Source organism: Carcharodon carcharias, chromosome 3 (genome assembly GCF_017639515.1).
Source record: "Carcharodon carcharias isolate sCarCar2 chromosome 3, sCarCar2.pri, whole genome shotgun sequence".
NCBI classification, from domain to species: domain Eukaryota; kingdom Metazoa; phylum Chordata; class Chondrichthyes; order Lamniformes; family Lamnidae; genus Carcharodon; species Carcharodon carcharias.
The window spans coordinates 185,921,750-186,061,293 of NC_054469.1; the positions used below are offsets into that span (position 1 = coordinate 185,921,750).

General features: G+C 42.7%; 1 protein-coding gene across 6 annotated transcripts; it reads right to left on the minus strand.

Annotated features, from left to right (window-relative positions):
- Positions 1-8,265: 8,265 nt before the first annotated feature.
- si:dkeyp-120h9.1 (uncharacterized protein LOC566469 homolog) lies at positions 8,266-111,213 on the minus strand. 6 transcript variants are annotated; one of them, XM_041184305.1, is made up of 11 exons: positions 110,965-111,167; positions 110,069-110,223; positions 82,561-83,080; positions 45,980-46,105; positions 40,751-40,895; positions 35,777-35,900; positions 29,943-30,046; positions 24,721-24,817; positions 21,950-22,099; positions 15,756-15,939; positions 8,266-10,926 (listed from the first exon to the last, which is right to left on the minus strand). In XM_041184305.1, exons 3-11 carry the CDS (start codon positions 83,003-83,005, stop codon positions 10,847-10,849), a joined length of 1,455 nt encoding a protein of 484 aa, XP_041040239.1. In that variant the 5' UTR covers positions 83,006-83,080; positions 110,069-110,223; positions 110,965-111,167; the 3' UTR covers positions 8,266-10,846. The 6 variants fall into 6 exon arrangements, with proteins under 6 accessions (XP_041040239.1, XP_041040241.1, XP_041040242.1 ...); XM_041184307.1 differs by lacking the exon at positions 110,069-110,223 and having other exon boundaries at positions 110,965-111,213; XM_041184308.1 differs by lacking the exons at positions 110,069-110,223; positions 110,965-111,167 and adding an exon at positions 110,802-110,881.
- Positions 111,214-139,544: the final 28,331 nt, after the last annotated feature.

The following is a 139,544-nucleotide window of genomic DNA, read 5'->3' on the forward strand; positions in this document are numbered from 1 at the left end:
AAGACACTTTTATTATACATATTTAAGTTCATAGCATCTTTTACTAGCATCACTTTATCACTAGCATCTTTTATGGAATGGAACATTTGAGACATGTTAAATTTAATACAATATTGGTCAATTTCCCACAGTGTTGGACTCATCTGTCTATTCTAATACACGGTGGATGTAAATCCTTTTAAAAATCTTCAGCTACATCCACTGCCTCTACTGATCTCCCTATTTTAGCCACTTGACCATTTGACTACAATTGACGCTACAATCCAAATAATTTATTTATAATCAAAATTATTTATTAAACTCGGACCTTTGCTGCACTGTAATCAGCATCATCTTCCCCTGTCTAACATTACATACCTCACAAGTATCCTTCATTTTCTATCTTCATAAACTTCTAATCCAATTCCACATTCTGTGCTGGATTTCCAAGACATTTAGTTTCATTCAAAATTCCTGGAGGAGTTTTATCAAGAACTTCCTGAAAGTAAAGTAAGCTATGGAACAAAAATTGTTCTATTCCTGCATCCTTAAATGGATGAGCAGAAAACCAAGCAAGTAATTTACAGGCATTTCATCCTCCCCACTCAATTTTCCTCTATGTACTGCACCCAGGGCCAGAATGTTCTGTTCGGTGTGTGGGGGTGGGGCCCACACACTGACGCATAAAACGACACACGGTGACGTCAGGCGTGCGTCCCAACATCACCGCGTGTCATTCAGATCTTCCGTTCGGCAGGCGAGCACCGGAGTCGGTTGTGCGCTGGCCGAACTGCCAAAGGCCTGTTAAGGCCATTTAAAAACCAATTAGCCCTATAGAGAAAGCTGATGATCCAACCTTAAGGTTGGTGGGCAGGTGAAAAGCCCAGGCGGCCTTCGCATTTATTATGAAACCTCATCCAAGGCCGCGATGAGGTTTCATGAGGGATTTATTAATCAAATAAAAAAACTTTTATCAAAATTCATAAAAATGTTCCAGCTCATGTGACACTGTCACATGAGGGGACATGTCTGACTAATTTTTTTCCTTTCTTCAATTTTTCATAATGAAATTAATCTCCCTGAGGCAGCTCTGTGCCTCGGAGATTTCGACACTGTTTCGTGCACATGCATGAAAGAGCGCAGGCCCCAACTCTCCCAGGTATCGCTGAGCGCTTCTGGGTGCGCATCACGCTGGGGGGGCTTAATTGTCCCGCCCATGTAAAATGACAGCCCGCAGCCAATCGTGGGCGGCAATCCGCCCCAGACCAGGAGAAAATTCTCCCCCAGATGATTCAAAACAGGTTCAGGAACAGGACAATGGGCAAAATTTTGCCGTTGGCGTGCAGGGACGGGCTCCACATGCTGACGCGTAAAATGACTAGCGATGACATCGGGCACGTGTCCTGACGTCACCGCACACCATCGCGATATTTCGGAAGGTGGGCGCTATGAGTTCTGAGGCATGACTGCCATTAATTAATGGGCCAGTTAAGGCCCTTGAGGCAGTGACTAACAGCGATTTTTCGCAGCCCATGCAATTTTCAGTCTGCTATTGAGGCCACAGTTTTAAACACTCATCCATTGGCAGGATAAGAGGGGTGAGTGGGCTCGATGCGAGTTATTAGTACTTTAGTTTTGAAATTTACTGCTACTTGCTTGTGTGAACAGGACAACTTCAATTTGCTTCAGAGTTGCTTTGACAGAAAGAACAGGCTTCAGTTCAGGCGTCTGGAGCAGTCATAACACTTGGGGCCTTCCAAGTATCAGACAGCCTTCCCTTATCCTGGGAATGGGAATTGTGGTCTCCACTGGAGGCACCTGCTCTGAGGAGGAAGAAAGGGCCAGAAGGGGGATGAGACCAGGAGTCCATATTCAGCTTCCAGGGGAGCCACCTGTGGGAGGAGAGGCGCAGGCACAAGGCGCGCAGGACCAACAGGAAGTCCAAGGCAGAGGGGACCACGTAAGATGCCACTATCCTGCTGCCAGGGTTTACAGGTGGGGAAGCAGCTACTTCAATATATCTGAGGTGCAGTACCTAAGGAGGCTCCGACTCTCAAGGGAGACAGTGACCTCCATCTGTCAGATGATTGGCCCTGAGATCAGCTCGACCTGTGTGGGTGAACACCCCATGCCAGAGGCACTGAAGGTCACGGTTGCCTTCAACCTCTTTGCCTCCCGTTCTTTCCAAGGGTCGGTGGGTTTGTGGAGTCTCCCAATCAGCTGTCCACAGTTGTGTCAAGCTGGTGACAGACGCTCTGTTCAGGCGTGCACTGACTTTCATTCATTGCCGCTGGGAAGAGGCCAGCCAGGCTGAGCTAGCCAGAGGCTTTGCAGTGATTGCTGGGTTCCTCTGCATCCAGGGTGCTATAGACTGCACACGTGGCCATCAAGGCAACAGCGGGTGAGTCCGGTGCCTTCGTCAACAGGAAGGGCTTCCACTCCATGAACGTGCAGATAGTGTTTGATCACAGGATGCTGATTCTACAAGTCTATGCAAGGACCCAGGCAGCTCCCACGACGGTTACATCCTGAGACACTCCCAGGTGCTGGGGCTCTTCAGTGCTCCAGCCTGGCTGGATGGATGGCTGCTGGGTGACAAGGGTTATCCCCTCAGAAGGTGGCTCATGGCGCCTCTCTGCCATCCAAGAGCAGAGGCTGAGCAGCGGTACTATAGGAGCCATGCCTCCACAAGGGCATTGGTAGAGAGAACCATCAGTCTTCTCAAGATGTGCTTCCAATGCCTGGACCGTTCAGGGGGCGCACTGCAATACCCCCCAGATCGTGTGTCGCTGATAGTGGTTGCATGCTGCGCTCTCCACAAACTGGCACTGGAAAGTGGGGACACAGTGGAGGGAAATTTTGTTAACGCAGCTGCTCTGGCAGCAGCCGAGCCCAGCAGTGAGTCCAAGGACTCTTGAAATGTAGCTTTCTCAAGCATGAGTGAGGACATTTAGATTTTTGAGCACAGTCAGGAGAACGCTGAAGGGATAGATGCCAACCTGGGCAACATCCAGGGAGGCAGGGACACCCGGGAGGCTTTGATCCAATGCTCCTTCAGCTAGCCCACCAAAGATGAACCTCCAACACATGCCAGGGCTGCAGGCTCCATATTCAATATCTGAGAGCAACATTTGCCTGGGTAGGAACATTAACTGTGTGACCCGTCAATAAAGCTCAATGACAAACAAGTCACTCATAACATCATGGGTTCCTGTCCACCTGCATAACTAATGAAACACCCAGAGGCTTGTTGAGAACAACACATTTAATGATTGCCAACTTGCATACAGAAATCAAATGCATTATCCCTAGGACCAGAGGGAAAACTGGTCAGTTTGCGGAGAACACAGAAGGAAACAGCAGCTGCAGAAAAAGGCCTTAAAAATCTGGAGGGTGTAATATGTTTAAAAGTAGCCCAGCCATTCCTTTTTAAATCCACGAATACAGAAACTTGGTCTGCTGGTAATAAAAACTACAAGTGACTAACTTCACCACCTGCTAAATATTAATCTCTGAGGGATTCCCACAATCATCCTAATATATAACTCCAACTATTAAAACCACCCTTCAGGAGTGGAAACACCTTTTTCAACAGACCAGCAACTGCTTTTTCTACGACATAACAAACACGTGAACTATGAACTATTCTTTTGTTTACAACTTGCAAAAGTGCACTATCCTCTTGAACTGTAGCTTTCTCAAGTGTGAGTGAGGGCATTTAGATTTTTGAGGTGAATGCTTGAATAAATAATCCTCCTTATTTACACCCACATCTGAGCACGAGCTTCCACCCGCTCATTGAGAGGGAGATTGTGAAACACTGGGCTGAGATATGAAAAATGAAACCTCCAAGAGAAAAGTTTAGGTGCAAGTCTTCCAGGAACAATTTGTAAAAATAATTGTTCGTTAGCAACGAGGGAGTGACTTTTGTTATTTTTCATGGTACGAAGAACAATAATAAATGCAGTTCATTAGAAGACTGCTTTTTATTAATTCATACTGTACGTGTAAGATACGCCATTTTGTTTGTTTATGTTCTGCTATGTCCCATTGGAGTATCAATCCAACACGTGGGAGTGTCTGTAACATCAGAGAACCCAGTATACAACAAGAGATCTTACTATTAGGATCTACGCTCATACCATGCTTAACTAGACTTTTGAGCAGTAAAGCTAGTTTGTAATGGATGTATGGTTGTAGGAGAGACTGGTGATGCTATCACATGCAGAGCAAAAAAATTTGTAACAAACTCACACTCAATACGTTTTGCAAGAGCATACGTAGATCTTAAACCTCCCTGAGAAGATTGTTTTAATCTGCCTCTGATTTTTTTCCCCTTCCTCAACTCCTTGGCCTTTTCCTTTCAGCTTTCTCAACTCATTTGTTTCCCTCACCTGCTGCTGTTAAACATTTTCTCACAAATAAGTGTGCTTGGATTACCTGGGAATCTCCCACAATCAATCAATTTCCAAGGACCTAGACACTGTTGCTGGCAATCCAGGAGAAAAGTAATTCTGTTCACACCTCCTGTAAAGAAAACAGATAGCTCTCGGTAGGAAACAGAGAACATGGCATTAGCTCAGCGATGTAGTTCATAACAACATCATCAATGAAAATACAATGATTAGGCAGACACTGCCTAATGCAATAATGAACTATACAGACTTAAAGATGGCCACCCCTCCCAATTCTCTCCCAGAACAGATGATTGCTGTTGATGGCCTGGAAGAAAAAGTACATCTGCAATCTGTTTGATGTCTACTTGCCTCTTGATAGCCTGAACTGTCAATTCCTGTCCCACATTATCCCACCTGCACTTTGTATCATCAGTTTGAGCCACTCCCACTAGGACATCTGCCATAGCTTGCACTGGTGCCACCACCCTTATGTCTGCTGGAGAGGTGGTTCACCACTGTTCCTGTGAAGGTAAAGTATCAGAACAGAGGCTGTGACAAAGATATCCACTTTTCCTGCCAAAGGCAGCCTCACTTCATTATTGTCATGAGCAGATCAACCTATACCTGGTGAAGAGGCCTAGTGTTGAGCAAGATGCAAAAGAGTGCAACAAAGATAGATTTCCAGGTTATGCATATTGGTACCCTGCAAATCTAATAAAGAATACAAATAACAGTCATTGATAACAATGCTTTGTTGAATGTGCCAAATCAATAAGTAAATGTTATAACATACATATATATCCAACAAAGGGTTGACAATCATACCAGTTAGAGAATCAGCTGTATTCAGGTGAAACCAAATGACCTGCACTGGCCACTCATACTGGTCCCAATAATCTGACATTTTCCCTTCTATGCCATAACCCGAATCACATTTAAAATCTCTTATCCTACTATTCTTACACTGAGTAGTATGTGGCACTGGGAGTAATCTGAACGAAGTGGCCTGCTCCTGTTACCATGCACAGTGGTATTAAGGAATTTGGGGCAAAGGCAGGTATCACAGTATTTTTACGGCGCAGGAGGAGGCCATTCGGCCCATCAAGTCTGCACTAGCTCTCTGAAAGAGCATTCCTCCTAGTCCCACTCCCCTCCCTTATCCCTTAAAGTAAATGGAGTTAGGTTGCAGACCGTTCACCAAATAGAATAGGCTCTAAATAGTTTACTCCTGTTCCTATTAACTTCAAGTTCTTGCTCATCAATCCAATCTTCTAATTGCTCAAACTCCCTTTGTCAAGACATCAATTCTATTGCTTTCCAGGTCATTGATGCAACACAGTTGTTCACCTTCCTCTACAAATGTTTTTGTATCCTTTCCCTGATACCTATCCTCACACCTGGGAGTCAATACATCTCTGTCGAGACATTTCTTTATTCCCCTGACAATGGAACATGGGCTAGAAAATTCAAAGCCAAACTTTCACAATGTATCCTATAACACACAATCCAATATGAACATATGAGACAGCATGGAATTTCAGTCATTGTCAGATTGAATTAAGTTCTGACACTAATACCAGACACCTTCCCTGTGGACTCTCACCATCCAGCCAATACACTGAATTAATTATGTTGCATTCTAGTGCACGTTCTTCTTTTTATATCTTCATTGTCAAATTCAAAATATTTTTACAAATATATAAAGTAAATGTTACATCACGGCCCAGCGTTTCACCACAACGGAGAGGCTGTCATAGCAAAAAACAGCAGAACAGCCTGAAAATCACACAAGTCCCACTCCAAACGTAGTGCTTCCCGTTTTTGAAGAGGCGGGGGTGGGAGCAGGGCATGTTTCACCCATGCACATTTTACGGAGGCAGCTGGCCATTTAAATTATCAGCTGCCTTCACTGAAGTCTGATTTTGGTAGCCTTAAACCTGAAGCCCAAAGTGTACAGATTAAATCTTGAAAGAGCAAGTCTGACCTTCATGGATTCGTTTGGATAGCCTTTACAGAGGTAAGGTTCACCCTTGGATCTGGTCACGCGACACTTTTGGGGAAGGTAAGTTGCCCTTTGGAATTGTTAAAGGTAGACATAAATGTGCATAAACTCATTACTGTCAAGCTCATTAGAACGGTCAACAGACATATTAAAAACCAACTGTCAGAAGCACTTGTCAAAAGTGCCATGAGGACCTGTCAAAGCATTTAAAAGTCCTGCCCTATAAATCTGTGAGAAAAATGTCTGGAATATTGAAAAAAAATTATGGCTTGCAATTTCACTGTTTATTGACATAAGCCTGAGGGCTTCCGTTATGGGATCAGTGCTGCTTGACTGATTTCATAACATCCATTATCATAGTGGGGTTTCAGTTTGATTGACAGCTACAAGTAGTTATAAAATCTTTGATGTACGACTATGAATTCCAATGCTTGTTGTTTTATGGGATTGTACACTTGAATTAAATGTTTGTTGTTATAAGGCTTTATTTAGCTGAAGGAATGCAAGTTTGGTAAATCAGTTATGAATGAGTGTTTTTTTCATTATAATGAAGTCTGCATTTGACATTTAGGGCTTCATGTTATCTCATCTCTGCATGGGCCCTGATGTCTGCCAATCTTAGAAACGGTGTGAGTTGGCATGGTTGGTAAAAAGGCAAAGGGTCATGCATGGAGGCATGGGTTGACATTAGTTGGCACTGAGCTTGCAAAAGCACTGTAGACGGCCATGGGGATGGATGGAGGGGCATAAGGGCTATTAAGGGCCATGGGGTGGGTGGAGAGGCATTGGATGGCATGGGGGCATGAGGAGCCATGGTTCATGAATGCCGGATCCCTCAGGTAGGCCTTCTGCCCAGCCCCGCCTCCACACCCGGTCACCCACCCAGACTTCTAGTCCAGCCTACCCCACCCCACCCCCAACCAAAAATCCAGTATCTGGGCAGCAATTTTTAAAGGTTGGGTTCATGAAGCCAGGAATCTTCCTGTCTCTGCGCATTCAACCCAGCAACAAAAATCTGGGCCTAATAGTGCATGATTATGTGATGCAGCACTAAACGTGCAGAGGTTAGGGTATATCTACATTTGAATGCTCTAGATGTTCAATCCTAGCAGGTGACAGTAATGGAACTCAACTGAAAGATCAGAAATATTTAATCTACACAAATGTCTTCAGGCACTAAATGGCCAAAGAGAAAACCCATATAATCTTAAGAGCAACGTGTTCAGGGTGCTGGGAGATTGAAATCCCTGTTTGTTGGGAATTTAGAAATGTAATTTTGGCTCTGTTCACAGGATTTAATCGAGCATCTTCCTCTCAGTAACATTTGATACAGTAACTGGAGCCTATAAAATCATTTTTTACTGATGAAGCAGTGTTCAGATGTGCTGATGGGGAAACTCAGACCTGTTTTGGAAAGACTTGCATACAACAGGTTGTCTGTCCTAATACAGAGACGGCAGCTCCTACCTGTATTTTTTTTATCCCAATACCATTTCAATGCTTTTTTTCACCTTGCCTCTCACTGGTTCATCCCACCTCTTGCATACTGTTCCTGCTTTTGTTTACCATTCAGGTGAAGGCCAGAGTTGCATAATTCCAATGCTCCTCACTACTGGTGAAGTCATCTCCAATAAATCCAAGGACTGTGCACCCATCTCACCTCTCAGGCAATGCTTAACTCTGGTCTACAATGCAATTCAGAATGGAAAGAAAGAAGGGAGCAAGAGAAGGTAACGAAGAAAGGAAACAAGGAAGAAAGGGTGAAAGCCAAAGCAGTCAGTTGGAAACCAAGACAAATCGCATGAACCATTAGAATTTTACATTTCCATAACTGAAAACCATATTCAAAATTACCTTTAAATTTAAGAGAAAGACAGCGGGTAATACTTGTTTTAAATACCAACAGCTTGGCATTGTAGTACCGTTTTAATACTCAAGACACAATGCATTTGTATGCTGCTACAATTTTTTACTACTATTTGTTCACAATTACATAGTCACAAAAAAACGTTACAACCATCTGTAATCAGGTAAACCTACAATGAAGGTACAATTACGTAACAAAAGATTGTAATAAATTCTTAAAATCATTAACTATTAAGAATAATCTTGTCTAATTTTCCTGGGTTCTGAAACCAGTGTCAGTAAAATAAATGTATTACAATACAAAAAGCAGCAGCTCTATTGGTTCACAACTTAGGTACAGAATAACAGAGGTGAGACAGAAAACCCGAGATCACGTGTTTTAAAAATTGCCTGCAAACAATTAGAGAAGAAATCTCCACTGCAACTCAAGACTGTCAATGAATTGTTCCAAATATTTTGATTATGAGTCACACAATTTACCCAGCCTAATGCATGGCAGGGTCTATATAGTTCAAGACACCAGCAGAGGGAGTTTCTGATCAGGCATAAACACACTGAACTCAAACTGCATGTTACCCATTTTATACCTGTTTCTGATAAGGATGGGAGTGGATGGGATGACAAATCAAAGTCACTTTCCTTTGGGTCAACAAAAAGTGCATGATTAGATGATGTATTACCAAGGTGGGCAAGTGAAGTTGAGAACTCAACTTGATCATGGTGCTCAGAGGACAATGACAAGAACACATGAATCTTCAAACCAACAACTGTCATGAGATCAGTGAAACCAACTTGCATCAAAGCTATACTGAAGTAGATTGCAGGGAGTCAGTGCAGGCAGTGGCGGTTGCGTGTAACACAAATGGGTCACACAGGAAGGAAATTGGTGTTAGCTGTGGCTCTACAGTACCTGAGTTGTAAAATTGTAACTGAACACACAGAAAATGAATAGTCCATTTGGTCCAAAAGCTTGTACTTGCACAGCTCTCTGAACGACAGAACAATTCACTACCACTAACAGTTTCCTATTGCAGCTCATAAGTTCTCTGCCTGTTACAGAATAGGTGCAAATGGATCTGTAAACCGTTTAAATGTTGAAGATAAAAAATTATTTGAGCAATAGCACAACAGGACTTTTATTTTAAAACTCACATTATTTCAGATATAGTAGTTACTACATTCGCCCAGAGGTCAAATACTGTTCATAATCTGTTGAGCCCTGCCACTGTAACATTCCTGACAGCCTTAAACCCAACTGCTACTTCATTAAGCAGAAATATTCTAGGTCCTACACAAATATAGGTCCTCTCAAACTTGAAACAATATGTTTTGAATAATTTCCCCGTTTTTAATTATCCTAATCATGGTGCTAAATTAGTAGACTTCAGTGGGACTGTAACTATACCTCAGAGGCCCTGGTGCCAAGTAAGAGGAAAGTCAGCCAAGCTTTCTTGTCCTGATCAAAGTCCAGTGATTCCTGATGGAAAGTGAACCTATTTGAGCATTGGGCAAGTACATGATCAGGCAGTGATTTTCAATTGATGATTTATAATGTGAAAATATTTTAAGTTTACTTAAAAATTTCAAGCAAGGGATATTTTGCTCATTGTAAACATTTTTCTCTTTCATCTAACCAGCTATCTTCAATTAATACACACAATCCCCTTTTTGCTGGAATGCATTAACTGAACACATTTGTGCAAATCTGCTGCTCTGCTATTTGAAGCTCTTCCCCTGGTCATTTTAATTGGATGTTGGATCAGAATTTTCTACTGCTTGACATTTTCTAGCATCATTCTACAACAGTGGCTTGAAGCTTCTTCTAACGCTGGTATTTTTTTAAAAAACAAAACTTTCTGAAAATTGCAGGGAGAACCAGGCAGTGACAACATCCTGGATAGACCCACTCCAGACTGAACAGATTCAGATTTAAATCAAAAGTTCATTTGTTAAAACAAGCAAGGAAAATTGAGTCAGGTGTTCTTCATTTAATATTTTAAAAGTCACCATTCAATGTCGATCTTCATGTTGCTGTGGAGACCCAGAAGTTGGGTCACTCTCATGTGAACCATAGACTGTGGCCTGAAATAATCTGGAGAGGAACTCCACCTCAAAACAACAAGGGGTGCAACTTCAGAAAGGAAGAGGAATCAATATAGAGCTTCCCGATTCCTACAGACAATGTTGCAGACCATGGAATCTATTTTCCCAGCTTAATTGTGTCTTCCCAATATTTGGCAGCTCAGAAGTGGCTTTCACACCCCTCCAGAACATTTCCCATCACATTTGGCAACTCAGAGTGACTAATGTCAAAAATCTCCATGGCAGGATGAAAATCGACAGTTCAAAATAAAAGCACCAATATTTATGATGAGACTGCTATTTACTTCTATAAAAAGGGTAGACGGTGGTATGCTGAAAAAAATCCCCATCAATACAAGAGAAATATTCCAATAGTGTAGGCTGCAGCATTTTGATTGTCAAGTTTTAAGTCTGCCAGATTCAAGTGATGTGTCACATAGTTTTAATGACAGCAGGGTTCGATATCTGCATGAACGATGTCTTGTGTCATGTATCTGGAACAGTTTTCAGTAGATTTTGGTTAAGATTCCTTGTCGTCTCCAACCTCATCTTCTGTTAGACAGCACATCGTCAACTTCTGAGTTTGCAAAGAAGAGATATCTGGGGGAAAAAAAGTGTCAATCAAGCTGCTTTTAATAGCGGGGTTTGAACTCCATGCTAGAAACATATTAAGTTACTAAATATACTAGCTTTGCAGTGCATAACAGGCTTATAGTAAGTCAGCAGACGATCTTTCATCAGGCAAGCTTTTATTTTCCACTGACTTGAACAAGTGTCATGATTTTTTAATTTCAAACCAAGTAGAAGGGACAGTGGGGCTACAAAACCAGTCTTCAAAAAGCATTTGAACCATCATTTCATGAATTTTCATGAGGAAGAAGGACCGGGAGTGGTGAAAATCAGCTATGAGGCTGACACAGACCAATTTCATCTCCACTATCTTTGCACTATAGGTACATTAGAAAATAATAAAAATAAAATTGTAACTATTTTCACTTGGGAAAAAGCAGCCTCCCACTTGCAATTATGTGCATCAAGTTCATATCTGAGCAACACAAAGACAAAACATCAATAACGAGTGATAAGAGAGAATGTGGCTTGGTTAAACACAAGGTTTACATACAGGATCAATCCTGCAAATATCTGCAGCATCAAATCTACAGAAGCAGCTTTAACTACCTCGCACACTTTGTTAACCCACAGCACAAAGGCTGCTCCTTCAACTAACTTAGTTGCAATTCAATCACAATAACTGAAGAAAAAGAATTCCGATTGGCTGCATCACCACTAAGCCTAATGGTACATAGCTGGATGTAATTCAGGATACCTATATAATACATGAACAATTGATGGTAACAACCGATTAGACCTTACAATCAGAGCTCAGCCAATGATTAACAGAAATGACAGCAAAATGATGGTATTAGCTCAAACTGAATAAATAGCAACAATGAATTTGAACAACAATAACTTACATTTACAGACTGCATTTAATGTAACAAAAACATCCCAAGGTGCGAAACATTAACAACATTTAACACAGAGCTATATAATGAAATATTATGCTATGTGACTGTAAAGAATCTTTTTTTATTTTTCTTGGATTGTGGCTTTAAAAACTACCATGGCTACAGCTGAAAGACGTGTTCACTAGAACAGGATGAGGAATATTTACAATGTTGCTATCCTGGAACATAGGGTACCATAAGAACAGGATGGTGCTAGAAGAGTTCTGGACTAGGGAAAACTGCCTGACAACAGCATTTTAATTAGCTCCTGACCAGGTGACCAGGGTTGTGTGTGGTGACAGTACAGGGAAAACAGCTCCTAGTCTGCAAAGAGGGAAGACCTGAAATCTCTCTCTCCAGTGTTTGTAAGATTCCAGCAATTCTGCCATAATAGCTATCTGGCTATCCCTCATCTCTGTAACCTGCTTTCTCCGAAAACCCCTGTCAAGAGGAAAAGGAGAAAACCACCAGTAGAGACATTGAAAATCACCTTTTTCAACCAATGAACCACAGACTGAAAGTGCTGGGAGACTACCTCATGTCATCAACAACAAACTGCAAGGAATTTGGAAAACATCAACCAAAATCATCCCATCTAATCCTGTATTTCTGGATTGGTGCTATTGAACTGTTTTACCTCACCTTTAACATCTATGTTTTGTGCGTGAATGCATGTATATAGGGGTTTAAGAAGGTGTAGAGTTTAAGTTATAGAGTTAAAAGTTAGCAGTTCATATTTCTTTCTTTTGCCCCTAGTTAAAGGCAATTTGGTCAATAATCAGTTATTTACTTAATAAAAAACAAAAACAGAATTACCTGGAAAAACTCAGCGGGTCTGGCAGCATCGGTGGAGAAGAAAAGAGTTGACGTTTCGAGTCCTCATGACCCTTCAACAGAACTGAGTGAACATAAGGAGAGGGGTGAAATATAAGCTGGTTTAAGGTGGTGGTGGTGGGTGGGGGGCGGGGGGTGATGGGGGGAGAGAAATGGGGGGGCGGTGTGGTTGTAGGGACAAGAAAGCCGTGATAGGAGCAGATAATCAAAAGATGTCACAGACAAAAGAACACAGAGGTGTAGAAGGTGGTGATATTATCTAAACGAATGTGCTAATTAAGAATGGATGGCAGGGCACTCAAGGTACAGCTCTAGTGGGGGTGGGGTGGATAGACTAGCAGGGTGTAAAAGATTTAAAAATAATGGAAATAGGTGGGAAAAGAAAAATCTATATAAATTATTGGAAAAAACAAAAGGAAGGGGGAAGAAACAGAAAGGGGGTGGGGTTGGAGGAGGGAGTTCAAGATCTAAAGTTGTTGAATTCAATATTCAGTCCGGAAGGCTGTAAAGTGCCTAGTCGGAAGATGAGGTGCTGTTCCTCCAGTTTGCGTTGGGCTTCACTGGAACAATGCAGCAAGCCAAGGACAGACATGTAGGCAAGAGAGCAGGGTGGAGTGTTAAAATGGCAAGCGACAGGGAGGTTTGGGTCATTCTTGCGGACAGACCGCAGGTGTTCTGCAAAGCGGTCACCCAGTTTACGTTTGGTCTCTCCAATGTAGAGGAAACTGCATTGGGAGCAACGAATGCAGTAGACTAAGTTGGGAGAAATGCAAGTGAAATGCTGCTTTACTTGAAAGGAATGTTTGGGCCCTTGGACAGTGAGGAGAGAGGAAGTGAAGGGACAGGTGTTGCATCTTTTGTGTGGGCATGGGGGGGTGCCATAGGTGGGGGTTGAGGAGTGGACCAGGGTGTCCCGGAGGCAATGATCCCTATGGAATGCCGCCGGGGGGGGGTGAAGGGAAGATGTGTTTGGTGGTGACATCATGCTGGAGTTGGCGGAAATGGCGGAGGATGATCCTTTGAATGCGGAGGCTGGTGGGGTGATAAGTGAGGACAAGAGGGACCCTATCATGTTTCTGGAAGAGAGGAGAAGGCATAAGGGCGGATGCGCGGGAGATGGGCCGGACACAGTTGAGGGCCCTGTCAACGATCGTGGGTGGAAAACCTTGGTTAAGGAAGAAGGAGGACATGTCAGAGGAACTGTTTTTGAATGTAGCATCATCAGAACAGATGCGACGGAGGCAAAGGAACTGAGAGAATAGGATGGAGTCCTTACAGGAAGCGGGGTGTGAGAAGCTGTAGTCGAGGTAGCTGTGGGCGTCAGTAGGCTTGTAATGGATATTGGTGGACAGTCTATCACCAGAGATTGAGACAGAGAGCTCAAGGAAGGGAAGGGAAGTGTCAGAGATGGACCATGGGAAAATGATGGAGGGGTGAAGATTGGAAGCAAAATTAATAAATTTTTCCAAGTCCCGACGAGAGCATGAAGCAGCACCGAAGTAATCATCGATGTACCGGAGAAAGAGTTGTGGAAGGGGGCCAGAGTAGGACTGGAACAAAGAATGTTCCACATACCCTATAAAGAGACAGGCATAGCTGGGTATTTCACCCCTCTCCTTATATTCACTCAGTTCTGTTGAAGGGTCATGAGGACTCAAAACGTCAACTCTTTTCTTCTCTGCCGATGCTGCCAGACCTGCTGAGTTTTTCCAGGTAATTCTGTTTTGTTTTGGATTTCCAGCATCCGCAATTTTTTGTTTTTATATTTACTTAATAATATTACAAACCTGGTGCTTGTATTCTGTTAACCTAAATTAAACAGTTAGGTAGAATCGGGGCAATCTGGCAGTTTGGTCAAACTTTTCACATCTGCCACAGCTCGGGGAAGAGTGGGCTTGATATTACAGCACACTATGCCCAGAGAGTTGTGACATGACCAAAAACTTATTCAAGAGGTAGGTTTTAAGAAGTATCTTAAGAGGAAAAAGGTAGAGGTGGAGGGGTTTAGGGAGGGAATTCCAGATATTAGGGTTTAGGCAGCTGAAGGCATGGGTGACAAGGTGAAGCAATGAAATTTGGAGGTGTACAAGAGATCAGAATCGGTGGAGCACCAAGATCTCGGGATTGTAGAGCTGTAAATAGTGAGAGGTGAGGCAGAAAAGGGATTTGAAATCAAGGATGAAAATTTTAGAATCAAGGTGTTGTTGTTGCTGAGAAGGTGTTACCCCTGTCTAGAACCAAAAGGTCATGGTTTCATTATAAGGACTGTTTAGGGTGGTGATGAGAAGAAATTTCTTGACCAAAAGGGTTATGAATCTTATGATTCTTCACTCCAGAGGACTTCAATGAGTATATTCAAAACTGATTAATACAGTTTTGGACATTAATCAAGAGATGAGGGCGGGGAGTTGGCTCAGTTGGCTAGATGGCTAATGTGCAGATTGGATTTACACCAATAGCACAGGATTCATCCTATTTCTGGCTGAAGTAGACTCAGGGCCTACCGCCCTACCCTACCCCATAGTAAAAATTCATGGCACTTTGCCGTGGTTCGATGAATAGTCACCAACAAAAGAGAAAAGGAGAAGACGAAGACGAATCGAGAGATATGGAGATAGGGTGGGACGTGTAGCTGAGGTAGAAGGTCAACCATGATCTTATTGAATGGCAAAGCAGACTCAAAGGGCCTTCCTGCTTCTATTTCTTATGTCCTTATGGATGACAACAGATGAGCTTGTACTATATTGGGAAACTGAAGGATTTACCTGTGGCTACTTCCTTCCTCAGTACAGAAAATTAGTAACTATCCACTACTAAACATTTCACACGCACAAACAAGCACGTTACTTTAAAACAGCAATTACATATTAAAACTCAGATTCATCGCCAGTGCCAATAACCTGAGTTCAACAGTAATGATGCACAAATCCCAGTAAATTTAGCGATACGAATCCTCACAAAGATTCCATTTGCCCCATTACCCAAATATGCCAGATTCTCCCAATCAGGCTACATGGTAGTAATGCGATAGTCTATAAAGCACAATAGACACAAGGACGAGAAGCTGTAAGTATCTGTGCAACTTACGTAATAATTTTTTAAGGCTCTTGGGTCGCTTCTCAGAGGGGAGATATACACAGAAAAAGTAGACTGGAGCTCCTGAGAGTGCAACTGCAATCCCAATTAGGGAGTTAATGGTGTCGCTGTAGAGGGGCATCACCACGAGGAACAAGCTGCACAGGCAGTAGACAATCGGAAAAAATAAGCTGAGCTGGAAAAAAATTGCAAATGATAAAATCACAAAATGATAGCTAATAAGTTTTATAGAGATGCATGTTATGCATTATGTATATCACATATCTACTAAGTAGTGCCTTGTGCTAGTCTTTTTCACTTTGCGCTCCTTTTGCAGAAAAAAGGGCTTTCACTAATTTCCCCCATGCCACTCTTCACATCAATTTCACAAGGTGCTTTCAGTTTAAATGATCAATGCATTGGAAAATTGCTCATTGCTCATGTCACTTCTCTATTTAAGAAAGGTGAAAGAAACTAGAGAATTGTAGATCAGTTATCCTAACATCTGTTGTCGGGGAATTATTAGAGTCTGTAATTAAGGAGAAGGTGACTAAACATCTTCAAGATTTTCAGCTGATCAGAGAGGGCCAGCATGGACTTGTAAAGGATGGTCATACCTGACAAAGCTAATTGAGTTTTTTGAAGAGATGACTAAAGTAGTGGACAGGGGATTATCTATAGATATTATTTACATGGACTTAGAAGGCATTTGATAAAGCCCCTCAAGAGCCCCTCATTAGCTAAAATTGAAGCTCATGGGATAGAAGGCAAATTAGTGACTTGGTTAAGAAATTAGCCAAGCAACAGGAAACAAAGTAGGGATAATGGGCAGGTACTCTAATTCACAGGATGTGTCTAGTGGTGTCCAACAAGGATCAGTGTTGGGGCCTCAACTGTTCACAGTATTCATTAATGACTTAGACTATGGGATAGAAAACCACATATTCAAGTTTGCTAATGACACAATTAATGACATTGTAAGCAGTATAGATGGAAGGATAAAAAAAAAGATTGATGTTAAAAACAGATTGGTGATAAATGGATTGCAATGTAGGCAAATGTGAGATTATTCATTTTGGACCTAAAATGATAGAACAGAATACTTTCCAAACAGAACGATAAACTAGAAACAATGGAAATCCAAAGAGACTTGGAGATCCAGGCACACAGATCATTAAAATGTCATGGAAGGGCACAGAAAATAATCAAAAATGCTAACAGAATGCTGTTTTTTATATCTGGAGGATCAGAATACAAGGGAGTAGAAGTTATGTTTCGGTTATACAAAATGCTGGTTAGACCACACCTGGAATCCTGGGAGCAGTTCTGGATATCACACCTTAAGAAGGATGTATTGGCCTTAGAGGGGTCATAGCATAGATTCACCTAGATCCCATGGGTTAAGTTACAAGGACAGATTAAACAAACTAGTGAGGCATTCCATGAAATTTAGAAGGCTAAGAGGTGATTTAATCAAAGTTTTCAAGGTATTAAGAGGAAGAGATAAAATAGATAGAGAGAAACTATATCCACTAGTTGGGGAATCTAGGACTATGGGCCATGACCTAAAAATTAGAGCCAAGCCTTTCAGGAGTGAAGGTAAGGAACACTTCTACACACCAAGGGTGATGGATGTTTGGAACTCTTTCTCAAACAACCACTGATGCTAAGTCAATTGTTAACTTTAAATCTGAGATTAATCGATTTTTGTTAACCAAAGCTATTGAAGTATATCTGGCAAAGGCAGGAATATGGAGTTAGATCAAAGATCAGCCATGATCTTATTGAATATCGGAACAGGCTTATGGGACCAAATGCCCTACTCCTGTTCCTATACTCCAATAAGCAAAGACTAACCAACACAAAGTTACAAAATGACTCTGTTAGAGGTTCTCCTAGAAATTGCTGCCTACCAAGGTGGTGGAAGCGGAGACAATTAAATGATTTCGAAAGGAGACTGGATGGGCACTTGAGGGAAATAATCTTGCAGGGCTACTGGGAGAGAAGAGGGGGATGGGATTGGCTCAACAGAGTCAGCATTGACACAATGGGCCAAATGGCATCCTTCTGTGCTGTACTGAGATTTTAGTAAGAACTTACTGTGCCTCATGTCCTCAAGACACCACGAAAGAATGTCATGAATGCAACTGCCATTTTTACACCGCAAGATCCCACAAACAGTAAAGTAGGTGCATGACCAGTTATCCTGTTTTTGTTATTGATAATTGAATGAGAACAGTTAGCCAGGACACTCTTCTGAAAATAATATCATGGGATTGTTTCCATCATTAAGGCGGATGGTGCCTCGTTTTAATTTGCATCCAAAACATAGCATGTCCAACAAAGCAGAGGTCCTACAGTACTACAGTACAGTGAGACTGTGTGTTCAAGTCTTTATTGAGACCTAAACCTTCTGACTAAAAAGCAGATGTGTTTCCCACAGATCCAAACTCTCACTTATCAATGACAATGCCCACTTAAAATGATCCCTTAGATTAAATTCAAATAAGATGGGCACTGAATGAATTTAGAGCCTGGCTATTTTAAGTTTACTTCCTGTGAAGTCACTGTCTGAAATTTTATGTTTGGAATGCACAGACTAGGCAAACATACAATCATACAAATCAGCTAGTGTCCTAGGCTTCTCCAGCAACATTCCAGGATATATCCTGTCCCACCAGCAGCAGAAATGCACCAGAGAGGGGGCACAGTGATGTATTAATCGGGTGTGGGTTGGGAAGGTGAACAGCCTTGGGAATCCTCCATATTGACTCCATGCAACAAGAGGAGATAGTTCCACAAACATCCCCATCCTCTATGGTGGCAGGCCGCAACTTGTAAGTCCAAATGACAGGGTTGAAGCAATTGCAACCACCTTCAGCCATAAGTGTCAAGTTGATGATCCTTCTCAGCATTTTCCCCAAGATACTCATCATCAGAAGTGCCAGTCTGTACTGAAGACCTATACTGAAGAACTAGACAAACTGTTACAAAATTGCCAAAACACTGCATCAATAACCTTCCCTCTATCATAAGATCAGAAGGATTGCTGTGCCCAGCTGCATTTGCAATTCTCAGGTAATGAAGTAGCTCATTCCCACTTGCAGCAATCCCTGGACAACATTCATGTTTTGACTGATAAGTAACAATTTGCACACAAATTGGCAAAGGTATCCTGGATGGTGAGTTCAGGACAGTTTTAAGAATATGTTCTGGAATGAACCAGAGAACAGGCTATTTTTTAGACCGGGTAATGTATGATGAGACATGATTAACTAATGACCTCCTAATGAAGAATTCTCTACGTAAGAAAGATCATAACATGACAGAATTTCGCATTCAGTTTGAATGAGAGAAATTTGGGTCTGAAGTGGACTGGGAAAACCGGTTAAAAGATAAGACTGCGGAGAAGCAGTGGGTAGACATTTAACGAGATATTTCATAACACTCAACAAAGATATATTTATTGAGAAATAAAGATTCTACAAGAAGAGTATACCATCTGTCGCTAACTAAGGAAGTTAAGGATGGTACCAAATTTAAAGACATGAAATGCTCCAAAGCTTAGTGGTAGCTCAGAAGAATGGGAACACTTTAGAAACCAAAGGATGACTTAAAAAAAACAAGGAGGGAGAAACTGGAGTACAAGAGAAAATAGCAAAAAACATTAAAAGTCAGTAAAAAGCTTCTATGAAGAAGAAAACAGGAGCTAAAATGGGCATTGGTTCCTTGGTGTGAGAGACTGGGTGATTAATAATGGGAAACAAGGAAATGGCAGAAGCTTTGAACAAGTATTTTTTCATAGTGGAAAACACAAAGTATCCCAAGACAACTAGAAAAGATTGGGACATAAGGGAGAGAGGAATTTAGAACAATCATGATCACTAGAGAAAGTGAATTAGGAAAACTAATGGGGCTAAAGGCTGACAGGTATCCTGGACCTGATGGCCTGCATGCTAGAATCTTAAAAGAAGTGGTTGTAGAGATAGTGGATGCATTAGGTGCAATCTTCCAAAATTCCCTAGATTCTGGAAAGGTGCAAATATAACACCACTATTCAAGAAAAGAGGGAGACAATGAGCCAGTTACCTCACAGGGAAAATGCAGAATCCATTATTAAGGAAGCAGTAGCAGGACATTTAGAAAATCATCATATAATTGGGCAGAGTCAACATGGTTTGGTGAAAGGGAAATTGTGTTTGACAAATTTAGAGTTTTTGAGGATGTTACAAGCAGGGTGAATAAAGGGATACCAGAAGTACTGTATTGGGATACCAAAGACATTTGATAAAGGTGCTGCATAAAAGGTAATACAAAATAAGAGCTCATGGTGTTGGGGGTGATATATTAGCATGGATGCAAGATTGGCCTAAATAACAGGGAGGGGGAGATTTGGGATAAATGGATCATTTTCAACTTGGCAAATTGTAACTAATGGAGTGCCACAGGGATCTGTGCTGGGGGACTCAACTGTTTATGATCTATATTAATGACTTGATAAAGGGACTGACTATATTGTAGCCAAATCTGCTGATGATACAAAGATATGTAGGAGAGCAAGTTGTGTACAGAATACAAAGAGTCTGCAAAGTGATATAGATAAGTTAAGTGAGTGGACAAGGGTTTGACAGAGACAGTATAATGTGGGAAAATGTGAGATTCTCTACTTTGGCAGGAAGAATAGAAAAGCAGAATACTATTTAAATGGAGAGAGACTGCAGAATGATGCAGTATAGAAGAATCTGCGTGCCTTGTACATGAGTCACAACAAATTAGCATGCAGATAATCAGAAAGGCAAATGGAATGTTGACCTCTATTGCAAGAGGGATGCAGTATAAAAGGAGGGAAGTCTTGCTGCAACTGTGCACAGCATTGGTGAGACTGCACCTAGAGTAGTGTATACAGATTTGGTCTACTTCCTTAAGGAGAGATATACTTGCTTTGGAAGTGGTTCAGAGAAGGTTCACTAAGCTGATTCTTGAGATGAAGGGCTTATGAGGAAAGGTCAATCACATTAGGCCTATACTCATTGGAGTTTAAAAGAATGAAGGGTGGTTTTATTGAAACATATAAAATTCTGAGGGGACTAAGATGCTGAGAGGATGTTTTCCCTCTTGGGGGAATCTAGAACCGGGGGCACAGTTTAAAAATAAGGGATCTCCCATTTAAGATAGAGATGAGGAGGAATTTCTTCTGAGGGTCGTTTGTCTTTGGAATCCTCTTCCAGAGAGCAGTGGAGGCTGGCTCATTGAATATAGTCAAGGCTGAGTTAGATAGATTTTTCATCCACAAGGGAATCAAGAGTTGTGCACTGGGGGCAAGGGATAGGGAGCACAGCAAGTGGAGTTGAGGCCACAATCAGATTAGCCATGGCCTTATTGAATGGGGGAGCAAGCTCGATGGGCCAAATGGCCTACTCCTGCTCCTATTTCTTATGATCTTAAGTGTAAGGCAATGACCAACTCCATCCAATGCTAGTGAGGCTAACTACCTTTCCTCAATACTCAATCACATTGTCATAATGGAGTTCCCCACCATCAAAATCCTGAGGCCAACACTGTCCAGAATCATAAATGCTACAGTGACTAAAGCCTGTTGGAGGCTGGGTATTCTTTGGTGAGTAGCTCACCTCCTGAATCCACAAAGCCTCTCCAACACTTACAAGATTTATCAAGGATGTAATACTCTCTATTTGTGTGGACTTGACATTAAGTGGCAAACAGACTATCTCCTGACAATATACAATGCAACACTGGCAGTATCTGGGAACAGACCCTCACTTGGCCAGTTACAATTTAGCATATTTAGTCATATTTGGGAACAAAACTTCTTCCTGCAGATACAATGTAATACAGGTAATATTTGGAACACGCTTTCTTCCGTGCAATTATTGCAATTACAATGAAATATTGATAGTACCTCGGAGTAAATCTGGCCAATTATGATGTAACATCGGTGGCACCCTGGAACAGCTCTCTGCCACTTCCCTGCACAAAGCTTTTCCCATAGTGTCCAAAACAGAGAGAGTTCTGACGAAAGGTCAGCAACCTGAAACATTAACTCTGAATCTCTCCCCACAGATACTGTCAGGCCAGCTGAGTGTTTTCAGCATTTTCCATTTTCATTTCATATTTCCAGCATCCACAGTATTTTGATTTTATAAGAGATTTTTATGAGCAAATGCCATTTTAACTAATGTTCTTACCTTTACAGGTCGTGGCAGATCTGGGAACTTCCATCTCAAGTAAATCTGGCTGGCAACTGACAGGCCAATGAACAGCCAATAGTTAAAACTGAAGTAGTTAATGAGGTTATAAATATCTTCTACGCAGAGATAGATTAAAGCCATCCCTCCCTGAATAACAAAAAAAATCACGATAGTCAATATAAAGACAACAAACAGGGAGTAAAGACCATGTCAGTTAGTGTTCTACAGTTTATATCGCGAAGTATTTTTGATAATCTGCTGATTATCAGATTTGTGTACTGTTCTTTGTTTGTTAGCTGGCTTGTTAGCACATAACTTGCTATATGAAAACCTTTAATAAACATGCAGATTACCTTTGCATAACTGGAATCATCATTTGGAAGTTAAAATAATGGATAGCCAGAAGTGTGCCAATATTTTCAGGGGTGCATGGGAGTGTGTCAATTTTGCAAAGGGTCACCAGGAATGCCTAAATGTTTCCATATATTCCCCATACACAAACAGTGAAAACCATGGCAGAGTGTGCATTTGTAATCCTCCTTCTAGTGAGTTTTCAACAACAGGGCAAGAAGAAAGTGCTCAATAGCGGCCCAACTCCATCCCAGAGAGAAGGAAGATCCATCAGGCTGCAATTCATCAAAGACTGTATACAGTGCAACAGCTGATCAGAGTGTGACACAGACAGAAGTTTGGAGCATATCACATTGCTCAGTCAGATAAAGGGTTGGGAGAAAATGGGAAGAAAAAATGTATCATCATGGGTGGAGTGAGGGCATCACCACAGTGTGCCTCCGCTACCAGGATTGCAGATTAAACCTAAACTTTAACTTGCTAAAAGCTTCAGATCCACATTATATCAGATAGCCATTGATGCTACTGCCCCCACACCCAACACCACCTGTCACTGCCCAGGAACAAATACAAAGCAGATGCCAGAAATATGAATCTCCATAATTTTTATTTGCTCTCTCTCTAATGCCAAGTTAATGTTCTTAATGGGTCTACAAGATTGGGGGAGTCAGGTACACTTGGCACACACAAGGCATTAGTCAGAGGAACAGTGGCATGAGAATGGTGAACAGATGGTAAGGAAGAGGGTGGAACAAAGAGCGAGAGAAAAAGACAGAAAGCCTTATGGCCAAGTCTCATGAAGGCAATCAGAATGACTGCACTTTATTAAACACCAAGGGCTGGATTTTTGCTCGAGGCAGGGAATGCCTGACTCGGCAGAGCCGCCTCGATAGAACGGGCCCAGATATGTAATTTTCACTCCAGATAGATGGGGCTGGATCGAGTCAGGTCCACTGATTCTGGCTACTACCGAGGCAGGCTGGTTTGAAGGTCCAGTCACTTTAAAAGCTGTTAGGCCCTCTAGTCCTCGCACCCTTCACCCGCTCCCCTTGCCCCTTCAGTGACTCACTCACCGAATATGCACTGGATACAGAACCTATAGCCATATAATAACAATCTTGAAATGCTGAGGAGAAAAAACACACTTATTCAGAATCTGCTTTCAATAAACTGCTGTTCTTACAACCCTATAAACTGTCAGACAGAGCCCTTTATAGTATCAGTAACAACAACTTTTCATCACTTCACATCTCCTATCTTATCCAGATAAACAGACAAAGAAGAACAAAGAAGAACAAGACAAAGAAAGAACAACTTATTATAATTTCATAAAGATATCAATGAAAGCAAGCACTCAACTTACACCTGTCGGAACAGAACGCCAGCGAGTTAATCTATTTGAGTCTTGAAGCTCAGTCAAGCATTCATAATGAGGCCATCTGGCAATTATATAAACAGAAACAAATGGCCAGACATCGGTTTCTCCAAATAGGCTTGGCTCAGCTCCAAGACACTCAGCAGCAGTTCTGTTTACACAGTTTGAAGGGGAGTGTTAGCTTTGATTGATCAACATCTTTATGACGTTATAATAAACTATTCTTTGTTTCATTTTGTCAATGTCTGTATGTTTATTTGGACAAAATTAAGTGGTGTGAAATGAAGGAAAGCTTCTCTTTTCAATACTATGAATAGCTCTGTTGCATTGAAGCTTTTATACGTACTGCATATTGAGGGGGCATGGGATAATGGGAGTGGCATGGGTAACGCCTTTTAAACTTATCTTTGATTAACAAGTAGGTGAAAGGCAGGGCTGAGGTTGCATCTTACTGAATGGCGGAGCAGACTCGAAGGGCCTACTCCTGCTCCTAATTTGTACGTAAATGTGCTTCTTCAAAAGGTTCCCAAATCCAGACTATGGCTTTCAACTCTTCTGAGGCGGGCATGAACCACGAGTCATCCAGAAGCTGGCCCGACTCCATGAAAATTGTGAGTGCATATGAGATGCTGAGCCCCGCAAAGGAGCCATCCAAATCATGAGTACAGGATGCAGACTCGCTAACCCGCACCCTTATCCTGTGGGGACAGGAATCCCTGAATTGGATACCACCTGCCATTTTAAATGCCTCCAAAGGTCAGCCCAACTCCGTGAAAATCTGGGTCCAAAATTTCCAATGTAAGCCCCACTGCATCAAATTACTACAGAGCAGCAGGACAGCTACATCTATTTCTCTGTCTGAATCCCTCTGAACTAGCTAGTGAGCCTGCATAGGAAAAAAAAACTTTGGTTTACTCAACTTCAGTTTCCTTCTGCTCTTTATGCTATTACCACATTTGACAGTTCGATAGCTTCAAACAAGTTTCATTGAGATTTATAAATATTATAAAAAATGAAAAAACAATTTCTAAATTTCACTTACATTAAAACACAGGGCTGGAATCGGGGTATATCGAAAAACATGGATCATACAGAGCACACTGGGTAGATGGCCTTCACGTGAGGCAACAAAGTAAAGTCTGTGGTACAACAACTTAGATGTAAGGGGTGTTAACACACTACCAGCACAAGCAATACCACAATTTAATGAGCTACTTAACATACAGCACAATGAAACCATGTATAGAGAAATGCAATTCAGCAAGCAGTGTTTTAAGTATAATTCTGCACTTGACATCCTAAACTAGTGCACAGTACATCTGTAAAGCCAAATAAAATACAAAAAAAATCAATTATTTCACTGCTGATACCTTCAAAGATTAAAAACGAAAGAATTTTCATTTAAGAGGTACATTTCACAACGTTAGAATGCCCAAAGCACTTTACAGCCAAATACTTGAAACAAGGTTTCAGTGAGAGTTAGATATTTGGAGGGGCCAATTTCAGTTATGTTGCTGTCTGCATTAGTAGGATTTTAATTTCTTCAGCTGCTGTTCCCATTGACCCATCACAAAGTAAAATAGTGCTCCGCCCACACACCACCCCCCTTAAAATTTTATTTTACTTTCCAACTCAGAACCATAGAAAAGTTAGTGCAGAAAGAGCTATTCAGCCCATCTTGACTGCACCCAGCCAAAGATGAAAAAAAAAAGAAACTAGCCACTCATTTGAATCCCACTTTCCAGAACTTGGTCCGTAGCCTTGCAGGTTACAGCACTTCAGGTGCAGATCCAGATGCCTTTCAAATGAGTTGAGCGTTTCAGCCTCAACCACCAACCAAAGCAGTGAATTCCAGATGCCCACCACCCTCTGGGTGAAAACGTTTTTCCTCATGTCGCCTCTAATCCTTCTACCAATCACCTTTCTATGCCCCTGGTAATTGACCTCTCAGCTAGGGGAAACAAGTCTTTCCTGTCGACCCTATCTAGGCCCCTCAATTTTGTGCACCTCAATTAGGTCACCCCTTAGTCTCCTCTGTTTTAAGGAAAACAACCCTACCCTATTCAATCTCTCCTCATAGCTGCAATTTTCAAGCCCTGGCAACATTCTTGTAAATCTCCTCTGCGCTCTCGTCAGAGCAACATGGCTATTCATTACTGCTTAGCCAAGGACCAGTGATCTACTCCATGACCACGCCCTCAAACTGCCACAGTGGAAATCATTTAGCCTGGCCACCCAAGTTGGTCAGGGATTAGCAATGGGATCAAAATGAAGAGCATGGGCGCTATCCTCCTCCAATGCTCATTAACCGTCATGGAGCCCCAGCCACGTAACACCTCAAATTTAATTTTTTTATGCTTATGCTTAAACTCCTTCTTGACCTCATCACTCATTGCCTCTTTCAGCCCTACAACCCTCAAAAAAACTATTTCTCAAGCTCAGGGCCTCCTGTGCATTTTGTACTGCCTTTGCCACACCACTGACAGTCATATCTACAGCCATTTAAGCTGGATGCTCCAAATTACAGAACGTCTCTGCGACATTCTCTTCCTTCGGGTCACTCCTTGAAGCCCACCTCTTCAACCAAATTTTTTGTGACCCCTCCTAATATACCCTTTGGTTCAGTATTCATTTTTATCTGACTATGCTTTGGCGGGGCATAACATTTTCCTAAGATGCTGTATAAATACAAGTTGTTACATTTTCTTGTCTCAAGTGCCACATTTGATTTTACACCAGTACAAGAGGTTTCCCTGCATACAACAATAATGCATTCTGGGATGCAACCCTTAGCTCTAACGCCAATTCATCTCCACTGCAACCCCCCCAAAAAAACTCATTTGTTGGTCAATAATGCCTAGGGTGAGTTAGGACATTAAGACTGAATTGACTTGATGCTCTGCCTGCAGTGGTACTGTACTGGTCCTGTACCACTGTCATTAACTGACCTACAATATACAAGATACTGCCATACTGAGATCTTCCGTGTAAGTGAAAGATGGAAAACTGAGTACTTCCTTGGAATTAAGAGAATAACAAAGTCTAAATGTCCTAAATATACTGGTGAATGATATATTATAAAGTTTTAAGAAATATAGTAGTCAGATAAATACTTCAAAACACAAATATATTGGCTGGATAAAATACCCAAGTTATTTCTAGTATCGTAGATATATTTAGTAATAAAGACAGACCACAGAAAATGAGTTTATCTAAGCAATTTTTTAGCGTTAATTTCCTGTTCCTTACACATCGATGCAATGTGTGGCTCATTTGATCAAACTGGCAGCAGTTGGAGAATAATCATCATTTCCAAATTCAGCTCATTAACCAATCCTGCTTTATGAGAAAACCAACTTCTAACCTTAAACACTGCATGGTGCATCTAAAGTGCTCATTAAGCTGAATCAATCTCATAATCATTGTGATGCAGCCCTGTAATTCAGACAGCATTTCCAAGAGTCATTCAAAGGCACTCAGTGCCTGTGTCAGGATCCCAGCTGAGGTTACCCCTGGACAAGCCTGATCCCAGAGTGGAACCCAGCTTGATAGATCCTAACTTTTATTTTTTATTTAGGCACGTGGAAAGTGGCTATTGAACAGAGTCATTGAAGTCAGCTGATGAGCTATTAACAAAAGAATAAAACATTTATTGAACAGGAAAAGATTAACTATATTACAAATACCCCTTCACCCACAACTATGCCTTTACAAAAATATGCAGATTTGTAAGGATAGCAAGTTACAAAAGCTCTCTTATAATCTAATGTCCACAGTCCATGTACCAATAGGCACCCTGTGGTCAGACACACCACAGTCTGAAACCAAGTGACAGATGCCACCTCAACCAGATGCTATAGATCTCTCCTCAACTCCAGCAGATGTTTTTCACACCATAAGTTAACCAGTCTCACTGAACTTGGTCTTTCACTTGAAGGTTTCCAATCTCCACTCTCCAAGAACTTGCTTGTGAATCTTCTCCCAAACTCTCTCACTATCTCAAACACTTTCTGCAAGGGTTCACCTCCATGGTTTCAAACTCTCCCTCCTTCTGATGTTCCTCTCCCCAGGTCACCACATGCATTCAAGCTGTCTTCCATGCACTCTCTCTTACTAACTCAGCCGTCAACAGTACCACTGCTTCACATGCCCGTAGCAAAGAGTTACAGATCTTCACTGGCTTCTTTGGACCTTCTTGCCTCTTGCAAGCTGTTCTTACTTTAAATCTTCTTTCTGCAGCGTTTGTCTCTTTAAATCTGAAGCTTGGAGCCTTTCTCTCTCCCCCTCAGTCTTAACTTCACTTAACAGGACCTTTTCCAGGTTCCTGTCCTTCCTTTGACTAGAAGGTCTACTTGGGACTTTTCCCTGTTTCCATCTCACTCCTTTGACCTTGGGACCTTTTGGTTCTTTTGGGAAATCTGCAGCTCCCTCTCCCGGTGTCCAGTATTTCTGGGGTCCTGGCTTCAAACTGCTTAAAACTGCTGTTTCTTTAGTTTTTCTGTATGTGAGTGTGGGAGGGACCTGTCTCTCTGCACCCCTGTAGCTAGGCAACAACATTGTTCTTCTAACCTTGTTTGTTTACCTTAGCTGAACAGCCGTAAAGAACCTCATTAGAAATGCAAGCGCTTTTTAAAAGTGAAACTAAAACTCCAATTGACCTTTCTTAACACACAGATAAAGAAATGCAAATCAAACTTAAACTTTAAAGCTAAAACTCATCCCTAACACCCACAAATACCAATAAAGCTTACTTAAGCTGTCTCAATTTCCTAGGGGTCCAGCATTGGGAAGGGGGGAATGCCATTGCCCCACCCCACTCCTGCCCTGTGACTCCCACTCTACAAACCCCATTCCACCATTACTCACCTCTGCCTGGGTCCATTAAATCCTAGGCCTCGAGTGGGCACAGTACCAGTAGCAGCCCGACCTCTCTAGTGTCATTGCCGATCAATAAACAGCTGCCAGCCTCAGATTGACTAGCAGCTTAGTGAATGGGGCCTCTGCCCCTAGAGTCCTTGATCCCAGGAAAGGCGTTTAATGTGGGAGGCCTTCCCAAAAGCGAGAATATGGGGGCCTTGCTGGAACTCGATTACCTCCATTAAATACTACCCTGAGTCACTAGATTCATGTACAGGAGCTTAATATTTCTAATATCATGAAAAGTTTAACAAATATGGATGAACATTTGGTACAATGAGCTATAGCGACCATCTTTCACTTCAGGGCTCAAGTTTAAATCCAGCCCAGGCTCATGACATGAACATATTCCCTATCCATTGGCTGTAAAAGTCCTCAATGCAAGGGTAGAGGTGCAGTGGTAAGGGTGGAAGGAAGATACCATGCTCAAGATTGTTCACCATCTGGCACCAGTCAATTAGAGAGGCCAATGGGATACCTAATGTTGGAAGCGAGAAAACGTTTCATTGGTTTAGTAGATGGTTGCTCCACTGAGAATAGTACTGAGAAATAACTACTCTGTACTTATCTATGCAGTTCCAGAAAACAGTAGGCAAATCCAATAACTATGCATTCATATTTAAATACTTTTTGATGGAAACATTTGACTATGGGATGGGGATGGGCAAGGTTGGTGGTGAATGGCTTCCTAAATCCTTGATCACATCCCTTTATAGTTTACCAAAAGTATTTTGTTCTTTTTTTTAAATGCAAATTACGTTCTGTGAAAATGGAATTGAGACTGCCTTTAGGACTTTTTGGCCAGTATAGGAGACGTTCATTTGAAACTTGGCTAACTCAATGTGCTCTGAATTGGCTGAGCAAGCCATCCAATTGTAAAAACAGTCACCATTTCAAAGCAGTGATCCACCGTCACCAATTCTCCAACAAGGAACGGGCAATAAATGTCAGTAAATGTCACTAAATTATCAGTGTCACTCGTCCCCTAGAGCAAAGTGTTTGGCTTGAATCTGAATCCATTTGCCAAGGGTGAAGGTTCTCTCATCATTATTATGTTGCTGTTTGAGAGACTTTGCTGTGCCACATTGGCTGCCACATATCCTACATTACAAAAGAAATTGTCTGTAAAGTGCTTTGGGACACCCTTGAAGTCATGAAAGACATTATATAAATGCCAGTCTTTCTTCTTTCCTTTCATGGAGCAGTGTTCAATTCATTGAATAGTCAATCTTTATGTCAAGTTTTACTTTTCAACAAAGTGAAGATAATGACCTCTTAGCTCAAGTTGTGTAGTTTGCAATCATCCGCCCATCACCCAAACCTAAATTCAATGGACTTCAGAATTACCTGGAGGCTGCAATGATCGATGAATTAAGGCCACCGTAACAAGATATAGCTACGGACAATGGTATGAGCCATTTAATGTAACCCAGAACTTGATCTGCAAAGGTCTGAAGAAATATAGTCATCAGTAATTCTGAATCTCATCTGCTGATAGCAAAGTTCAATGATTAAAAGAAAGAAATAATTCACTGGCTTTCATTGAAGTGACAATCTTAACACATCTTTTGGTGATTTTTACTCATTCAATTCATCTAGAATTAGCTATCAAATAATTGGAGTATCAGAATTCTAGCTATATATAAAATAAAAAGATCCAACAGAATTGGCCCGTACAGGAATAAAAGGCAATAAGAATATCTCCTGGGAAGTAATGCAACTTTGATGAGCTTTACTAGCCCACAGGAAGAAAAACTTCTATGCCTGCTAGAAGCCAAATTTTCAATGGCAGTTCAAGACTGAACTCCCACAAATCAAGTGAAACTAATTATCGGAATCAAATCCTTGGTATCAATGTCTATCCTTCTTTCTGACTCTTACTGCAGAACAGACTGAGAGCTCATTCTCACTGGAATGAGGAGCGTGGAAACAAAAAGGGATAAGCAATAGCCACCTCAACACCCCCCCAGCCATTAAAACTGCTGTAGACCAGCCAATTACACTCCATGATGCATCAACAAGTAACAAACAGGACACCGGCTATGTGCAGTTTAATAAAAATGGAAAACCTCCTGCACACTAAATAAAATATTACACCTATCACCTTCAACTAAAATTCATGTGGAAGTGATCAAAGAGATCCACAATTATGCTTAATTAAAGGTTAAAAACGTGTAAAATCTCAGTTTCTATTGTGACAGGTGTTGACAAAAAACAGAAAAACCTACTAAATTTTAAATGGGCGACGTCATGTGTTAGCATGAGGCAATTGGTGAAAGGCAGCATGATTCACAGTATTTGCCCTAAGATATCCAATAAAAGGTCTTTCATGCTGCTCTGGTTATACTTGTTATTGTTACTATATAGCTGATCATTTAGTTTTCAATCTAATAGTTTTATTCCATAAGTTTCAAAGCTACATTTAAAAAAAACTGAGTACATAGAGAAGGATCATAGAATGGTTACAGCACAGAAGGAAGCCACGTGGCCCTTCATGTTCATGCCAGCTGTCTACAACAGCAATACAGCTAGTCCCAGTGACCCATCCTTTCTCCATATCCCTGAAAATTCTCTCTTCAGCTGCTTATCCAATTCCTTTTTGAAAGCAACAATTGAATTTGCCTCTCATGCAGATCGGATCCTAACCATGAGCTGCATAAAAAAAGTATCCAAATAGTCCTTTGGTAGTACAGAACTTGAGTATTGCTGGAAAAAAGGCATTTTGTTGAAGCTTTTCATCTTGCACTCATCAAGAAATCACAAGAACACCAATGTCAGGGGAAGCAACAACTTTATTCTGTATGAGACAAGGGTGCTGATTGGTTGGCAAGTGGACTCTGATTGGTAGGGGTGTTGCCATGGAGAATGCACCAATTACTGGTGACTGACATTTAACTGCCAAGCATTGTTAGAAATTTAAGCCAGGCAGCTTGACTCTGATTGGTCAAGGTATTGCCCTGGGGAATGAACCAGGCTATCACTTATTTTGTTTAGCTGAAACAGGCACAATGTATGTACATGTTCTTTCTGTCTGCAAAGAACAGGGCCCTGTGTTTTAATATATGTAGCTTCCATGTGCCACAATGCAAGCCTGACTGACGATCTTAAATTGGTTGTCAGTTTTATTTTTAGCATACTTGAGGATTATTGACCAGAAACTGAACTGGACTAGCCATATAAGTACTCTGACTACAGGAGCAGGTCAGAGGCTAGGAATCGTGCGACGAGTAACTCACCTCCTAACTCCCCTAACTCACCATCTACAAGGCACAAATCAGGAGTGTGATGGAATACTCCCAACTTGCCTGAATGAGTGCAGCTCCCACAACACTCAAGTTTGACACCGTCCAGGACAAAGCAGCCCACTTGATTGGCACCACATCCACAAACATTCACTCCCTCCACCACTGACGCACAGTAGCAGCAGTGTGTACCATCTACAAGGTGCATTGCAGGAATTCACCAAGGCTCCTTTGACATCACCTTCTAAACCCACGACCTCTAGAAAGACAAGGGCAGCACACAGATGGGAACACCACCACCTGGAAGTTCCCCTCTAAGTCGCTTATCATCTTGACTTGGAAACATATTGCCATTCCTTCACTGTCACTGGGTCAAAATCCTGGAACTCTCTTCCTAGCAGTACTCTTGATGGACTGTAGCGGTTCAAGAAGGCAGCTCACCACCACTTTCTCAAGAGTAACTAGGGATGGGCAATAAATGCTGGCCCAGCCAGTGAAGCCGATATACCGTGAATGAATTTTTAAAAAATGAGCAAATATTGTCTAATCGCAGAATCACATCTAATGTTGGACACTGAGTTTTGCAAGCATGGGCTTGTTAGGTACAGTCTGTACCTTGCCCGTTGTGAACAGCGGCTGGTACATGCTGTTTGATATGATCCGCTAGTCTTTGGGATGTATGGCCTGCATACCGAGCATCACACTGGCACTGAAATTTATATACCACATTACACATTTGTGTGATAGACAGAACATCTTTTTGGCTTGACAGCAGCATCTTGTTAGTGGCGAATACCACTCCTGTTGCTGCTGCACAGTAGCAGCATGAAACAGCTTCACTTGTTGCTAAAATTTTTGAGATACCTTAACCTTCCAGGGTAATCTGAGATAGACTGGGGACTTTTCAGGCCGGAAAGATTAAGGTGGATATGTCCCCAGGGGCAGATGGGATCTACCCCAGAGTACTGAGGGAGGCAAGGGGGGAGATTGCTGGGGCCTTAACAGAAATCTTTGTATCCTCACTGGCTACGGGTGAGGTCCCAGAGGACTGGAGAATGGTCAATGTTGTTCCATTGTTTAAGAAGGGTAGCAGGGATAATCCAGGAAATTACAGGTCGGTGAGCCTTACGTCAGTGGTAGGGAAATTATTGGAGAAGATTCTTCGTGACAGGATTTACTACCATTTGGAAACAAATGGGCGTATTAGTGAGAGGCAGCATGGTTTTGTGAAGGGGAGGTCATGCCTCACTATCTTGATCGAGTTTTTCGAGGAAGTGACAAAGATGATCGACGATGGAAGGGCAGTGGATGTTATATACATGGATTTCAGTAGGCCTTTGACAAGGTCCCTCATGGCAGACTGGTACAGAAGGTAAAGTCGCACAGGATCAGAGGTGAGCTGGAAAGATGGATACAGAATTGGCTTGGTCATAGAAGACAGAGGGTAGCAGTGGAAGGGTGCTTTTCTGAATGGAGAACTGTGACTAGTGGAGTTCCGCAGGGATCAGTGCTGGGACCGTTGCTGTTTGTAGTATACATAAATGATTTGGAGGAAAGTGTAACTGTGCTAATTAGTAAGTTTGCAGACGACACTAAGGTTGGAGGAGTTGCAGATAGTGAAGAGGATTGTCAAAGGATACAACGGGATATAGATCGGTTGGAGACTTGGGCAGAGAAATGGCAGATGGAGTTTAATCCGGACAAATGCGAGGTAATGCATTTTGGAAGGTCTAATACAGGCAGGAATTATACAGTAAATGGCAGAACCCTTAAGTGCATTGACGGGCAGAGGGATCTGGGTGTACAGGTCCACAGGTCACTGAAAGTGGCAACGCAGGTAGATAAGGTAGTCAGGAAGGCATATGGCATGCTTGCCTTCATTGACAGGGGTATTGAGTATAAAAGCTGGGAAGTCATGCTGTAGCTGTATAGAACCTTGGTTAGGCCACACTTGGAATATTGCGTGCAATTCTGTTCGCCACATTACCAGAAGGATATGGAGGCGTTGGAGAGGGTGCAGAGGAGGTTTACCGGGATGCTGCCTGGTCTGGAGGTTATTAGCTATAAGGAGAGGTTGGAGAAACTTGGATTGTTCTCACTAGAGCGATGGAGATTGAGGGGCGACATGATAGAAGTTTACAAAATTATGAGTGGCATGGACAGAGTAGATAGTCAGAAACTTTTTCCCAGGGTGGAAGGGTCAATTACTAAGGTACATAGATTTAAGATGAGAGGAGAAAACTATAGAGGAGATGCGCGGGGCAAGTTTTTTATGCAGAGAGTGGTGAGTGTCTGGAATTCGCTGCCAGAGGAGGTGGTGGATGCAGGTACGATGGTGGTGTTTAAGAGGCAGCTTGACAAATACATGAATAGGATGGGAATAGCGGGATACGGACCCCGGAAGTGCAAAATGTTTTAATTGACGGGCAATATGATCGGCGCAGGCTTGGAGGGTCGAAGGGCCTGTTCCTGTGCTGTACTTTTCTTTGCTCTTTGTTCTTTGAAAACGGCAGCCTTAGGCCTAATCGTGAATTTGCATGATACACGACATGAAATGATCTGATCAGGATAGCCATTATCCCGTAGGATGTCTTTGATGCGCCCTATTTCAGCAGCAAGCTTACATGGTGAACAAACGGCCTAGGCCCTATTTACGAGACTGCCGATAAGGCCAATTTTACAGCATGCAGAACTGTAAGAATCCCAATGTGTATATTGACCAGTGAGTGTAGGCTTGCGGTAGACCATGGTAGAGAAACCCCTGGCAGTTTTCTCAACAAGTATGTCAAAGAAAGGGAGCTCACTTGACTGCTCCACTTCAAAGGTGATTTTGAGCACAGGATGGAGCCCATTAAGACATGTAAGGAAATTATTACATGTGGCTGTGGATTTAAATATAGCGAATGTATCATCCACATATCAGAAATATGCGAGGGGTAGGAGGTTAGGTGTCACTCCATCGAAGACATATTTCTCATGGAACCCAACAAAGGTGTTTGCGCGAGCTGGGCCTAGAGGGGATCCCATGGCAACACCATCTATTTGGGCATACATGGTGTCGTTAAAGCTGAACTCAACTGCGCAAGTTGCCGAGTTCATAAGCTCAATGAATATTGATTCACGCAATGGTGATGGGTGATATAGCGCAGCAGCGCAAATATCTATGGCTTCCTTAAGTGGAACATTGGTGAACAGGCTAGCGATGTCAAATGAGTACATGGACACAGTATTGCTATCAATATGCAAGCCCTGTCTTCACAAATGTGAAGGAATCTTCACTGTGTATGTGGAAAACTCATTCAAAACTGGTTGTAACAATTCGCCCAGACATTTGGCCAATCCATGCCATGCCGAACCAGTCATAGATAAGATAGGGTATAAAGGGACACCACTTTTTTGTGCAATGAGTAGCCCATACATATGTGGGCACAGCGAGCTATAAGAATGAACCTTGTCATATATATCATGGGGATACATCAGAGGCCATTTGCTAACCAATCAGCACTCTTCTCATATAGTATAAAGTTGTTGCTTCCCCTGACATGGGTATTCTTGCAACTGTCCTGGTGAGCACAAGATGTAAACTAGAATCTACATGCAGACACATTTTACCATTTGTTTTCTTAAAAGAAACGATTTCATAGGTAAATGCTTTTATTTTCAATGAAGCAGTACTTTTGCCAAAAAGGCCCAATCAACTTGCATCCCTTTTTAAGGAACCCAACAGACTAAAAGACCAATAATAAGAACAGAAAATGCTGGAAAAACTCAGCAGGTCTGACAGTATCTGTGGAGAAAGAAACAGAGTTAACATTTTGAGTCCGTATGACCCTTCTTGGCTCTGAAGAAGAATGATACGAAGAATGATAAAGTGAGGCCCAAAGATATTTGTTACAAGCATATTTTAATGTAATTCAACAACTCTGTATGAAGACTTACCACAGCCACAGCATCACTGTGCAGGATGGTAGGAATATCCAGGACAGCATAATAAGCCACGTTTGTTAGGATGTAGATACCCGTTACAAGAGGCATAGAAATAGCAATGGCTAAGGGTAGGTTCCTGTCTCAAAGCAAAAAAACAGGTTTGTCAAATACATCAATGCAAAAACACAGCAAGTGTTTATCAGTAAGATAAGAGCCCATGGTGTTAGAGGCAAGATATTAGCATGGATAGAAGATTGGCTGTCTGGCAGGAGGCAGAGAGTGGGGAAAGGGGGTCCTTCTCAGGATGGCAGCCAGTGACTAGTGGAGGTCCGCAGGGGTCAGTGTTGGGATCACAACTTTTCACTTTATACATTAATGCTCTAGATGAAGGAACTGAGGGCATCCTGGCTAAATTTGCAGATGATACAAAGATAGGTGGAGGGACAGGTAGTATTGAGGAGGCAGGGAGGCTGCAGAAGGATTTGGACAGGTTAGGAGACTGGGCAAAGAAGTGGCAGATGGAATACAAGGTGGGGAAGTGTGAGGTCAGGCACTTTGGTAGGAAGAATAGAGGCATGGACTATTTTCTAAATAGGGAGAGAATTCAGAAATCTGGAGTGCAAAGGGACTTGGGAGTCCTAAACCAGGATTCTCTTAAGGTTAACTTGCAGGTTGAGTCGGCAGTTAGGAAGGCAAATGCAATGTTGGCATTTATTTCAAGAGGACTAGAATATAAAAGCAGGGATGTGCTGCTGAGGCTTTATAAGGCTCTGGTCAGACCACATTTAGAATATTGTGAACAATTTTGGGCCCTGTATCTCAGGAAGGATGTGCTGGCCCTGGAGAGGGTCCAGAGGAGGTTCACGAGAATGATCCCAGGAATGAAAGGTTTAACATATGAGGAACGTTTTAGGTCTCTGGGTCTATACTCGATGGAGTTTAGGAGGATGAGGGGGGATCTGATTGAAACTTACAGAATACTGAAAGGCCTGGATAGAGTGGACGTGGGGAAGATGTTTCCATTAGTAGGAGAGACTAGGACCCGAGGGCACAGCCTCAGAGTAAAAGGAAGACCTTTTAGAACAGAGATGAGGAGAAACTTCTTTAGCCAGAGAGTGGTGAATCTACGGAATTCATTGCCACAGAAGACTGTGGAGGCCAGGTCATTGAGTGTGTTTAAGACCGAGATAGATAGGTTCTTGATTGGTAAGGGGATCAAAGGTTACGGGGAGAAGGCGGGAGAATGGGGTTGAGAAACTTATCAGCCATGATTGAATGGCAGAGCAGACTCGATGGGCCGATTGGCCTAATTTCTGCTCCTATGTCTTATGGTCTTAAATAAACAGTAAATGCTTAATTCATCTCAATTCTATCTCATTTATGACAGCTGTAACATAACCAAACTTAGAATCTATCTAAAGTCATTGTAGAATTTATGGTTTCCAACCAGATGGGAATGACCAGCAGATTCCTGGAATTGGTGATTACTCCTCTACGCATTGAATCTCCGGGCTGCTGAATGCAGGGATTAAAATTTTTCACGACCCACAACCTCGTTTTGTGACATAACTAGCTGCTGTTATAGAAGCTTCCTGCTCAGGAATCAAAGGCTTCAGTATTCAGGGAACGGGCAGAGGGATTTCATTAATCCTGGGTTTTCAGCATTTGCTGTGGAGATGGCTGAGGGACTTTGAAATGTGGGGGTGGGGATGAGGATCTCTGAAATGGCGGGGGGGGAATGGGTTCCTCAGTTTCCCCTTCACTTACTCAGAAGTGACTTCCTGGTGCTTAGAACTAGTCACACAATAGCTTCTGGTGTGAAACCACAAACAAAATTACTCAACTATTCAACAACTTTCATAAAGGTAAATACAATAAAATTTGTAGAAGCCATGTGCAAAATAGCGCACTCATCTTCCTGAGGCTAAATGCTGCCTCAGGGAGATTGGCGCCAAATTTTAAAATGGTGTAAGGGCAAAAATAAAACTTCCCTGACATGTCCCCTCATGTGACCCTGTCACATGAGTTGGGACATGTCCATCACTTTTAATCAAACATTTATTAAATTTTTAAAAACCCTCATGAAACTTCATCCCGCCCGTAGATGAGGCTTCATGCTTTTTCTAATTCTCGCCAGGCTCCCAGCCTGCCTGCCAACCTTAAGATTGGATGGGCAGGTCCAATAATGAGCTTAATTACTTTTTAAATGGCCTCAATAGGCCGTTGACAGGTCGGCGGGCGCACAGCTGATTCGGCTGCACCCCCACCGACCTGAAAATGGAAATGACACGGGGTAATGTCGGGAGTTCCGCCCGACATCCTCCTGCGTCGGTGAGCGGGCCCCACCCCTCACTCGCCGACTTAAATATCCTGGCGTAGAACTTGACCTTCCCAAATATTTCCTCAGGTCACCTCTTTCAAACTTAGAATCTATCTTTTTCTTCTCCACTCTGCATCCATTCTAATCTAAACATGTCCTTTTTATGCTATAGAGGCCAAATATAGAGTTGTGTGTGATATGGAGACCAGAATTGAACATAGCACTGCATTGTAAATTCTTTGTACAATTTTCTGTGACTTAATCTCCAATGTTCTGACTACATAACTTATTTTTGCTTTATTTTTCCAAAATTGCTTTCTCACAAGATCTAGATATTGCAAGTGACAACGTTGCTATTCCTTTCCAAGTCTCCCCATGCCTATTCTATTTCCTCTCTGTGCTAAGTGGGGTTTGAATCCACAACTGCTGGCTCAGAGGAAAGTGTACCACCAACTAAGTCAAGCACAGACATGTTCAGGCTCACTCATTATGTCATCACGTCTCTACTGAAATTATGTAGGGCTAATCCTTCTGGCATCATATCTGTTCTGCTGAGTGCTCAAGTAGCTATGATGCCACTAGTTCTTATTTTACTCATGGTAAGAGATGAATCAAGTGACACATCCTATTTCTCTCAAGCTGGTCTCTAATTCCATATAGATAAATGCAAGGATACATGTTCTAACTGTATAGGGGCCAAAGTTTGATAGGAGCTTGCCTCCAAACAAAGCAGTGGATGAGAAATATCTGACAACACTCAAAATGCTGTTCATCAATGTGTTTCTTGCAGCCTTCATCAGATGTCTGTCAGCAAAGGTATCCAGGAAAGTAGTACTTGAAAACAAACCCATTGGAAGACAAATTGAAAGTGAAAAATATGTACTTTGTAAGATATTCAAACCACTAACTGCTGGAACTGCTCAAGAAGTACATCCAAACCATGGAGGTATGTGAAAAGGGTTAGCCTGAAGATTACTGTTGGACTGGGGTGGGGAACTTCAGGTGACTCATTAAAAATGCACCCCAGAGGCCAGAACTAGAGTGCAGAAGAGGATACATGCTTGGAACCAACAGTTAATATATTAGATGGTCATAGGCTGTTATTATATTGTGTGAGAGGGAATAGCACAAGTTATTTGTTGCCAGGAGTTCACCCTCTAAATTGCAAAAGAGAGAACTTTGCTAAGTGTGCACAATATTCCTCAAAATTAAGCTGAGTCAGCTAAAGTTGCAATACTTTAATTATTAATTATGTAATAATCTACATTCAACAGAAAGTCAAATGTGGTTATTGCAGCTCATATCACACCACTGTGATGCTTGTGATAATTAAGTTGAAAATTGTCCTTTGCTTAATTTGGTAGCAGTGTAATGAAGTAGTTATTATTTGTACAACAAACTGTTCCTGTGTAGGCTTGATATCTTTAGGTTCTTGTAACTCGATGGGCCATATGGTCTAGTCCTGCTCCCATTTCTTGTGCTCTTGTTTACATCAACCTAATAAAAAGCCACTATATACGTCAACACTATCCCAAGAACAAACCCAAATTTATTATTCCTATATGGGCAATATTATCCCACCTCGTAAGCAATTTTGATTTTTCATTTTGTTTAATATCCATGGAAATTTAAGGGGAATTGAGCTAAAAGCTACATGTTCATGGTGAAATCTCAGATTTCAAAAAGATACAAAAAAAAATACTAAATACTTTGCAAATTCAGGAGTGTCTATTACTGATTATATGATTTTAGATATTAACACATTACATAAAAGAACAAGAAGTAAATTTTAGCAGTTTAAGACAGTTTTGATTTTCTTCCGTCATCAACCAACAATTCTCCTGTCAAGATGACTACTGGTTTTAAGTAGCAATATATTTTCATGTTAGATGTGAAGTTCAAACTTAATTGAGCTCAGGAGTACCAGGTCAGATGACTATTGATCTAAACATAGAAATGGAGGAAAATTCAGCTAAGCTACAAAAAGGCAAACAAAATATGAATAAAAATATAATTCTGCTGTGGTCAATCTTTGTTGACATATGGAGGAGAGAAGGCAGCGAGATAAAGCCCTGCAGATTACATCGCATATTGGAGTAGAAATTGGGCTTCATTGCAACCATTTTCAGGCAAACTGGTACAAGAGGAGACAATTTCATGGGCATGCCTGAAGGCCATCCAACCAGTTTTTATAAGACTCCTCTGGTAATTACCTGAAACAGACTTAAGCTCTTTGTATATGTAATTAAGGGGACTGAATTCAGTTTTAGGTTCTCTCGCCAATATTCAACATCATGGAATGTTGTAGGAATGGGTCTGTCACATTTGGGATTCCAAAGCAATTTATAGATGACCGTCATCAAATGGTAAATTACTTCAACAAAAATTTAAATGTGGTCTTAAGAAGTGGTGATTAGAGAATGGTGGCAGGGAAAAAAAAAGGACCAGAAATGAAGCTCTGCCCCACTGCTGGAATTTACAGACAGCACTGTGGGGAAGAGACGGCCAGTGATGGACAATGAATCCAGATCAGGCTGGAAAGGTGCAGTAGATCTTCACTGCTACGTTTTCAAGCCATTTCTATCAATACACTGCCTGATTTTGGGCTGGTTGGAAAAAATTGCAGCCCTCACTTTTACAAACTGAGAAGAAATCTCAATACTCACCTTTCAGGGTTCTGGATCTCTTCCGTCACAAAGTTAAGAGTATCCCAACCGGAGTAAGAGTACAATGCCGAATACAGAGCCAGGGCCATGTCCCCACCGTTCAATTTGGAGCCTTGGAAGGAATTTTGGAACTTATCCGTTTCTCCTGCAAAAGAAAATTCCAGTATTAGGAAATGGAATTCAATATGTTCAGTGAGTAAGACTTCATGGGGAGATGGTGGCATAGTGGTAATGTCACTGAACTAGTATTCTGGAGTACCAGGCACACTGGGTAGAATTTTACAATCCCTCCCACACCTTCTGGTCCTGTCAAGGTCAATGGAGTTTTGAACGGCTCGCCTCATTTTTCAGCCCCGCCCCCGCCACAATGGGGCTATAAAATTCCACCCATTCTCCTGGGACAAGGGTTCAAATCCCACCCTGGCAGCAGATGGAAATTTAAGTTTTAAATCAACTAGGGAATGGGCTATTTTAGCAATTTCGAGCAATGAAAAATAGCTAATTAATAATCTTGATGTAAAGGAGCCTTTAGGAAAGAGCGGCCATAATATTATAAAATTTTACATTAAGTTTGAAAGTGGTGTCGTTCAATCAGAAACTATGGTCTTAAATCTGAACGAAGGAAACTATGAAGGTATGAGGCAAAATTGGCAATGGTGGATTGGGAAACAACGTTGAAAAGTATGGCAGCAGACAGGCAATGACTAACATTTCAAGAACTAATACAGTTTACAACAAAAATATGTTCCTATAATGCACAAAAACGTGGCATGGAACATGTTCCAACCGTGGCTAACAGAAGAAATCAAAGTTGTATTAGATCAAAGAAAGAGGCACATAAAGTTGCCAAAAAGTAGGAATCTTGAGGACTAAGAGCATTTTAGAATTCTGCAAAGGAAGACCAAGAAAAAGATTAAGAAAGAGAAAATAGAAAATAAAAGAGTAGAAAAAGAGTCGTGAGAAATATAAACAGGCTAAAAGCTTCTATCGGTAGAGAGTAGCAAAAATAAATATGGTTCCATTACAAGGAGAGTCAGGAGAATTTATAATGGGGAACAAGGAAATAGCAGAGAAGCCAAACAAGTACTTTGGTCTGAATTTTCAGCTCGGCGGGCGGGTGGGATCATAGGAACTGGGAGCGGTTGGGAGACGGACACCGACCGCGATTTCATACTGGCTGGCCAATTAAAGTCAGAGCGGGTGTGGAGGAGCTTGGAATGGAAGCTCCCCGAAGGCAGAGAGCTGCCTCAGGGAGCTGAAGAATTTAAATACAAAAAATAAAGATTTTCAAAACCGGGAAAAAGTGCCCATGCATCAGAATCAGTCACCAGAACATATGGATAATGAAAATTCTGTGCAAACATTTTTTTTTAAATATCGGAAACCTCATCCCACCTGTCAAACTATTAATATACATAATATTATTGGGAAAGATTTTTCTTTTAAAATAGAAGTTCAGTCTGTGGGTGTGTCTTAATTGGATTAAAGCCAGCTAGTGGTGCTTTGATGTGTACTCGTTTTGATATACAAGAGAGATAGCGTGTATTTGCATGTTTTGAATAGAGCATTCAAGAAGTAGGGTGAAAACAGACACCTATCTAGCAGCTACCAAGCATTCTGTTTATATTAATAATAAAATTGGTACTGTGAAAGGGGTTTTTTATTGTTAGAGAGGTTTAGTTCATTGTTGATACAATGAGAATTAACATTCAATGAGCAGGTATAACAAAACAATCGTTTTCGGTGTGCAGGTCAGAGGCAATGTAGGATCAAAGCCTGTAAGCCTACTACTGTGTCTGCAAGGAACCAAAATGTGAAAAGATCCTCAATTTTGAACTTGTACGGTAAAAATGCTTTGCCTGGTGTTTGGTTAAATCTATGGGTTGCTGCTGCCTTAATGGAGATTAGTTTGGGAATTTGTTAAAAGTTATGACAGGAGTAATTTGTAGCCATGTGTATATATATTTTAAAATGTGTAAATTAATAAAATGTTTCATTTAGTTTAATGTAAAACCTCAAGAACTGGTAGTCTGACTCCTAAATTTAGAGTCCCATCTCAAACATAACACTTAAAATTATAGGTTATGACAGTTGTTTAAAATTTCCCTCTGGGATTTTTAAATAACTCAGTTTTACCAACTGCAATTGGTCATAACACTGCCGTTGGATGAGGTTTCCTGAAAATGCAAAGGCCGCCTGGCTGATTCGCTTACCTGCCAACCGTAACATTGGACGGACAGCAAAAAATCCCAGTTAATTGCGCCATTAATGGGCTTAATAGCCCTCTTAATTGCCGGCGTGTGCACTTCCGAGTTTAGACTCGTGTTTCGTCATTGTGATTGTTTCTATGTTATAAATGATAAGTAATACTGTAATGTATTATATGAACAACTGAAATATCACACGAGCGCACGATGACATCAGGATGCTCGCCCGACGTCATCGTGTGCTGTTTTACAGTCGAGTGTGTCAGGTGTGCATTGCACACTGAGTGAAAAATTCTGCCTTTTGTGTCTGTCTCCACAGGGAAAAATACTAAAAACCTCCCAGAAATAATGCAGAATCAAGACCTAGTGTAAACAAGGAACTTCAAAGTATTAATAATAGTAAAATAAATAGTGCTAGAGAAATTAATGGGACTTAAGGTAGATAAATCCCCTGGACCTGATAACTACATTCCTGCGTATTGAAAGAGGTGGCTGTAGACAAAGTAGATGCATTGGTGGTCATCTTCAAAATTCTATAGACTCTGGAATGGTTCCTGCAGATTGGAAGATGGCAAACGTAACCTCATTTTTAAGAAAGGAGGGAAAGGGGAAACGGGAAACCAGGGACCTTTAGTCTAACATCAGTTGTAGGGTAAATGCTAAAGTCTATAATAATAAATGATGTGATGTGATAACAGAACATTTGGAAAATAATGGTAGGATTGGGCAAAGTCAACATGGCTTTATGAAAGGTAAATCATGTTGAACAAACCTATTGGTTATTTTGAGGATGTAACTTGCAGAATAGATAAGGGGGAAATCAGCAAATGTGGTATATTTAGATTTTCAGAAAGTTTTTGATAAGGTCCCACCACAAGAGGTTGGTATATGGGATGGGGGCAATATACTGGCATGGACTGAGACCTGGTTAATGGACAGCAAACAGAGTAGGAATAAATGGGTCATTTTTGGGTTGGCAGGAAGACTAGTGGGGTAGCACAAGGATCAGTGCTTGGGTGCCAACTACTCACAAACTATTTCAATGATTTGGATGTGGGAATTAAGTGTATTATTTCCAAGTTTGCAGATAACATACTAAATGGAAGTGAGAGTTGTGAGGAGGATGCAAAGATGTTTCAGGAGGATTTGGAGAGGCAAAGCGACTGGGCAAAAATTTGGCAGATGGAATACAATATGGGGTAATGTGAAGTTATCCACTTTGGTATGAAAAACAGAAATACAGAATATTTCTTAAATGGTGAAAGGCTGGAAATGTCAAAGGGACTTCGGTGTCCTTGTTCATGAGTTACTGAAAGCAAACATGCAGGTACAGCAAATAATTAAGAAGTCAAATGGTATGCTGGCCTTTATTACAAGAGGATTTGAGTATAGCAGTAAAGATATCTTACAGCCATTATATAGAGCCTCAGTAAGACCACATCTGGACTATTGTGTGCAGTTTTGGTCTTCTTAACTAAGGAAAGATATACTTGCCACAGAGTGAGTGCAATGAAGGTTCAAACTAATTCCTGGGGTGAAGGGATTGTCCCATGAGGAAACATTAAATAGACAGGGCCTTTATTCTCTGGAGTTTAGAAGAATGAGAGGTGATCTCTTTCAACCATACATTTTTATATGGGGCTTGACAGGAAAGATGCAGGAAGGATGTTTCCCCTGGCTCAGAGGCCTAGAACCAGGGGCCGCACTCTCAGAATAAGGGGCAAGCCATTTAAGGCTGAGGTGAGGAGGAATTTCTTCAGTCAGAGGATGAATCAATCTTTGGAACTCTGCGCCAGAGGGCTGTGGAGACTGAGTCGTCAAGTATGTTCAAGACGGAGATTGATAGATTTCTACAAATTAAAAACATCAAGGAAAATGGTGTTGAAGTGGACAATCAGGCATGTACTCATTGAATGGTGAAGTGGGCTCAAAGGGCTGAATAACCTACTCCTGTTCCTATTTCTTATGTTCTTATAAGGCAAAGATTCTGAAACCTCTGTGCTCATGTGCTTTTTAAATAGGGTACAAAAAAAAAATTTTTTTCTGAGGAAGTTACACTTTCCGGTCTCAAAAAGCACAGATAAATTTGGCGAGTTGAGGCTCCCTAGCACTTTACATGATGAGGTTGCAGAGGCAAATGGAGGACTGAACAATGCAAACTGCTGTCTTGCAGATTAAGCCAAGGGTTGGCTCACCCAGTCAGTGGCACTTGGAATAATCCGGCAATTATAATGAATCACTGAAAGATTGGGAGGATCGCCAATAAGTCCCACACTCCCACTGAGCAGAGCTCTGCACGAGAAGCCTTGCCTCTCAAAATCTATTCTTAAGTGCTCTGCAGAATTCATAAACATTTAGTATCAAGGAGGAAGCGATGAATTTACAGTTAAACAACACTTTGCACATCCTCAACATATCATTTGAAGTAGAAGTACTCTAGGCAATGGGAACAGTGAATTTTAACATAACAAAATTCCCATAAAGGGAAAAACAGTTTGTGTGATTGTGTTGGTTGAGGAAGTATAACCAACTACTCTTCTTCAATTAGTGCCATGGAATCTTGTACTTTCATCTGGACAAGTAAATAGGCCTCAATTTAATATCTCATCTGAAAGACAGCAATTTGGACAAAGCAGCATTGTTTCAGTGTGGTGCTGAAATGTCAGCCTAGATTATATGATCAGTGGAGTGGTGCTTAAACACACAACCTTCTGACTCAGGCAAGAATCCAAGTTAAGTTGAAGTAGATAATTATGCCCAATTATGTGTTGAGAAAGGGAGAGCAGGAGAGACAGAGTGTGGGACACACAGACAAAGGGACACAAACATTTCCACACACATTGAGGAATTGCAGTTACAAAGTTGCAGTTACAGGTTGCACTATGTCAAAGAATTTAAATAATGTTGAAACCTTTAGGAAGATTTAATTACTTTACAACACAAAACCATTGTACATTGTATTCTAAACCTCAGTGATTTCCACACAATTAAAAATATATGCTTACAAGTTAAAGCCATTTACCTTGACAAAGCTTCACCAGCCCAGCTATGATGATGATGATCAAGGCAATCACTTTAGCAAATGTGGACACCACCTGGACAGTTGCTCCCCACTTCACCTTGGCACAGTTTACCAATGTCAGCAGACCTTTGGATTCAAAAGGTGTAGTTAATTACTGAGAAAGTTCAACAGAAAGCTCCTTGCTAGAGAGATCTAAAACTAATCCTATTTGCCTACTCTCTCCGCATATTACTATATCTGCCTCTGCTTAAAATATTTATTCAACTTTCTGTTAAAAAAAAAGTCTGCCTCAGCCACATTAACAAGTTGCTGCATAAAAATATTCCCCCAACTTTTCTCCTCACTCTCTTAGTGACCATTTTAAAATGATGATCCATCGGAACTGAACCAACCAAAGGAAATAGTCTTTGTCTATTCATTCCATCAAAGCCCTTCATAAATTTGAAAAATCTTTTAAACATCCCGTTAGCTTTCTCTGCTCCAGTGGAAACACTCCTTCTAATGACTTGTTTCCCATTTCATGCCATGACCTGTTGAAACCAAAATAACCACTCTCCACAGATTTAAAGTCCAAAAACTTACACACAGTAGTTTAACTGGTGCCTAAAAATGTTTTGTACAAATCTAATATAGTCCCCGCCACTTAAATTCAGGCTGTGGAGAATTTTTCAGGTGGGGGGTGGGCTAGGTGGAAGTGGTCATAGAGCGGATCAGCACTATTTGTGTGGGCGGGGGGAGGAGGGAGGGGTGGGGCCAGCGTTCTTTCTTGCATGTGCATGAAAGAGTGCTTTAACCTCCCTGAGGCACAGAGCTGCCTCAGGGAGACTGAATCGATGTTCAAAAAATTAAATAAAAGGTTTAAAAGTTTATTTAAACATGTTCCCTCATGAGATGGGATATGTTCTTATGTTTACGAAAATTTTTTTATTTATTTAAAAGTTTTAAGAAACCTCATCCCACTCGGGGATGAGGTTTCCTAAAAAATGCGAAGGCCACTTGGGCTTTTCGCCTGCCTGCCAAACTTAAGGTTGGACAGGCAGCGTCAAAAATGACAATAATTACTTTGTTAATGGCCTTAATAGGCTGTTTACATTGCAGCCAATTCCAGCAGGCGCCCGCTGAACAAAATATAGTGGGACTGCATGATGACGCCAGGATGCGTGGCCGACGTCAACACGTGTCATTTTACCCGACTGAAAAATCCTGCTCCATGTTTAAATTAGGCAAATAGCACTAATGAATTCTTATAGCCATTGTTAATTACGAAGTTACCTCTTCCAGCCTGTTAAACATGCCTGCTATTTCAGGCAGGACCAAATACTCAGGAAGTAATTGGCATCTTCTGAAAGTCTACTTAAGGTCTATCTCTAAGTAAATCACATAAAAAAGAGCTGATTGGATTATGGTTAAATAAATAAGACGAGTTTTATCTTGGCATTTGTTTGTCATCTGCTATCCCTGCCAAGATGCAGTGGAGCCCAATTTCCCCCACTACTGTTACTAACAAGATACAGGCAATCATTGTGACAGGAAAGTTACAGCAGACAAGTATTGCAAATTAAATCAAACAATGCCTTTATGTGAAACAACAATGGCACTATGTACAGGTACTCTTGAAAAAACGTTTTCTTTCATTTCAAAGTCTAAATAGTGTCACAGCTTTTAGATTATGTGCAAAATTAAATTAAAGTTAATTTTTGTGCATTCCAGACTAAGTATTGTTTCAATAATGTGAAAAGTATTAATTACTTTCAAACAACCCCTCTGGCACTGAAAATTAACTATTCCAAGTGTAGAGTCTTTGGGTGTTAATTATGTTGGAGATTTTAAAAATGCCAAATTTAGTTTTTTTTTTAACTTTTCCTTCCTTCCTCTTTCACTCTAAATCCAATCTTTATTTCTTTCTCTGTACCTAATTTGACATTGAATTTTAATGTACACTTCCTTTTCAGTCTTTGTGTTGATTATTTCACAATCCTTCACTCTGATTAGTTAAAGACATAGACAATTGTTTGCTTTGTTCACTCATGTCCCAAATGGCTGGTTTTCCTCTTTGTAACATTATGGGCAGAATTTTCTGCCTGTCGGGCGGGTGGGTGGGCCCGACCCAATCTCTGGTGGGTGGGGAGCTGATCCCCGCCGGAGAAGCGGGCCCTGCCGCCACTTTACGTGGGCGGGCCAATTAAGGCTCGTCCAGCATGATGTCTGGCGGGAAGCGCTATGTGTTTCCTGTGCGGGCGGGGGGGGGGGGGGCATTCCCCAAATGCGAGAGTACGCTCTTTTGCGCATGCGCATGAAAGAGCGCACATCCCTGAGGCAAAGTGCTGCCTTAGGGAGATCGCTGACACTTCCCCTAACCTGTCCCCCTCATGAGATGGGACATGTTCATAATTAACATAATAACTTCATTAAAAGTTTTAAAACCCTGAATGAAACCTCATCCTGCCCGTGGATGAGGTTTCATGTTTTATCTGTTTGCCGCCAGGGCACCTGGCCTGCCCGTCAACCTTAGTCCTTCAATTGGTTAAGTGATCCTGTCAAGGGCCTCAATTGGCCATTGACAGGTCGGCGGGCCCGCAGCTGATTTTGCTGCGCCCCCGCCTTCCTTAAAATTTAAACGGGGCGGGATGACGTTGGGGGTTCCACCCGACATCATCCCGCGTCATTTTACGCATCGGCGAGCAGGCCCCGACCCTTGCTCACCGATGGCAAAATTCTGCCCTATCAATTCACATTTCAATAACTTGTCACACAGAAATTGTAAAGCCTAAACAAACAAGGGTAAGTCTAACGAAACAGAATATGCCATAAAAGCCCTACTACTGCAACATTTGGCCCATCACTTATACAGTGATCTCCATTATAATGCAGTGATCCCTTTATTATTTAGCAGTCCCCATTATAGTACACAGCAATCCTGATTATAATATACATGACCCCTATTATAATGCAGTAATCCCAATTATAATCATTTACACAGTGATCCTCAGTATAATACACAGAAAACCCTTTTATAATCCTGCATTTAGTTCTGCATTTAATAATGCACAATTTTAATGAGATAAAATATTATGTATGATGTACGTAAAAGTAGTGCCTCTGGGATTAGAATAACTGGGGGTCATTAGGTATTGTATCCTACCATAATACTAGTGCATTCATTGGAATATGCACAATTTCCAACCACATATTCGTGCTATCACTAAGGCTGTCCATTTCCACCTCAGTAACATCACCCATTTTTCATCCCATCTCATCTCATCTGCTGCTGAATCCCTTGTTCATGGCTTTGTTACCCATAGATTTGACTATTCCAAAGTATTGGTCTCCCACATTCTATCATCAGTAAACTTGAGACCATCCACTGTGTCTTAACTCATGCCAAGTCTCGTTCACCTATCACCTCTGTGATCTCTCACCAACACTGGCTCCCAGTCAATGTCTTGATTTTAACATTTTCATTCTTGTTTTCAAATCATGCCATGGCCTCACTCCTCCCTATCTCTAATCCCCTCCAGCTTCACAACCCCAATCAAATTCTGGCCTCCAGTATTCCTGATTTTGACCACTCGACCATTGGTGGGCTGCACCTTCAGCTACCCAAGCTCTAGAATTCCATGCCTACACTTCTCCACCCCTCTATCTTACTTTCCGCCTTTAAAACACTCCTGATCTCTTTTATCAACCTTGGTCAGCTGACCTAAATTCTGCTTATATGGCTTGAGTGTCATATAATGCTCCTTTGAAATGCCTTGCAATTTTTTATTACATTAAAGGCATGATGTGAGCTGAATGTGCAAAATGCAATTTTTAAAAGCTATTTCCTATAACCAATAAAAATGTCCATCTTATGTTGAACCATATGGTTTTACGTAATGGTTGTTCAAAGATTTTTTTGCAACTTGGATTAAATGGCTTAGCATGCCTTCCACTCTCTGACCGTAATTAATTTTTACAAATGTTGCTTAAAGCAGTTGAAACATATTGTACACATTTACTGCATCACCTTCTACAGCCATTTGCTCCTGCTTCACTCGCTCTGCCGTAGTTCTGCCTATCTTTATAGCTGCATCCACCACAACATATGAAATGAAAACTAAGGTAACAAAATGAATCTGACACCATCGCACTTATCTTGGGTCAATATATAATTTTTACCTCATTTGACAATCTTACGTTGGCTTGGTGCTATCTGGTGCCCACTGCCAACATCAATGAGGCCAGCTAATTTCAAGTTATAAGATCTTCAACATTGTATTTTGAACATTCAGTGAGGTAAGCCTTTTTCTTAAAAAAAACTGCAAGTCAAGAGAGCCAAATTCCAATAATTTGTTCCTTTACTTTGGATTTGCTTTCCTAATATAGGAATTAATCAGAGATCTTACCCTAACTATTTAGGAGGTCAAACTTGCATTTAAAAGCGCCTTTAATATCGTACAACTGTCCAAGGTGCTTTCCAGGACCATTATCAGGTTAATAGTGACACAGAGTCAAAGAGAGTCAAATTACTTTAAACACGATTTAACTGAGTCTGTTTGAAGCTGCTTTCAGTGGCAGGGTCCCTCTGGTGTACCTCTGCAGGAAGCAGTTCCACGTGGAGAAGTCATGGGTTACAATCAAGTTTAAAGAAATGCTCCATTTCATCTTTAACTGTTTGATATTCTTAACAAGGCCAATATAATGATCCCCATAAAATGATATTCACATGATGGAAGTGGAATGTGAATAACTGTTTATTCATAGCAGCTACCCAGTTATCTTAATTAGGCATAAAATAGTTGATATATACACAGTTTCTCTTCAGGGTATTGCAACAGATATTGCAAGCTGGCATCAGCTAAAATGGGTGAAGGGCACCAGCATGAACAGTGAAGTGAGAAAGGTCTCAAAGCCATTAAGAACTGTATAAAGTATTGAACAATGAGATTTAGAAACAGAGAATACTAACAGAGATCCATCATGATATGTAATTTCTCTGCAAGAGGGATAAACCTTACAGTCTGAAATAGTTGGCCACTTATTTTCAGACTGCGACTGTTAGTTCTAAACTCTCCAGTCAGGAGAAACAGCCTTTCAGTATTTAACCTGTCAAGCCCTCTAAGAATTTTATATAACTTTCAACAAGATCACCTCTCATTCTTTTAAACTCCAGAGAATATAAAATCACAAACTCAACACAGGGGGCTTCCATTCTGCCCATCATGCTTATGCTGGCTCTTTGAAAAAGCAGTCATGCTTAGTTCCATATCCCTACATTTTTTGTCCCTAACTACATAAATTCTTTATCCTCAAGTACCCATAGATCACAGCATATTAGTCACTGCAGCATATAAGTCGACCTGGTGTATAAGACAACCCCATTTTCTCAGCCTCCAAAATCATATTTTTGCACACACTCAGCATGTGTCGACCTCCCCGCGCCTACCCCTTTTCAGGCTTGACACGCTGTACTCACATTAGCAGTCAGCTTCAATGTTTCATCCAGGAATCAATTGTGTGATAAGGACATGCTGCAAAGATGCATGGGAGTTTAAGACAAGCCCACAGAGCAGACCCTGTGTGGCAAGCAACAAAGATGGTGGCCACCCACGCCAGTGGATCACTTTATACTCAGCACATAAGTCAACACCAGTTTTTGGAGCAATTTTTCAAGGCTTCAAAGGCATCTATGATACCTGTCCAACTCCCTTTTAAAATATTTTATGGAATCAGTTACCACTATCTTTTCAGGTGGAATGTTTCAGGCCCAAATCTTTGAGTAAGAAAAATTCTCCTTATTTCCTCTTAGATATGTTATCAATGATTTTGAATTTATGACCTCTAGTTATTGACTCACTTGCCAGAGGAAACGGTTTTTCTCAATTTACTCCAACAAAACCACTCATCTTGAAAACTGCTTTCTGGTCATCTCCCAAGGAGAACAGTCCTAAATTTTCCAACCTCTCCTCACAACTGAAGTCCCTCATCCCTGGTAACGTTACTTGCATCCTTTCTAAAGCTTTTATATCCCTGAAACGTGGTGCCCTGAATTGTTCTCAATATGCCAGTCAAGGTCTAATCAGTGATTAATTAACTTCTGGCAGTTAAAGTTATAAAACTCTTTGCTTTTATGTTTTATTCCTCTATGTATAAAACCATGTAACACATGTGTACATTTTTAAAAAATAAACAGAAGATGCTCAAAAAACTCAGCAGGTCTGACAGCATCTGTGGACAGAGAAAAACAAAGTTAATGTTGAGTCCATATGCCCCTTCAGAGCTGAAGAGAAGTGGAAAATGTGATGAAATTTATACTGTTTAAGGGAGGTGGGGCAGGTGGAGCTGGATAGAAGGCCAGCAATAGGTGGGGACAAAGGAGGGATTGACAAAGATGTCATGAATGAAAGGACAAAGGGATTGTTAATGGTCCTGGTTAGTGCTAAAAAATGGTGCTAATAGTGGCATAAAGGTAAGAAAGCAGAGTGTGATTATAACAGAACCAGGATAGCATTGTGTGAAAAAACAACATGGAATAAGATGGCCCTGTAGAAGATTGCAGGGTGGAGGTTGGGGGGGGGTGGGGGTGGGGGGGGTGGGGGCAGTGCGTGGAGGATAGAAAACGGGACTTAAAGAAAGGGGATAAAACTACAGATAAATGAATAAAAATAAAAATAAAACCAGTAGATAAAAAATAAAAATGAATGTAGAGAAAAGGGGATAAAAAAGGGGTGAGGGCGGAGGAGAGAGTTCATGGTCTGAAATTGTTGAACTCAACGTTAAGTCCAGAAGACTGTAAAGTGCCTAGTCGGAAGATGAGGTGCTGTTTCTCCAGTTTGTGTTGGGCTTCTCTGGAACATTGCAGCAGGTAAAGGACGGACATGTGGGCTTGAGAGCAGGATGATGTGTTGAAATGGCAAGCGACAGGGAGGTCTGAGTCATGCTTGTGGACAGACCGAAGGTGTTCCGCAAAGCGGTCACCCAGTCTGCGTTTGGTCTCTGCAATGTAGAGACTGCATTGGGAGCAGCAGATGCAGTAGACTAAATTGAAGGCAGTACAAGTGAAGCATTGCTTCACCTGAAAGAAGTGTTTGGGCCCTTAGATAGTGAGGAGGGAGGAGTTAAAGGAACAGGTGTTGCATCTTCTGTGATTGCATGGGAAGGTGCAGTGGGAGGGGGATGAAGTGTTGGGGGTGATGGAGGAGTGGACCAAGGTGTCCTGGAGCGAACGGTCCCTGACGGGGGGTGAGAGGAAAATGTGTTTGGTGATGGCATCATGCTGGAATTGGCAGAAATGTTGGAGGATGATCCTTTGAATGCGGAGGCTAGTCGGGTGAAAAGCGAGGGTGAAAAACCCTTTCATGGTTCTGGGAGGGAGGGGAAGGTGTGAGGGCAGAGGCGCAGGAGATGGGTCGGATACTGCTAAGGGCCCTGTCAACCACAGTTGGGGAGAAACCTCGGTTAAGGAAGAAGGAAGACATGCCAGAAGTGCTGTTTTGGAAAGTGGCATCACCGGAACAGATGCGAGGGAGGCGCACCGCTGGCCCATCCCTGCCCACCCCATCCCCTACAGGTTTTAGGTATAGGCCCATTCTATTCAATCTCTCCTCCTTCAACCCAGTGAACATTGATTACACTCCCTCTATAAAGGCCAGCATATCCTTCCTTAGGGAAAGAGAACTACTGTGGTTCAAGTCTGGTCTCACCAAAGTCCTGTACAATTGTAGTAAGACTGCCTGGGGATTAAATTGGATAGCTGCTTTCCTCCCAAAAGAGATACAGGGATCGAGATACACAATTACCCAAATGGTAACTTAATGCTGCCTGCTCATTTCAATGATGTCAGTGGCCAGCCAGCAGTAACTGCGCTGTTTATTGACTGAAAGCATCAGCAGAGGCCATTATTAAGTGGCTAGCATCACTTAAAGCTCGTCTGTAATACTTATAACTAGCTTGTACCTGTTGAAGAGATGGCGTATTCTGGCTGATGCAGGTGCTGACAGTTGTGCAGGAAGTGAATCTGATCTAAGAAATGCTGAAGAAAGCACTGTATAGGAAGAGTGGGCTCCAAGGTTTTCAAATGCTTTACTGGGGGCTTTGGTGCAGGAGGTAGAGAGGAGGAGAGATGCCCCATACCCGCAGGGGGGAGGAAGCTCTCCAGACAAACTTTACAAAAGCAGTGGGAGCAGAGAGACATGGAGCCACATCAGCATGACACTATGACATTCTTCTCTCTCTCTTGCAGAGGCAAGGTGGCATACAACTGGAGGCAGAATGGACGACCTGGAGGGGAACAGGTATGTCCTAACTCCTACGGAAATGACAGTGCTGGATGCAGTGTTGCAAGAAGTTCAACAATCAAGTAGTCAATCTCAATGAACATGCCTCTCGTCTCTCTCACATTGTTCTTTTCACCACAGTAGTTCTCTTTCCCTAAGAAAGGATATGCTGGCCTTTATAGAGGGGGTGTAATCAATGTTCACTGGGTTGAAGGAGGAGAGATTGAATAGAATGGGCCTATACCTAAAACCTGTAAGGGACGGGGTGGGCGGGGATGGGCCAGCGGTGTGCCTCCTTCGCATCTGTTCCGGTGATGCCACTTTCCAAAACAGCACTTCTGGCATGTCTTCCTTCTTCCTTAACCGAGGTTTCCCCCCAACTGTGGTTGACAGGGCCCTTAGCAGTATCCGACCCATCTCCTGCGCCTCTGCCCTCACACCTTCCCCTCCCTCCCAGAACCATAAAAGGGTCCCCCTTGTCCTCGCTTTTCACCCCACCAACCTCCGCATTCAAAGGATCATCCTCTAACATTTCTGCCATTTCCAGCATGATGCCATCACCAAACACATTTTCCTCTCACCCCCGCCCCCGTCAGCATTCCATAGGGACCATTCGCTCCGGGACACCCTGGTCCACTCCTCCATCACCCCCAACACTTCATCCCCCTTCCACATCACTTTCCCATGCAATCGCAGAAGATGCAACACCTGCTCACTCAGCTACAACAATCTCTATCCAATCAGAACTCATTCCTAACATTAGGATGCTCTGCCTCACCCCCACACACTTAGAATTGCTGCAAGCCCTCAGCCTGTTTGCTCACAGTGCCAGCTATTCAACCCTAAGAGCCACATCAGCATGACACTATGACATTCTTCCCTCTCTCTTGCAGAGGCAAGGTGGCATACAACTGGAGGCAGAATGGACGACCTGGAGGGGAACAGGTATGTCCTAACTCCTACGGAAATGACAGTGCTGGCCATTTCTGGAATAGCTCTTGCTAAGTGTGTGGGGGTGAGGCAGAGCATCCTAATGTTAGGAATGAGTCCTGATTGGATAGAGATTGTTGTAGTTGAGTGACAGGAGTGTGGTGAAAAGAACAATGTGAGAGAGACGAGAGGCATGTTCATTGAGATTGACTACTTGATTGTTGAACTTCTTGCAACACTGCATCCATTTTCTTGGTGCCAGATCCTTAGCATTGAGCTCCATGTCTCTCTGCTCCCACTGCTTTTGTAAAGTTTGTCTGGAGAGCCTCCTTCCCCCAGCGGGTATGGGGCATCTCTCCTCCTCTCTACCTCCTGCACCAAAGCCCCCAGTAAAGCATTTGAAAACCTTGGAGCCCACTCTTCCTATGCAGTGCTTTCTTCAGCATTTCTTAGATCAGATTCACTTCCTGCACAATTGTCAGCACCTGCATCAGCCAGAATACACCATCTCTTCAACAGGTACAAGCTAGTTTTAAGCATTGCAGATGAGCTTTAAGTGATGCTAGCCACTTAATGTGGCCAGCAAAGATGATGCTATACTCGTACCTAATCCTCCTGCTCATAGTCCACATGCTCCTCATTCCAAAAGCTCTAATGTCTGACTTCCAGATGGTATGCACACGCCCCTCTTTCTATGCCCCCACTCCCCTCACCATAATCTTGCATTTCTCCTTTTAGATGCCCAAGCTACCCTGGCAACTTGGCCAGGCAATGGAGATACCGCACTGATCATGAAGACAATTCATCACTTGATCTCACACTTGCAGCCGTCAGATACTGACTGACACTGCACATAATTTGGAGCAGCGTCTGAAGGTGGCTTTTCTGGTGTCTGACCATGTGCCTCAATTCTACAGCTGGACCAACCGTATTTGAGCTGCCACAATAAACCAGAGGGTGCCGACTGGACAACGTGGGCTATCTGCTGAACATATGGTTCATGACTCTGGTGCAGGTAAGTGGGCTGCAGCCTGCGCAGGGGACAAGGATAGCGCAGGTACCAGCTTTCTAAAGGACAGGTTCACACACAGGTTCCGCTGTTGGGGATTGAGATGAACAATCCAATGGGGCACTACAGAAGAACATTGATTGATGCATCAATACTTGGTGCATTGGGAAACCTGCCAGAAAGCTTGTTGCAAAGAACATCATCGAGTCCAACACCAACTTGGCACGAGGCTTTACAGAGCTTGGAGCCCATCCTTTCCAATGAGGAAAAGGTGGCCAACTATGTTTGCTCATTTGTGAATCCAAATCTGATGCAATGTCCAATGGCTGATGTCACAGTTTTCATTGCAGCACAAGTGGATTCCACCAAAAGTCTGAGTGCTGCAAGAGAAGCTCAGGCTGCTGACCTGCAAGGTCGCCTTCCTTCCATCATGGTTGTCACTTAGATTATTCAAAGGGGTTTGCAGGGTGTTACAGTAATCCAGCAATCTGTCCTGCACACTGAGGATTGCTGAGGTGCTGCCTCAGAGTGGCAACAGGGGTTCCATGCAGCATGAACCTGCATTCTCTATCAGAAAGACATCATTTGGCCTCTCACCCCTGCCTCTCCACCAATGGCCTTGCTTGTCAGTCCAGGCTAGTGCCACACATGCCAAGATGTTACAGTCCACAGCTGGTCCCTGTGCACCCAGAGCTACTTGAGGTCATCCTCAAGGTCGTCTGCAGTCGTTCCCAATAAAGTGGTTAGCAGCCTTCCACCAGCCATGCTGCTGCCACTGACACAGCACTGTATAGGAGCAGCAGGACTGGCAAATGCTCATGGAAGACAAGAATGCACAGCTGACTTTTGTATGCACGCAGGCATAATTTATCACTTTGGTTTGGAATGTTTTTAATTTTTGCACTGTAGCCATGCAGACACTGTTGGTCAGTAGCAGAGTGAACATCAGGTGTGGGATTGTTGCTGAAAGAGAGTTGGTGAATGAGGAATTGGGTTTGCATTCACTGGTATCGCAATTGCATGAGTCGATCATGGACAGCCCAGTCAGAAAGGGTCTGTGCTAGCTGGCCTCTTCCTTTCCTCCACAACTGGTTGGCACATAACTAGTGGCAAGGGTTGTGCCATCACAACGGCAAAGTTATACAGCATGCAACAGAATCTCGACACGCACTCCGTCAAGTACTGCATGGCTCCTCTGGAACAGTGCAGGCAGTTGAAGTGTTGTTTAAGTACCCCATTGGTTTAGTCTACTTCATTTCATGTGGCAGTATGGCTTTTTTTAATCTGCATGCTGGCCACATGAGGATGGGTTACGTACCAGAGTCACAAACCATGTGGTCAGCAGATAGCCCATGTTGTCCAGGAGGCACCCTCCAGTATGTCGTAGCAGCTCAAATGCGTATGGTCCAGTGGCCTGCTGTAGAATTAAGGCATTATGACAGCTGTCTGAATATGGGACACACTGCATATTGTCACATACTGGGTGGACTTTTCATTTACAACACATCTCAATTTACATGCGGCACCCTACAGTGTGGGGAAGCCTACAATCCTCGGAAGACGAAGTGCTTGCGCCACCTGCTTCTCTCCGGAAAGAATGACTTCCCTTAAGCAATAGTGAATGAAAGCCAGGGAGATGTACCAAAAATCATCTGCTCGAGTCTGGAACGAGCCAGGCACATAAGCATTCATTACCATAGTCACCTACACAGCCAGTGACAAAGGCATCTGTGCCCTCTTCTGAGGCTGCCGGCAGATTTCAGTGAGGATTCCCTTAGTGAAGGGGAGGTATCTGACACACTGTTCTTGCTGAGGTTCAGGAATGAGAATTTCTCCTTGAACACACTGGACAGATATGGCCTTCTTCAGACAGCCCTTTCCCTCTCCTCCTCCCGCTTCGAACAGCTTGTCCTGTTTTGTGCCATCTTTGCTCGTTCTCCTCGTCATACTGTTGTCAAAAGAGAATGCAAACTACTACACCCACATCAGTGAACAAGTGGCTTATCTAGATAAAGTCTTACAATGCATGCCACAACACTTCCTATAGACTTCAGCAACTTTAACCAACTCTGGAAAGCGCCAAACACTTGTACGGTCACAATATGAGGGACTAGGGCCTCACACTGTATATTTTTACAAAATATAAATAGATATTGTCATGGCTATTTCTAAAGTTTTAAGAACTGAACAAAGATCCTTATAATGGCTAAAACTGTATGTCTCCGACCCCAGAACAAAAGAAGCCACTTTGCAGTCTCAGAAATCTCTCAACTCATTATCTCTGAGGAGCTACTGATGCTCACCTGGGGACTGCACAGCCCAGCTTCAAAGGGAGCTACATCGAAGGCCTTTTTGTATTTAATAACCCAGGCTTGCCGGCGAGGATGGAATATTTACTAAGACAATAGTCTCTCAGATATTTATTTTAACCCATAATGGCAGTCCTGAAGACCAAGCTGAATTCCAGACCCTGGAAAAACATCCTTTGTTGAAGAACTTGCTAATATCACGTGACCTAACCCATTGCTTTGTTGAACAAGTTAATAATGCCTTGCAGAACTGCATAGCTCAGCCTGCTGTTTAACATCTGATTAGCAGGCCACACCAAAGGAGCTCTGACCTAGGTTGATACCTGGCCCCAACTACCTTGCTTCTGATGGAAGTTCTGTACAATTGCCTGCAAGACTGATTCATCCCTCTATGCCTATCCTATTGTGTGAAGTCAACACCACCAGAAAAGTAATTTATTCAGCATCACTTTTCAACCTACTGACCTCCATGAAGGAATACCTCATTAGATTTTGATCCTGAACTCCAGAACCTATATGAAATAATATTTCTTTTCTCTGTGGTCTCCGCACTGTAAATCATTCTTTACTCTATCCCTCTCTTTATTATCTGAATATGATGGGGATGCTGCAAAAACTCTTTGTGCATTTTGATTGTCTGCAAATAAAGTAACCCTTTGAGTTCATCCTATCTCGAGTCTACTGTGGGGTTATTAATAGAAAATTGGGTCACGCCAAAATACAGAGTTGGGAAGTAGGCCATCACCTATAAAAAGGGAAACAAATCAAAACATCTTTCTGTTTAAGGATGGGTGGTGAAAGGAGAAATTACTGCTGTTCAAATTAACCCCCCTCTTCTCCATAACAGCAGAAAAAGCCAGAAGAGATCAATCAGCAATCAACTTAAAAATAGTTGACGATCACTTTAAACAGTGCAGGTGGGAACCAATGAAGTTTTTTCTTACTCATGAACAAACATTCAGCTGTACGAGGTTAAGGGAGGGCATTGAAGGAGCTCTAAAATGGCACTGCTGGTATCAAACAAGGTGTAGCACAATGACATGGATCACAATCTACTTTGCATACTTCTGACTAATGCTCCTTGCACACACATTAACACCCTCAACAAAATGACAATGTGGCTAGCACCAGAATGTTTGCACATATGCACACCATTTTGGAGGCAAAAATGGCACCTACAGCACCAAAACAAAACCAGCATGATGGAGCCAAATTTCACATCCTCTGTCCCTTCCTGACACCATTTACTTGATTTTACCCATATTATTATTGTTATTAGTTTTTATTTCCAGATCTAAGAAAGAGTACTCAAATCAACATTGTGGTATTTGAACTCTAGGCTAGGCTTCTGGATTACTAGTTCAGCAACATGACCACTAGTGCCCCTTTTTAAATTCAGGGCTATTAGTTATACTATTACAGTATGGAACTTATCATACAACAAAGGTGGTCAAGGAGAGTATCCAATCAAAAACTACGGCAACAAAGCAGCAAAAACTAGTGGTAGGCCAGAGGATTGGGAAGTGTTTGGAACCAGCAGTGAATGACTAAAAAGCTAATAAGGAGGGAGAAAATTGACTAAGAAAGTAAATTGGCAAGAAATATAAGCTTCTACAGATGTACAAAGAAAGAGTGGTTAAAGTGATGTGGGAGCCTTGAAGGATGTAATTGGAGAATTGAAAACGGGGAACAGGGAAATGGCAGATAATTTAAACCAATATTTTGCATCGGTCTTCATGGTGGAGGACACTATATAAACATCTCAAAGATATCAGATAAGCAAGGAGCTAATGGGAGGAAAGATCTTGTAACAGTCTCTATCATAAGGGACAAAGTATTTGACAAACTAATGGGACTAAAGGCAGACAAGTCACCAGGCCCCGATGGCCTGCATCCAAGGGCTTTAAAGGAAGTGGCTGCAGAGATAGTGGAGGCTTTGGTCGAAATATTCCAGAACTCACTGGATTCCAGGAGGGTCCAAGTGGATTGGAAAACTGCTAATGTGACACCCCTGCTCAAGAAGGGAGGGAGACCAAAAAAAACAGGAAACTATAGGTCAGTCAGCCTGACTTCTGCCATTGGGAAAATGCTAGAGTCCATTATTAATGAAGAAATAACAACGTTTAGAAAAGCTTAATACAATCAGAGTCAACATGGTTTTGTGAAAGGGAAATCATGTGTGACAGATTAGCTAGAGTTCTTTGAGAATATAACAAACAGAGTTGATAAAGGGGAACCGGTAGATGTAGTCTATTTAGATTTCCAGAAGGCATTCAATTAGGTGCCACATAAAAGGTTATTGCACAAGATAGGAGCTCACGGTATTGGGGGTAATGTATTAGCATGGATTGAGGATTGGTTAATGCACAGAAAACAGAGTTGGGATTAATGGGTCTTTTTCAGCTTGGAAAGACGTAATTAGTGGAGTGCCACAAGGATCAGTCTTATGGCCTCAATTATTTATTATCTATATTAATAACTTAGAGGAGGCAGCAGAGTATAAATTTGCTGACAATACAAAAATAGGTGGGAAGGCATCTTGTGATGAGGACATAAGGAATCTGCAAGGGGATATAGATAGGTTCAGTGAGTGGGCAAAAACTTGGCAGATGGAGTTTAATGCAGGAAGGTGTGAGGTCATGCACTTTGGTAGGAAGAATCAAAAGGCAGATAATTTTTTAAATGGAGAGACACTCAAAAAAGTGCAGCAGAGGGGGATGTGGGTGTTCCTGCGCATGAAACACAAAGTTCGCAAGCGTCTGCAGCAAGTAATTAAGGCGGCAATTGGAATTTTGACCTGTATTGCTAGGGGGTTGGAATTTAAAAAATAGGGAAGTCTTGTTACAACTGTACAGGGTGCTGGTGAGGCCGCACCTGGAGTACTGTGTACAGTTTTGGTCCCCATATTTGGGAAAGGGTATACTGGCTTTGGAGACAGTTCAAAAGAGATTCACTGGGCTGACTCCTGGGATGAAGGGGTTGACTTATCAAGAACGGCGAAATATGTTAGGCCTTTGTTCATTAGAGTTTAGAAGAATGAGGGGTGATCTTATTGAAACGTACAAGATTCTGAGGAAGCTTGCCAGGATAGACGTTGAGATGTTGTTTCCATTAGTGGGGGAATCTCAAACTAGGGGACATAATTACAGAATAAAGAGACTTTCATTTAAAATTGAAATGCAAAGGAATTTCTTCTCTCAGAGGGTAGTATATGTTTGGAATTCTCTACCCCAGAGAGTTATGGAGGCTAGATCACTGAAAGTATTTGAAGAGGGGGTAGACAGGTTTTTGAAATATCGGGGAGCTGAGGGTTATGAGGAGCAGCCACGAAAGAGGAGTTGAGGCCTGGGTTAGAGCAACTATGATCTTATTGAATGGCAGGGCAGGCTCGAGGTCCTATTTCTAATGTTCTTATATAAGTCTTGGAAGGGTAGGCTAGGCAAACCAATTATCAATTGTCTCTCCTCAATTCAGTTTCTAACAAAATGAAAATACTTTCTTTGGTGGCTTCATGCCAACATTTTATGTAAAAGAATCTTCATTATGGGTATGAATAGATGACTCAACTTTCAACAACTCAGCATAAGCAGCTAGTACAAGCAGAGTTTTTAGAGAAACAGTAAAGTGCATCACTACACACAAAGTTTTTCGAATTAGGATGTGTAATGCAGCAGGTCAATGGATTGTCTTTTCACTTGAAGGAATGGGTGTGAACCCAGGCCAGGCTGGTTGAATGATACAGGCCTCTATACAGCTGATTATAGGTTCCTATGTACATTACATGTAAGCAGTCCAAATCCAGCTTTCAATTGACTGTAGGTTCACAGCATACAACTGCATCTAGTTTAGTACTAAAGCATAACTTTACTCAGGGAGCTCATTAGAGTGGCTGCAGATGTTTGGATAGAATGCTGGCAGTACCTAAAAAAAGGAAGTGTTCCTGCTCCCACTGCTAATGTCACTCATTCAGCATTGTAGAAATAAACCCAAGTTTTAAGAATGCAGCTGTTAAGAACTATCTATAAGTTATATTTGTTTTTGTGGTATATGTAACAAACCTGAATTTATTAATACAGGTAAGAATTATCTGGTACAATTATCTGCCAGCTGCTCATTTATTTAAATGTGGAGAAAGCAAACTTCTTATGTAAATAAGAATTACAAACAGCTTTGTATATTACTCGCAGGAGGCCAGAGGCTAGGAATCCTGCGGCGAGTGACTCACCTTCTGACTGCCAAAGTCTATCCGCTATCCGCACAAGTCAGGAGTGTGATGGAATACTCTCCACTTGCCTGGATAAGTGCTGCTCCCACAAAACTCAAGGCGCCCTTTCACCATCCAGGGCAAAGCAGCCCGCTTGATTGGCACCCCTTCCACAAACATTCACACCCTCCATCACCGATACAGTGGCAGCAATGTGTGCCATCTACAAGATGCACTTCAGGAATTCAACAAGGCTCCTTCAACAGCACCTTCCAAACCCCCACGACCACTACCACCTAGAAGGACAAGGGCAGCAGACACATGGGAACATCATAACCTGTGAGTTCTTCTCCAAGTCACTCACCATCCTGACCTGGAAATATATTGCTGTTCCTTCACTGTCACTGGGTCAAAAATCCTGAAACTTCCTCCCTAACAGCACTGTGGCTGTACCTACACCACATGGACTGCAGCGGTTCAAGAAGGCAGCTCACCACCATCTTCTCAAGGGCAATTATGGATGGGCAATAAATGCTGGCCCAGCCAGTGATGCCCATATCCCATGAACAAATAAAAAGAATATTCATAGGTAACATATTTTCTGGAACATTTTCGAATTACCAGGACCACAATAAGTGTGGCCTTGTGTTAGAATGACAATTCAACAACAACTTTTTCCACTGTAGCAGCCATGTTGAATGCATCTTCCTAGTTAGCAACACATTAGTAATATTTCACTTCCACCCACATACCGGTAAATAACTTGACCAATGTAAAATACAAGAGTGTCATAGTAAACATAAAGCTAAAAAGAAACATTAAATAACTGATTATGTGTATGTACTCCTAACACATAGCAGAAAAGAGTCACCTTCCTTCTAATTGGTGGCAATCTGCAAGATGGTGAAAGTCTCCCTTTACTTTGCAAACCTTTGTTGCTGGCTACCTTCTCCAGGCATTTGAGAGATTTTATACAGATCTCAAGCACAAGCTATGCCATTTTCTGCTTACACACATGAGGCTGAAACATGTGCCAATACATCAGAAAGTAAAAGTGCTGATCAGAGATCCCCCATGGCACTAGATTCCTAAATTTCAGAATGTGAGATTTTTAATTTTTCCAGAGGTATGTCATTACAGGAAAAAAGTTCTGGAACTTAAACAGCAAATACTGCAACAAGTGGGAAAGGGAACATAAAGTTTCTATAACACAAAGCATATATAAAATAAATATTGTTTCCTGTTGATATGGTTCAGGCCACCTCTTCATTCCTCTTTTGCCCATTCAACACAAAAAGCAGTTTTCTTAACAAATTGTGTATGAACTGGAGCGTTCACTATTTGGGTATGCGCGCACAGGATTAACAATGACCCTTTTATTTTGCTACTGGCCACCAGGGATCACGTGGGATACCAACCACTTCCTTAATTCTTTCAAAAGACAGAAAAGCAGTCAGGCCAACGTATATAGTTATAACTGACAACTCTCTCTCCAAGTAGAATAAGACGGAACCAGGAAAACACATCAAGTTATTGAAAGTACAATAATTAAAACAATTTAGTTAACATGGGGCTAAAATATGATTTTTAGAATGTGTTTCTTATCCAGTTTGATAAGTAACCACATATTAGGATAAAAGAGTACATCGCACAATTTTTCAAGGTGGACAATTAGAATTTAAAAGTCATGGAATTCAGATTTCTGGACACAAAAAAAATTATTGCTGTTTTTGCTATTGGAAAACGAAGCTTTTCCATGTCTTTGAAGTGCAAAAACTGAGAGCAAAACAGCATTCACAGCTAATGCTATCTGGTACGAATGATGGGAATTCTCTTTCAGCATTCATTCTTCAACCAAAAATCAAATTATCTGTTTCATGTATATGAAACGTCGAAATATCAAACAACTAATCATCCAAATTGAGCATAACTTTGACCCAACTAATTTTTGAATTAGACAGACAACTCCCATAGCCAGTATGGGTCACTTTAAAAGAGACTAACAAACTTTCAATGAGCTGTTTTCACATCTGTCTCTCTCTCTGTCCATTCCTGTCCCAGTAAGGATATAAAGTCTTCAACCAAATCTAGAGATATGTGATATACATTGGGAAAACTCAATGCTTTGGGATTCCTGGGTGTCTGTATAGGGAGAATCACCAGTCAATGCGGAGAACTGAGGAAGGCACAAAAACCAAAGGGCTTGCAGAATTTTGCTAAAGTAATGCCAAAAGTTACTAAGGAGGAGCAGCTCAGAGGTTGAGTAAATCAGGTGAGACAACTGTGAGTATTCTGATTTTTTTTAAATTAAAAAGAGTCTTCAATCAGAGCTCCAAGGTAAGGAACTCAAGGTGATGGGTGAGTAGCTGGCGAGTTGTTCAGTAATTAGTGGTTTGTACTTCAATGCAAGGTGTTAGTAAGTAAGGCAGGTGAGCTGAAGATACAAAGACGCTTAGAAGTATGATATCCTAGCAATTACTGAAACCTGGTTTAAACAAGGGCAGGAATACCAGCTCAACACTCCTGGTTACAGGGTTCACAGACAGGATGGAGGATGATCCCTCGATCAGGCATTGATTGTTCCAAATGAGGAACACCCCCACCCAACAGGGTTTGCCTCCCACCCCAGACACAATCAGAGGGAAGCAGGAAGACTGAGGTCCCACCTCTGCACCTTGCACCCAATCAACTGCACCACCTCCCCTGCACCCCTCAACCCCATCCACCTCAGAAATCATTGCCCACATGGTCAATGCCTGTGACGTCACTGACTCACTGACAGCAACGTTAAAGATGGCACAGACCAAACAAAGAGCCATTCTTGTTCCCTCCACTAGCCCCAACTCTCCGCCCCTTTCCCATTCCATCCCGCATCCAGCTTACTCTCACTGCTTGAGAAAGAGAGAGCTGGGGGGAGTAAGCGACAAAAAGAGCGGTGAAGAAAGCATGAGGGAGCAGTGGAGCTGATGGAGGGGAGCAGAAGGGTGGGATAAAGAGAGCAGGAGGGAGTAAGAAGTGGGAAGTGGCAGAGTGGACAGCGGGCAGCAGGAGAGAGTAGGCAGACAGTGGTAGCAAGTGGGCAATGGGAGCAGACCCATTGAGCAAAGAGAGTGGGAGGATTTTGGGATCGGTCAGTGGGTAAGTGACACATAACAGTGATATCAGCGGCAGGAGAAGCTGCACATGCTCCTATGGACAGAGTGGAAGCAGAGTTCCTGTTCAGTGGAAAGAGTTACAGTATAGACCAAAAGTTCTCAATTTGGAAAAGACCAGCTTTACGAAGCTGAGATATGGTTTAGCAAAAGTGGACTTGAAAAGCTACTTGAAGGTAAATCAGTGTCAGAGCAGTGGGTGAGGAGGTGATAGAGAGGGTTCAGAACACATGTTCCAGAAAGAAAAAGGGTGACACTCCAAACTCTAAACCCCCAGATGTCAAAGAGCATACAGAGTAAAGCAAAAAAAGGGAAGCTTATGTCAGATAAACAACTGGAAGAGGAAGCTCCACAAATATCCCCATCCTTAAATGATGGGGGAGCCCAGCACATCAACACAAATCACAAAGCTGAAGTATTTGCAGTCACCTTCAGCCAAAAAATTTAAGTGGCTGATCCATCTCAGCCTCCTCCTGAGGTTCTCAGGATCACAGGTGCCAGTCTTCAGCAAATTTAATTCACTCTGTACAATATCAAGAAACAGCCGAAGGCATTGAATTCTGCAATGGGATCCTGACAATAATCCGGCAATAGTACTGAAGACTTAGGCTCCAGAAATAGCTATGCCCCTAGCCAAGCTGTTCCAGTACAGTTACAACACTGGCATCTATCCGCAAAGTGGGAAATTGCCCAAGTTTGCCTTGCCCACAAAAAGCAGGACAAATCCAACCTGGCCTATTATCACCCCGCCAATCTACTGTCAAGCCGAATACAATTTTAAAAAAATACATGTATGCCTGTTTTAAGAAAAAAGGCACTGCTGATCTTTAAATGGCTCCACAGATCACCTGACTTTTGGAATTGCAAGCTAGCCAAGCTTCTGGAAGTTTCTAAAGGGTGATTACAATGAACATGCCAAGACGTCATCCTATGGAATGTGTCAGGTCATATCCAAAACAGCAAGTACAATAAGGCCTCAGGCTTTCTGCCTCTAGGGCTACCAGCTGACAAAGAAGAACTAAAATGATTACCAAACAAGGGAAGTGCTAAGGACCCATATCTGCCTCTGTTGTGTGTCAATGGTTTTTGTGCATGGGAGGTGGAAATTCCTTCATTAACATGAATAGGCTTTGTTTTCCATCATGTATCAATGGCACTCGTCACATGATCAAAACTGATTTTTGAAAGCCTATCATAAGCCTTGTTCGCTTTTTACAGCAGACTGCAGAATGAAGGAGTAACATCAGAAGGAACATCACCACTGAAACCGATAACATCTAGCCTTCTACCAAGCCTCAAGGCTTAAATTTTTAAAGCCTCCTGAAAGCCTATTTCTAAAAGATCCCGTGTTTGCCTGGAAAAGAGAAAGTAGTCCTCTAGCCAGAAGTATTAACAAGGCTGTCAATCCAGCTTATATTTCAACTCTTTCTTGGACTCGAACGCAAGTTCTGTCGAAGGGTCATGAGGACTCGAAATGTCAACTCTTTTCTTCTCCGCCGATGCTGCCAGACCTGCTGAGTTTTTCCAGGTAATTCTGTTTTTGTTTTTGTGTCAAATCTGCTTGCTGCTCATCTCTTACTCTGAAGAAACTCCATGAAATCCTGTCTTCAGCTATCTTGATTCATCTGAACTTCAGTTCCCGAGTGAAAAAGCCATCCTCACTCTTCCCCACAAACATGTGAACTGTTAACTATTCTGTTGGTTTTAATATTCGTAGAAGTGAAACTCCTTTCTTTTACTGAATCTTTATCTTGTCTGTATGTGGCATGTGTAACTGAAATAGCGATAAATCTTTCCAGGAAAGGTGTGTGTAAATAAACAATGCTTCTGATTAAAAAATCCATGAAAGTCTGCAGCTGGTGACTTTGTAAAAACTAACCATACACAAATGATTGTTTTGGAACACAATTAAACTACGGTAATTACAGAGAGAAGGGTAGAAGAATTTGGAATTTCAATCTGTCTCTCTCCCATCTATGACGCTACTCTTGATCATCAGCAATGTGATGGAAAGTGTCTTCGACAGTGCAATCAAGTGGCACTTACTCAGCAATAACCTGCTCACTGATGTTCAGTTTGGGTTCAGCCAGGGTCAATCAACTCCTGACCTCATTACAGCCTTGGTGTAAGCATAGACAAAAGAGCTGAACTCCCGAGGTGAGGTGAAAGTGACCATCCTTGACATCAAGGCAGCATTCAGCCAAGTGCAGCATTAAGGTGCCTTAGCAAAACCAGAGTCATGGGAATTCGTAACTCCTCAGAAACTGAAGTAATTCATGCCCATACGCAGCAAGGCCTGGACAACATTCAGGCTTGGCCAGTAAGTGGCAAATAACATTCGCGCCACACAAGTGCCAGGCAATGATTATCTCCAAAAAGAGAGAAACTAACCATCTCCCCTTGACATTCAATGGAATTACCATTGCTGAATCCCCCGCTATCAACATCCTGGGGGTTACCATTGACCAGAAACTGAACTGGACCAGTCATAATTGGTGGGGTGGTAAATAGTGAGGAGAATAGCCTTAGATTACAGGAGGATATAGACGGGCTGGTCAGATGGGTTGATCAGTGGAAAATGGATTTTAATCCGGATAAGTGTGAGGTGATGCACTGGGGCAGGACAAACAAGGCATGGGAATACATGATGAATGGTAGGACCCAGGGAAGCACCAAGGATCAGAGGGACCTTCGTGTGCATGTCCCTGAAGCAGAGGAGATTGGGGGGGGACATGATTGAGGTGTATAAAATTATGAGGGACATAGATAGGCTAGACAGGAAGGAACTTTTCCCCTTGGTGGAGGGATCAATAAGCAGGGCGCATAGATTTAAGGTAAGGGGCAGGAGGTTTAGAGGGGATGTGAGAAAGAATTTTTTCACCCAGAGTGTAGTGGGATTCTGGAACTCACTGCCTGAAAGGGTGGTAGAGGCAGAAACCCTCATAACATTTAAGAAGTATCTGGATGTGCACTTGCGATGCCATGGCATACAAGGCTATGGGCCTAGTGCTGGAAAATGGGATTATAATAGTTAGGTACTTGTTTGACCGGTGCGGACTCGTTGGGCCAAAGGGCATTTTTTCTGTGCTGTAGACCTCCATGGCTCTATATAAATACCGCAGCTGCAAGATCAGGTCAAAGGCTGGGAATGCTGTAGCGAGTAACTCACTACCTGACTCCTCAAAGCCTGTCCATCGTCTACAAGACACATGTCAGGAGTGTGATGGAATACTCCCCACTTTTCTCGATGAGTGCAGCTCCAATAACACAAGAAACTTGACACCATCCATGACAAAGCAGCCCACTTGACTGGCATCCGATCCACCACCAATGCACACTGGTAGCAGTGTGGCGCCATCTACAAGATGCTGCAGCAACTCGCCAAGGCCCCTTCAACAGCACCTTCCAAAACCGTGACCTCTACCACCTGGAAGGACAAGGGCAGCAAATGCATGAGAATACCACCACCTGCAAGTTTCCCTGCATGCCACACACCATCCTGACTTGGAAATATATTGTTGTTCCTTCACTGTTGCTGGGTCAAAAGCCTGGAACTCCCTCTCTAACTGTGGGTGTACCTACACCACATGCACGGCAGCAGTTCAATGCGGCAGCTCAACATCATCTTCACAAGGGCAATTAGGGATGGGCAACAGATGCTGGCCTAGCCAACAACACCCACCTTCCACGAAAGAAGAAATAAATGGATGCTGAGAGCTCAATATGCCTGTAGGCTTTCTGCAGTAAAGAAGTCTAGGGATAGAATTAAAAAGGAAATTAGGAAAGTAAATAGAGGAAATGAAAAAAAACATTAGCAAGTAAAATCAAGGAAAGGCCGAAGATGTTTTATAAATACATGGAAAGCAGGAGGACAACTAAGGAAGGAGCGAGGTCAATTAGGGAACAAAAAGGCAACTGTGCGTGGAGACAAGAGAGAGAGAAAGAAAGAAAAATAGACAAAGAGAAAGGAAGAAAGCTGTAGGAAGATGTCAATGGACTGGTCAGGTGGGTAGAAAAGTGAAATGGAATTCAACCGAGAGAAAAATGAAGTAATTCACTTATGGAAGGCAAATAAGAAGAGGGAATACATAATAAATGGCAGGACCCCGAGACGTTGTAGGGAAGCAGAGGGACTTTGGAGTGCATGTCCTCAAATACCATCCCCCAACCCCCTGACCACCTCAGGCCCTTCAGTTATACATCCTATAAACACAAACCATTCTGCAATGTAGACAACATGGCAACTACTAGGCTTTGTAAGATTTCTAGAGATGAGACAAATGCATCTTAGGTTTTCATTTATTTAGAGAAAAAAATAAAATATAAAACACAAGACTACTTGTGCAACAATCTAATTTTGCCCATGACAAACCACTGCATCAGTTAAAATTGCCATCGAAATAATGAGATTTGCTGACAGAAATTTTAAAGCTTTCGCTTACTCTGTTTTTCTGCAGACATATAAAATATAATCTCTAGTCTCTCAATTTTGCCACAAAAGCTTAAGATCAGAGTTGTAAGAATACAGATACATCTAAAATTTTAACTAGGACAGAACATAACAGCTGATGTTGACAGAATTGCTTTGAACATGAAAATCTTGTCTCTTCCCCTCAACTACACTGATAACATTAGAGAGGGAGAAATTGCAGGACAAAGAAACAACACATATATGGCAGGATTTTACCGTCGGCGAGTGGGTCCCACCCCCCTCGCCGATGCATAAAATGACACGGGATGACGTTGGGGGGAACTCCTGACATCACCACACCCCATTTAAATTTTCAGGAAGGTGGGGGCACAGCAAAATCAGCTGTGAGCCCGCCGATCCGTCAATGGCCAATCATTTAAGCAGCTAAAGGACCTGTCCGTCCAACCTTAAGGTTGGCAGGCAGGCCAGGAGCCCCGGCGGCAAATAGATAAAACATGAAACCTCATCCACCGGTAGGATGAGGTTTCGTGTAGGGCTTTAAAAATGTTAATAAAGTTGTTATGGAAATTATGAACATGTGCCAACTCATGTGACAATGTTACATGAGGGTTCATGTAAGGGAATCTTTTGTTTCTATTTTTAATATTGTTGAAAGTAGAACCGATCTCCCTGAGGCAGCACTTAGCCTCAGGCATGCGCGAAAGAACGCACTCTCAATGTTAGGGATTCCTCCCGCCCGCACAGGGAGCGCATAGCGCTTCCCTGCAGACATCACGCTGGGCGGGCCTTAATTGGCCCACCCATGTAAAATGACGCCACGTCTCCGATCAGGGGCGCCAATCAGAAGCGCACCCGCACACGCCAGCCCATCAACTTCCCCCCTAACGGGGGGAAAATTCTGCCCATAGAGTAGAATACGTCAGGTAGAAAGAGGGGTTTTTGATCACAGCATGGGAAAACACAAAAGTACACACAGTGCCATTAGAAATTTGCTAACCATGAGGCATGCTACAAAAAAAATCTGCACTGGTGAATAGATTCCCAATTTGTATTTTATTGCAAGTTGAAGATAAAGATAGAAAATACCAACTGCAAAAGCAACCAACTGACCAGGCCAAAGAAAAGCCAAACTCTTCTGTGGGTATTGGCTCTTTCAGCCAACACAAGCTCCACAAGATCCGTAAGGGCACCGACTACTGTCAGCCGAGTCTCTAATTCAAACCAGCTACATTGTCTTAAATAAAAGGCAAGACACTGTAAAACTTCAATTGCTACCTTGATTTTTATTTATCCAGCGAGTAACCAACATTGAAGTTACTTTGTTCCATATTTTTTTCTTGCATGTGCTTTGCTCCAGAAAGGGGAGGACCAGACATCCCTTCAGTCCTTGCTCTGTTGCGAGGTGTCCCAAATCATATTTCCCATTTCCTCTCTGGGAGTGGCTGGGCTCTGTCATGTGGTTGGGGGGGTGGGGGAGGGGCAGTGCAGGGCAAGAGGGGTGCTGGTGAAAAACATTCAATTAATCTCATCTCTTGTGCAGGGAACACACCATCTTCAGACAGCAGCCCCAGCAGCTATGTGGCTTGGGTCTGCAGGAGAACAGAATGAGTTGCTTTAATCTAGAATGCAGGGCCTGAAAAGGTGGTGAAAACTGATTCAATAGTAACTTACAAAACGATATTAGATAAATGTATAAAACAGCCTTAGGGAAACAAAAGCATGGGGGTAGGACCGGTTGGATACCTCTACCAAAGAGCTGGCACAGGCAGGATGGATCGAATGGACCCCTTCTATTTTCTATGATAATATGCCCTAATTCCTCTGCCACATCCTCACTAACCATCTTTCTTAAACTACCTCTCTCGAGTGATCCATAATCCTCATCCATCTTACAAGTATGACTCACCTACTGTTTACCTGAGAGTGAGGCCTTAGGCCCTTTCCAGCATTACTCTAGGAGACCACCAATACAGCAGCACAGGCATACACTCACGGGTCCCCTCAATGGTTTGTAGTAGTGCTTTTGAAGATGCAGAAAAGTTGGATTTATTTTAAAGTGCTAGCCAGGTCCAGCAGCTAAGGCACCAAAGCATACACAGGCAATCACAGCCTTACATGAAAGCTATAAACTTGTACAAAGGGCTCAGCTGTAAACTTGCAATTAGGAAATGGGAGACACACGGGTGGGGACACGGGATAACTCAATCAAGAAATGGGGAAGGGCCATTTCGCACTGTCTGAAAGCCATCTTCAAAAAAGACAATACCCAGTCTCTGCACTGCAATTACTGTACTGATAACACAATTATCAGCCCACCGGGGTGGGGGGGGGGGGGGGGGGGGGGGGGGGGGGGGGGGGGGGGGGGGTGTCATTGTGCTGTGGCCTTTGTCTAACGAATACCATTAAGTTGTAACTGATAGTAAAAGATATATAAACTCTGCTCATTTCAACCTCGGGGGAGAAGCGCCTGGAGTGCCCAGCGTTTGCTCCCCGCATGCATAATAAAGGAACCACTTGAATATTGCAAAACAAAAATAGAATTACCTGGAAAAACTCAGCAGGTCTGGCAGCATTGGCAGAGAAAAAAAGAGTTGATGATTCGAGTCCTCATGACCCTTCGACAGATTCTGCCAGACCTGCTGAGTTTTTACAGGTAATTCTGTTTTAGTTTTGGATTTCCAGCATCCACAGTTTTTTGTTTTTACCACTTGAATATTGCATCTGGACTCCCGAGTGTTGAAATTTTGTACCAGAGTATTCCTTGGACCTTTCACTTTCTTCTATTTCATGATTGTATAACACACTGGGCAGAATTGAGCCCTTGGCTGGCGGGCACCACCAGCTCGGCGACAGGCGGGCAGCCGAACCACGCCGCTGAAACGGGACCTGCCTCCATTTTGAGCGCTATCACTATGCACTTCCTGGTCGGGGGGGAGAGGGAATCCCCAACAGTCAAAGTGCGCTCTTTCGCGCATGCGCGTGGAAGAGCACACTGCTCCCTGAGGCAAAGTTCTGTCTCAGGGAGTTTATTGAAAGGTAAGTAAAGTCAAAAAATAGAGACATTTTAAAATTAACATGTCCCCCTCATGTGACAATGTCACATGAGATAGGACATGTTGATAACAAACTCATAAAATTTATTACATTTTTACAAAACGGTAATGAAACTTCATCCACTGCCCGCCAGTGGATGAAGTTTCATTAATAATCTACAGGCCGCTGGGGCTCCTGGCCTGCCCGCCAGCCTTAAGGTTGGCCGGGCAGGGCATTTAACTATATTAATGAGCCCGTCAATGGCCTTAATTGGCTGATTTCGCTGTCCGCTCGCCTTAAGATTTAAATGGCCCAGGATGACGTCAGGGATTCCTCCCAACGTCATCCTGCGTCATTCTCCCCTCGGCGAGCGGGTCCCGTCCCCAAATCGCCGAGGGGAAAATCCTGACCACTGTCTAGGTGTTAGATTTAGAGAGGATTTCGCTCAATTCGGCTTTTTCTCAAAACTTCAATGAGAAGGAAAGAGAAGGACTGGACAGGAGAAAATATCCAGAAAAAGGAAGAAAAAAAAAGAGTCACAGTTGAGGCCACTAGTCACTGGAGCTCTAAGGTCAGCAAAAACAACATCTGGTGCATAGATCAATGCGCAGAATAACTTTGGGCTCAAGCAAGAAACAGCTCACCAGCAGCTTACAACAGCAAAGCTGACAAGGTTATGCACTAATTGGGACACAGAATTATTCTGGCCCAATTTGGATAGAGTCTCTGTACCTTACCTAGAAACTTTTGGGAGATGAACAGATGATGATGATGTGGCCACTTGTGACTTATGTCAAATGTTTATTAGCTCATGATCTCAGTGGCTGAAACGGAGGTAGTAACAGATAGCCTTTTATTTTTGTACTGTGTTGATGAATTTGATCTGACTTGCTGGTCTAATAACCTGCTGACTGTTTAAAGGTGTTTATTTCCCTGGCAATTAGGGCAGTTATTCCTTTAAGGCTTTCTTTGTGTACATGAATGCTTAAGCAAAAACGTCAGACTGGGTGAGGGATCAAAGAGCTTGAAGCATGAAAGGCCAAACCAAAGAAATCTGAACAAAGTGAATCTGGCTTTCTTGCCTCCAACTGTTATTCTGTTCCTTCACAAGTTGAAGATTTCTATTATTTTCTTAAGGCCTACTGTCAATCTCAAGGGCTGGTTTTAACATAATTAATTCTGTTATCATTAGGCCAAATAAGTTAAAAGGATCAACATCACATCCCATATCGCACAGATTCAGAATTTTAAAAAAACTATCTAAGGTGTTCCTGAAAGCAGTCACTAATTATCACTCATACATTTAAAAAGCAATGCAATATGGTTTACAGGCTCTATAACTACTCATATTACAGGACCATAGCTTTCTTCTATAAAGTGGTTGATAATTAACACACAAACTATCACTAAAGCCAATTTATCAGCTAATGAAGTTCTATAACCAAACTACCTTAAGAATTGTAACATTTTAGGACTTACACCTATTTGTTCTGGAAGAGATCTTTGATGTAAATGACAGAAATTTTTCTGATATAGAACTTAGGTTCCGATTACAAAGGTTTAATTCCCAAGAATACCAGCATGCCTTTCTGAAGATAAGTGTTACTAAAAAGGTGGCTGGGAGATTGATGGGCCCTTTGAAACAGAAGTGAGTTAGCCATTACAACTACTATTCGCATCAGTTTAAGATAATGGGTGAGGGGGCTGGGGTGGAAACTGGTGGGGAAAGGGTTCCAGGGAGATCTGCACCTAAATATTGGAATAAGACCATAAGACATAGGAGCAGAAATTAGGCCATTCGGCCCATTGAGTCTGCTCTGCCATTCAATCTGGCTGATAAGTTTCTCAACCCCATTTTCTCGCCTTCTCCCCGTAACCTTTGATTCCCTTACCAATCAAGAACCTATCTATCTCGGTCTTAAATACACTCAATGACCAGGCCTCCACAGTCTTCTGTGGCAATGAATTCCATAGATTCACCACTCTCTGGCTAAAGAAGTTTCTCCTCATCTCTGTTCTAAAAGGTCTTCCTTTTACTCTGAGGCTGTGCCCTCGGGTCCTAGTCTCTCCTACTAATGGAAACATCTTCCCCACGTCCACTCTATCCAGGCCTTTCAGTATTCTGTAAGTTTCAATCAGATCCCCCCTCCTCCTTCTAAACTCCATCGAGTATAGACCCAGAGTCCTCAAATGTTCCTCATATGTTAAGCCTTTCATTCCTGGGATCATTCTCGTGAACCTCCTCTGGACCCTCTCCAGGGCCAGCACATCCTTCCTGAGATACGGGGCCCAAAACTGTTCACAATATTCTAAATGTGGTCTGACCAATATTCTAAATGTGATATGCCTCAGCAGCATATCCCTGCTTTTATATTCTAGTCCTCTTGAAATAAATGTCAACAATGCATTTGCCTTCCTAACTGCCGACTCAACCTGCAAGTTAATCTTAAGAGAATCCTGGACTAGGACTCCCAAGTCCCTTTGCACTCCAGACTTCTGAATTCTCTCTCCATTTAGAAAATAGTCTATGCCTCTTCTTCCTACCAAAGTTCATGACCTCACACTTCCCCACGTTGTATTCCATCTGCCACTTCTTTGCCCATTCACCTAACCTGTCCAAATCCTTCTGCAGCCTCCTTGCCTCCTCAATACTACCTGTCCCTCCACCTGTCTTTGTATCATCTGCAAACTTAACCAGCTTGCCCTCAGTTCCTTCATCTAGATCATTAATGTAATGAAAAGTTGTGGTCCCAACAATGACCCCTGCGGAACGCCACTAGTCACCGGCCCCCATCCTGAGAAGGACCCCCTTATCCCCACTCTCTGCCTCCTGCCAGACAGCCAATCTTCTATCCATGCTAGTATCTTGCCTCTAACACCATGGGCTCTGATCTTACTGAGCAGCCTCCTGTGTGGCACCTTGTCAAAGGTCTTCTGGAAGTCCAAGTAGATAACATCCATTGGCTCTCCTTAGTCTAACCTACTCATTAGCTCCTCAAAGAATTCTAACAGATTTGTCAGGCATGACCTCCCCTTGATGAAACCATGCTGACTTTGCCCGATTTTACCATGCACTTCCATGTATTCTGAAATCTCATCCTTAATAACGGACTCTAAAATCTTACCAACGAACGTGGCCAGGCTAATCGGCCTGTAACTTCCCGTCTTTTGCCTCACTCCCTTCTTAAACACGGGGGTTACATTAGCGATGCTCAGATCCTTCCTGATGGACTCAGCAAAGGGTTCAATGCAACACACAAACAGGATAGGGGAGAAAGAATGCAACCCTGCCAGACTCCAGATTTAATCGGAAAGCTTTCTGATTCCCACCCATTGATTGAAACTGCGCTACAGGTTTTTGTGTAGAGCAGCTGGATCCAGTTGCGGATTCCCTCCCCAAACCCCATTTTGAGAGCACATCCACATGTGTGCGATACTCTGTCAAATGCCTTCTCCTGACCTAGGCAGATGTCCACACCCCTGTCCTGCACATAGGCAATCATATCCCTGAGTAGCGCAAGGCTGTCAGAGACCTTCCTGCCGAGCAAAGCGCAGGTCTGGTCAGGGTGGATCACCAACTCCAGAGCAGACTTGACCCGATTGGCGATGACTTGGACAGAATCATATAGTCCACATTCAACAGTGAAATGGGTCGCCAATTTCTAATTTCCTCCCTTTCCCCCTTCTGCTAGTAGATATGAGTGTTATGATGCCTTTCCTCATGGATTCTGACATGCTGCCAGCCAGAAGCATACTCTTGTACACTTCTAGCAGGTCTGGGCCGATCCATTCCCACACAGCTGAATACAACTCAGCCAGTAAGCTGTTGCTTCCGGGAATTTTACTCTTCTCGAAGGGCTCAATGGCCTTAGTTAGTTCGTCAAGAGTTAGTGGTTTGTCCAGACTCTCCTGTATACTGTCGTCTAACGCCTCTGTGATAGAGGACAGGAAAGACTGGGAGGCCATGATGTCTGTGGGCTTCACGCCATACAATCCGGCATAAAAGGATTTGCTGATCCTCAAAATGTCAGTCTTCAATGACTTTACTGAGCCAACTTCTTCCTTCCGGCTGCTGATCACAACACTCTCTCTGTGTACCTTTTCAATAAAGAAATGTGAACTTGTCTCACCCTGCTCCACGGAGCGGACTCTGGACCGGAGGCCTTGGAGGCCTCCGAGGCAATGAGCGAGGCTTACTGGCTCTCCACCTCTTGGAGTTCATCCTCGACATCAACCCCCATCAACTGCAGCTGAAGCAGGTTCTGCATGTTTTTCTGGAGTTGGGATATTTCCCTCTGTTCCTTTCTAGCCTTCTGGACACCTTTGAGGATGAAAAACTTCTTGATATTCTCCTTGATCGCTTCCCACCATTGCATTAGGGACTCAAAGAGGGGTTTCATGGTTCTCCAACCTTTGTAATCCCTTTTGAGTTCCCCAATGTTCTCTGGGGTCAGCAATTGCACGTTCAGCTTCCATGTCGCCCTGCCAACCCTCTGGTCTTCCTGTAAGTGACAGTCAGCCTGTAGGAGGCAGTGGTCAGAGAAGAACAGCAGCTTGACATTAGTGGATCTGACTGTGAACGCACAGGACACAAACAGGAAATCTATCCTGGAATGGATGGACTCATCTGGCCATGACCAGGTGCATCTACGTGTGCTCTGTCTGCAGGGTTGCTGAAGAAGTCGTGTAGCTTGGCATCCTTTACTGTTTTCATCATGGATCTGGACGTGGCATCCAGTCTGCTGTCGGCCCTGCCGGATTGTCCAGCCGCATTGATGATGCAGTTGAAGTCACCGCCCAGAAAGTTGCCAGCAGCAACGGGCGCTGCTGAAGGACTGCCAGCTGCTCGCTGTTTTGAGCCGAGGGATACACGTTAATTAATCACAACGGAGTATTTTCTAGGTGCTGCTGACTGCCTGTCCCAGGGTCCTCCTCTCGCACTCAGTGGGTAACAAAGGTTCAAACGACTGCAAAAGTCTTTTATAAACTATAATTAGTAAAACGGTAGTCATAGGAAAGAGTAATGGAAGCATTTTCAGTAATAACTTTCAAAAGAGAATTGGACATAAAGGAAAAAATTGTTGGGCTACAAGGGCAAGAAAGTGGGATTATTCTTGCAAAAGAGTGGGCACAAGTACAATGGGCAGAATGGCTTATTTCTGGCTGTATTATATAATCATATGGTTGACTAATGTGAACACCAACTCCAGAGGAGCGGGCCTGCCATCCCAGCCAGGTTCACTAAGGAATAACAATCCTCAGAACTTGTCTCTTAATTCTCAGAAAACGCTTTACAAAATGTTCTTATAATCCTGATTTATATCTACACCCTTTAAATAAATGTCACCAGTAAGCATATAAAACACAAAAATTAATGGATTATTATTTGACACTAGTGTAATAGTGCAGGAACATAGGACTTGGGAGCAGGAGTAGGCCATTTGACCCTTCGAGCCTACACTGCCATTCAATAAGATCGTGGCTGATCTGGTTGTAGTCTCGACTCCACTCCGTCTGCCCCCCAAAAATCTCGACTCCCTTGTCTTTCAAAAATCTAACTCAGCCTTGAATAAATGTAATCACCCATTCTCCAATGCTTTCTGGTGAAGAGGATGCCACATACTAACAACCATCAAAAAATTCTCCTCATCTCCATCCTAAAAGGGAGATCTCTTACTCTGTCCCCTAGTTCTAGTCCCTCCCACAAGGGGAAACGTCCTCCTGACATCCACCTTTCAAGTTCCCCAGGTTCTTGCATATTTCAATAAAATCACATTTCTTTCTTCTGAACTCCATTGGGTATAGGCCCAACCTATTCTATCTTTCTTCATAAGAAAATCCCCTCATCCCAAGAATGAGTCGAGTGAACCTTCTGAGCTGCTCAGAACGCAATTATATCCTTTTTCAAATAAGGTGACCAGAACTTTACACGATATTCCAGGTGTGGTCTCACCAAAGCCCTGTACAGCTGCTTTCCCTACTTTTATATTCCATTCCCCTTGCTATAAGCACCAACATTCCATTTGCCTTCCTAATTATTTGCTGCTCCAGCATACTAACTCTCTCCCTGTTAGTACACATATCAATGTCAGCCATACTACCTACCCAGATAACAACCAACAGTTCCACCAGTAAATTGAACAGGTGATCTCCAGAATTCCAGCACAGGGTGCAAGAAGTGAATGGAATATACTTCAAGACACCTTCCACAATACCACACTCAACATATGGGAAGCAACAGCAAAACAGTACTGCCTGGTTCAAGGCTAACATCACTATGATTGAACCTGCCAGTGAAGCCAAGCATACAGCTCACATTAATTACAAGAGTGATCTGAGACAGAAAACTCTGAATGCACTAAGAGCCAATCGATGTGAAGTCCAACAGACTGTCAAGTGGTGTGCCAATAACTACAGGTTACAACTCTGTCAGGAGTATCCCGATGTCCTTCGACACAGGGAATGCCAGAGGATGTATGAAGGGATCAGAAAGGCAACTAGTCCATCAGCAAAAAAAATAGATGGGTGGAACACTACCTGAATTGTACTCTAGGGAGAACATTCACCAAGGAAACTCTAGACACCATAGAAAGCCTGTCTGTCATGGCAGAGCTGGATATCCAATCCATAGACAAGGAGATTAGCAAAGTTATTAACTTGCATGCCACGGATGAAGCTCCAGGGGCTGATGCAATACTGCCTGAATTCATCAAGCGAGGGTAAACAGCACTCCTGCAGCATCTGCAGGAACTTCACCACCTCTGCTAGAGGGAGGGGGCAGTGCCCCAAGACAGGCATAACACAAAAACAGTGACCCTGTATGTCAGAGAGGAGACAGTGGCTTAGTGGTATTGTCACTGGACTAGTAAAGCCCTGGATACAGAGGTTCAAATCCCACCATGCTAGCTGGTGGAATTTCAATTAATTGAAAAAATATCTGGCATTGAAAGCTAGTCCCAGTAATTAAAAACCCTTCAGGGAAAGAAATCTACCATCCTTACTTGGTCTGGTTTATACTCAGCTCTTAAATGCCTTGCTAGCAATGCCCAGATCCCATGAAAGAATAAAAAAAGGGCAAGCCTGGCAATTGCAACAATTATCGAGGAATCTCTGTGTTGAGCATCGTGGAAAAAGTAATTGCCTTTGTCAGACTACAGATCATCTTAGCTGAATGCATTTACCCCGAATCCCAGTGTGGTTTCAGAACTGGAAGATCTACATTCTCAGCTCAGCAGCTTTAATGAAATGCCGAGACAAGGGACCACTATTGCCTTCCTCGATTGTATTAAACCACGTGAGCAGAGGTGGTCTATTTAAGCTGCTGGAGAAAATTAGTTGCCTGCCAAAGCTGTTCAACGTAATCTCCTCCTTCCATGACATCATGATGGGTAAGGTCAACTATGATGGGGCAACATCAGAGCCCTTTGAGAACCACAGTGGGGTCAAACAGAGTTGTGTTCTGGCAATGAGATTCTTTTGTGTATTTTTCTCTTTGCTGCTGTCATACGCTTTTAGGTCACCTACAGAGGTCACCTTGCATGCCTGAACTGACAAAGCTGTTCAGCCTTGCTCGCCTGAGATCCAAGACAAAGGTGCACCAAGTCCTCATCAGTTGCTCTACACTGACAATGCTACACTAGCATTCCACACTGAGGAACACCTGCAGCAGTAAATGGATGTATTCTCTCTTGCCTTAAAAAGAGTTTGGTTTGACCATCAAGACTGACAATGTGGCACTTGAGGTTGTTGATGGCTTCACATATCTCGACATCACAATCTCCAGCAATCTGTCACTTGATGCTGACACACATCCTAAAAGCTGCAGTTGCTATGTCCAAGCTGCATAAGCGTGTGTGTGAAACAACAGTAACCTAACTCAGAGCACCAAGCCTGCATCCTTAACATGCTTCTCAAAAGTGGTGAGACCTGGACAAAATATGCCAGGCCAGAGAAAAGGCTGAATGGTTTCCATCTTTACTGTCTTAGACATGTTCTCGGCTTCACTTGGCAGGACAAGTCACCAATTCAGAGGTCCTAGAGCATGCTAATTCCATCAGCATACACTCATTGCTAAGCCAACAACGTCTGCGCTGGCTTGGCCACATTCATCAGATGGATGACAGCTGTAAACCCAAAGACCTTCTCTATGCTGGACTGCTCACTGGGTCACAACCTCATAGGCATCCATACCTCTGCAGGCGAGATAAAATGGTAGACATTGTTGCTCATTTGTCAGTGTCAGTCATGGATGCTCTTGATTTCTGGAGGTTGACTCGTTGGGAAGGCATTGGAAGAGGCGAGCAGAACTGAAAAGCTCGGCTGGCCGAGAAGAGGGTCTGAAGAAAACAGAGGCCCAGAGAGAAAAAAAAGAGGCTAACGAATCGTGCATCTTCTCAGCCCAGTGTCTTCCTCTGCAGCAAATATGGCAGAGACTGCCATGCTATAGTGGGGCTCTCAAGTCACACCAGGTGATGCTTAACACACAGTTGACTACCAAGGCGCAAACCATTATCTTACTAGATAAAAGGCTGCCACTAGTACAAAGGTCTTGAGGCTTTACCACAATATTTATTCAAACTCTTACATTGAAATAGTGCTCATCTATAAGTTTCTTACTCTTGATATCTTTATCCCTACCTCCTATAAAATCCTTGGGAGAGGTGATTAGATTTTTTGACCTAATGCAATTTCATATTACTTTGCAAAATATAATTTAGTGACTAGTTCATTTTTATTTAGAGTATGATCATTTAAAAATAAATTATTTTGAGGATATGGCTACGCTCCATGTTTGACCATTTCTTGTTGTGCTTCTAAAAATTATTCTTACAATGAAGTAGATTACCAGGTCACTTCAGAGGGCATTAAGAGTTAACTGTGTCATATGTGGGACTGCAATCATATGGTCTTAGACCAGACACAGTAGAAGAGGCAGACTCCCCTCCTCAAGGAGATAAGCAAATCAGTTGCATTGTTGTGACAATCCAGCAGGTTTCATGGTCATAAAAACAGAAAATGCCCCGAATGGGAGTCACACGGACTCGAAACGTAATTCTGTTCTCTCTCCACAGATGCTGCCAGACCTGCTGAGTTTTTCCGGCATTTTCTGTTTTTATTTCAGATTTCCAGCATTCCTTGTATTTTGCCTTTAATTTAGGTTTCATGGTCATTCTTTTGCCCTGATACCGTCTCACAAGTTCACACATTTATTGAATTCATTTCACAACATCATACTCAATTCAGTATTAGTTCCTCACCTATGCAAAAGGCAGCTAACAATCGCACAGCGGAATAAGGTGGGTCACAGGAAGGAAAGAATGGTTGAATCAGATAATTGGCAAATGTGATGGCGATGACAGCTTGGCATGCTGGTTCAACAATCAGCAGAGATGTCCAGAGACGCAGAAATGCCAGAAAACCTCCAAATGACTCCAGTATGTACGCATAGCTTGCACCAGATTTCTTTATGGTTGTTCCAAGTTCTGCATAGCATAGTGCTCCAAACACAGAGAATACTCCTCCCATTGCCCAGATAATCAACGAAAGGCCGTAGGAACCACTGAATATCAGAACTCCTTTGGGAGAAACAAAGATACCTGATCCAATCATATTTCCAACAATCAGGCAAATTCCATGCAACAAGGAGATATCCTTCTTAAGCCTCAGGGAGTCAGTGGCAGGTTTCTTGGAATCAGCCTCCATGTTGTCACAAAATAATGGACCAATTCAATCCGAAAACATCAGACTATATTTGAACTGAAGGCATGCCTTTGGAATCTGTAAAGACAGGTGATCAAAAAAACATTATTAGGTTACATACATAACACAGACATTCTGAAATTAAACAAGGCTCTTATGTCACTGATAAACATGCAGCAGGATTCACAATTCCTTCAGCCTAGCACAGCCACCATGGGCTGAATGGTAAAAGCAAAATAATGTGGATGCTGGAAATCTGAAATAAAAACAGAAAATGCTGGAAAAACTCAGGAGGTCTGACAGCATCTGTGGAGAGAAAAACAGAGTTAATGTTTCTACTTTATTTAGCTCTGAAGAAGGATCATACAGACTCGAAATGTTAACTCTTTCTCTCTCCAAGATGCTGTCAGATGGGCTGAATGGTCACCTTTGTGCTTAGACGTCATGATTCTATGATTCATCTTGGCTTCTTATGCACTGGGACTTATGCTCCAATATGAACTCTTGTCCATCTCAAAAATTAAATTCTACAGGCAGCCTCCAAGCTCTTTTGAATCAAGATTTGACTGTGAAAGGAGTGAATGGGATGCAGTGTCTCACGGCTGCCAAATCACACTTGCCAGTGGATTATACCAGAATAAGTACAGGCTGGCCCATGTTCAATCTAGATCTTTCCAACAGACAAAGAAAAAAAGGTCACAGCATTCAGGATAAAAAACACATTCTAATTTATTGCAATATATATTGAGCATAAAATAAAGCATTTCAGAGTTCCTCTGGAGTCTTGTTCCTTTTAGAAGGCTTTAGCCAAGTATCAATGGACATGAACACCAAGCACCAAGCAACTCCATCTTGCTTCAGTGCCTGAGAGACACTAGTCAAACAAGTACTGTACCAAAAAGCAACCCAACTATTAATAGGACTTCAAACCAATTTATCACTACAGCTGGTTTCAAATAGAAACCATGCAGCACATCGAACAAGCTACTATTCAAAGTGCAGGAATTCACACTTAATCCAGATCTCGCATTCCAGGAATCACAAAAGATTGGGGCAGTGAATCACCTACTCTTTATCAGTCTGATCATCACATGAAATGATCTCTCTTTTCTGCAAACAGCCCCAACTCGATTCTAAAATGAAGGGTTGGTAATGTAGGATGGGTGCACCAGAAGCACTGGAAGTGGAGGAGGTATGGTTAAGCAATGGGGATCCCCTTTCAGCTGCTGAGGTGGTCAGAACCCTCCACCACATCCCTGTGCTATGGAATTCTCTGACAAATTTTCCATGCTTTCCTCCTCCTCTACTATTCTGCCCCTGCCCCCAAAGCCTTTGCATGTGACCCGTGGACTCACCTGTTCAAACTGCAGTAAGTTCATTGAAAAAAATCTGCTAGAAGCTGCCTCCAATCACAAGCCACTTCTCTCCCACATTTGCTACTGATAGGCTCACTAGCAAAGATGGGAGAGAATCAGTCTCTGATTGGAGGAGCAGCAGCAGTGTGAAGGCGAGTGGCTTCTCCTTTGTTTACACAGGATCCGCTCTCTCTTGCCCTCCTGTGCAGGCACCAGCCACCTAAAGGAGCACAGGGATCAAGATGGCAGAGTGGGCTAGGAAGGTCAAGAAGAAAAAGGGTCACAGCAACAGCACCACCTGACACCCCCCCCCCCCCCCCACCCCCCCAACCCCCACAACGCCACCCCACCCCGGCCAGGGGTGAGGAAGCACAATTTGGCATCATCACAACCATTGCACTTTATTTCATGTGTAGTTGTTTAAGTCTGGTTCATTTTAGGCAATCTATCATCACACAGCAGCTAGTCCACAGCCTTACCTGAATATGCCCCTTTTGGCTGTGCCTCTGTTGTATGCATATTTAATTGATCAAAGAGTATATCTTTTTTAAAAAAAATGAAATAAAATATCACAACCTACAAACAAAGATACACAGAGCTGACTGAGAACATGAGATGAAATCATGCTGCTTCCTGATAGTGCTGATCGCTCTGCAGGCCTTCCCAAACAAGAGAAGCAAGTGATGGAAGAGTGGCGGCATGCAGGAAGCAACAAGCGTTCAGCAATCGGGAGGATGTTGGGAAGGGCTGTAGAGCAGGAGTCAGTGACATGGTCCGCAGAGTGGGTGGAGGTCAGGAAGGCCCACCAACTTGGAGGAGGTCCTGCCAGCTACCTACTGAAGTCAAGTGTCCAAACCTCATGGGCCTAGATCTGTGTGAGTGAGCGAGTTGAACAAGCGGGTCAATGCGAACAAGTGAGCGGATGAGCACGAGAACCCAGAGACTGGGAGTGAGTTGGACCATACACACCTTCCCCTCGCCCTCCCTCCCCAAAACCTATCCACAAAGCAGGCTGGAAGAGGAGGAAAACTCAGGCCGAAAGGCAACCTACTTTTGGCCCCCACTTTCATATGAATTCTGCCAAGGCCACCTTAGAGTGTGTGCCATCAGGGGCAAATACAATAGGTTAGTTAGTTAAACCCAATATCTTGGCTTGACTCCAGTCCCGACCCCTTCCCTGGTGACCAGGACTTGGGGCATATCTCTGGCTCTATCTCTGCTTCTAAAAAGGCAAAAAGATTTTTTTTTTAAAGTTAGCCCTGCTGCTTAGCACTTTTTAATGGTCATTTTTATTAATGACTCTTTTTTCAACTTATCAATTTATTGGTGGACTGGGCGGACACATGATGGATGAAATTTAATGCAGAAAATTGTGAAGCGGTACATGTTGGCAAGGAGGAGGGGGAGGGACAATATAAATTAAAGGGCAAAATTCCACAGAGGGTGTATGAACAGGGTGACCTAAGTGAATGTACACAAATTGCTGACATGGCAGGCAGGTTGAAAAAGTGGTTAAAAAGACATAGGGGATCCTGAGCTTTTTAAATAGCAGCATAGATTAAGAAAGCAAGGAAGTTATGATGAACCTTTATTAAACTCTGGTTCAGCCTCAAACGGAATATTGTGCTCAATTCTGGGCATCACATCTGAGGAAGGATGCGAACGCCATGAGAATGGTTCCAGGAACAATGGAACTTCAGGTATATGGATAAACTGGAGAAGCAGGAGCTGTACTCCTTAGAGAAGGCCGAGTGGAGATTTGATAAAACTGTTCAAAATCATGAGGGATCTTGACAGAGATGATAGAGAGAAATTATCCCCATTAGTGGAAGAATCGAGAACCAGAGGACACTGTTTTAAAGTGATCGAAAATGAGGCAACAGTGACACAAAGAAAAACCTTTTGATGGAGCGAGTGGTTAGAATCTGGAATGCACTGCCACAAAGGGTGATGCAGACAAATACATTCAGGGGTTTCAAAAGGAAATTGGTTAAGCACCTGAAGAGAAAAAAAAACCCAGAGCTACAGGAAAAGAGTGGGTGAGTTAGGCTAGCTGAGTTGCTCTTGTAGAGAGCTGGCATGTTTACAACAGGCCAAATTGCCTCTTTCTGTGCTGTAACTATTTTATGATCTTTTGTTAACATACTGAGGCACAATAAAATTGTAACCAATGCCAAGTATTGCAAAAAAAGTGGAGGCAATTTAATAGGTGTGACAGATTGAAAGCCAAATTGCTGCCATAACTGAATGACATTTCTGCTATTTATTTTCTAAATTTAAACTAAGCATTGTGACGTTTACCTATAGGAGGAGGAGAAACACACACAAAACTGGATGTACCAATCTAATATCAAATCACATAATATACACCAGTTTCAGCATCTCAAAGGAACCAGCTCACACTGCACTGAAGGAAACAGAGATTGAAGCAAACAATGTCAATGAGCAGACTACAGCAGAGATGTCCAATTGAAAGCTCGCTATTTTTGTTCCTCCAGGAAAAGCAATTTCATTTTAAATAACAGCTCAATCTTTAGCAAAATGCTGCCAATAGGATCAATCTTAGCCCTCTCAGTTTTCCTGAAGCATGAATATCAACATTCATTATGTCACGTAGATTCTTGCAAGATGTGTGCACAGGTTGGGGGGAGGGGGAAAGAGGAGGAAGGCATTTCATGAATCAAGTCTGATCATTCTGGGTCACTTTCTTTTATTAAGATTGAATTATACAATAATCTGAAGTTTGGTAAACTAGTGCTTTAAAATTAAAATCAGATAATTAGAATCAAATCTATTGTACACTTCACATATGGCTTAACATCCCATGAGCTAGTCTACAGCAGTGGCATAGGAGCTTTAGTAACAGAATTACTCCTTAGGAGAAATCCATTCACCTGGAACCCTGCAATGTGCATCTCATTTTGGCCATCTATCAAAGTCTTACAATAACCACCCAAATGTAAAAAATTCTTGGATGGTTGCCATTTAGTCATCATATAAAGCAAAAGCAACAATCATCATGGTACGGAAAGGAAGGTTTTCCCATACTTGTCAACATACATTTGTTCATTGCATTTTCAAAATTATAGCACAGCAAGCTCTGGTCCGCAATAGAGCCAATTAATATTAATGATGTTCTTGTTCAAAGGTGTCAAAATTAAGTACATTCACTTATGTCATGACCTCTTAGATATAATTCAATCTTACATTTGTAATTATTAAACCCTTTCCAGTTGTACTTCTTTGAGGGATGGTGACCTTGGTTCTGGCTGTTTTCTCAGGTCATTAAACATTCTGGGTCACTTTTTCTGAGGCACTCTCAATGGCAATGCCTGGTACAGCAAGCAACTAGTCTAAATATTACTCAACATGCTCCTCCCAAATTCTATTGGGTGGAGAACAGGCCACATATAGACCTAAAAAGCCTCCAGCTCCCAAACAATAGGGAGAGCTCAGCAACCTAAAATGTTAAATACTACAAGTGAGCAGCTCAGATCATGGCCTGATTCCTTCTACCAGCATAACCAAGGCTGGGTATGGAAACTAGTAACTCCCTCCTATGACCTCTAGCACACATAACAATTCATACACCCTCTGAAGAGACTAAAGAGTCAGAACCACAAGTATAAAGACATTATAAAAATAGATTCTCAAAAAATATGCGAAAAAGGAAGAGGTAAGTGAAAGTGATTTGGGGTCAATTAGTCAGATACAAGAGAACTTATCATGGGAAATAAAACAAGATCATAAGGAATAGAGGCAGGAGTAGGCCATTCAACCCACTGAACCTGCTTCACCATTCAACGAGATCTCGACTCCCTTGTAGTTCAAAACTCTGTTTAACTCAGCCTTGTACATATTCAATAAACGAGCCTCTATTGCTCTCTGTGGTAGGGAATTCCAAAGACTAATGACAGTATGAGGGGGAAAATCAAGAAGCTCACCACCACCTTCTCAAGGACAACTAAGGATGGGCATTAAATGCTGGCCCAGCCAACGAAGCTCGCATGCCATGAAAGAATTTTAAAAATGCACTTAAGATGGTGGTGAGCTGCCTTCTTGAACCACTTCAATCCATATGTCCATATGGTGTAGTTACACCCAGAATGCTGTTAAAAAGGAAGTTCCAGGATTTTGACCTAGCGATAACAAAGGAACGGCAATGTATTTCCAAGTCAGGATGGCATGTGGCTTGGAGGAGAAATTGCAGGTGGTGAAGTTCCTATGCATCTACTGCCTTCCCCCTTCTAGGTGGTAGGGGTCGTGGATTTGGAAAGTGCTGTCGAAGCAGCCTTGGTGAGTTGCTGCAGTGCTGTAGATATGCTGCCATTATGCATTGGTGGTGAAGAGTGGATGTTGAAGGTGGTAGGTGGGTGCCAATCAAGTGTGCTGCTTTGTTCTGGATGGTGTCGAGTTTCTTGAGTGTTGTTGGAGCTGCACTCATCCAGGCAAATGGAAAGTATTCCATCACACTACTGACTTGTGCTTTGTGGATGGTGGACAGGCTTTGGGGAGTCAGGAGGTGGGTTACTCACTTCAGAATTCCCAGCTTCTGACCGGTTCTTGTAGCCAAGTTATTCATATCGCTGGTCCAGTTCAGTTTCTGGTCAATGGTAACCCCCAGGATGTTGATAGTGGGGGATTTGGCAATGGTAATGCCATTGAATGTCATGGGGCTATGGTTAGATTCTCTCTTACTGGAGCTGGTCACTGCCTGAAACTTAAGTAGCAACTAACATTTGTGCCAACCTGAATGTTGTCAGGGTCTTGTTGCATATGGGAACGGATTGCTTTGGTATTTGAAGAGTCGCGAATGGTGCTGAACATTGTGCAATCATCCATCCACAAAACACCCCTACTTTTGACCTTATAATGGAGGGAAGGTCATTGATAAAACAGCTGAAGATGGTTGGACCTAGGACACTACCCTGAGGAATTCCTGCAGTTCTGCCCTAGGAGTGAGGTGTTTGACCTCCAATAGCCACAAACATCTTCCTTTGTGCTAGGTATGACTCCAATCTGCAGAGAGTTTCCCCCTTGATTCGCATTGACTCCAGTTCTGCTAGGGTTCCTTGATGCCACACTTGGTCAAATGCTGCCTTGACGTCAAGGGCAGTCACTTTCCACATCACCTCTGGAGTTCAGCTCTTTTTTCCATGTTTGGGCTAAGGCTATAACGTGGTCCAGAACTGAGTGGGCCTGGCAGAACCCAAATGAGTGTCAGTGAGCAGGTTATTGCTGAGTTAGTCCCACATGATAGCACTTTCGATGACTCCTTCCATCATTTTACTGATGATTGAGAGTAGACTGATAGGGTGATAATTGGCCAAGTTGGACTTATCCTGCTTTTTGTGTACAGGACATACCTGGGCAGTTTTCCACACTAATGGGTTGGTGCCAGTGTTGTAGCCGTACTATAGCAGCTTGACTAGGGGCACAGTAAGTTCTGGAGCGCGAGTCTTCAGTACTATTGCTGGAATGTTCTCAAGGCCCATAGCCTTTGCCGTATCCAGTGCCTTCAGCTGTTTCTTGATATCACGTGTGTAATGAATTGAAATGGCTGAAGACTGGCATCTGTGATGCTGGGGACCTCTGGAGGAGACAGAAATGGATCATCCATTCGGTACTTCTGGCTGAAGATTGTAGCAAATGCCTCAGCTGTCTTTTGCACTGATGTGCTGGGCACCCCCATCATTGAGGATGGGGATATTTGTGGAGCCTCTTCCTCCAGTAAGTTGTTTAATTGTCCACCACCATTCATGCCTGGATGTGGCAGGATGCAGAGCTTAGATTTGATCTGTTGGTTGTGGGATCACTTAGCTCTGTCTATTGCAAGCTGCTTTTGCTGTTTGGCACACATGTAGTCCTGTGTTGTAGCTTCACCAGGTTGACACCTCATTTTTAGGTACGCCTGGTGCTGCTCCTGGCTTGCCCTCTTGAACTTTTCAATGAACCAGGGTTAATTTCTCGGTTTGATGGCAATGGTAGAGTGGGGGATATGCCAGGCCATGAGGTTACAGATTATGGTTGTATACAATTCTCTTGCTGCTGATGGTCCACAGCACTTTATGGATGTCTAGTTGAATTGTTAAATCTATTCAAAATCTACCCCATTTAGCATGGTGGTAGTTCCACACAAGATGGGGAGTATCCTCAATGTGAAGACAGGACTTCATCTCCACAAGGTCAATGCAGTGGTCACTCCTACCAATACTGTCATGGACAGTACAGGGATTGCGCTTGAGACTCAATCAACATTTACAAATGGCTTACTCCAGCTATTTAAATGGAATTATAAACTCTCTTTAATGATAGCCATCTGTTGTCATCACCAAACCTAAAGTATGTTGTATTCTTGTTCCTTAACCTTGTATCAAGCCTCATTACTTAGTGAATCAAGAAAACATTTTAACCAGTCTGTCCCACTCCCCACAGAAGACCAAATACTGTCTCATACTGCATAGTTATCTGCAACTAACATATTTCAGAGTACTAAAACTCCTTACAACCAAATTCATCATTATCTTAATCAGAATTCTCTTCATCACGTGTCATTTTGAGAACCATCTCTTCACTTTTGGGCAATTCACCATTTAATGATACTTCAAGTCACACCTAAAGCACCTTCAAAATCTTCCTTAGGCATTGCTGAGATTCATTCACCCAATATTGTTGTTCCAATTCTGTCTTCAGCTGTAATAGCCAGGTTTGTTCAAGGCACTTTCATCTTCATTTTATCAGTTTTTAATCTGCTGTTATATTGACACCTGCATCCAGTATTTGAATTGTTTCAAAGTTGTTGTTGAGCGTTAGTAAGGTTGCACTAATACCTTGCTTTCTAGTCTTATCTAACCTTGAAGGGGCTTTGTTTCCCTTTTGTTCTGTTGAGGGGTCATGAGGACTCGAAACGTCAACTGTGCTCTTCTCCGCCGATGCTGCCAGACCCACTGAGATTTTCCATGTATTTCTGTTTCGATTTTTGTTTTGTTTCCCTTTGTCAGGCTCGAGATAGGTGGTATAGTTTAACTTCAAACCCTTTGTTAAGACCTATTTACAAAGGCCACAGGGTAAGCACATGATATTCAGGTCTGTTCTGCGCCTAGCTCTCTTGGGGCCTCTCAGTCATCTGGCTACTGATGTCACAGTTACATCATTAATATCATCATCATGGCCTAATGAACATAACTGACTCATTATTCTGCATAACTAATTGAAAAGTCAGTAATCAGTGTCCACTATTCTTTGTGTCAGTGAAATGTCTGTTTCCTCAGGAATCTTTTTAAGATAGGAGGCATCTGATTCAACAGAGTCTCCTTTCTGAAGAATCAAACACCAATTCGAATCTGTATCCTGTGCACACTTCATCCATTTAAATGATCCAGGGATCCCCGAATTGAACTTAGTGAACCATTTCTACAATCTGTTAAGGCCCACGGAATGACCATCTGATTCCTGGAAATCTATTGATTTCTGACTGCACCACAGAGGCATTTAACAAATAGTCTTTCTTGTAGATTTCATCCAGGACCTCCAAGGCCCAAACCTTACTATGATTCATCTCGCAAAATACTTTACTTCTGCTTTATTTCCTGTATATCTCATTTTCTTTTTGGTAGTCATAACCCATGTCCATGTTTCCATTTCATTCTTCACTGGTTATATGGTTCAGACTCTGAGAATATTGGAGGGCAATCATACCTCAATTTCACTTGGGCTTCCACAATGGCCACTATCATTTTGGATTTATATATGCTTCTTCTTAGTTTCCAACCTTCAACTTTAGGCAACTATTATCTGTTACCATGTATTATTCCAGAAGGTCTGGTGGTAAAGAGTAGAACCAAATCCAATCTTTACAGACTTTTATTTAGATTGCAAAACTCTTAACCCAACAAACACAGTTTCAGCCTGATCCTATGTTAGGAACACAAGCAAATCTCCAGTTAATGACCACTATCATCATACAATTATACACAACTGATATACAGTTAACAGAACTCAGTTATATGCTATCTGTATCAATGAGGTAGATAAGGGAACTGAGTGTCATGTATCAAGTTTGCAATTGACAAAGTTGGTGGGAAAGCAAGCAGTGAGGAGAACGCACGAAAGCTGTAAAATGATACATGCAGGTTAAGTATTGAGCAAGAAGTTCGACTATCACATGCAGAAGTATCAAGTTATCCACTTGGGAAGAAAAATAGAAAAGCAGATAATTTTAATGGTGAGACCCCGGGAAATGTTAGCAAGGGGCCTGAATATCCTTGTACATGAATCACAGAAGGTTAGCACGCAATTAGGAAAACAAATAGTACATTATATTCTAATCCCTTGCAATGAAGGCAAATAGTAAATAAATAAAAGCAAAAAACTGCAGATGCTGGAAATCCAAAACAAAAACAAAAATACCTGGAAAAACTCAGCAAGTCTGGCAGCATCTGCGGAGAGAAACACAGTTAAGGTTTCGATTCCGAATGACCCTTCAAGAGAAGTAAAAATAGAACAGAGGTGAAATATAAGCTGGTTTAAGGTGGGGGTGGGACAAGTAGAACTGGTGATACCACCAGACCAGACCTTCCTGTTGCTTGCCATTTCAACACTCCACTCTGCTCTCATGCCCACATGTCCGTCCTTGGCCTGCTGCATTGTTCCAGTGAAACTCAACGCAAACTGGAGGAACAGCACCTCATCTTCTGACTAGGCACTTTACTGCCTTCTGGACTGAATATTGAGTTCAACAATTTTAGATCATGAACTCTCTCCTCCATACCCACCCCCTTTCCAATCTCTCCCTTTTTTTTCCAATAATTTATATAGATTTTTCTTTTCCCACCTATTTCCATTATTTTGAAATGTATTTCCATCCATTGTTTTATCTCTACCTTTTAGCCTTTTTCGATCCCTTCATCCCACCCCACCCCCACTAGGGCTATCTGTACCTTGCTAGTGCTGCTTTCTACCCTTAATTAGAACATTCTTTAGATAATATCACCACCGTCAACACCTCTTTGTCCTTTTGTCTGTGACATCTTTTGGTTATCTCCACCTATCACTGGCCCTCTATCCAGCTCTACCTGTCCCACCCTCCCCTTAAACCAGCTTATATTTCACCTCTCTTCTATTTTTACTTAATTCTGTTGAAGGGTCATTCGGACTCAAAACATTAACTGTGTTCCTCTCCGCAGATGCCGCCAGACCTGCTGAGTTTTTCCAGGTATTTTTGTTTTTGTTTTAGAACCAGTGATAGGTGGAGATAACCAAAAGATGTCACAGACAAAAGGACAAAGAGATGTTGAAGGTGGTGATATTATCTAAGGAATGTGCTAATTATGGGTAGAAAGCAGGACAAGCAAGGAACAGAGCGCCCTAGTGGGGCTGGGGTGAAGGGATCAAAAAAGGCTAAAAGGTAGAGATAAAACAATGGATGGAAATACATTTAAAAATAATGGAAATAGGTGAGAAAAGAAAAATCTATATAAGTTATTGGGAAAAAAAGGGGGGGGGGGATCGGAAAGGGGGTGGAGATTGAGGAGAGAGTTCATGATCTAAAATTGTTGAACTCAATATTCAGTCCGGAAGGCTGTAAAGTGCCTAGTCGGAAGATAAGGTGCTGTTCCTCCAGTTTGAGTTGAGATTCACTGGAACAATGCAGCAGGCCAAGGATGGACATGTGGACATGAGAGCGGGGTGGAGTGTTGAAATGGCAAGCAACAGGAAGGTCTAGGTAATGCTTGTGGACAGACCGAAGGTGTTCTGCAAAGCGGTTACCCAGTCTGCGTTTGGTCTCTCCAATGTAGAGGAAACTGCATTGGGAACAACAAATGCAGTAGACCAAATTGAGGGAAGTGCAAGTGAAATGCTGCTTCACTTGAAAGAAGTGTTTGGGTCCTTGGACGGTGAGGAGAGGGGAAGTGAAGGGGCAGTTGTTACACCTTCTGCGGTTGCATGGGAAGGTGCCGTGGGAGGGGGTTGAGGTATAGGGGGTGATGGAGGAGTGGACCAGGGTGTCCCGGAGGGAACGATCCCTGCGGAATGCCGCCGGGGGGGGGTGAAGGGACGATGTGTTTGGTGGTGGCATCATGCTGGAATTGGCGGAAGTGGCGGAGGATGATCCTTTGAATGCGGTGGCTGGTGGGGTGATAAGTGAGGACAAGGGGGACCCTATCATGTTTCTGGGAGGGAGGAGAAGGCATGAGGGTGGATGCGCGGGAGATGGGCCGGACACGGTTGAGGGGCCTGTCAAACACCATGGGTGGAAAACCTTGGTTAAGGAAGAAGGAAGACTCCTTTCAAGTGAAGCAGCATTTCACTTGCACTTCCCTCAATTTAGTCTACTGCAATCGTTGCTCCCAATGTGGGTTCCTCTACATTAGAGAGACCAAACGCAGACCGGGTGACTCCTTTCAGAAAACCTTCGGTCTGTCCGCAAGTATTACCCAGACCTCCCTGTTGCTTGTCATTTCAACACTCCACTCTGCTCTCATGCCCACATGTCCATCCTTGGCCTGCTGCATTGTTCCAGTGAAGCTCAACTCAAACTAGAGGAACAGCACCTCATCTTCTGACTAGGCACTTTACAGCCTTCCAGACTGAATACTGAGTTCAACAATTTTAGATCATGAACTCTCCTCCATCCCCACCCACTTTCCAATCCCTCCCTTTTTTTTCCAATAATTTATATAGATTTTTATTTTCTCACCTATTTCCATTATTTTGAAATGTATTTCCATCCATTGTTTTATCTCTACCTTTTAGCCTTTTTTGATCCCTTCACCCCACCCCACCCCCACTAGGGCTATCTGTACCTTGCTTGTCCTGCTTTCTACCCTTAATTAGCACATTCCTTGGATATTATCACTACCTTCAACACCTCTTTGTCCTTTTGTCTGTGACATCTTTTGGTTATCTCCACCTATCATTGGTTCTCCTTGTCCCACCCCCAACCCCTTAAACCAGCTTATATTTTTACTTAGTTCTGTTGAAGGGTCATTCGGACTCGAAACTTTAACTGTGTTCTTCTCCACAGATGCTGCCAGACCTGCTCAGCTTTTCCAGGTATTTTTGCAAATAGTGAAGAAGTCTTATTGCAATCATATAGGGCCATGGTAAAACTACACTTGCTTACTGCTGTGTAGAGTTCTGGTCTGCCTTAGAGAGAGTCAACGTAAGTTTACTAGACTGATTCCTGAGGGGAAAAATTGAATAAATTACAGGCACAAATTCAATGTGAATGTAGTGGCTGCCATCACAAAGTTCTCAGGACTGGGAACTAAACATGTCAGATTAAAACATCTACAGAAAAGATAGAGAAAATGGTAGAGGGAAAGAAGTAGCTTTAATGATTAAGTATGAAATCAATTCTCTTCAGTAATATAATGAGGTGTAAGCAGGCAGTGGAGACTATTGGTAGAAATAGAAACAGAAAAGCATTTAGGCTTGTAATGGGATTTGTGCATAGGCCTCTTGGGGTAGCAGCTGTGAAGTGATAGATTGTGTGAACACAGTGATTAAGCAAGCACGTAGTAAAGGCAGAGCGGTTTTAATGGGGGATTTTAACTTTCTAGAGATTGGGATAAGCAGATTAGCACACAAGAAAGTGAATTTCATGAGACTGCAGATTTTTGTCAGCAACGGGTCTTAAAACCAGCAAGGGGGCATTCCAAATTAGATTTAATAATAAGTAATATCACAGACTTAATTAACAGCTTAACAGCGCTTGAAAATTTAACCAATAGCGATCATTTGTTTCAGAAACACAAAACAGCTATAAAGATGTTAATTTAGGTAGGGCTGCAGGAATCATTCTTTTAGATTGGAAAATTATGCACATCACTTTGCTATTTAAGAAAGGTGATAGAGATAAACCAGGTAGGTCAAGGCCATTTAGTTTCAGGTCTGTTGTTAGGAAATTGCTGGAGCTTATAATTAAAATAGTTTTCAACATGTTCAGTCACACTTTCATCTGATCAGACAAAAGGAGCATGGATTTATAAAGGGTATGTTGTGCACAGCAAACTTTACTGAATCTTATGAAGAGGTGACTAAAGTAGTGTATAAGGCATTGTCTATGGATGTTATTTTCATCGACTTGTAAAAGGCATTTAAATAAAGTCACTCATTAGAGACTAAAGCTGTAGGTTATAGAACTGAAGGCAAATTATGATCCTGGTTAGGAATTTGGCTAAGCAGCAGAAGACACAATAGGAGTAATGGGAAAGTCCTAATTGGTAGGTGTTGCTCAAGAATCCATGTTGGGACCTCAATTTACAGAATTTCTTAATTACATAGATGATGGAGTAGAATGCCACATATCCAAATTTGTTGATGGCACACAGATAGTTGGTAATGTAAGCAGTGCAGATGCAAGCAAAAAATTAAAGATATTAACAGATTAATTGAATGGACAAAACTGTGGCAAATGGATTTCAGTTTAGGTAAATGTAACATCATTTACTTTGGGTCTAAAAAAGGATAGAACAAGGCAGTTAGGAGGATTGCAGCATAAACTTATCAGGAACCAAGTGTTAAATTACAAGGAACGATTATACAAACTAAAGTTGTGTTCCTTGGAATTTACAAAGTGAAGGGGTGATTTGGTTGTAGTTTGCGATATTAAGGGGAACAGATGGCATATAGAGAGAGTATCTTTTTGTTGGTTGGGGCATCAAACACTAGGGTATTTTTTTAAATTCATTTTATGCGATGTGGGCATCGCTAGCTAGGCCAGCATTTATTGCCCATCCCTAATTGCCCTTGAGAAGGTGGTGGTGAGCTGCCACTGTAGCCCATGTAGTGTAGGTACACCCACAGTGCTGTTAGGGAGGAAGTTCCAGGATTTTGACCCAGCCACAGTGAAGGAACAGCGATATATTTCCAAGTCAGGGTGGTGAGTGACTTGAAGGGGAACTTCCAGGTGATGGTGTTCTCATGTTTCTGTTGCCCTTGTCCTTCTAGATGGTAGTAGTTGTGGGTTTGGTAGTAGTTGTGGGTTTGGAAGGTGCTAAGAAGCCTTGATGAGTTCCTGCAGTGCATCTTGTAGATGGTACACACTGCTGCCACTGCGCGTCAGTGATGGAGGGAGTGAATGTTTGTGGATGGGGTGTCAATCAAGTGGGTTGCTTTATCCTGGGTGGTGTCAAGCTTCTTGAGCGATTTGGCTTGGTTCTAATTTTTAACACTTTTGAGGAGTGAAGTTGGGAAACACTTCTATACACAAAGGATAGAAGAAGTTTGGAACTGTTTGTGCAAATGATGCTCGGTCAATTGTTACTTCTAAATTTTGAAATCGATAGATTTTTGTTAACCAAAGGTATAAAGGGATGTGGAGCAAATGCAGGTATAAGTTAGGTTGCAGAGTTGCCATGAACAATTTGATTGGTGAAACAGGCCAGAGGGGCTAAGGGGCCTACTCCCGTTCCTATGTCCTATGAGGAGAGATTGAGTAGAATAGGCTTATATTCTCTGAAGTTTAGAAGAACAAGAGGTGATCTCATTGAAACGTATAAAATTTTTAATAGAAGAAGTGACAATTTAATTGCTGGGAAGGTTCATTCCCTGGTTGGGGAGTCTAGAACAAGGGATTGCAGTCTCAGAATAAAGGATTGATGAAAAATTTCTTCACTCAGACTTGTGAATCTATGGAATTCTCGACCTGAGAGAGCCAAGGATGCTCAGTTGTTGAGTATATGTAAGACAGATCAACAGACTTTTGGTTACTGAGGGAATCAAAAGATACAGGGATAGTATGGGAAGGTGGAGTTGTGGTAGATCAACCATGATCTTATTAAATGGTAGGGAACCACATGGATTATTCCTATTGCTATTATAAGGGACAGGAAGAACATAAGATCAGGTTTGCACCACCCTAACGATCTTGTAGATTTCACAGGATATATCAGTTTTCTCCCCAATATGGAAAAAATCAGGAGAACCCAGGAGGCCTTACTTCAGCTAGATGCAGAACCTGGTGCAAAAAGAGGTTTAACAAAATATGCCAGCTTTTCCACCAGGGCCAGTAATCGGCATTCATCAGCTGTCTAACGAATTTATCCTTGTCCAGCATAATTAAAATTATTATCTCCAGATGAAACAATAACTCTAGAAATCTGAAATATTATGGAGGTTTCAGCATGAAGCAACCCTCAAACACCTTGCAGATGCACTGCTGCCATGTGCAATTCTTAACTCAGTGATGGAACTATAAACTTGAAGGATGCCTGGAAAAATAACTCAGGTTGATAGTTAAGAGAGCAGGAATAGCAAAATGTGCCAAGTTAGAATTAAAGCTCCACACTTTTAGTCAAATGCACAAAGGCCAATACAAAATCCATACATAATGCACACTGAACCCATACGTACACCACCGTATCAAACAGCTCCTAAAGGCTGTCATCCTCTTGCATATACTCTGGCCATTCTGGTCAGCAGTCTTGGAGATTACCTAGATAACTACTCTTACAATCCCAGAGAACCCAGTTCAGTGCTCATTGGGCCTACATCTTGGAAACTTGATATTACTCAATGCAAGGTGATGCTTTCTGCCTTAGCTGATATTGTTAATGGATAACTTTCCTCGGGTACTGTCCCTCTCTCCTTTAAATTTAGTGTCATCATCCATATCTTTAAAATGCCCTGCCCAGCCTTGCAAACAACAGCCCTATATCCAACATCATTTTCTTCTCCAAAGCCCTTGAACTTGTTGTTGCCTCCCAAATTCGTGCCCATTTTCCCTGGAACTCCATATTTGAATCCCTCCATTCAGGTTTCCATCTCTGCCACAGTAATAAAATGACTCTTTTCAAAGTTATAAATGACCATCCTATGTGATCATGATAAAGGAAAACTATCTTTCCTCAATCTTCTCAACTTGTCCACTGCTGCCATTCTCCTCCAAAGCCTCTCTCGGTCATCAAGCTAGGTTGGACTGCACTCACCTGGTTTCATTCTTATCTAGTCCTAGCCAAAGTATCACTTGCATTGGCACCTCTTCATGTTCCATGTTACCTCTGATGTTCCCCAAGGAACTATCCTTGCTCCCTAACTCATCTACAGGTTTATCCATTGACGACATCATTAGAAAGCACACTTTGCGTTGACGACACCCAGCTCTATCTCCCCATCTTTCTCCACTCCTCCACTGTTGCTAAATTATCAGACTGTTTAGTCAACATCCAGTAATAGGATTAGTAGCAATTTCCTCCAATTAAATAAGACTGAAGCCATTGCCTTCTGCCCCACTCCAAACTCTATTCCCCAGTTAACCAAATCCTTCCTTCTCCCTCACTGCAGTCTGAGGCTGAACCAGACTGTTTGCAACCTTGGTGTGAGCTTCCAATCTGATATCCACCCCGACACTAAGACCACGTATTTCCATCTCCATAATATCACCTAACTTCATCCCTTCCTTACCTCATCACCTCTGAAATCTTCATTCATGCCTTTGTTGCCTCCAATCTTAACTTTTCCAATGCACTCCTCACTGGCCTCCCATATTTCATCTTTTGTAAACTTGTCATCCAAAGCTCTGCTATCCTTTTCCTTACTTGCACTTGTTCACCTATCACTCCCGTGTTTGCTTACCTACGCACCCAGTCAGGCAATGCCTCGATTTTAAAACACTCATCCTTGTTTTCAAGTCCCTCCATGACCTTTGCTAGCTTCGTGATCGCTTTCAGGTCCATAAATCTTTATATCTGTACTCTTCTATTTCTGACCTCTAGAGAATTTCTGATTTTAATTGCTTTGGTGCCTAGGTCATAGCTTTGGAATTCCCTCCATTAAACTTTCCACCTCTGCAGCTCTTTTTATTCCTTCAAGTTGTTTTGTAAACCTACCTCTTTGACCAAACTTTTGGTCATCTGCCCTAATGTCTTGTTATGTGGCTTGGTGCTTAATTTTGCTTTATAATGTTTCTGTGAAGTGCATTTATTATGCCTTCTATTAAAGGTTCTATACAAATAGAACTGTTTATGCAGCTCTACCCACAACAAACCTGGCTGAAATATTGCAGATGTTTGACTAAGTGACTTTTGCCCTCCATCTGGTGCTAAGTAAATACCATGCATTTTGGGAGCCATCCTTGGAGGTCCATCGAAAAGAACTTTCAGCACAGCAATTCCCCCATTGACCAAAAGGGCTACAACCCTAAGCAATGGAACCACCAGTATGCAGAACTGGATTGCTCCAGAGACCCAGCATGAACTGATGGGCTGAATGACCTCCTTTTGGTGCCATAATGACTATTTGACTCCAACACTTTTCCTACCATTCACAAGCTTAACTTTCCACAAAGGGTCAAAGAAGTTTCCTCCGTCCCCCGACTTTCATTGCTCTCAATGCAGGCAGACCGTGGTAATAACATTTTTCCTGTGATCACTGTGCAATCAAGACACAGTGGCTCCAGAAAGTATGTATGGAATGTGCATACAAAAAGTGTTCAATTCCACACCTAAATATACATTGGCTTCATTAAATAAGTGCCTGCATGCATCCTTAATCATACAAAGGCTTTATAGAAGGGATATGTGAATGTACAGTTACAAAACCTCAGACTCTGAATGTGTTTCTTAAGAACCCAATTTTTAAAAAAGCAAATTTAGAACTCAACCTTGATTTAGTAAGATAAGGAGCACAGCTTCAAATTAGACAAAGCCCAATTCAGGATGAGGAAACACTTTCACAGAGGAGTTAAGGCCACATGAATGGATTTCCAGGTATGACAGTGAAGACAGAAACTCTGAAGCAATATTTTTCTTGAACAAAAACAAAAGTACCTGGAAAAACTCAGCAGGTCTGACCGCATCTGCAGAGAGGAATACAGTTGACGTTTCGAGTCTGTATGATCCATCATCAGAACTAATGAAATAGAGAAATGAGGTAAAATATAAGCTGGTAGAAGGGGGTGGGGCAGGTAGAGCTCGATAGGGAGCCAGAGATAAGTGAAGGCAAAGAAGAGATTGCCAAATATATCATAGACAAAAGGACAAAGGGGTGTTGACGGTGGTGATATTGTCTAAGCAATGTGCTAATGGGGACATTAAGGGTAGCAAGCAGGACAAGCTAGTGGCAGATGGCCCTAGTGGGGATGGGGTGGGGGGAAGGGATCAAAATGGGCTGAAAGGTTGAGATAAAACGATAGATTGAAATAAATTTAAAAATAGGTGGGAAAAGAAAAATATATTTGTTAAAAAATTATAAATTATTGGAAAAAGGGGGATCGGAAAGGGGATGGGGATGGAGGAGAAAGTTCATGATCTGAAATTGTTGAACCCAATACTAAGTCCAAAGGGCTGTAAAGTGCCTAGTCGGAAGATGAGGTGCTGTTCCTCCAGTTTGTGTTGAGCTTCATTGGAACATTGCAGCAGGCCAAGGATGGACATGTGGGCATGAGGGTAGGGTGGTGTATTGAAATGGCAAGCGACAGGAAGGTCTGGGTCATGCTTGCGGACAGACCGAAGGTGTTCCGCAAAGCGGTCACCCAGTCAATATTTTTCTTCCCTGGGTAGGCCAAATAGCTTTCCTTATCCATATAACTTTGCACACAAACCAGTTAGATTAATCAGCTTTGTTCACTAGATAGCACTCTCACCTTGGAAGCAGATCACATGCGTTATTTTAATAAGAGATCTCCTAAACTTAAACAACATAACAGCACAAAAAATTGATTGTTTCTTTGTCCATCTAATTTTTTTTTATTTGTGGACTTTTTACATTTGCCAACATAACTGAGATTGTGCTTCTTAGTTGGCTATAAACCATGTTTGAGACATCCTAAGGAAGTATTTTAAAAATCCGAGTTCTGTTTATTTTTCTTATCCTTGGTTTTAAGATGGGTTCCATCCTCCCTTCATCAGAACATCTAGGTACCTGACTGGATAGCTTTCTCTAATAAATAGAATACATTAGATTATAATTGGCTGCACCTATGGGACTATCTTCAATCCTTCATAGAATTCTCAGGGATAGTGGGGATTTCCTTCTATTTACTGCTACCAACAGGCATGGAATCTGACCCAATTCAGATAATGAGGGCCTTTTCCTTTCTCACAGATGAGCCATGTATTCTAAAAATCAAGCACCATGGGCCCCATTTCTCAGTCAAGGTTTACCAGACAACAATTATTCCTTTGTTCTTTGTATTCATAAAGCTGAAAAACATTAATGCAAAAATATTGTTCACTTTGACCAGTATCACTATCCGATAGGAAGAATAAAGCTCACCGTCCCCGCCCAATTACACACTTGAATAGCGAAGCCAGAAAAACACTTGTAAAAAAAAAAGTGCCAATACTCACTTTGTCCAAAGTTTTATTCAAAATGCAGGTTCTATTGTGATAAATTTATGCAGTTCCATACAAATTTCCCCTTCAAAATTGTCCAGTAATTGAGAAATTTCTCAGGTAGTTTCCTTGCCTTTTTTCATGAAAAAGCTGTTTCTATCCTCCTTGACAAGCTGCAGGTGTGGGAGTGTTGCAGAAGTAATTATGGGTGGGTAGAATCCAGTCTGAGATGTGTGAGATGTATGGTCAGGGTGACGTAGCTGCTGCAAATAGGACCCAAAGGAGAATTGTTCGGTTTTAAAAGTGGTTAGGAATATAAATTTCAAATGGTAAACTGCTGTTAAGGGATGGGTTCTGATGTTCATTTCCAAGGCACTGATATTGGGTAGTCATGAAGTGACATTTGGTGGATCTGACATCACCATAGTTGGGTCAGTTTTAAGCAGTGGAAATATACTCTACTTTTCCTGAGAGTAAAGGAAGGAATAACTTGAATGGCAAAGCAAAAAGAGAGGAATAATAAATAAAGAACAATTTTAACTGTTAGTGCAATGATGTACAAAGTATTCAAAACAAAATTGGTGGTTTTGATAAACCTATAAAAGTCAATGAAAGGGGCAGATGAGCAAGTGGGGTTTGGTATGGGGTAAAATATGAACAGTAGCAATATGGCAGAATTGGATTTTTTGAAAAATGGGGAGGATTAGAGGCCAGCAAAGAGAATACTACTGTAATTGAGTTTGAGGGGGTGAACTGACATTTAGGTGGAAGTAGGATGTGTTACAAGTTGGTGGGAAGATTTAGAGGACCTGAAACTTGATTTGCTCAGCTTGCAAAACACTGGTTCAGTCTGAGCAAATAATTGAAGAAAGGGACATAGGCAGTGTTGAGGGAGCAAAATATTTGGCACTGACCAGAGATGATGGCTTCAGGTCATCTCAATACTTTGCTGAGGAAAGTTAAGATTCACCTAAAATTGGATATTGGAAACAATCAAAAAAGGCAAGAGAACATGCCACTAGTGATCAGATGACCCCCATGAATCTTTTCACCTGGGACAGCACACAGATATTGGTGGAACAAGCCAAGGATATGTCCTTCAGAAGGGCCTCCGAAGATGTTGATGGTTGGGGGCTGAGTAGGAATGTGTGCATGAATAAAAGCAATATCGAGGCTGTGGCATGACAACCTTCAGCACCAAAAGTGCAGTTCCCCTGTTTCAGTCTAGTTATGATATTGTCACCTACACAACAATAAAGACAACTGCAGTGATCTTGTACAGTAGCTGCAAAAATCAAGCAGACCTAACTCCACCATATACTGCACCATCAGCCCTCTCCAAAGTAGTTGAGAGTCTTCAATTATGCCATCAGATGGCAACTATTTCTGAATACCTGCTCTCTGATGCTCATCTGGTATGGGCAGAATCATTCAGCTCCAAACCTCATTGTAGCCTTGCCCTAAGCTTGAATGAAAGAGTTAAACATCAGAGGACAGATGAGTGTCCATCCTTGACATCAAGTCAATACGTAACAAATGTGGCACAAAAGCAGTTCTCTGCAGAATTGAGGTCAATAGAGATTAAAGGCAATACTGCCCACTCAAAACACAAAGTCGTTACGATTGCTTGAGGTTAAAATCAATGCAAACTCAGGACATGGTTATAGTTTTTCAGGGCAGTGTTCTTGGTCCAACTATCTTTAGCTGATTTGTTGATCACCTTCCCTCATCTGATTCAGAATGGGTATTTTGCTGACAATTCTAGTGTTTAGCTCAGATAAGGATGCAGCCAATGCCTGACCTGAAAAATGGCAAGTAAACTTTGTGTCACATAAATAATAGGCAATGACCATCACCAACACAAGCAAGTCCAACCATGACATTCTGACCTCTAAAAGCAGCATGATCACCAAGATCCTCACCATTATTGCACTGGGGCTCACCAATCACTGGCATCAGTACTGCGGAAAGTAGGATCCGTACTGTTGGGGCAGTCAACACTTGACCCATGCTGGCACTGATGTTCTAGAGAGCCATATAACTAGGGAAGTAGAGGTGGCTTTGAACTAAATAGTGGGGGCATGGGATCGAATTTGGGAAGATGTGGTAAACCAAAGAGTAGAGACAAGGCAAGAAAGAAAGGTATTAATATTGGAAATGATAAACAGACTGTGGCAGGAATGGACAGAGTACAAATCAAAGAGTAAAACAACAGTCAAAGCTAGAGGTTACAAAAATAATAAAAGGACAAAACTAAAGGCTCTGTATCTGAAAGCACGTAGCATTTGAAACAAAGCAGATGAACTAATAGTGCAAATAGAAACAAATAAGTGCAATCTGATAGCCATTACAGAGACGTGGCTGCGGGACGAGATAGATTAGGCCCTGAATATTGAAGGGTACATAACATCATTTATAGGAATAACTGGAGGCTCAAAAAAGGTGGAGGGTTGGCTCTCCCAATTAATGATGGTATTAGCACAGTAGAAAGTGATGACCTACATTCAGAAAACCAGGATGCAGAAGCGATGTGGATTGAGATGGGAAATGATAAAGGCAAGAAATCACTTATGGGAGTGGCGTACAGCCCCCCTAATTATAAAACAAGACTATAAAGGAAGAGATAATAGGAGCTTGTCAGAAAGATATGGCAATATTCATGGGGGATTTTAATCTACACAGACTGGAAAAATCAAATGGCCATAGGTGGCCTAGATGAGGAGTTCATAGAATGTTTTTGGGATAGTTTCTTTATACAACATGTTCTGGAGCCAAGCAGAGAGCAAGCTATGCTCAACCTGACATTGTGCAACGAGATAGGATTAATTGATAACCTCATAGTAAAGGTACCCCTGGATAGCAATGATCATTATATGATTGAATTTTACATTCAGTTTGAGGCAGAGAAGTGTGGGTCCAAGACTAGTACTTCAAACTTAAATAAGGGCGATTATATGGGAATGAAAGCAGAGCTAGCTAAAGTGAACTGGGAAATGAGGTTAAAGGATAGGTTGATAGAGATGCAGTGGCAGACATTTAAAGGGATATTTCAGAATACACAGATTGGATACATTCCAACGAGGAAGAAAAATTCCAAGGGGAGGGCTCACCATCCAAGGTTAACTAGAAAGGTTAAGGATACGATCAAACTTAAAGAAAAAGCATATAATTGAATAAAGGGGAGTAACGGTTCAGAAGATTGGACAGAATATAAAGAAAAGCAAAGAATGACAAGAAGATTATTAAGGAGGGAAAAATTAAAGCATGAGAGAAAGCTAACTAGACATATAAAGACAGATACTAAGAGCTTCTATAGATACTTAGATAAGAGTTAACAAAGTGAGCGTTGCTCGTTTAGGAAGCCAGTCTGGGGAAATAACAATGGAAAATAAGGAGAAGGCAGATGAATTGAACAGGTATTTTGTATCAGTCTTCACTGTTGAGAATCGCAGAAATAGCTGTCAATAAGGAACTGGAAGGGAGAGAGGAACTCAGGAAAATTACAATCACCAAGGAAGTGGTACTTAGCAAACTGTTGGAGCTGCGGCTGACAAATCCCTGGGTCCTCATGGACTTTATCTTAGGTTCTTAAAAGAAGTGGCAAGTGAGATAGTTGATGCGCTGGTTTTACTTTTCCAAAGTTCCCTGGATTCAGGGAGGGTGCCATTAGATTGTGAAATAGCAAATATAATTCCTTTATTCAAAAAGGGAAGGAGACAGAAATCAGGAAACTGCAGTCCAGTTAGCCTAACATCTGTCATAGGGAAAATGTTGAAAGGGATTATTAAATATGTTATGGCAGGGCACTTAAAATTCTAGGCAATCAAGCAGTCAACATGGTTTTGTGAAGGGGAAATCATGTTTAACCAATTTATTGGAGTTCTTTGAAGGAGTCACATGTGCTCTGGATAAAGGGGAACTGGTGGACATACTATATTTATATTTCCATTTTGATAAAATACCACATCAAAGGTTATAGCGAAAAATAAAAACTCATGGTGTAGGGGGTAACATATTGGCATGGATAGACGATTGGCTAGCTAACAGGAGACAGAGGGTGGCCATAAATAGGTCTTTTTCTGGTTAGCGGGACACAACTAGTGGTGTGCCACAGGGATCAGTGTTGGGCCCTCAACTTTTTACAATTTATATGAATGACTTGGATGAAGAGATCGAAGGTATGGTTGCTAAATTTGCATGATACAAAGATAGGTAAAATTGTGAAGAGGACCTAAGGAGGCTACAAAGGTTAAGTGAGTGGGCAAAGATCTGGCAAATGGAGTATAATGTGTGCAAATGTGAACTTGTCCATTTTGGCAGGAAGAATAAAAAGCACCATATTATCTAAATGATGAGAAATTGCACAGCTGAGGTTCAGGCAGATCTGGGTGTCCTAGTGCATGAATCACAAAAGGTTAGTATGCAGGTACAGCGAGTAATTAGAAAAGCTAATAGAATGTTATCATTTATTGCAAGGGGAATTGAATACAGAATTAGGGAGGTTATGCTTCAGTTGTACAGGACACTGGTGAGACCACATTTGGAGTACTGCATACAAAATTGGTCTCCTTATTTACGCAAGGATGTAAATGCATTAGAAGCAGTTCAGAGAACGTTTACTAAACTAGTGCCAGGAATGAACAGGTTATCTTATGAGAAAGGCTGGACCGCTAGGCTTGTATCCACTGGAGTTAAGAAGAATAAGAGCAACTTAATTGAAACATATAAAATCCCAAGGGGTCTTGACAGAGTTGATATGGAGAGAATGTTTCCTCTTGTGGGAGAATCTAGGGGTCACATTTTAAAAATAAAAGGTTGCCCATTTAAGACAGATTAGAAGAAATTTTCTCTGAGGGTAGTGAGTCTTTGGAATTACCTTCCTCAAAAGGCAGTTGAAGCAGAGTCTTTGAATATTTTTAAGGCAGACAGATCCTTAATAAACAAGGGGGTGAAAGATTACTGAGGGTAGGTGGGAGGTTACAGTTAGGTCAGCCATGATCTTATAGAATGGCAGTGTCAGCTTAAAGGACTGAGTGGCCTACTCCTGCTCCTAGTTTGTATGTTCATATGTATGCTTGACCAGACCAGCCATATTAATATGGGCAAAAACGAAAAGGCAGAAGCTAATACGCTCTCAACAAAGCCTCTCCACCATGTACAAGTTTCAAATCACATGTGCATAGGTGAATAGTCAGTATTTTCTTGGATGAGTGTACAGTAGCTCCATCGCTCAAGAAATGGACCAGAACAATTCAATTGATTGGCATCCCTGATACGAGTTCCCCTGCTATTGGGCTCAATATTCATCACACTCAGCTCCTGACCTCATTACAGACTTGGTTCAAAAATGGACAAAAGAGCTGAACTCCCAAGGTGAGGCGAGAATGACTGTCCTTGACAGCAAGGCCATATTTGATCAAGTGTGGTATCAAGAAGCCCTAGCAAAACTGGAGTCAATGGGAATCAGGGGGAAAACTCTCTGCTGGTTGGAGTCATGCCTAGCACAAAGGAAGATGGAAGATGGTTGTGGTTGTTGCAAGTCAGTCATCTCAGCTCCAGGACATCACTACTCAGGGTAGTGTCCCCAGCTTCATCAATGACCTTCCTTCCATCAGAAGTTCAGAAGTGGGGATATTCATTGATGATTGCATAATGTTCAGCCCCATTAACGACTCCTCAGATATTGAAGGGTCCAAGTCCAAATGCAGCAAGACTTAGACAATATCCAGGCTTAGACTGACAAGTAACATTCATGCCTTACAAGTGTCAAGCAATGACCATCTCCAACAAGAGAGAATGCAGCCATCACCCTTTGACATTCAATGGCATTACCATCACTGAATCCCCCACTATCAATGTCTTGGGGTTACCATTGACCAGAAACTGAACTGGACTAGAGGTCAGAGACTAGGAATCCCACGATGAGTAACTCATCTCCAGACTCCCCAAAGCCTGCCCACCATCTACAAGGCACAAGTCGTGAGTGTGATGGAATACTCCCCACTTGCCTGGATGAGTGCAGCTCCCACAACACTCAAAGGTTGACACCGTCCAGGGCAAAGCAGCCCACTTGATTGGCACCACATCCACAAACATTCACTCCCTCCACCATCGACGCACAGTAGCAGCAGTGTGTACCAGCTACAAGATGCACTGCAGGAATTCACCAAGGCTCCTCTGATGGCACCTTCCAAACCCATGAGCACTACCATCTAGAAAGACAAAGGCAGCAAATAGATGGGAACCGCCTGGAAGTTCCCCTCCAAGTTACTCACCATCCTGACTTGGAAATATATCGTCATTCCTTCACTATCGCTGGGTCAAATTCCTGGAACTCCCTTCCTACTAGCACTGTGGGTGTACTTACACCACATGGACTGCAGTGGTTCAAGAAGACAGCTCACCACTACCTTCTCAAGGGCAACTAGGGATGGGCAATAACTACAGAATTACCTGGAAAAACTCAGCAGGTCTGGCAGCATCGGCGGAGAAGAAAAGAGTTGACGTTTCGAGTCCTCATGACCCTTCGACAGGTCGAAGGGTCATGAGGACTCGAAACGTCAACTCTTTTCTTCTCCGCCGATGCTGCCAGACCTGCTGAGTTTTTCCAGGTAATTCTGTTTTTGTTTTGGATTTCCAGCATCCGCAGTTTTTTTGTTTTTATGGGCAATAACTGTTGGCCCAGCCAGCAAAGCTCACATCCCATGAATGAATAAAAAAAACACGCAACACTGTTGCACTGTGACTGCAATATATACAATCAACAATATGCACTACAACAAATCACCAGGCTTGCTTTAAGAGCAACTTCCAATGCTGGTGTTGCTAATACACAGAAGGACAAGGTCAACAATGTCATGGAAACACCACCAACTCAATATTACCTCCAAGTCACACCATCCTAAAGTACAAATATATTTACAATGCTCCTAATTGTGCACTATGTATTATGGATTCATTTATTTTCAAATTTGTACAAATATTAAATTACAGATGCAAGCCTCAGATAGGTACTATTGGACATTATGTACCGGACAGGCCCAAAGACCCAAAAACAACAGTGTGCAACATCATTGTGTTCTTGTGATGTTGGTCAGGACAAAAATATTGGACCATGGGGAGAACACACGTGTTCTTCAAAAATAGCATTTTATTAATTCATAGTGTGTATAGGAACTTACACAAACTGTTAAAAAAATCAGAAAAGTTTAAACACACATGAACGCAGGAAAAGTCTAAATGCACCAGCGTGACTTCAAAATTGTAGTAACATCAAAACCTGCAAAAAGGTGTCACGGCCAAAGCAGTCCCCCCCCCCCCCCCCCCCGCCACACACACACACACACACACACCGCAACCCCCGCCCCGCACCATCCTCCAAAAAGAAACCTGAAAATTCAAACCAGCTCCACAGACAATTACGACAACTGTACCTTTCTGTACTTGAATCTCTACCCACTCAGGCAGCCACTTGCATACGATATAATGTAAAAACCTGCTGCTCCTGAGCGTAAACTTTTGTAGACCTGTGGATTTTCTGAGCTCCGGAGCACGCTTTTGATCTCGTTCCTCGTGGCGGCTCACGGAACTGAAAAGATTAAAGGCGGTTTGAACTGATCGTGCGCATTAAATTGTGCTAAACTGGTGTAAATAGAGACCCCAACGCTTGTGGGGCATTTGCACCAATCAAAACTATGTCCTATTGACTCGCCTATGCAAAAGCAGGATGTAATATTGCGACATAAGCAAAAGAACGTTCACTCAAGTCAGGAAGAAAGGGGATTGCATCAGTCTGTACCGGTGCATAAAGGCAGTCTTCCGTGTTCTTTTTATATATGGAACAACATCAATACGCGTGAAACTTGCCATAACAAAAACCCACCTCATAATGGGGGCCAGATTAAATGGCGTTCCCACTGCTGTTTGGAGATTGGAGGGTGAAAAAAAAACAAATAAAAAGCATTCAGCAAATTTAAAGGAAACAAAGAAAACTCATAGAAGCACAAGGCGGTCACAGAAGCAGACACAGGCTTGGCGCTCAGACAGTGCCCGCAGACATCAGGCACATGCCGTTCCAATTTCGATCGTTGTGACATTGTCATTCACAACACAACGTTCCAATGTGGCTGCAGACTCTGCCGAGAGCTTCCATCGGCTAATACTCACCTTACAAAGCCAAGTTATGCCCAGGGAGCCAAAGCAGCAGCAAAGCCGAACTGCCCGCGGACGGCGAGAGTCAAATCTAAAAATAAACGCAAATTCTCCAATCCCGCGCACTTGCTCGTTCACTCTGAACTAGCGTGCCAGACAAGCTACAAGATGTCCTTACATCATCGCATCTATCCCCGGCCTATTAATGTCGGAACTCAAACACGTTCTCCCTCCATCGTTGAGCGAACGATCCGCGGGGCTGTAATTCCAGTCAGGTCAAACAGAAAAGGCAGGCAGTGAGTGGCAATCCTTAAAGGCACAAACAAAATGCTTTAATCTTCCTCACTTGAATTTCAAAACAAGATACGACAACCACGACAGCTGGCACTCGTACGACCAGATTGTGCTGGCAATATCCGAATGCTACATTACGGTCAACACATTAAAAAAAATCTTATTATGGGTACCGCGTACACTTCCTGCCCGGCACTGTTCTTGCTATGAGTAGTTTGAATGTGAATTGCTATCTAAATTCTACTTTTCCACAACTTTATGCAAGCATATTTTGTACGAGAAATGTCAGTGAATATTATTTTAAACTCCAATCTATTGGGCTTATCAGAACGTCAACATAACCGAAACGGGCACAATGGCAAAACTTCAGGAAAAAATGGAGCCCAACTGGCCCCCATCAAGCCAGGTTCAATGAGGATTGTAGCAAAGCATGCTAGGAGAAGCATCAGGCATAACTGAAAATGAGTGCCAACCTGGTGAAGCTGCAACACAGCACATGCATGCCAACAGCATCATGCCATAGCCAGTATTTAGCGATCCCGTAACTAATGGATCAGATGGCTCTGCAGTCCTGCCACATCCAGTTGTGAATGTTGGTGAGTAATTGAACAACTGAAATGAAATTGAGGCCCACTGAACATTTAATGATGAGGCAGTCCTACACATCAGGGCAAAGGAAAGTTATTTAGCAACCACCTTTGGCCAGAAGTGCCATGTAACCTTTACCTCCTCCTGAGGTCCCCATCATCTAATAAACCAGTCTTCAGCCAATTCAATTCACTTAACATACCATCGAGAAATAGCTGAGTACAGGGGATACAGCAAAGGCTATGGACCCTGAATGTATCCAGACTGTTCCCCAGAAGATTGGTGCTCCAGAACTATCTGTGCCTCTAAGCAAACTATTCCAGTACAACTATAACACTGGCATCCACCCAATAATGTGGAAAATTGTCCACAAATGTCCTGTCCACAAAAAACATGACAAATCCAATCCTACCAGTTACCATCCCTTCAGTCTGCTGTCAAGCATCAGCAAAGTGGTGAATGGTGTTATCAACAGTGAGATCAAGTACCACTTATTCCCCAATAATCTGCTCACCAATGCTCAGTTAGGTTCTGCAAGTATCACTCCAGATCTCATTAAAGCCTTGGTCCAGACATGGATAAGAGAGCAGAATTCCAGAGGTAAGGTGAGACCAATTGCTTTTGACATCCAGGAGCACTAGCAAAATTGAGGAAAAAAATTCACATCTGGAGTCATTCTTAGCACAAAGGAAGGTGGTTGTGGTTGTTGGAGGCCAATCATCTCAGCACTAGGCCATCACTGCAGCAGCTCCTCATTGCAGTGTCCCAGATCCAGTCATTTTCAATTACTTCAGTAATGACCTTAGCCTCCATCATAAGGTCAGAAGTGATTACACGGGTTTTAGTTACATTCGCAACTACTCAGAGAATGAAGCGGTCTCTGCCTGAATACAGCAATACTTGGACAAAATCCAGCCTTGGATTAATAAATGATAAGTAACAGTAAGTGCCAGGCAATGGCCATCTTCAACAAGAGAGAGGCTAACCATCTTGACATTCAATTGCATTACTCACTAAAATGTACATGCATGCATGTCACAAAGTTTACATTTTTTATCTGAGAATGACATGCCAGATGGTATACACAGCTCTTATGTTGCCCTAAAGATCTTTTTTAAAAATCATTGAATAAATAAATTGAACTTGGATTGGGACCTTGAGGCCCATTTTCTGAGTCCCAGTAACATGGCAATGGAGTTGGGAATAACAGCATTATAGGCCCAATTTTATGACCTACGCATGTGATTAATGAGACTCTGTAAATTGCCCCTTAAGTATCATTTGCTACAGCATTTCTAGCAATGTTTTCCCACCACTGGATAATTACATTTGCAATTCGTTCAGTCTTTCAATTTCAGTTAAAACCGGCAAAATCGTCAATGTAATAATGGCCAGGCCAGGGTAAGCACTCTGGGAAGAACAACATAAGCAATTGACAGATGGCCCAAGTGGAGGTGGGGTGGGGTGGGGGGAGGAGACGGTGGTGGGAAAGAAGATCAAAAATAGGCTAAAAGCTGGGGATAAAACAATGAATAAAAATGGAAATTAATTTTAAAATAGTAATAATGAAAAAAAATGAATATTGAGAAAAGGGGATCAAAAAGCCTTCCTTCTTCCTTAACTGAGGTTTCCCACCCACGGTGGTTGACAGGACACATCTCCCGCACCTCTGCCCTCACACCTTCCTCTCCCTCCCAGAACCATGATAGGGTCCCCCTTGTCCTCACTTTTCACCCCACCAGCCTTGGCATTCAAAGGATTATCCTCTGCCATTTCCGCCAACTCCAGCATGATGCCATCACCAAACACATCTTCCCTTCACCGCGCCCCCCCCCCCCCCCCACCCCCATCAGCATTCTGTATGAGCCATTTCCTCTGGGGCACCCTGGTCTACACCTCCACCACCCCCTACACCTCAACCCCCCTCATACCGCACCTTCCCATGCAATCGCAGAAGATGCAACACCTGCCTCTTTGTTTTCCCCCTCCTCACCGTCCAAGGGCCCAAACACTCCTTTCACTTGCACTTCCCTCAATTCGCTGCTCCAAATGCGGTCTCCTCTATATTGGAGAGGCCAAACGCAGACTGGGTGACCGCTTTGCAGAACACCTTCGGTCTGTCCACAAGCATGACCCAGACCTTCCTGTCGTTTGCCATTTCAGCACATCATCCTGCTCTCATGCCCACATGTTCGTCCTTGGCCTGCTGTAATGTTCCAGTGAAGCTCAACGCAAACTGGAGGAACAGCACCTCTTCTTCCAATTAGGCACTTTACAGCCTTGCGGACTTAACATTGAGTTCAACAACTCCAGACCATGAACTCTTTCCACCATCCTCATCACTTTTTGATCCCCTGTTTTCAATATTCATTTTTATTTTTAAATATTTATTTATTTTTTTCCACTTATTTTTATAATTGTTTTGTTATTTTTAAAATTTATTTCCATTTTTATTCATTGTTTTACCCCCAGCTTTTAGCCTATATTTGATCTTTTTTCCCACCAACATTCCCTCCCCCCACCCCACCCCAACGAGGGCCATCTGTCACTTGCTCATGCTGTTCCATCCGGATCGCTTACCCTGGTCCGGCCTCCTGCTTTCTACTCTTAATGTCACCATTAGCACCTCCTTTAGCCAGTAACACCACCATTAACACCCCTTTGGCCTTTTGTTTATGACACCTTTTGCAATCTCTCCTTTGCCTCCACCTGTCACTGGCCTTCTATCCAGCTTCACCTGATCCAACCCCCTTATACAGTAGATATTTCACCTTTAGCTCTGAAGAAGAGTCATGTGGACTCGAAACATTAACTCTGTCTTTCTCTCCACAGATTCTGTCAGACCTGCTGAGTTTTTCCAGCATTTTTTGTTTTTATTTCAGATTTCCAGCATCCGCAGTATTTTGCCTTTATAAAATCGTCACTGTGTTGGGAAGCTGGCTTCAACCTGCTGAGTTCTGGGTTTAACTGGATTGTGATGCTTGCTTGCAAACTCTTCAGGAGAGGAAGGTTGCCTATTAACTTATACTAATTGCTCAAATGTTTTGTACATACTTTTAAATTTAGTGGTAAATCCATGGGCTGCCCAGGCTTCCTGAAATTCACCATTGAAGACAAAGTGAGAATGCAACAGCAATTGAGGGGGCTGAAACAATTTCTTGGAATACTGCAATAAATACTCAGTACTAATAGCTGCTTTCTTACCTGCTAGTGGGGAAGTGTTTGTTCACTGTACTTTTGCCAAAAGGTTGCTTTCTACAATTTGGAGGTTTACTCAATCACATCAGGATGGGTGCCGCTATGGCTACTTTATGTTGAACCTAGGATGAAGATGAATACGACCAGGAGCAGTACCAGCAATAGCAGCAACAGCAGCCTGCTATTCAGAGGTTTGTCGCTGGGGATAGCAAAGAGGGCAGCATCAGAGAGGAGAACAGCAGGGAGGGCGCCAGCATTGAACTGAGCAGCAGAGAAAAGAAGGAGCTGCATTGTGGGCAAAAACAGAGAGGGCAGCAACAGAGAGGACAGAGGCTGAAAGGGAAGCAGCAGATGGGTGCAACTCATAGGAGGCATTGCCCATATCATAGGGTGATCAGGCAGAGCTGGAGTTTCATTGACATGTCCAACCAAACTACAGATTTTTTTACTCATTCACGGGACATGGGCTTTGCTAGTTGGGCCAGCATTTATTGCCCAGCCCTAGTTGCCCTTGAGAAGGTGGTGGTGAGCTGCCTTCTTGAACCGCTGCAGTCCATGTGGTGTAGGTAGACCCACAGTGCGATTAGGAAATGAGTTGCAGGATTTTGACCCAGCCACAGTGAAGGAATGGCAATATATTTCCAAGGCAGGATGGTGAGTAACTTGAAGGAGAACTCCCAAGTGGTAGTGTTCCCATCTATCTGCTGCCCTTATCCTTCTGGATGGTAGTAGTCGTGGGTTTGGAAGGTGCTGTTTAAGGAGCCTTGGTGAATTCCTGCAGTGCATCCTGTAGGTGGTACACACTGCTGCCACTGTGCATCGGTGGTGGAGCGAGTGAATGTTTGCAGTTGTGGTGCCAGTCAAGTGGGCTGCTTTGTCCCAGATGGTGTCAAGCTTCTTGAGTATTGTGGGAGCTGCACTTATCCAGGCAAGTGGAGAGTACTCCATCACACTCCTGACCTGTGCCTTGTAGATGGTGGACAGGCTTTGGGCGGTCAGGGGGCAAGTTACTCATCGCAGGATTCCTAGCCTCTGACCTGCTTTTGCAGTCACAGTATTTATATGGCTAGTCCAGTTCAGTTTCTGGTCAATGGTAACCCCCAGAATGTTGATAGTGGGGGATTCAGTGATGGTAATGCCATTGAACATCAAGGGACGATTGTTAGATTCTCTCTTGTTGGAGATGGTAATTGCCTGGCACTTGTGTGGTGCGAATGTTACTTGCCACTTGTCAGTCCAAGCCTGGACATTGTCATGGACTGGCATTGGATATGGACTGCTTCAGTTTCTGAGGAGTCGCGAATAGTGCTGAACATTGTGCAATCATCAGTGAACATCCCCACTTCTGACTTTATGATGGAAGGAAGGTCATTGATGAAGCAGCTGAAGATAGTTGGACCGAGGACACTACCCTGAGGAACTCATACAACGATGCCCTGAAGCTGAGATGACTGACCTGCAACAACCACAGCCATCTCCCTTTGTGCTATGTATGACTCCAACCAGCAGTGAGTTTTCTCCTTGATTCCCATTAACTCCAGTTTTTCTAGGGCTCCTTGATGCCACACTCAGTCAAATGCAGCCTTGATGTCAAGGGCAGTCACTCTCACCTCACCCCAGGAGTTCAGCTCTTTTGTCCATGTTTGAACCAAGGCTGTAATGAGGTCAGGAGCTGAGTGGCCCCAGCGGAACCCAAACTGAGCATCAGTGAGCAGGTTGTTGCTAAGCAAGTGCCGCCTGATAGCACTGTTGATGACCCTTTCCATTACTTTACTGATGATCGAGAGTAGACTGCTGGGGCAGTCATTGACTGGGTTGGATTTGTTCTGCTTTTTGTGTACAGGGCATAGCTGGGCAATTTTCCACATAGTCGGGCAGATGCCAGTGTTGTAGTTATACTGAAACCGCTTGGCTGGGGGTGCGGCAAGTTCTGGAGCACAAGTCTTCAGTACCATTGCCAGAATAGTGTCAGGGCCCATTGCCTTTGCAGAATCCAGTGCCTTCAGCTGTTTCTTGATATCACATAGAGGGTATTGAATTGGCTGAAGACTGACATCTGTGATGCTGGGGACCTCTAGGGGAGTATCTCAGGTTGTCATGTCAGGTGGTGTCAAACATGAGCAGCATCCTAGAAAAAGACCTACTTCCTGCTGGACTTGGTGACCATGCATGACCAGTAGCTGCCAAATTCGCTACCACCCTTAACTTTTTGCCTCAAGCTCATTCCCATGCTCTGCCAGGGACATGTTTAGGATCTCCCAGCTGGCAGCCCACAAATGCATTAGACAGCTGATTGATGATTTGTTCACCAGGGGCAGCAACTACGTCAACATCACTTATGTTGACACTAGTTTCCCAGAGCATCATCAACTTCACAGATGTGGAAATCAAGGCACTGCCAGAACAACCAGGTGTATTTGTCAAACACAAGGGTTTCCTCTCCATCAATGTGCTGCTAGTGTGCAACCACAAAATGATATTTCTGCAGGTGTGCACCAGAGTGCAGAGTAGCTGCAATGATGTTTTTGTCCTATGGCAGTGTAAGCTCCTAACATCTTTGTATCTGCAAGCAGACTTAAGGGATGGCTGCTAGGAGATTTCAAAACTGGCTGCTAACACCTGTCAAAAGACCAACCAATGAAGCCAAGCATTACTACAATGAATGGCATCTGGTCACTAGATATGGGATTGAACAAGCCAATGACATGCTGAAGACAGGTTCAGATGCCAAGTCAAATCTGGAGTTACCGTTCAGTCCATACCAGACAGGGTCTCCAATGTGATGTGTTGTTCCCTGCATAACAATGCACAGCAGCGAGGTTTGGACCATCAGGAGGAACAAGGCAAAGCACTCAGATGCTCTTCGGACAATTCGGAGAAGGTGGAGGAGGAAGATGAGGAGGAGGAATGTGATGGGGGCAATGAATCACCAGCTGCTCCCATTGCTGCCCAAGATTCCAGGGATCCTTTTATTAATGCAAAGTTCACTTAGCTTGCACCAGTGCTCCAAGCACTTGCCACACCTCCCCCAAGCCACTGACATAAAGCAGTGCCATATTTAACCAATCATCCCTTTCGCCCAGTTCTGTGGAAGAGTCACATTTGACTTGAGATATTAATTCTGTTTCTCTCCACAGATGCAGCCAGACCTGCTATGTATGCTATGTATTTCCAGCATTTCTGATTTTATTACCAAATTTCCAGCGTCCGCAGTATTTTGCTTTTATTTATTAACCCTTTCATGACACCCCCCCTCCCCCAACCCCGCCACCCCCACCCCATTGGTCCCCAGTCAATTCATGTCTTTTCATTTATCAACAAATATCTTAAAAGACAATAAAAACAGAAAATTCAGGAAATACTCAGCGGGTCTGGCAGCTCAGTGAAGGAAGAAACAGAATTAATGTTTCAAGCTGTGACCTCTCCTCAGCACTACCACCCAGCAATACAGAACGGACAAGATAGGAAAGTGCTGCAAAAGAATTCTATTCATGTGCATAAACTAAACAACAGAAACTTAACAATATGACTTACATCCACTTGCATACCTTTGCGTAACTACAAAGTTTTCCTCTTCCTTTCTCCGACTACTATGCGGTGCAACCCCCATGGCTTGAGAAGTGATAAAGACAAGCTACTTAGATCCCTGCTCTGACTGCTGAGATGCTCTAGGTTGACGACCTCTGTGATTGGAGCCTGTGAGGTTCCCACCAAAGACTCTTACACCTTCAGCTGTGCAAGATCAGAGTCAGCCATCAGGAGATGAGGCAGCATGCAGGCTACTGATTCGGTGGGATTAGGGGCTCAGGGCAATGAGTGCATTTGGTTAGGGTATCTTATGGGGAAGAGGTGTGAAATTATATTAGGATGAACGTGAGTGGGATTAGTGGATGGGTATATGGGGATGTGAGGAAGTACAAATCTAGGTGTACATGCAATGTAAGTAGGGTTTATGTGTAAGTAGGGATGGATGGTGTAGGCTTGATAAGTAAGTATTGGGTTGGCCATTTAAAAACTGATGTTGAAATCACATCATGCGGATCCTCATCACCTCTGCTGCTGCAGGTGGGATGCCAAATCTAGGAATAAAATGCGAATGAACTGACTGAGTTAAAAGCCACTGACAAGCACTGAACTTACTTCTGGGTTTCACCTAGAACAATGGATTCCGCTCCCAATACATTTCCAGGTAAACATTGGAGCTATTGCCTCAACTCCAGTCCTTGTCTTACACCTGCTGCATTTGGTCTCGCCTACTCATAGCGTAACTGTGCACACAGAGCCCATCAGTATTGCTGAAAAAAGGGACATGTCTAAGCTCATCAGGACACTCGCAAGAATACTAATATAAGGAGGCCCGAGCCATTTGCTCACCATGCAAGCTTGATGCTGCTGAAATAGGGCACATCAAAGACCTCCTGCAGGATAATTGCCACCCTGATCAATCATTTCACACTGTATATCATATAAACTCATGAATGGGCCTAAGGCCGTCACTTTCAACCTTGAAAAGTGCCCAGTCTACCTCAGATTATCCTGGAAGGGCAAGGTATCTCAAAAATTTGAGCAACAGGTGAAGCTGTTTCACGCTGCTACTAGGCAATAGCAACAAGAATGGTATTCACTACTAACAGGAAGCTGCCGTCAAGCCAAAAAGACCTTCTGCCTATCACACAAATGAATAACGTGGTGTATGACTTTCAATGCCAGTGTGATGTTAGGTATGTAGGTCGTATGTCCCAAAGGCTGGTGGATTGTATCAAACAGCATGTCCCTTTTGTTCGAAATGGGCAAGGTACAGACTGTACCTCACCAGCCCGTGCTTGCAAAACTCAAAACACAGTGGTCGATACTAGATGTGATTCTGCGATTGGACAACATTTGCTAAATAATCCTCAGTGTGCTAAGAATTATGTTGACAACCAATTTAATATTGTCAGTGGGTTTGCAGTGTGGCACATTTATGTGTACTGGAAGCTACATATATTAATATACAGGACCCTGTTCTTTGCAGACAGAAAAAACATGTACATATATTGCATCTGTTTCAGTTAAACAAAATAAGTGACAGCCATTCGCTGACTTATTCCTCAGGGCAATGCCTTGACCAATCAGGGTCAAGCTGCCTGGTTTAAATTTCAAACAATGCTTGGCAGTTAACTATCAGTGGTGCATTCTCATGGCAACGCCACTTGCCAATCAATCCGCACTCTCTTCACATACAGCATAAATTGTTGTTTTCCTCCTTATATTGGTATTCTTGCGAATGCCCTGATGAGGACAAGATGAAAAGCTTAGACGTGTTTCTTTTTTCAGCAATACTCAAGTTCTGTACTACCAAATGATTATTTATAGAGTGCATTGCTATAATTTCTGGTGCCACACAGTGGGACAACCCAAGGACAAAACAAGACTGTAGCACCATTGTTTTCACACTCTTATTTTATTCTAGTTGAGCCAGGTGCTTCATTACATTTGTTTTCAGCCGCAGTTTGTGGATTCCATAGTGATACCACATATGAAGGCATCTCTGGTCGCACAGAATCCATCCATTGAGGGAGGAAATGTCATAAGTTAATGGTGGGATGTTGACTATCATATCATAAATTCACTATGGTACCTTCCAGGGTATCTGTTATCTATGGCATGTTATAATTCTGCTAATCGTGTACAACCTTGATTAATGAATTACTGAGTTAACAATGCGGTCCTGAAATCTTGGGAGGGCAAAAATTCAGTAAATGAACTTTACTGGTTGTCATCCTTAAGCAATGTGATGAGTCTTCTGCCCTGGCAAAATGCAGTAGCGACCTGGGGTGGGAATTTACAGCATCTAACACCAACCCCAAAGCTGTCCCCCACCTCACCCAAGAGATGGCAGGAAGTGGAGGGGGTGGGGGTGGGGGGTGGGGGCACAGCGGGTGGGGGGGTATAAAATCCAGTGCCTACCTGCCTTTGCTGTTACTTTACCAGTGCTGGAAGAGGCAAATAACGGCCCATGTCAGGACTATTTTTTATTTTTTGTCACTGCTGGTACATTACCAGCGTGCAGGGGTTGTCGTGGTTGAGGGGTGTGTGTGGGTGTTGGGGGGTGAGATTGGAGCCCACACACATGAACCCTGCCAGACTTGTTGCAGAATTGGTAGGGGTGGGGGGAGTGGATGGCACTCCTCAGTTGGGACACCCTCTGCCCAAAGGAGGCCCCCCTCAGCGGTACCACCTATTCCCGCATGTTCCCCCCAAGACATAACCACATCGGATCCAATTCCATGGTCAGTGGTCGGTCAATGCAAATTGTTTTATTGGGATAGAGGTGATGAAGCCTCTGGACATGCCTGTGGACACTGTTGCCGCTTCAGGCTCCCTCAGAGCAAAGAAAAATCCCAGAGGGACATAGCACCGCACATTAAGATCTACATGCAGTGGGCGGACTGGTAGCAGGTTGGAAACCTTTCTCTCTGTCAGCAGGCTATGCATCCTGCTTCTGGGTTTCCTGAACAATCAGAGAGAGAGAAAGACTGAATCTGTCGAAGGATTCCACAGTGGTCAGAATGGCTAAAATAAACATTGATTCCTCAGGCTTTAGCAACCATAGGAATGGAAAGGAGACATGGCGAGGCTGCCCCTTGGGTCTCAGACTCTTACCTGGAGGGCCTGCTGTGGAATCTGAGGGACTGACGTGAAGTGTAACTTGTCAAGGACGGGAGAAGTGCCCAGTTTCTCAAACCAAGCTGGCATGGATGTAAGTGTCTGAAGAAGTCAGCAGCAGGGGTGTGATCCCTCATTGCACCAAGAGGTTCAGGGATCTCAGGGGTTCAGAAAAGGTGAGGGGCATTACTTGTTCAGTGCTGAGCCCCACATTCTGACTTTCCCAGCATTCTCTTGCACAACATTCCCCAGATCAACACGCCTTGCAGCTCTACTCATTCCTCTCCTTCCAGTCCTCACATCCCCATCTAAGCAGTCAATCCTCAATTACCCTCATCTTTGTACCATCTTACACCCATGTCACCCTCAGTCACCCTCCACGAATATTGTCCTTCCTTCCTCTTCACACAATCCATTTCTCACACTCACAACTCCCTGCATTCTCTCGTTGCAGGAGACAAGAGTGAAGAACTGCAGGCAGAACCAGAGAACTGGGGCTGGGTGAACCTCCAGTGAGACTCACCTTGACAGCCACTGGCAAGGCATTGTCAACATGTCCACTGGAAAGGAGGTCTTGTTCCAGGAGGCTGCAGATGTCGACAATGATCTGGCACGAAAGCCTGAGCCCCTGAGACGTTGATGCACGTACATGTCGAGGTATCTAATTCTCTGCCTGTAAGCCTTGCGTTGGGGGATCCCACCACCTTGGAGCTGTGTCAATTTCTCTGTGTTCATCACCTTTGTCCTCCGGAGAAACATGTGGCTGAGGTGAAGGCAGCTGGTGTGGCTTCTGGTGCTAGCAGCAGCCTCCCACTTCAATGTGGCAGGAGCTATTCTGTTTCACTGTTTGAAGGTTTTCTAGCCTGTCAGTTTCAATGAAATAGCATTCTCTACTTTCTCCTCACCTTGCTGACTCTGGCGAGTTTCACACAGCTAGGGAAATGCTGAGTTAAATCCAAACTTAATTTCTCTTTGCTTCTTTTGATACTTACCCAACAGCCCAAAGGGCGTTCCCTGCTCCCCTGCAAACCTATCCATGTTAACCGGAAGCAGACAGGGTCATGTCAGGTTCCCGATCCAATGTTACTTTTTGGGTCTTTAACCCCCTACCCGCACCTGAACCCACCTCCTCTCAGCAGTTAAAACTCTGCTCAATGTGCTCATTATTTGATTCTTCATTATTTGAGCAATAAAGGTCATTTTTCAAAGCCAAATTATGCGAAATACTTGGGAAAGAAGCATTACTCTCATTTGCATAATTTCTGAAATCTTACTGAGGCCACTGCACAACAGCAATCTGAAATTCCTTCAATCCCACTATAGTCCAGCTGTTATGAAGCTATGCTTTATAAACAATGACTTTATTAATTTACTGGTTGGAAACCACCGATTGGGTTTTAAAAAGACTGAAGCAACATTCCAGTGACTTGAAGCCATAGCCTCTAAGATGGCTGTAAATTTGCTTCAATGTACAAAATGAATTCTACAACCATTAATTGGAGCCAACCTGTCTGCAAGAGCCCACCAAAGACAATTACCTTAAGAGAATGTGATTGAATCACATTTCCTAACCGATTCACAGAATGTCCCAATAATCACTTGGGTCTTTTCCAAGGATTGTCATCTTGCCGTGGTGGAGAGGCTTGCATGTTCCAATGAACCCGGGAGCGATGCTGTCCGGAGCTCACGCTTTTTCTGGAAAGGGAAGTCAGACTGTGACCTCCGCACCCAAGGATCCAGTTTCTCCACAAGAAACAGGATAGTTGTCAACTCCCCTTGGAGGTCAATGAGTGGCTGATAACCCTGTGCCTGCATCTCAGTCGTAACCAATGCACTACAGTCATCAGTGCATACACCCGACTTTAGATTCTGACTGTGAAGTAAAGGAAAGGTTCTACTCTGATCTAGATGGCAGCCTTGCTTCCCCAGGAACGACAAGGTAATCCTCCTAGGTGACTTTAATGCCTGAATTGGACCACGAAATCTGGAGTGGAACTATTGGCAAGAATGGCATGGAAAAGGCCAATGCCAACAGCATCCTACTCTTGAACAAAAGTGTCCAATATGGTCTGATTATGACGAATCTGGTCTTTCACCAGTAGAACCAGACCAACACTACGTGGAGGCACCGAGGTTGGGGCATTGTTCCTGCCTGTTCTACATAATTGTCCGAAGCAGAGATGTGAGGGACGTGTTTGTCACGAGGTCCATGAAGGGTTCTGAATATTGTTGGATGGATCATTGGCTTGTGCACTCGGTGATGAACATCTGCCTTGGGTGCCAAGACACTAGAGGACCCAAAAAGCCACCCACAGAAAGCTGAATGTTGCAGCTTTGAAGGACCCGGGTCTGCCGGAAGAGATCCAGGCCCGGTTGCACAGTGCCGACCACTGATGCCATTTCCATCCAGCCATACTGGGAGCAACTCAAGTCCACTGTCCTAGATACCTTCGCACAGACTATTGGGTTTGCTCTACAACGGAACCAGGACTGGTTTGATGCCAATGACACAGTGACCTGTGATCTCCTCAAGCGGAAGCGAGCATCATTCATCACCGGGCAAAGTCTCCCCTGTACCTGGCGAATGATGGCAGTGTATCAATGATTGAAGGCTGAGGTCCAACAATGCATTCAAGACATGAAGGACAACTGGTAGGTGGAGAAGGTGCATGAGATTCAGGACTACACTGACCAGCATGACATGCACAACTTTTTCTAGGCTACCAAGACGATCTATGGACCCCACTTACCAGGACAAAACTCTCTCCAACCACAGGACAACCCCATCCACATCCTTTTCCATGTCACTCTTGCCGATAGTTCCACTCCAGATTTTGTGGTCACGTCCAATTCAGGCATTAAAGACACCTTGTCATTCCAGAGGAAGCAAGGACACCATCTAGATCAGAGTAGAACCTTCCCTTTACTTCATGGTTGGAATCTAAACTTGGGTGTGTGCACTGATGACTGTGGCTCATTGGTTACAATTGAGATTATGACAACACCATCCGCCAGCATTGGAAGGAGTACTTTGAACTGCTCCTCAATCGGGACTCCACATATTGGAGGAGACCCTCCAAGCTGTCCCACGACACCCTGTGGAGGATTCCCTTGGCGATCAACCAACCATCGATGAGCTTGAGTGGGACATCCAACAGATGAAAACCAACAAAGTTTGTGGGCCAGACGGCATACCCACAGAGGTCTACCATGCTGGTAGCTATCAGCTCACATCACGACTCCACTAGTTCATCCTCCACCTCTGGGATGAAGAGGATATCTCCTGGGATCTCAAGAACGCTACCATCACTAATATCCACAAGAAGGGGGACAAATTGAGAAAACTACAGGGGGGGACCTCTGCCCCCAACCTCTGATCTGCCTTCGTCCGGTTGCTGAGGAGATCTTCCCGGAAACCCAGTGTGGTACAGAAGGCGTCGTCTTTGTGGCTAGACAGATCCAGGGAAAACGTCAGGAGCAAAATCAAGAATTGCTCCTCACCTTCATCAGCCTGACCAAGGTGTTTGATTCTTTAAATCGTGAAGCTGTATGGATCGTTTCCCAATGCTTTGGTTACCTGTTGAAATTTGTCACCACCCTGAGACTCCTGCATGACAACATGATCGCCACTGTCCTGAATGCAGGATCTGAAACTGACACCTTTCACATCTGGACCGGGGTCAAATAACGTTGTGTGATCAGCCCCACCTTGTTCACCATTTACTTGCCCATCATTGTCCACCTCATCCAAGCTGACTTACCACCTGGTGTCGGCATTCAATATTGTCTGGATGGAAAGCTCTTCAATCTTGATAACTTCCGGGCAAAAACAAAACTCGCCACCATGGATATCCACGACCTACAGTTTGTGGATGACTACCGTGTGATGGCTCACTCTGTACAGGACGTGCAAAGGACACTTGACCTCTTCAAAACCGTAAACATTGCCAAGATAAAGGTCTTTTGCAAACATTCCCCGGGCCAGTTGATCATCCCCCACGCCATCCATGTAGATGAATTGGCTCTGGAGTACGTGCAGCATTTCCTTTATCTTGGCAGCCACCTCTCCCAAGGGACTACTATCGATGAGGAAGTCCAACACTGAGTTAACTGTGCCAGCGCTGCCTTCTTCAAGCTGCACCAATGTGTCTTTGACAACAGTGACCCTTACAAGCCATCAAAGTTTCTGGTTTATAAGGCAGTTGTGTTGACCACTTTCCTCTACTGCAATGAAACATGGACTGTCTGCCACATTGAGATCCTTGAGAGCTTGCATCAGCGGTGCTTGCATCGAATCTTGGCGGTCAAATGGGAGGACCACCGGACTAACACAAGCATCCTCCATGAAGCTGCTTCTACCAGCATTGAAGCCCTGCTCCTGTGGAACCAACTCCAATGGATGGGCCATTGCGTCTGGATGCCCTAAATCTGCTTCCCTTGGCAGGTTCTCTTCTCACAGCTCTCCGTTGGCCAATGCTTAAAGGATGGTCAAAGGGAAAGGTATAAGGATACACTCAAGGTCGCTGTAAAGCACAGAGGTATTAACGCCACTGATTGGGAAGAGAATGCTGCTGATCGCTCAGCATAGCACCACCTGGTCCATCAAGGTGCAAGCCACTTCGAGGCTCAGCAACTCAACAGTGAGGCAGAACGGTGGCGCCAGAGGAAGGAGAAGGAAGCCAACCCGGGGCTGTGATTTCCACTCCCCTGCGCAACAATGTGCTCCCACTGAGGAAGAAAGTGTGGATCCAGAATTGTGCTCCTCAGTCATCTGAAGTCTCACCAAGCCTGACGGATGTCATCCTCGATTCGGAGGGACCACCAACATCGAATCACTTGGGTGGGGACTATGCATGAGATGTAATCACCTCAGGCAATGAAATCTGTCTGAGAAATGAATCCACCCCAGCCATAATCTAATCAAGTCAAAGCAATCCACCTGGAATGCACTAGCCATGAGCATATTTGTGTCACTGGTCAGTTGGGGAGAGAGAATCATGAGACAAGCCAACTAACTCTTTTTGTGTTTAAGAAGCTGTATTCTCCAGAACAGAGACAGAAGCAGAAAAGACACTGAAGTGGCAAGATCCCTGTGTGGGCCTCATTCTCTCTCTCTCTCCACCCATCTTATTTTGCAAGCTCAAACCCACATTTGCTGTTTGACTATCTATGGTGCCACAGAGAGAAATTTTAAAGAACTCAACCCAGCAGCTGCTGTCTCCAAAAGAACAGATAAATTGCTTGTCTACATGTTTAAACTGCCTCGACATTGAAAACAGAAGAACCACCAACCCCAACCTGGATCCGCCCAAGTCATCAAACCACAAGAGCCGTATCACTTTAATCTTTACTGGACTTTAAAATATAACTTATTCTATTTTGCCACTCTGTAACTTATTGGTGTGTTTGTGTGTGTGGGTAAACTTTGAGTGTGTGTGCATGTGAAAGTTGGAGTGTTTTTATTATTTTATTTAGACCGATTAAGTGCAATAAATATTATTACTGCTTAAAAAAGAGACACTTTTTAGTCGAAGCTTTTCATCTTGCACTTACCAGGACATTTAGCAAGAATACCAAGTGAACAACAATTTATACCGCATGAGAAGAGAATGCTAAGATAAAAGCAAAATACCGTGGATGCTGGGAATCTGAAACAAAAACAGAAAATGCTGGAAAAACTCAGCAGGTCTAGCAGTATCTGTGGAGAGAGAAACAGAGTTGACGTTTCAAGGCAGAAGAAGGATCATACGGACTCGAAATGTCAATTCTGCGTTTCTCTCCACAGATGCTGCTAGACCTGTTGAGGTTTTCCAGCATTTTCTGTTTTTGTTGTAGAAGAGAGTGCTGATTGGCAAGCAAATGGACTCTGATTGGCGGAAGTTTTGCTATGGAGATTGCACAAGTTGATGGTGATTGACAGTTAACTGCCGAGCATTGTTTGAAATTTAAACCGGGCAGCTGGACTCTGATTGTTCAAAGCATTGCATCAGGTTGGGGGTGGAGGGATGGTGGGGCAGCAGTGGGGAATATTTGTTTGGAACCCTGCAAGTCATTTGGTGAATTTAAATAAAGTTGGAGCTTCAGCATCAACCGGAAGCCTCTTTGCTGTCAGAAAAGGTGTTTGGCCAGATGTCAAAACCTATCCTTGGATTTGATAAATCATTTGAATAAAACAAATAATTTGATTCACTTACAGACATGGGCCAGTTCTTCCTTTTCAGCACTCAGAGGTAAGAACTTGAACAGGGCAGAAGCGTTTATCGTAAATTCAGATACAGACTTCCCTCTATTAGATGGATGGAGTTTATAATAAGTGCCTCAACTCCATCCAAATTCTTATGGCATTGAAGAGGAAAGTCTCTCCCTTCTCTACATTTCTTTTTTATCTGTTATTCTCCATTCCATTCTGCTCCCAGATCACTAGAGAGTACATTTGTTCGCACTGTCCCATCTCCTTACACTTTGATATTGCCATGCTCATGGGAAAGTGAACTGAATTTGTTGCTATGGTTGTACTAATGCCGGGAGAACTATGTGTTTAAAAGGTTGAACCAATTCACCTCGTCTTGGCGATGGTGCCTGGATTTGTGCAAAACAGAAAAATTCCTGTCAAACTAGGCTCCTGTTGGCAAGCTTGCTAACCCTCCCTGACTTCACCAAAACAGCTTCTGTAATTTTATTTCAGTTCTTCTGTGCATCTGTGTTCTCCTTGTGGGTGACAGTATGGTGTTTGGAAGGAAAAACACACATTGCATAAATCTCCATGAAGGTGACTCATGTCTTTCTGGTATTTCCGTGATTCCAGAAAGAGCATAAACATTACTTGTTCTGAATAGGATATCTTCCACCCTGTGGAAGTCACAACATTTCTTTTCTGCTTGTAAATTTAAATAACTTGTCAGTTTGCCTCAGTGATAGAGGCCTGAGTTTTAAATTCCCATTGCGGGGGTTGGGTCCAGTGATGCACAGGGAACTTGCGAGTAAGTGGAGCATGTCTCTCAGTGGCTTTTTATCATTTCATTTTCAGTTTTCCAAACCAATCAGCCTGAGTCGGCAGGATGACAACCTACATAAGTCAATTTGAACCCCAGTTTTAAAAGGGCCTTACATTTTGGAGTTAGGAGTACCCCTTCCCACAATGTGCTGCTGGTCTGAGGTCCACCGGGAGATACTCTTCTCCACTGACACATGGATCGGAATCTTCTGCCCACAAAGGAAGCGGGCCTGAAAATTTGGTGGGGTGGTGTCGGTACCGATGTCTGACACCTTCCCACCTCCACTGGAAGTAAGTTCTGGGCAAGAAGGCCCTTGGTTGTCCTTCCCACCCCGCCTCCGCTCGAGTCCCTTAAGTGGCCAATTTACAACCACTTAAAGGCCTATTTCCACCTCCATTACATTCTACCCAGCTCTAGGCTGGCCTGCCGACATGCAGCCTGGACGATTGGTAACACTGTACGGGCTGCATGTCAGCTGGAGGGACGGTCCCTCGATCTGCACTAATCCTGGGACTCTGGAGGGGTATTGTTCCTCCATGGCATTGCCAAGTGCAAGAGCTGCCAGCCTCTGATTGGCAGGTGGCTCTTGGCGGGCAGTATGTCATCTTCCAGGGTCCTCAGTTGCGAATAAGGCCTACCGCTGTCCACTTAACTAACTGATGGGTAGAAGATACAGCAGGCTTTCATCCTCAGAGTCTGCGAGAGTGTCTCACCACTTTCTCAGGCAGCAGGCAAGACACCCGCCAAGAACAGAAGATTCCACCCAAGACTGCAGTTGAAACAAAGAAGGCATGGCTGGAGATTGCACATGAGGTTAACAGCTGGAGTGTGGTGTCACATTGTGGACTCAATGCTGAAAGTGGTTTAATGGCCTAAACAAGGCAGGAAAGGTGAGTATATTTCAAATCTAACCCTGTACATCACTCCTAACACCAACTTATCATGCAGGTACATCTATCCCTATGTGCTTACTCACATTCCCCATCTGCCCACCACCACTGACACTCACCCTCAGCTTTGAAGAAGGCCACACCTCTTTCATAGTCACCCTCAACAAATGCTCTCCATCCACCCCCCATTCAACACACGTCATTATTCTCACTCATGGGTCTCACTTTCCCACTTTGTAAGAGAAAATAAAACATGCAAGAGAGGCAGAAAACCAGAACTGGCCTTCAAGCCACCTCTCATCTGGCAACTGCAGAGGAGGTGCTGAAAATCAGCCAAGTCACAGTATGCATGGTCATAACCCTGGGGATATCCCAGCTCTCTGGTGACAGAATTAAATATCACACAGCCACAGGGTTTACAACACTCACTCATCATGACTTGATGTCAGCAGTGAGTTAAATATGATCACATGCGTAATGAGTTATTCCATTCCACCACTTTAATATTTGCCAGCTTGTGGTTGCTGGTTGGCAAGGAGCCTTTTCACTTGTGATGAATAGGAAGGAATCAATTGATGCCGAGCAATGGCTTGTTTGCAGGACTGCTTTGTGTTGGGGGAACGGGGATTATGGCTGGGCACAAAGTGGTTTTTGCATGTGGTTGTCAGATGGGTGGACTGGTGGAACCATAGTGAACCTTGCAATAATGAAGGTATCCTGGGCAGTAATATGCATCACAGTTGTTGCATTGTCTGCATTATATTTCGCCTCCTCCTCATCTTCTCCCAACCCCTTTGGAATTTGCAAAAGAGGCCCTGTACTCTTCTCCTTGTTACTCCTGCAGATCCAAACCTCACTATTGTACAGTGCTGTGTAGAGTATTGCACACCATGATCATTCCAGAGACTCTGGCTAGTGCACCTCCAGATCTGTACAGGCACCCGAAGTGCATCTTCAGCATGCTAATGGATTGCTCAATGATTCATCTGGTTGTCATATGGTTTGTTGTCCCACTCTTGGGCTTTATTGATGGTGTTTCTCAGAGGTGTCATCAGCCAAATTTGAAGGGACTAGACTCCTGCATTGCTGATGCAACTTCCTTTGTTTCTTTCCCCTCTTCTTCATCCTATTCTATTGCTGATTCTTGGACCCCCTTCTTTGTCCTGCTGCATAAAGACTCTTCTTTGAACTATGAAGTTATGCTATGCAAGCAGCAGACACAGACTTTTTGGGATGTTCTTGCAGCAATGGGAAACCATCCACCTGAATGTCCAAGTAATGACATTTTTGCTTGAACATATTTAAGATGGATGAGAAAGGAGAGAGAAGGGGAGGAAGGACTATTGACAGAGAGAGGGGAGAAGAGAGTGTGGAGAAAGAAGAAAAGGAAGAAGGGAAGGTGGAGAGGAAGGTTGGGGGAGGAGTCACGAGGAGAAAAGGTGGGGAGAAAAAGCAGGTGGAGAAGGGAGAATGCTGGAAAGAGGAGAGGGACTGGGGAGGGGAGAGGAAAGAGGTGAGATAGAAGAGGGGAGAGGGAGGGGCAGGGGAAAACAGGGGAAGGGAGAAGGAAGCAGATAAAACATTGAAGAGGGAAGGAGTAGGAAGGGAGATGGGGTGGTGAGGGAAGAGCAAAGAACTTGTTTAGAGAATGGGGAGAGGGACGGGAGCAGGCAGCTGTGAAAGAGGAAGGCAGGGAAAGGACCTGGAAAAGGATGGAGGAAAGAAGGGGTAAAGAATGAGGAGAAGAAGGGGAAGAAATGAGAATAGCAGGAGAAAGAAAAGGGACAAGCAAAGAAGAAAGCAGGTGGCATGAGAGGTAAGAATGGTGAGAGGTGGGTGCAATTGGAATCCTGAGTTCACCAAGACCTAATTATTGAAGCTGTTGACTAAGATATTAGGGTGGTTGGAAAATCTCCCAGTCATTGTACAGGAGAATCACATGCCAAACAATTGCAGACTTTAAAGGCAACATTAACTTTAGATTGTTGGAGTTTGAGCTAATTTACCATTACAAGTCTTTACCATTATAAATGTAAATTACAGGTCTAAATACATATATAACTGGTACTGCAGTTATACGTTAACACTTTTGTGATTCATTTCCCACTTCTGGGTGTATAACATGAATCCTCAATGCACTTTGAAATGAAATGTTCTGACTTATTTTGCAATTTTAATACATAGTAGATAAATGGCCAGGTTGTAAAAATTCAGAATGATAGTCGCTGGTTGGATATAAAAAAAAATCAGCTAATAATTAGCCATCAAGAATATAAAGATTATTGCCGAGATCTCAAGATATGATCAACACTTGATATGAACTCCTTGCAACTCCCAAAAAACTGCTTTTCAATAAATTGCAGTGGTGTTTTGTATTGCTGTCGGCACCCAAATTCACCCACTGCAGTACAATAGGACATGAGGAACAAGATCACTTATATTGCCAGCAGCTGTGTAATATAAACGAACTGTAAATGACATGGGAATAGTCTTTCTCCAAATGCAAGGAAAACTCTAAAATTACCATACCTCATTTGATCATTTCATATGTCTGATCACACAGTGCATGATATATATTTGACTAAATTTTAACTGAACTAAAAATATTTTCACTTCATAGTATGATACAGTACAGAAGGAGGTCATTTAGCCCATCGTTTCTGAGTTGGCTCATGGTAGAGCTGTCCAATTAATCCCACTTCCTTGCACTTTGCCCTGTGGTCTTGTAATTTTTTTCACTTCCAGTATTTATCCATTCCCCTTTTGAAAGTGCTTCCACCAGCCTTTCAGGCAGTGCATTGCAGATCATAGCAACTCAGTGTATAAAAATTGTTTCCACATCTCGCCTCTGATTCTTTTGCAATCACCGCAAATCTGTGTCATCTGCTGACCGCCCATTCTGCCACTGGAAACATTATTTACACTATCAAAACTCTTCATGGTTCTGAACACTTCTTTCAAATCTCTTAACCCTTAGTCAAGTCTGCCCACATAACTAAAGTCCCTCATTCCCAGTACCATTCTTGTAAATCTTTCCTGCATGTTCTCTAACGCCTTGACATGCTTCCTAAAATTTGATGCCCAGAGGTGAACACAATACTCAAGCTAACCAGTGTTTTATAAAAATTTAAAATAACTTCCATGCTTTTGTACTCTCTGGGTTTATTTTGGCCAAAGGGTTCAGTGCTAACAAAACTAACATGTTTGAAAGTCTGGATGTAGCACTTAATTTTGTTGTTAATTGCTGTACACTTTAATTTAAATTTGCCTGGAGGTGCTGAACAAGAAATATGCTGATTAGACACTACTGTCAAGGAGCAGCATATTTTGGTTCCTCACACCTCCTTCCACTGTAGGTTTGGAGTACTCTGCCTGGAACATAGTGGCATATTACAGGATGCCTCAGGAGGGAGAGAAAGCGCACAGTTTCTCAGATGTTGTTCTGGAGTCCCATGGTGAACCTTTCATTTATTAGCCCCTATTTTTCCCAAGTGCCATTTGATTTTATCCTGCACAATTGTCTCTCAATTTATTCTCCCACCACTGAAGTTTACTTGGTGAGCCTGTAATTACCAGGTTTATCCTTCTCTTTTTTTTGAAAGGGTGGGGGATGGAGAGGGTTGGTGGGTAAGATTTACAATCCTCCAGTCCTCTCAACCTTCCCCATATCTAAGACGTATTAGAAGATTATGGCCAGAATCTCTGCAATTTACACCCTTACTTCCTACAGCAGCCTAGAATGCACCCCATGATTTTCTACTTTGAGTGCTGCCAGTCTTTTAAGTGCCTCCTCTTTGTCTATATTTATTTATTCTGGTATTGCTGCTACTTCCTATTTTACTGCTACATCTCCAGCATCCTCTTTTCTAGTGAAGGCTAATATAAAGTATTCATTTAGAACTCCATACATTCCACCCACCTACACAAGAGGACCTACCTTTTAGTTCCTGATTGGTCCCTCTCATCTTTTGACTACACATTTACTTTGAGTATACTTATTTGTACTGAAGCCTCACTTGGCTATTCAGCACCTTCTCAAGGGCAATAAGTGCTAGCCTATTCAGTGATGCCTACATCCCATGAAAGAATAAAAAAAGATCATACCCATTTCAGGCTTTAAGTAGCTGGGCAGCAAAGGACATTACTCAAGCTGCTGCATGGCAAACAGCAGGTAATTAAGAATTGCAGAGGAGTTAATTAACACAGTTCACTGACACAGCCATTTGTAGATTTTTAAATGTCTGAGTTATAGATCTATGGTAACTAGAGCCAGATATTTGCTCTTGCGTTTAATTACCTTTAGAGATTTTAAGTCAGGAATGAAAGAATAAACTACAATTGAAATTTTAAGAACAGCAATGCTTGAGTGGCTTGTACTGGAGATGATAATTAAATTAAGTCCTTAGTTAATTTGATTTCCTTTGTGCTTGTAAATGATTTATCAAATATCCAAGTCTCAAGATTTTTTTATTTATCACAGGGAATGATTCAAATATACTGCTGAGAACTACATTGGGGCTTTTCAAGTTTATTGTTCTTTAAAAATTATGCTCTTATCCTTGCACTAAGATGCTGAAGAACTCACTGTTGTAAATTGTTTAAAAGCTGAAGTTAGGTGTGAATTAGTCTCCTTTGCTCAACTTGTTTATCCTCTCTAGCATTCTGCATCTCCCACCATGGTTTCTTTCATCTGTTTGCAATTGGCTTTAGTCTTACTATTTCACATCTCTTTATGGTCTTCTTTTGGTCTGCAGGCATACATTTATCTAGTACTTCAGGTTTCTTTTGTAGCAAGAAGTGATCCCTATCAAATTTCCTCCAAGTTGATTATTTTGTGAGACAAACTGTCTGCAAAGAATATTCCACCAAGACATCGCTGGAGATTAGCAGTGAGGCAATTGACTTTGCTTGGATCTTGCAAGCCGTTGATTGTCCACATCATGCTTGCACCGTTTTATTATCTCTAACATAAAAGAACATATGACGAAAAGCCACGATATTAAATTCTCAATATCTTTCACCATGTGGAACTGAACAAAGTCCAAGCACATTAATTCTAAAGGACTAACCAAATTCTGAAGACATTCAATCAGGTGGAACTGTACAAACCCTAAGCGCAATCAGTCTGTTTGGCTTTGTAAGCTTAAATCTTGTGCCATTGAGATATTGTGGTATGGGAACTGCTTCCATAGAAGTGTTGCCTAGATGCTATCAATAACAAAGACAAATAACAACACAGTGAAGGCCTCTACCTGGATATATAGAATACTGAAACTGTTCCATTGTTTCAATAAGCTATTTATGATAAGGAAGAGCATTTAGCCTGTCATAAGTCATCCATTCAGAAAGACCCTACAATTCCCCTATTGTTGCATCTAATAATTTCATAAATGATTCCAGGGTTTTGCCTTCACCACTCCATTTGGAGGTCATTCCAATTACTGATTGCTCCCTGCATATCCTAAATTTATCCTTCCTCCACAGTTTAAAGTTGTATTCCAGACTGACATTTTGCATTCCCTTTTGATCATTCATTAATGGTCCAAATGTAGGTGTTAGGGTAATGATCTGCAATTTTGGAGATGATACCGAGATATGTGCAAGCATCAGGATTGCAGATTAATAAAAGCAGATTTAGATGTGCTGGGGGAATGTGCCAATAATTGGCAATTGATGTTTAATTTAGGAAAGTGTAGTATTATGCATGTGAGCAGAGTGAATGCTGGACATACATATATCCTTCAGGGAAAAGAACTAAAGCAAGTAGTAAAAGAAAGAGGTCTGGCATTCTAGTGCATGTTGGATAAGATCATTAGAATTTAAACAAATTCATAAAGCTAGAGACAGTAAAATGTTTGATAATTCACTTACATTATTATTGAAAAAACATTCATTTTAAAAACACAGACACCTACACAGAGTGGAGCACATTTGCCTCACATCTGAACCTTACTTGTGTGGATTTTAATGATGAATCGCAGAGATGGCTTCTTCCTGCTTCAAGGGACCTCTAAAGTAAAAAGGGTGCCTTTTTTGTCTAACTAAGCAAAAACAAGGCATCTCTGTACTATTTTTCTTTGTACCTTCTTCCTGCTGGATGCACACAACTTGATGTTCTATGAATACACAGTTGTTTGAATCAACTGTCAAACTGAGATGAAAGGCCCATTCGTTTTCACACCACACTGTTGCATCATATCTTTGCTTTTCTCCTCCAAGGACAAGCTGTCTTGTAAACAATCTTTGATATATGATCTTCATATCATCATAGCACTTTTTATATTGGAGCAATCTCCTGCTACACACTGCTGTGATGAAAAGTTTGAGTTTTTAAAGTTGTGTTTCAATCTTAATACTTTAAACTCAACATTTCTCCACTGAGCTTATTGATTTACATGTGGTTATCTTTATAATACAATGTCCATAACTGTTTGTATATAATGTACAACAGTTACCTCACCAAGAAAATCCATTTCTAGGTTATTTTAGGATGGCAAAATTGCACAATGCAGAGCAATGCAGCCATGAGCGTGAGTCCCGAAGGCTGCGTTGCCTGCCCGTTGCCAGAGTTAAGGCCATCTACTCAGGGCTGGAGGGGAACTTGGAGTGGGGGGGAAGGATCCAGTTGTCGTCGTCCACGCTGGTGCCAACGACTTTGATAGAGCTAGAAAGGAGGTTCTGCTGAAAGAATTTGAACAGTTAAAGCTAAGTTAAAAAACAGAACCTTCAAGGTAATAATCTCAGGTTTACTACCTGAGCCCCTGGCAAACTGACATATGATAAATAGAGTCAAGGAGTTAAATGTGTGGCTCAAAGATTGGTGTGGGAGGAATGGGTTTTAGTTCATGGGGCACTGACACTAGTACTGGAGTAGAAGTGAGCTGTTCCAGTGGGATGGGCTTCAATTGAACCATGCTGGGACCATGTGGGAGTAGTCTATAGGCCCCCTAACAGTAGCTACACTGTAGGGCAGAGAATAAATCATAAGAGAATGAGGGCATGTAAAAAAGGCAGTACATTAATTATGGGTGACTTTAATCTTCATATAGATTAATAAAACCAAATTGACAGAGGTAGCCATGAGCAAGAGTTCATAGACTGCATTCGGAACAGTTTCCTAGAACAATATGTTCAGGGATCAGGCTATTTTGGATCTGGTAATGTGTAATGAGGCAGACTTAATAAATGATCTCAAAGTAAAAGATCCCCTTGGAAACAGTGACCGTGACATGGTAGAATTTAGCATTCAGTTTGAGAGTGGGAGTGAGAAAGTTGGGTTGGAAACAACTGTGCTAAACTTCAATAAGGGTAATTACAAAAGAATGAGGGCAGAGTTGGCTGGAGTGGACTGGGAAAGGAGTTTAACAGAAAAGACGGTTGATGAATATTGGCAGATGTTTAAGAGAATAGTTCGTGACTCACAACAAAGATATGTCCCAGTGAGGAAGAAGGATTCTAAGAAGGGGGTAAACCAACCATGGTTCACCAAGGAAGTAAAGGATAGTATTGAATTGAAAGAAAAAACATACAATGTGGCAAAGATTAGTGGTAAGCCAGGGAGTTGGGAAAGTTTTTAAAAAACTAGCAAAAGACTAAAAAACTAATAGAGAGGGAGAAAATAAACTTTGAGGGTAAACTAGCAAGTAATATAAAAATGGACAGTAAGAGCTTCTTTAACTATATAAAAAGGAAGAAAGAGGCCAATGTGAGTATAGGCCCCTTAGAAAATGAGACTGGGGAAATAATAATGGGGAACCAGGAAATGGCAGAGGAGTTGAATAAGTAGTTCGCATCACAATAGAAGACACTAATAGCATTCCAAAAATACTAAATAATCAAGGGGCAAAAGGGGAGAGAGGAAATAAATACAACAACAATCACCAGAGAAAAGGTATTAGGGAAACTAATAGGGCTAAAGGCTGATAACTCCCCTGGACCTAATGGGTTGCATCCTAGGATATTAAAGGAAGTAGCTACAGAGATAGTGGATGCACTGGATCCTTAGATTCTGGAAAAGTCCCAGAAGATTAGAAAACTGCCATTTAACACCCTTTTTCAAAAAGGAAGGGAGACAAAAATCAGGTAACTATAGGCTAGTTAGCTTAACGTCTGTTATTGGGAAAATGTTAGGATCTATTCTAAAGGATGTAATGGCAGAGCATTTAGAAATGCATAATATAGCATGGCTTCATGAAGGGGAAATCATGCCTGACATTTATTAGAATTCTTTGAGGAGCTAACAAGCAGGATGGATAAAGGGGAACCAGTAGATGTAATAGATTTGGATTTCCAAAAGGTGCTCAATAAGGTAACGCACATAAGGCTACTTAATAAGATAAGAGCCCATGGCATTGGGAGTAGTGTACTAGCATGGAGAGAGGATTGGCTAACTAGTAGAAGACAGAGATGTGGGATAAGGGGCGTTATGACACAGCAGTTGGGATAAGCTGTTATTTAAAATCCCAGAGGGAAACTTTAAGCAACTGTTATAACCTATATATTCAATTGATATGTTTTGAGTTGCAGCTCTAAATTCAGCAATAAGACCACCAGTTCTCGACAGGTTTTTATATCAAACTAAATGAGACCTTTATTAATTTGCAACAAATTAAACATGGCTACAGATTACTATTATCATAACTTTTTAACTTTTTACATTAAACATGGCTACAAATTACTATTATCATAACTTTTTAACTTTTTAACAAATTGACAAATTAATCTCTACTACACCTGCAAAAGATGCATCCAGCTGCAGCTCCTGACAAACCGAGTTAGGGAACTGGAGCTGGATGAACTTCGGATCATTCAGGAGGCAGAGGCAGTAATAGACAGGTGTTTCAGGGAGACAGTCACCCCAAAAAGTCAGGAGGCAGGTAGCTGGGTGACTGTCAGGAGAGGGAAGTCGAATAGACAGAAAGAGCAGAGCACCCCTGTGGACGTTCCGATCAACAATAGGTATACCATAGAACCATAGAACACTACAGCATGGAAAAATAGGCCATTCGGCCCTTCTAGTCTGTGCCAAAATATTATTCCACTAGTCCCATTGACTTGCACCCAGTCCATAAACCTCCAGACCTCTCCCATCCATGCATCTATCCAATTTATTCTTAAAACTTAAGAGTGAGCCCGCATTTACCATGTCAGATGGCAGCTCATTCCACACTCCCAGCACTCTCTGAGTGAAGAAGTTCCCCCTAATGTTCCCCCTAAACCTTTCCCCTTTCACGCTAAAGCCATGTCCTCTCATGTTTATCTCTCCTAATCTAAGTGGAAAGAGCCTACTTGCATTTTTACTCTGTCTATACCACTCATAATTTTGTAAACTTCTATCAAATCTCCCCTCATTCTTCTATGCTCCAAGGAATAAAGTCCTAACCTGTTTAATCTTTCCCTGTAACTCAACTCCTGAAGACCCGGCAACATCCTAGTAAATCGTTTCTGCACTCTTTCAATCTTACTGATATCCTTCCTGTAGTTAGGCGACCAGAACTGCACACAGTACTCCAAAGTTGGCCTCACCAATGTCTTATACAACCTCACCATAACATCCCAACTCCTATACTCAATACATTGATTTATGAAGGCCAGTATGCCAAAAGCTTTCTTTACAACCCTGTCTACCTGTGACGCCACTTTCAGGGAATTATGTATCTGAACTCCCAGATCCCTTTGCTCTTCCGCACTCTTCTGTGCCCTACTATTCACTGTGTTTGTCCTTCCAAAATGCAACACCTCACACTTTTCTGCATTAAATTCCATCTGCTATTTTCTGGCCCATATTTCCAGTTGGTCCCGATTCTTCTGCAAGCTTTGAAAGCCTTCCTCGCTGTCCACAATGCCTCCAATCTTAGTGTCATCAGCAAACTTGCTGATCCAATTTACCACATTATCATCCAGATCATTGATACAGACAACAAACAACAATAGTCCCAGCACAGATCTCTGAGGCATACCATTAGTCACAGGCCTCCAGTCTGAGAAGCAATCATCCACTACCACTCTCTGTCTTCTCCCACACAGCCAATTTCGAATCCAGTTTATAACCTCTCCATGGATACCAAGTGTCTGAACCTTCTGAACTAACCTCCCATGTGGGACCTTGTCAAAGGCCTTACTAAAGTCCATGTAGACAACATCCA

Coding starts and splice junctions, on each gene's coding strand:
- si:dkeyp-120h9.1 (XM_041184307.1), bottom strand. CDS start 83,005: ATGGAGGCTGATTCCAAGAAACCTGCCACTGACTCCCTGAGGCTTAAG. Junction 30,047..35,776: donor ACAGTGATGCTGTGGCTGTG/GTAAGTCTTCAT, acceptor ATATTTCTTCAG/ACCTTTGCAGATCAAGTTCT. Junction 15,940..21,949: donor ATCTGCCACGACCTGTAAAG/GTAAGAACATTA, acceptor ATTTTTTTCCAG/CTCAGCTTATTTTTTCCGAT.